Genomic DNA, 144,179 nt, shown 5'->3' with positions numbered 1-144,179 from the left:
CAGTTTTAGGGGCTTTGATTTTTGGGTGTTTAACAATGGATGTCCATGTTTCTAATTTAAAAAACACTTTATATTTCAAATATTTCAAGTCTATTGTTCATCGCTGTCCCACTTCTCACAAAATGACTGGATTTCTACCAGTCTATATAAAGTCCCTCCTTCCAAAACACTTTGATTGGTAAAGCTGACCAGGTCTTTCGTGATTGGCTTCCGCTTCTAAGGCTGTTGTGATTGGTGCCCCTCTCACGTATATTCATAAACGTTGGCTAATAGCAATAAACAGTAACAATAGTGTCAACTTCACTTTATCAGTTAAAAACATGCGGATCAATCGAAGTGTAACAGAGGTTTATTAGTGCATGACAAAAAATCAATCTATGTAAGAGAGCGCATTTTTCCCCCTACTATGGCAAAGGGAAAGGCACCGGACCGAATGGCGTCAGACAGGTTATATTAAATAACACTAATAACAGAAGCGTAAGTTTTGCCTTTTTATATTGGACCAGAGTTGGATAATAAAACAATCAGATTGACTAGAAGACATTTGCAAGCAGGACTTCAAAGGATGTTTCATAAAAGTGTTTAAGAGGTAAGCGCACACACACACAATATCAGTGTATTACACAAGTCATGGAAGCTGTTATTTGACCGTTCGTTATCTTAGAATGTGTGTAGTGGAATTATTATTATCAGCTGTGGGACTGTGATGAAAGTGAAAGTAGTTTAGCGTGTAGCTCAGTCAAATATTTACGATCTCTGATAACTAAACACTACTCCAGCGGCTCTTCCACTTCTTTAAGGAAGACCTCGCCCTTTTTTGCTCTATTCGTATGGGCGGAGGTTATTAAAAGCACTCGAAATAGTGACATCATGAACCCGGAAAGAAGAGGGCTGTAGTCCGATCCAGCCGTTCTCTGGAAGGCGAATTCTGTTAAAGACAATATCTCACTTGGCATTGAACTTTGAGCTTTATCATTTTGCAGGGTATTATTTATGCTCTAACAGCAACATTACAAACTAACTAAAGGTTTAAAAATGTGATCGCAGGGAATGTTTTAACATAAACAAGGCACAGGATATGTCTACTTAACAGTCTACAAAACACTTAATATTAGGAGACAATATGAAAAGTAGCAGGAACGGACAGGTGGGATTACTTCGTGGGGTCTTTTGAGAAAGACTATTTTAGACCGGTTTCAAAAGAGGAAGCAATACACACACAACATTCACACCTTCACACATCTAGACCCAAATGAGCTGGTATAAGAGTCAGCAGTGCATGAAAGCTGCAACTAGCTACAAATATCAGCCTTTAAAAAAAACACAGCCTATTTCACTATATCTATTCAGCTGCCTATGTCTATTCAGTTGAGTGTCATGAACTCACTGTCAACTCTGTGGGAGCTGAGGACAAGCTTCAAAAGACAAATCAAAGAGAGATTTTGTTAGCTGTGTTAGGTGTATACTTCTGGGCAAAACTGGAGGTTGAAAAACACTATTTAGGGATGCTCTTTACTAAAACTTTCTTTGTGGCATTGAAAGCTTTTCAGAAGAATGTGTCATGAAATCAATCTGAGTAGAGAAAAATCTTGTGAACCTTTCGGTATTATGGTATGCAGGTGATGAACAAGTGGGTCATCATGATAACTGCCCCATCTGGAGCAATTCATATACTCACCTTTTCTCTAACTCTCTGGTGGCCATTAGAGATTTTACAGAAAACTATTCAAATGGATATCTTGTTACAGAACAGACAACCCTTAACCATAAAAAATATGCCTGAAACAAGTCAGAGAAGGAAGAAGAGGGAGGAAGGGAGAAAAGGAGATCCTAACATGAAAGAGACTGAATAAGAGAATTTAGCTGATTATTTAAAGGCATCTTGCCTCATTCTCTCTTTCTTTATAATTTCTATCTTTAAACCATGAAATATTATTGAGTTAGAAATGAGGTTAGTCAATAAAAGTACAGGAGGCATGATGGCAACAAAATGCAGGCGTAAGATCTGGGCCACTATTTTGAAGACAATGTGGAAATTTATCTTCTCTCTAAATTGGATTTACAATGTTCAAAGGCACATGAATTGACCAATGAACCACCCACATTCAGTGTTTAAAAATGATTCTGCATTAGGCAATAAAGCAAATCTAAATTGATCTGAATTGTCTTGCAAATTGGTGTCTTGGAGTCTGTATGTCATTCCACTCTCCAAAGCAGAAAAATATTTTGGATGCTTTTGGTTTGGTTTTTAAAAATATGACACCTTTAAAAAAATCAGCTTTCAGTTGTGCAAAAAAAGATAAATCAACCACCCGTTTTCCTGTAATTTGTTTCTGTGCGTATTTTTGAGATATAACCTATTTTCTTCTCATTTCAAGAAATCGCAACTCAACTCTCCAGCATCTAGATGAAAAACACATTTTTATTGCATTGTCATAATTGAATGCAATAAAAGTGATGCAATCTCCCCTTTTCATGCAATATGATTACGGCACTACCCCTATTCAATAAACCTGCTTGGCTCACATTTTCCCTCAGATACTTGAATTTGATAAAAAATAAAAAAGATTGGACTGTACATTTCTCACACTAAGCATCGCTCTGACAGCACAACATTGGCAAGTTACATTTTTGCGGCCTCTGATTGGCTACATTTACTGAGTTGAACCGGTGTTGCCTTGACCGTACCATTTCATTTCGAAGGGGTGTACATACAGCTATGCTATGAATTGCGAGGGAACAAACATAACGTTATTGTTAAATAATTATGTTATATAACAATACATGTTCAGCAATAAATACAAAAAGGATTATCCTGAACGCATTTTATTGTTTTTAAAGAGATAATCACAAACATAATATACGTACTTCCCATCGATACCGATACGAGGTCTCGCTCAAAATGGCTGTGGAGAAACAGTTGTGAAGATGTGTCGATGTACTCACCAAAATTATCTTCTGCATGCTTCAGTAAAGCGAAGAGTCCTCTAACAAAGCTGGAGGGCGCTTTCAGGAGGTGAGGCAAACGATGTTCCGTTTATTTCCTGACATGCTGTCTGTTTTCGTGCAGAACAGGAGATCCCCGCGGGTCACCGTGCAGCCGTGTTGCTACGATTTCGTCTTTAGCCAATAGAAACGTAAAGAGTATTCACAGGTCGAGGCCTTCAGATGGATGTTTATTTGTAAAGAGCAAAACACGGGACACGTGACTTGTGTCAAACGACATAACGATGTGTTAGTGCAGAAACTGTGCAGACACGATCGTGATAACGATTGATCAGTTTTTATGTTGGGACTGTCACTTTAAACGATAACAGCTTGCTCCATTGCTGGTAAACAATAACATCAGCAGCACCCATATATTAGTAAAGTATTTCACTACATAACTTTAGTCTTTGAATTGCAAAACTTATTTGACTCAGGAATCGTATTTCATTAACTGATGGCTGGAATACACTACAAGACTTTTGCTCTGATTTTTGCCCAGATTTTCAGTCTTGAGCTGTTGCAGAAAGTCTGCAGATGTTATTTTTTTCTATGCAAACGTTCAAAAAGTCTGCAAGTGTATGATGTCTATTTTTTAAAATAATCTGTTCAGATTTGGTAAATTTTGTGTATTCCAGCCTTTAGATGCATTATGTGCCGTCAGGTCGTGACGTTCAATTGAATAAAATGAACTAGGCTATCTTACCTCTAAGTGTGACTAAAATTAGTATTAATGTGAATACAAATTAATATCATCTTTTAATCACACTTTGTCATAGCTGTCACTTTTATGGTTGTCAACAGGTGTTGCTAGTGCTGATGACTAGATTTGTATTTTTTTGCAACTTTCCCAACATGCATATTTCAACACGTTTGTAGTACTAGGACATTGGAAGAGTAGGTCATTTCTTACAGTTGCTTGTTTTCCTAATAATCATCATCGACGTAATTTCACATTTTATATATTTTTTACATTTACATTTAGGCATTTGGCAGACGCTTTTATCCAAAGCGACTTACATTGCTTTATTTTATACATTTTACATAGGTATTTGCAATCCCCTGGGATCGAACCCACAACCTTGCGTTTTCAAACAATGCTCTTACCACTGAGCTACAGGAAAGCTTTTATATGTAATATGTGTCACACACCTACCTTCCATATAGTTCATTAATGGGGAGGAACTTTTTCAACATTTTTGCTGTGTATGGGTGCGTATGTTATTTACCTAATGCATTAGGCAATAGTACATTTTATACTTCCTACAAACTACTATGGTTGGTAAGTGTGTGATGTCGGGGTGTAAATAATACAGGCTGTCATTATAAATAAGGTGCTATAAGTCCTGTTTGCTCAAAGTATTGTGATTTATGTTGCTTGCAGTGACGTGAATTTGAAAATAAGGCTTCAAGTCAAGACTTTATAATTCAATTTATTGCTGTCATAAGTAAATATATCAGTCTGTATTTGTTTATATACAGTGTTGATGGATGATAAGTGGCAGTTTAAACTAGTAAATCTCCACTGTTAGATTCTAAATATTAAAGTTATGTTTCCTTGGTTAAGATAAACATCAATCTCAAATTAATTTGTATTGAAAATTCACCCTAACTATAACAGTGGAATGGCCTTTTGTTTTTCATGGCAGAGTCTACAGAAAAATTAGCAGTGTCAGGAAATTTGTCCTTAGCAATTTGTGTTAAACTTTTACACACACGCACATACTTTGTTGAAGTTTTTGATGATGTGATATGGCAGTGGTGACGAAGTGAACAGGCAAAGCTAAACTGGAAGGTTTCTGTTAGAGAAGGTTATTTTGAAAATCTGTGGGCTTAACAGAGAGGAGCAAACAGGTTTATAGCATATGTGAGATTGGGTTCAAAGTGATTTTTCATTGCTTAGCTTAAAAATATTTGACATTTCTTGAAAAGTTAGTGCACTTTGCTGTCAACAATGATGTCATGAGTTTGTCCCTTGTGGAAGATGAATGATGTGTAACCTTTTTGTGTATATTGGAGCACTCCGGTAGATCATATGACACACAAAAATAAATGTAATTTTGTATTAGTTAATTTTGCACACCTGCATTGCATATGAAAATTGGCATGTGAAAATGATTTAACTGTTGATAGTGACCTTTTCATTTTGGTTTAACATTTGGTTACAGATTTAAGTTGGGGTATGGGTCAAATAGTGGCAGATTTAAAGTTGCAATATGTAACTTTTGCCCCTAAATCATCAGCTCTGTTTGACACATAAGAATGCAGGTTAATTTACAAAGATATCATGGGTTGAGATGTTTATGCACAGCTCTTCCGTGAACTACGGCTCTTTGATCAGTAGGAGGTACTGCTTGATCGAAAAATCACTACGAGATTGAGTTGTTTATAACTTACATTTGAAAAAGCAACTCTTGTTAAACATCATCCCTATAAATATACTTTATTATCCTGAAAATACCTGAAAAAGTTTGAAGAACAGCGATAAAATATGACCACTGGCATTTCCTGCAATGAATTGTTCTTCTTCTGTTTCCCATATTCGGAATTTCTGCGAAAGAGCGCCCTCTAGCTTTTGGATGTGGCAGCATTTAACCGTAAGTCATTGAGAAACTGAGAGCATAAGAATCGTACGATATATCGCCCAGTGCAAGGTTGAGGTCAAGTGATGTCAGACTGACAAATCGTGCTCTTCTGGTTACAAATCAGCGTAAGGTAAAGAGACCGTTTTGAACATTGATTTTAAATGTACCTGCTTTATAATTGTTTTTTTTGTTTTTAACAAGTATTTTAAAAACTGATTGCACCTTTAAGTAAGATAACTACAAATGCTAAGTTGCTTTTTTCTGCAGTGCACCCTAACATAACTGACAGCTTAAAAATATAAGCAGTACTTTGAAATGCAGTACTTTGAAATGCAGGGCTCTACACTGTGACCAAAATGAGCGCAAATGCGATCATATTTTTATAGCGTGCAAGGTAAAATTTAACAGTGTTGCATTGGTGCGAGTGGGTAGAATACATTTTTGCCCCACCAAAGATTTATTTGAACATTATTGCATATTTGAACACGCGCAGTGAATGTTCAAGTAGGAGTGCAAGTAGGAAGCGCTCGATAGCCGACTATTTTAAAAGACAGAGTGACATGTTAATAAAACGATTCATCAGCTGAGGTCATTATGCAATCTCATTATGATTACTAAGGGTGTGACCAAATTTGATGTTGGTGAGACCAACCGAGAAAGTGAGTCGCATATGTTCGAAGCATTAGCAGTGATAGCGGCAAGTAAACATTCACTTTTGTTGCAGATTTGAGATATTTAATAGTGAAGCACAAATATTTTACTTAGATAATTCATTCGGAAATGCGTTTGAGTAAACATGACTCTATCGCAGAGTTTTTTGACCCAAGGGAGGGGTTCAAACAGACCAATCCCAGCGCTTGAGATCCCCGTAGGGTCCGCGTTGAGCTGAAGCGTTGTAACATTTTCGGAGAGGTGTGCAGCTCTGCATAAGCTACGGCATAGGTTACGGCATAGGTCCTACGCACGACTATAACTTGCGCTTTAGTCTAGACCCCTGAAATGGTCCGAAAGGGTTAAACACAGTTCAAAAATGCCTCTTCTGGTCAAGCACCAATTTTGACCCATCAAAATATTTTACTTTCAACTTAAAATTTTGGGAGAGAAATGTAGGGAATCAGTAGGTATCGTGTGACGGTAATGGTGTAGCTGTTGGCAGTCTAGATTAATTTCTGTGGTGTCAGTGAACACATTCTTTCAAAGATTCTGCAAAAGGTGGTTAAACACAACACTGCACGGACGTGTTGCACTGCAGGAAAGCACACACACACACACACGCTCCTTTTGGAGGATGCTGAGGTTTGTTTTGGCAGTTCTCATGACGTTGTGTGGTTTCACATGTGGTGGGGGGAGGTAAAGGAGACTCATTTTCATTGCAGAGATGCTTATTTAACATTTCCGGTCAATCAGAACCATGTCAACATCACTGCATGCACACACACATTTATCATACACACATGCCCCAACCCTGAAATCAGATTGCAGTCTTAAACTCTCCTTAAACTTCTTGGTCGGTGAATTTGTAGTGATTACTCGCAGGAGTCTGTTCACCTAGCTTCACGTTGCTTCAGGAAGGTCCGTGTGGCCAGATGTATACCATTTTTCACAATATAGATCAAAACTGCAAAAGCACTTTAATTATGAGCCAATTTCTGAGCATATGCAGAACAAATGTCTTTGTTGTAACAGCACAGAGTTTCACAGCAAGGTGCAACTTGTGGCCAAAGTAAACATACGAGCATGGAGCCTTGCATATTTTATGAGCTATTCAGCTCTTATTTATCCCGGTTTGCTGCAATCTTGCTGTCAAGATTCAGAATTTCCATCATTATCTTACATGTGCAGAATTCAAAGAGGTCATGCAGCAGTGTGTGGCTAAACCTTACGCTTTCCTGTTTAATTTACACAGAGATGCTGTAGCGCTTTCAAATATTCTCTCGTAAGGACTGTTTCCTTTCTTGTAGCTTCAGGCACATCTGCACAAACTTGACCGTTTTCTGAAAAAATGCCTTTTGAAGCTACCCAACATATAGAGATTTCCCCCTTTCTCTGTTAGGCTTGTTTGGTCAGATATAATACAGCGAGTGAATACATTGTCTTGTACATGTTTAAAATAGCATGCTGTGATAGTATGTACTGAATTTGATGTAGTATGTACACTCAAAAAAAATATTTTTTCAAAAGTTCATTTTAATTGAACAAATCATTTTGATTTAATGCCATTTATGAGGATTCACACTTAAACACGATTGCATCATGTTAAACTGACTTAAGATTGAAACTATTTGGTTTAACACAATGTTTTCATTTTGAAAGAACATGTTTCAATCAAGTTGGTAAAATGCTGATAAACCTTTCACTTTGTTCAGGTTCAGTTTACATGATTTAAACATGTTGATTCAACACAAATTATTTTAAAATGTTGTCACGACTGCCAGTTCTGAATAATGAGCATAAATGTCGAAATAGTGTTATTTTATGATTTTGTAATGAAGATGAGATAAGAATGAGACTTATTAATGTTCAGTATTCTGTTATGTCGGTATTTAAAATAATTTTTTGTTCAGTTGGTGGTTTTAAGAGGTTACCGTTGTGCTGAAGAGTAGAGCATTTGCTTAGGCTGAAAACATGACACATGATTGATTCTTAGAACTGAAACCATTACATTGGTAATGCCAATGCTGTGATCAGTTAATTTTTGGTCTCAGCTCTTGCTTGACCTTGCGTCCTTGTACGATGTTTAATGTATAAAAAAAGTATTGGTAGATGTGAATCAAAAGTAAATCATTCAAGTTGTTCTGATGTGTATAAATCTTGTTGGATTTACTTGATTAATTCATGTTCCCACTACATGAAGTATCTTTGTAGAGTGTTGTTCATTTCAAGTTTAGGAAACGTGACACAAACATGTGGAACCACTGTCCATGATTGAATCATGTTCAACCAAAGAGCAATTTTTTTGAGTGTAGTTGTTGCTGCAGGTTTACTGTTCACTTTGCAGGTGGGTTGTTCAAATACATTCTAGCATTTTTGAATCTGACCGTTTCTCTGTGCCAGTCTTTGTGGGACAGCAAAGTGTTCATCAGATGCATACTTAAGAATTCTGGCAGATTCATTAGCTTGTCTGGGTGTTTTTCCACCTATTTTTTTTTTTTATGTTTAATATGCAAGTTTTTTCAACAAAATGAATCGGTTCAAATGAGTGATTACACAACGAATCGGACATTAGTGGACATTTACACTCTGTTTGTTATTCACAGCTGTTACGACATCGCAAAAGATAGAAGTTAACAACGAAAACACTTCATTGGATAGGATTTTTCCTTAATGTTAGCTGCATGTGCGGAACACTTGTCAGGGAAGAAAAGGCAACATGTTTTTTGAGAACATTAACACTCCGTTGTAATTCAGGTAAAAAAATCAAACGCACACTTACATTTGGAGACAGAAGGAGTGCACAGGCTCTCTGCTCGCTCTTTCCTGCACTTATCACAAGCGCGTCATTCACCACTGATAAATCCCATTAACTGTTAATATAAATATTTGGCAGGGCAAATTTTTGTCATACGCACTTGCACCAATGCGACCCGATTAAAAAAAACAATTGCATTGGCGACCATTTTGGTTGCAGTCTAGAGCCGTGACATTGAATAAACAGTTGTTTTTAGGAATGAAACCAGCCTGCTGCTTAAATAAGAATGACCGTGCGTGCAGTTAAAGCTCACCTTAGCGTACCAAGAAAGTAAAGGCAACACCTTGAACAAGAAAAATGCATCAAAATGTGAATTATGAATGACATTGGACTGAGGCCAGAGTGGCTGTGGTAATGGACTGGTAAACATTTTATTTGCTGCTACATTGTACCTTCCAGATTGAAGCAGATATAAAGCTCTGGAAAAAAAAATATTGTCAGGGTTATAATGAAATAATTGTCTCAAGGTTCAGCAGTCTGTTGGTCTTGGGTTAGTTTCGATGTTTTGAAAGCAAGTTGCACCTGGTTAAGAATAGGGATGAGTCCAAAATTTCGAATATTCGATTAGTTTATTTTATTATAGAAGTTTGAATAGTGTGTGCGATCTTAAATAAATCGCTGTGTTTCGCGTGTTCATGTAACCAAAGGGTGACGCTGCCAATAACGACGCCCCTTAAACCTAAAGGCTGTCAGTCAAGAGACAATAGAGGAAAACATTTTGTCACAAGATTTGTTAATGAAGTTACGCACACTGTAGACCCGCGTGGAATAACGGATACGGTAAATTGTGACGGTATCAAAAATGAGTTCTGTGTCGGGGGTCCTTTAATAAAATTATTGAGAATACAGTGCAGTGCAAAAGCAAAGCTGGCTTATCATCAATCAACAACTACGATGCACACTCATTTGAGGGCGAAGCACCCAGCAGGTCCATCCACAGGTCAGCAATCAGTTGCTAGTTTTATGGTCAGACCAACCAATTTGGATCCCAGAAATAACGGCTTTAATCGTAAAGATGATCGCTAAGGATGTGCTTCCGATTAGCTTGTCGGAGGAAAGGGGTTTTAAAAATCTTATGGAGTTTGTACAGCCCTAGTTTACTGTTACGTCTAGAAAACGATCACTGCCAGACTGGAGAAACTTTTTCATGACAATAGAAATGGAAGCGTTTTGAGCTGTTTATTTATGAAATCGTTCCGAACTGTTAATAAATCCCGTCATTCGGTAAACATGTTTTAACATGTTTAAAGTCTGGTCTAAAATCTATATAGCTTAAATATATTTTCCCTGATCAATCACAAAGTTTTTTAGTTGGTTTAAATGTTTTACAAGGAAATGTCCTGGCATTATGAGCGGTTGATACTGATCAACGTACTGTTAATAAGTGCCGTCATTCGGTTGTTAATATATTAATGTTTCAGCACGTTATCTTAATGTATGGCTCGATGTAAGATTGCTTATTCCATAATACATAAAGCAGTGTGTCGTCATACAGATTTAAATAGTAAATGGTCTCACTCACTCTCCGTTTGTGTGTATATATTACTGTAAATGCGTGCATGTGGGGTAGGGGTGTGAATTTCGACTGATTTTCGAATAGTTCTCATAGATCTTCGAACATTATTTTTGCTTTAAATGCCCATCCCTAGTTAAGAATGCTAAAGATTGTAGATCAACAAAATGCAGTAATTTTGTTACTGTGAATTGGGAAAGTGGAGAGCTCACTATGGCCGCTCTAGGTTGAGAAGTCTTGCATTCAAAAAGTAGTCAATTAAGTGTAATTGGATCTTAAAGGGGTAGTGTTGTCAAAAATATTGATTTTTCGATACAAATCGATACTGAAAAATCTGAAACGGTTCCAATACGCATGTCCCACGTATCGATAACAGCTGTGCGTTTTTTCCGACAGTGAGTTGACACACACTGCATGTGAACGTGGTGACAACAAAGCCCCGCCTCCTCTCACAGACTTGACTCGTTTGCGGCATGTAAATGTTAGAAAAGATGGCCAGTGCAGAGACTCAGTAACACATCTGGCGCTTGGTGCACACTCGTTTACTTTTCCCATGTTAACTATAGCGCTCTATGTTTGTGCACGGATCAATAATTTCATCCACTTGTTTCATTTGCCCTGGTTAAACGTTGTTTATGTTAGAAAGATGGCCAGTACAGAGTCTCCGCAACAGTTCTCATTTTCAATGCGCGCGTTCCTGTCTTTATGTCCGTTCATCAATGATTTAATCCACTCGTCTCATTCGCTCCAGTTCAGTTGATGTTTGAAATGATGCTGGTGCGGGCAAAGTCTTCACAACAGTTCTCGCGTGTGATACAGGTTTGCACTTCCGTGTTTACCATAATAATGTGTGTGCGCTGATGAATGATTTCATCCACTTGTCTCATTCGCTCCGGTTAAATGTTGTTAAAGTTAGAAAGATGGCCAGTGCCAGTCTCTGCAACAGTTCTTGTGTTTAAAGTTTGCGTTTCTGTCTACATGTATGCTGATCAATGATAATATGTGAATAAATGCCAAATATATATATTTTATTATATTTTTTATTATATATGTTTAAGTATTTATTCTCTTTAATCTTTAATTAAACTCTTTAATCTCTTTATTAATCCTTCAACTATTTATGTAAACTAATTAGTACTGTAAATTAATACTGACAAATACGATTTTGATTTTAAATAGAAAATGTATTTGTAAAATTTACATAAGATTAATGTAGTAGAGTAGGCGAGGCGAGACCGTGGTTCGGTAATTGTGAATTAGCGCCAGCTGTGCGCACACCGGGCTTGAATCACGTAGGAGATGGGGAGCATATAAAAGGAACGAGCGACCGGATCGTCGAAGAGAGAGGACCGGGCCCGAAGTGTTTGTATATGTATTTATGATCTAGTGTTTTGTATTAATGTTTTGTTCGCCGGCGGTCGGCCGTGAGGGGTGTAATACAGCTCCATAAAATGGAAGGAAGGAGTCGGGAACCGGCAAACATTCAAAACATTTAATAACAGAAATGATAACAGCCGGCGGCCCCTCACGGCCGACCGCCGGCGAACAAAACATAAATACAAAACACTAGAACATAAATACATATACAAACACTTCGGGCCCGGTCCTCTCTCCTCGACGGTCCAGTCGCTCGTTCCTTTTATATGCTCCCCATCTCCTACGTGATTCGAGCCCGGTGTGCGCACAGCTGGCGCTCATTAACAATTACTCACCGGACTCGAACCACGGTCTCGCCCCGCCTACTCTACTACAATTAACAATTATTAAATAATGTAAATCTATACCTCATTGTCTAGTCTCGTTCAATTTAACTTTAAACAAAAGTAAAAAATGTAGGACCTTATTGTTATGGCTGATTTTTCCCCGTGGTATCGAAAATGGTATTGAATATCGATTTTTCTTGGGTATTGAATCGAAAAATTCCAGTATCCTGACAACACTAGTTCACCGCAAAGTGAAAATTCTGTCATCATTTACTCACCCTCTTGTCAATTCAAACCTCTATGACTTTCTTCTTCAGAACTCAAAAGAAGATATGTTGAAGAAAGTTGGTAACCGAACAATGGCAGTCCAATTGACTCACATTGGTGTTGTATCTATTCAATAGAGATCAATGGGAACCGCCGTTGTGTTCGGTTATCAATATTCTTAAAAATATATTTTTCCTCAGAAGAAAGAAAGGCAAGCACTTGGTTTCAGTCAAATCTGCCTGGAGGTATTGCAAATATGGCCGCCTGGTGGGATGACTTCCCTTATAGGGTCTTTGGGACAGCTTGGATACATTTTCATTCTGAGTTGCAACGTTGGTACTGTTAACACAAAGCAGTGTGATTCACAGAATGGGTCATTCTATAAAATAACAACAGAACATAGTTGCTGTCTATGGAATTTGACTTTTAGTAAGAGCAGAACAAATGTTTATGTTGAAGAAAAATGTAGCATAGAAAGTTTCCACACACCCAAGCGTGTGTTTCATGATCACATGACATTTGATAGTTAGGTTTCAAAGTCATGTGACACCGGTCATTTAAAAAGTGAATTTGATCACAAATGATGTCCATGTTTTTTCTGATTAGCCTAAACTGGACCTTTCTTCCTGTCTAAGATGAATGTAGTGTAACGATAGGTAAACTTTCGTTGTAAGTGACCTTTTTCCAATTGAAATCAAGCCTACTCATCCAGCATTGACACATTTTTGCCAGACAGGACTTGCTGTTTAGTTTATAGGTGCTTTCAGTATTGCTCAAGTGAATGAAAGGAAACAGTGAAATACCATAATGACAGATCCCTCTGGTATTCTTTGTCCATTTCAGGATCTGTTTTACATGATCTGAATCTGCAATTAATTAGATGCAACGTGACCTTGATTTTCAAACAACTTCACAATTGGACACGAAACACTCTCTACACCTCTCCCCGTCTCCTCCTTTTGTACTTGTTAGCATGACCCTTTTCCTTCCCTCCCCTGTTCCGTTTTTCTTCTGTAGTCATGGTCCCTCTTCCTCGAATAGCCGTCTCACTCATTTGTTCCTGACATCCACCTGAGGAGGTGACTGTTGTGTGACTCAGTTGTTCCTTGGTTTTGTGGTGGAGTTAGAATGAGTCTCAAGCGTTTCTCAAAATTTAAGCTCCAACTACAAATGATCCTTCATAGTTTTACTGTTGCAAGCCCACACAAACCCTAACATACACTACACTACACTACACAGTCAAACATATTTGGACATCTTTATATAACGATTGAGTTTGGGTGTCAACAATTTTTTGGGCCGTGCAGTGTATATGCTATGGGGCTTTAAAACTTATTTAAAGAAATATTTAAATCTGAATTGACCTTTTAGTCTAAAATCTTGCACTTAATTTAAGAATTTTAAATCTTGTTTTTCACAGTTCCTTAAACCTAATATCTTACTCACTTTTCATCCAAAACATGACTTATGAAAATTTTACTAACAATGCATCGCTTTAGAATTTACAGAGGGACAACTAGAACTAAATGTCTCTCATTAAAATGTAATAAGCTCACCTAGGTAGTAAATTGTATAAAGGTTGGCTCCGTATCGTCTACTACACCGAACCTCAGTTATTCCTTCAGGCACCTCTCAGTGGCCTGTAATGGAGAGGCGCGTTTCTGTGGTCAGTCAGTTGGCCGAGAGATTGGTAGTCATCGTTTAATGGTTGAGGAATGCTGTCCCTGTCCCCAATGGCAGATCTCTTAAAACCATGGTCCACCCTCTCCACATTAAATTGATTGATGAAATGTATCGGCGTGCGCTGGTAGATTACTAACCTGCTGCAGCAGTGTGTGAGAGATTTTTGAGATGGCCTGCGGGACAAGGGCGTGGTCAGCGTGTATGATGCAAAAAAGATTGTGTTTCTCTAAGTTGAAGCTTATCGTTACATAAACACATGATGTTATGGCCTCAGAGGAACCCGGTAGGGTTATGAGTGTGTGCTTGTGTCAGAGAGAGAGATTATATGGAGGATAGAGTTTCAGAGAGCGAATGAGGAGCATGTGATGAAGATGTGGCATCTTAATATATCATATGCAGGCCCAAATCTGTGCCGGTAGAATAATGTGGATATTATTCCAGTTTTGAAGAACATCTGCTTGTCTGTCTTCTCTTTTCGATGAAACATTTTGGTTAATTTGCTCATGTTTTTAGCTACAAATGTGAAATTGTGTAGTACGGTTAAAGGAAATTTAATCTCAAAAGTATTTTTTTACTCGCCCTCATGACGTTCAACATGTTTTAAGAACTCCCGGCGTCTTCTGAACACAAATAAAGATATTTGGGTGACATCAGAGAGATTTTCAGGGCTCCTCATAGACATCATGGTTGTAGTACCAAAGACATTCTTAAGTTGGTAGTGGTACATCTGCTTATACTCGCTCAATTTATTTATATTATTTATTGAGGAAGACTTGCACTTTTTTGCCCGACCGAATACGTATGCGTCGAAGTGCTCTCGTGAACGTGCACCATAGCTTAAAAAAATCCATTGAGCCACTATGAGCGGATGGACCAATTGAAGTACTTTAGTACTTTTCTGGACCTTGACAACAACTATAACCATGAGGTCTATGATGGACCTAAAATATCTTCATTTGTGTTCCGAAGACGCCGGGAGGTCTTAAAACATGTTGTATGCCATGTGGGTCAGTAAAGTAACACAATTAAGATTTTGAAATGAACTTTTCCTTTAAAGCATTACAATGTTTAAATGGGTATGTTCCCCAAAAATATCATTATTTCAAACCTGTATGACTTTCTTTCTTCAGCAGAACACAAAAGAACATATTTTGAAGAATGTTGGTAACCGAACAGTTAACGGAGTAGTTTGCTTTAAAATAAAACCCTTGACTTTCTATAGTAGGAAAGACTTTCATACCTACAGTAGAGGAGTGTAGGCGGAGGTTTATGTTATGACGAAAGTTTCTGTAGTATAACCACATGTACGGTTCTAATGAGACATTGCTACGGTACTACTAACTGGATTTATTGTCTCAGAAAATGAGATTTCTGAGGGAGTACACGGTAACAGACCAAACAATGCGGAGGGCTGATTTAGTTTATTTGTATTCTGTTTGCAGATAGACCTATCTCTGGCCCTATGGTGAAACACAGTTTACAGTGCTGTATTCCGCATGTGTGAAGAAATGTTGTCGTATGCAGTACCTGAAGTGCTGACTACAACCTCTTCCTATTTAGAGCGATTTGCCAAGCTTTATATCCAGCACATTAAGCCATTCTGCAATGATTAAAAGCACTTATTTAATAGCGTTTCAATTACTTTGGCCTGTCTTTCATATTTAAATATCTTGCTGTTCTAAGAGTGTTTAAATCGAGCTGGATAAAGCACTTCTTTGTTTAGATAATGCAAAAGAATCCATTACTGTCCATAATGATAATTTCAAATAGTGCATGTGATGTGAAGAGAAATAATGCAGCTGATTGAAAACAGTTGAAGAGGAACACATAGATGTTGACTTAAACTGGATTTTGTTTATGAGACTTTGTGCATAATGTGTACGAAGAGCAGATCTGAAATTGATCATGCGTGAGATCAAAAGGCAACTGAGCAAAACCGTGTCGGATGGATGGATGGATGGATGTAGGAGAATTCCTTCAGCATTGAGCACATCTTTCCTGTTTCTTATGGAAGCACAGACTGCGCAGCTTGTTTAGAGGCGACCTGACTGTTGTAATGAGGACATTTACGTCAGTCTGCATCAGACTCATGGATGAATAAACTGCAGGCTGGCTTTCTGTTTGAACGCTCTCTGCCAGCTACATTATTAAAATGTGTTTGTGTGCGTCTTACCTTTTTTCCATTCTGTTCTCTTTTAACGTTCACCTGGAAGTGACAAGCATGGAGCGATTATTCATCATGTCAGTGTACCATTGAAACCCTTTATGGCTATAAGCTTTTAAGCGGTTTTCAGTAAAGCAAAACTCAGTCATCTGTTTTGCTTAGAGTCTTGGTTCCAGACCTGCAGTTGAATGAGAACTTCTCTTGACAATATAAATATTTGAGATGTTTTATTATATTTTAGGAGATGATGTTTCACCAATATTATTTATTCATTTTGGAGGATTGTTTGAGTTCCTGTGGTGCCGGATGTCATTTTCCTTAGTTGATGGGACTGTTCACCCACAGATGGTTTCAAACCTGAACAAATTTATTTGTTCTGCTTAACACAGAGAAAGATTTTGGGAAGAATCTCGGTAACCAAACAGATCTCATCCCCCATTTACTGCCATAGTTGGGAAAATAAATACTGTGGAAGTCAATGGGGGATGAGATCTGATGGTTACATTCTTCCAAATATCTACCTTTGTGTTCAACAGGATTCAATACAGGTTTAAAACAACCTGAGGTTGAGTAAATGATGACATAATTTTCCTTTATGGGTGAACTATCCCTTTAATTTTATGGCTCACATAAACACAGAACTTACTAATTTTAAGCCAATATTTTTCCGTTTTCTACCCTTCTGTTTGACAGACGCACTGATGTTGACCCAGGCAGGCACCGGCGTACGGTGTTTTGTAGGGTTAATGCTGTCCGGCTGTGTTGCAGTATTCACGGGGTTTTAAGGGAAAGATACAGCGCTTCGGCATGTACCTGTCAGTACTAAATGATTGCTCATTTCCTGCAATGGGAGGAGGGGTGGGTGAGAGCAGTAATAACACACAGCTGCCCGAGCTGGACGATACCTTTCCTCTCCTCCGTGCGAACTGGCCTCTCTCCTCCGGCCTCATGTATCTCTTTCTTTCCCAAACTGTTTTTAATGTTTATGTGTAAGATTCGCTTTGGAATGGAAGGGGTGGACACACACCCATGTTGCCCCATTGGGCATGTTCTCCACCTAACTTCTCTTGGCTTCATTTGCGCGACTGTTTGGGTGCGTGTTTGTGCGTACACACATGCTGTGTCAGAGCGTGTGTATGTTAGGGGGAGGTTCGGTTTAAGGAGGGGTCAGTAACAAATTCCATCCCGGTTCCAAACTAGGTCACATGACCCAGAATGGAAAGTTCAGCTTTGACCAGCTGTAGTCAACATTACGCAGCAAGAGCGGAGTGGACATTTAGGCGAAAACAGGGAGAGATGTGGCAAGCCGAGAGAAGAATTAGTTTCAGTCACAAATCACCTGTGCTGATCATGTGCGTTTTCTCTGAACGGTTTATTTCGCCCGAAACATTCATATTCTGACATCCTCATGTTTTACCTGTGTTTGTATTGTTTTTTTTTCAGCAGATCACAAAATATTACAAGTCAATCTCTTAAAGAAACAAAACATGAAAAGGCACTATTGAAGAAGGTTGGGGTAAAATGAGTAAGATAGGTCGTAAGATAATCCAATATACTATACTGGGTTTATGATTACGCTAGTATCATAATATATAGATTTTTCTGATTCATCTCAAATTCAAATAAAATATTATTTCCCCCAAAAAATATTTGTGGCATTTTATGTTGTACATACAAGAAACTGAATTAAACTGAATCGCTATGTAAAGATTTTTAACATAAGATTAAGAAATTAATTTAAAAAGCTAAACCTCAAGAGAGCTCCTTGAAACTGTAAAAGCGCAAACTTAAAAGAAAAACAAATTAAAAATGTGTATATTGTCGCTGGGCTTCGCAAACCTAGTATCTCCATATTTTGTGATTTTTATTTTTTTGTCATAGATCATTATTTTTAGTCACCCTTTCTTTATATTGGTTACTGGGTTTTGCAAAAATCTAGCTTAAAAGGTATTAAAAAGTGCTTGTCAACTATGTAAATACAGTATTTAAACATTTAAAAAGAACACTGTTCTTTCCATTTCCTAAAAAAAACAGGTTTTGGAAGTTTTTTGTAAGAAAAAAGACTAAAATAATAATCTTGCAACTTGGTTGTGTGGTATTGATTGTGTTTTTAGCAAGAACTGTGTACCAATCCTTAGAAAAAAAACATTTTATTGTAAAAAAAAGAGAAAAGCATTTTTGTTTAAAACAACATGATGACAATGATTTTCTTGGACTGATTATGTCCTTGGAGATGAGGAACAGTTGGTGATCTTGGTTAAGATGAAGCTTAAAATAAGCTCTGGCTAAGAAGAATACTGGATCCTTAGCCAGATCTCATATAACTTGACTTATATCACTGGAAAATGATAAACCATAAATCTTCAGGATATCTTCTCGTTCTCGAACAGAGAATAGTGTGTGTTAGAGTTTCCCTGGGAAACGCACAGGCCATTAAAATGCACTAAAAACCTGCCCAGAGGAGTCAAGTTTTAAAGAAACACCTCCACAGTACTTTCCATCATCTCTCAAAGTTTCGACACCAAACGCAACGACAGCAAACCGTCTCTGTTATTTTCTCCATATTTGAGCCGGGTACATTCGTACACTAAGTGACATGAAACCCTACAAATCATCTCTCATATCACATCCTCCTCTCTTCACATTCAGTCAGGACATCTGCTAAATGGAGTGCCAGCGTCACGCTACATATAATCCCCAATGTACTCTAGGTAAGCCCTGCTCGTGATGGGTTTGTTGTACATATTTAAAGTCATCTGAATTTTATTAAAATAAATTATGTCACCCCGCGGATACGCTCGAATCGGTTTCCCATACACGGGACGGCGTAAAGCAGGGCAGGCTGTTCTTCATTTTGCCCCGCCTGACTGATGGATAACAAACATTTTTTATTGTCTGTCCGTCGAGCATGTCTGCTATTTTATCACCTGGTCAGATTGCCAAAGTAACCTCCTCCACTTTCTCCATTCCTCAGCTTAGTGAATTCGACTCGTAGTCCTCCTACACATGTTGTTTCCTCTTTGGATTTTATATGGATGTTTCTCAAGGGAAAATAATTATTTGTTAGCCAATTTTAGGTTCAGGAATAACAAGATTACTTGTTATTCTGAGAAACTATGCTATTTATGTGATTGATACTCAATTTTGTTTTGATTTCATAAAGCTCTTTGCTTTCTCTTTACATGAGAGGGACATGTGGGAGACTATATTAGTTCTTATTAACTGATAGTTCTGACCCCTGAAGCTTATTTTGGAGTCGATTTTGATTTGAAATCGGGGTGGCGTAGACCTCTGTATTTTATTTCATTCGTTCTTGCTGTTAAATACAGGAACGTGATGTAAAGACCCCTCTAAGATGCGTGGTTGATTGGGGTCAGGTGAACCTGAAACCGGATTAATTACACACGGCTTCGTTTTTCACCGTGAGATTGATTAGTAAAGCCAAGCAACCCACTAACTACTCGAAATATATATTGTTGTGCATTTCTACTTGTTTAGATGGCATATTTTTCCAAAGCTCAGTTACGAAGTCTTGTGCTAACCTTAAAAAATCGATGAATCTTAATTTGTAGTTCTCATTTTCATAGGCTTCTTCCTCTTATAGGAAGTGATCATGTGACGCATTGTGTGCACGATTGTGCAGCGTTGCTCATTTCGTGAAGGCTCCTGGGCTGTCCTAGGTAATGTTTGTCATGTTCAATATCATACAGAAATGTCCTCTGGCCGGCAAGTGGAAAAAAGAAAAGCTCCGGGTAGACTTGAATTGATTTGAAATATTTATAAAAATCGATAAGAACATACTGCAGTGCTTTACTTCTCTTTATCTCCCCAGTGGCCGTTCTGTGCCACTGGCTTTTTGGCTCTAAACAACTCTCTCAGAAACATCGGTGAACCTGCATTATGTCATTCAGGTGCAGGTCGTTGATAATATGCTTTGATCACCGATGGGCAGGCCAACACCGTCTGAGGAAAGTTCAGTGCTGTCATATTTCAGCATATTTCATTTATTTTGGCTAATTTTAATATTTGTCTTGGCATGTTAATATATTTTACTCTCCTTCAATTGAGCCCATGTTGTTTTGCTAATCGGAATTGGTGCAGAAAATGCAAAAAAATATAATCATTTATTTCTGTTGGATGGACACAAAACCAATGCAAGTCAATTCCTCCGTCGTTCAGTGACCACCTTCTTCAAAATATGTACTTTTGTGTTCTGCTTAAGAAAGTCATACAGGTTTAACAAGAGTAGATAATAACATCATTTTATTCTGAACTATCCATTTAAATTGTTGGTTGTTTCTGTAAACTGATAATCAATGGTTTGATATTTTGTGATGTCTGTCTGCAGGAAATACATGTAACAAGAATAAAATCTTTGACTGACACAATTGATCTCAGCCAGGACGTAAGAGTCTTTAGTACCACAGCAAGTGTTTCCATACTGTTCATAAAACCAGCGTTTATTCTTTCCTGGCTGTTGCCTATACCAATGCTGACAGGTCTCCAACTTTGCATTAGCGTGGAAATAAGTCAAATCCTTAATGCCTTGTTTTTCTTGCCGTTTTTTCTCTCGTTCGGACTCTTAAGGCAGGAAAGGGTTACTTTCCATGTTTCCTGTCTAATTCCCACCGCTCTGGCTCCTTTCGGATCACTTTCTTCATACTAAACATTCCCAGGCTCCCATAACCTCCCGGCTTCCTTACACTGGCCAAGAGAGATCCCAGGTGAGAGCGTGGGCGAACCTCCTGTTTTCTAAGGGTAAAAAAGTCTCCCCGTTTTGCCTCCTGACAACGGTGGTGAAACGTGGGTTCTTTTTTTCAGCCAGGCTTGATCGCAGGCATGGGAAAACGCAGTTATGAGAGAAATCTATACCAGTTATTTGGCACCGAACACGGCCAAGCTGCTGCGATCGGTGCGCTCGGCTGAGCGATGTTACGTCTTCACGGATACCTTGAGCACCTATTAAAGGCCCGGCCATCTTCACGGACATTTCTAATATATTCTCATAAATGTTTCTCAGAGGAAGAAGAAGAATTTGAAGGCCACTTATTGGATTTAAGAGCTGTCACTCCTGTTACCATGACAATGCATGAAAGGCTCTGACACAACAGCGGTGGCTGTGATCGAGCCGAATGATAAAAGATGGTCGAGTTAACATGGTCACATGATCGTCTCTGTATCCTGTTGAGGTGTTGAACATCCTTTATGCGTCTTGTGTTCACAAGCCTTCAGAATTGTATTTCTCACATATCCTGAATAAAATAATCAGCTTCTTACGTAATTCCTTCCCCCTCTTTTTACCGTTCCCCAACATTAGATTTGCCATTGGGTTACAAAATAACCTTATCAGCATGTTACAAACTGCACACTTCCAGAAAAAAAACTCTGTACGGTCATAGTTGGAGGCAACTGTGTTTTATAATCCTGATTTTCATCTCTTTGTCCTGTTCGCTGTTTGCTGTATTTTCCCACGCTTTTCTCCTCCAACTCTCTCTCAGAGCACCTGACAGATGGAGCGAGAGGGAGAACTTTGGATGTGCGATGATCACCCCCGCTTCGAATAAAAAGCGCCAGTCTTTGTAAATGGAAACCCGGGACAGAGCGGAACAAACAGACCAATGTTTTTTTGGACCTGACCCAGTGATGGACCTGCTGAGACGGTCTAAATATAGGCCCGTGGTGTACTGACTAATTTCCCTGTGAGCGGTAATCATTCCCAGCCTCTGAAACCTCTTAAATGTTGAAGGGAGTCGAGTCGCTGCTGCCCCCCACTGTGCAGGAGCCAAATACCAGAACAACCGTCCAAACAGAAACAAACCAAGATCTTTATTATGTGTGTGGCTTAACAGGTGAAGTGTAGAAAGTTGAACTTGGATTTTTGCGTTGTTTGTGATGCTCTGCTTGTCTATGTTGGCATTCTAGACTAGAGAGTGTAAGAGGTTTTTTTCTAACCGAGTGAAAAACAGCGCTGTGATATCAATCATCAATCATCAAATGAATGCGAATGAGTTAATCTTATTGGATAGTTACTCTACTATCAGTTGTTAATCTTTAGCAGAAAGATCAATTTCGTGTAGATTTGTCAAACACACAGCGTTCAGACTCTTCAGAAAGACTCTCTTGATCTTTGCACAATCAGTAGAAAGCTCTCTGCCTGCCAGGTATTGTCAGGTTCAACTTATGCTACCTGCTTCCGAGCAGAACAACGCAGACCTGTGACCAAAGCTTAACCTGCGGTCTCACATAGGAAGTGGCCGCCACCCACCGGATATCCTCACAACTCCCACGGCTAAATAAAGCTGTAGAGCGGAGCTGCTGATAGCGAGTGAGATGTTCGCCCTCTGCTGCTTTAACATGATGACACTGCATCTCGTCTCTTCCTCTTTCATTTAGGCATAGATTGTGGATTGAGGTCTGGGACTTCCCATCTATTAAGCGATAACTGACGGAGAGCATAGGCCCCTGAGGTCAAGCAACTTGAGAATGCTGGGTTTATGTTAATAAATAGGGCTTAATTAAAGACGAAAATGAATGAATCGTACATGTAGACAGGTACTACCATACTAGTAAATTAAAGCAAATTAAGACCTCTGTTTAACACAACTGTGAACATGAAAAGGAATATTTTGCACTTGATGTAGCTTTTATGCACACTGTGAAGGACTTTACTGGAACTTCCTGTATGTGTTTATAGCATCTCGCAGTAACAAAACAAGGAAGCATGTACGAAGACAGAAGTCATGAGTCAGCGTCACTCTTTAAAATGCTGTGTCCCACCTTTTATAGAGGATGTGATGGCATTTTGCTGTCTGTTTCTCCTCGTGTGTTTACTGTGGTGCATATATAAACAAGTTTAAAATGACTTATCCGGTCTGAATTTGACTTATAAACTTTTATAATGTACTTGTTTATAATATTAGTTTTTTTAATATTTAGTTTTTAACTTGGGTGTCACACACACTCTTAGAAATATAGCTGCTATAGAGCCCTTTTGGGCCGACGTTACGCTTATGTCGCGGCATTAGCTGGAGGCAAAACAAAGGGAAAACTGGTGGTGGCCAATACAAACCAGCACAGATTCAGCTATATAAGGGTTTTAAAATATCATCTTGTTCTGTTGTTTAGTGCCACAATAGACCGAACACAGTCTCCAATTTCAGGGCTCTAGACTGCGACCAAAATGCTCCCAAATGTGACTGTTTTTTATAACGTGCGAGGTACATTTTCACTGGGTCTCATTGGTGCGAGTGCGTAAAATGATTTTTTATTGGCAAAGATTTATTATAAGATTTAATTTGATTTATGAGTCGTGAATGACACGCTTGTGATAAGTGCAGGAAAGAGCGAACTAAAGTTTGTGTTTGACTGCAGTCAGTGTTGCGCAGACCGAACGGGATAAAAGCATCGCAGGACATACTGGTCCATATGCTTTTTATACGCTCACCTACTCTCGTTGACATTGATGCCATATTCCGATCGTTCTGCGCAGCACTTTATGAAGTCGAACTCAAAAGGGGGACCTTTCTGCCTCCACCTAAGCTCCGCCCACAAAAATGCATCATAATGTTTACTAACAGTACAGGTGTCTATAAACCGCTTCTTAAAGGCAGGTATTGTTTTTGTGTTCTGAAGTGGTCTATAGAAGAACGATTTTTGCTGTATGGTTCCCTTTAATACCTTTAACATCCACAGAACATCTGTTGCACAAAAAGTTGTTTATAGACCACTTTGGATAACGTAAACAAGCTGGTTTAACGGTGGCCCTGAAGTACTTCCTGTTTCACTACGTGAATGTTTTAACAAAGTACAACCAACAGAATATTTATAACAATTGTAAAATGTTGAACAAATATAGATATATGTAAGATAAAAAAATATTCAGTGGTTAGAGGATGGCGCTAGGAACGCCACGGTCATGGACGAGTACCCAGGGAATTGCACATAGTCAGACACAAATGTATAGTACAGTGCAATGTATGTTTTTGGAAAAAAAACATCTGCCAAATGCATGAATGTAAATAAAAATGGTAATAAATAAAAATGTATTCCTGAAATGCTTTTGGAACACTGTTTATATCTTATGAAGTGGTCTTTAGTATGGGTTGAACGACCTCAGATTTTTTTAAGTAAACTATTATGTGATAAAAGTCGCGTTGATGTCGATGACGTCATTCATAAATAAAATAAGCGAGGGAATGAATGTTTTGCGACGGGATTGGATGGGTGTGGGCAGTAAGACACTCGTGTGTGTGCGTGCGGGCGGGCTGCGGGAGAATGGCGGAACTCCCACAAAATAGCCTCTAAAAATATAGTATCCAAACAAAATGAACTGTTGTTCATCTATTGCACAAGAGCAACAACAACTAAAATAAAATAAAACAATTTTAATGCGCAAGGTTGGTGGTTGTGGTGCTATGCAGTAAAAGAGCGGCAGGTGGATCTCTACAGCAGCCTAAAGTTACTTCAGATCTGAAGCGTGAGTACAGACCAAACTTCCCTTGCAGCTACAACAAGTCAATTGAAATGTGCACTAATAGATGAAACAACAGAAAAATGTGTTTGTTTGTGACGGTTTATGACTGTAGATCAACTTCAGTATATGTATTAGCCCTAATGCAGCAGACGCTTTATCATAGGGGACTTACAAACGCAGCACCTCAGTGACACAGCAGCCAATATGAGAAACATTTTTATTTATTCTGTTTCTTTAATGTTTTATTAAATGGGGAACAATTACAAAAATTGGCTATAATATTAAACGATCTGCGTGTCGAAAGAACAGTGCACTGAAATCTTTGTAACGTTAGGCTTTACCTGTGAACTTCTGCATTTTCAGATCAAATCGTGAAAGTTGTAGACGAAAACAGGATGCATTGTAAATGATGCATGCGGAAACAGGACCAGATAAGATATATTATTGCCGGGAGTGTGACAGAACTCCGCTGAAGCGGGTGGGAATGACATCCCGCGCGCAGCTCTCTTAGAACAGCCACTTCTTAAAGGTACAGTGTCAAAATAACATGACCGACATGAGTTCATTCAACCCCGAGTCTATAGTGCAAAAAGGTTCTAAAGATTAGATAAAGGTTTGAAAGACTTTTCTCTTTTAAGAACGTTTGACTTATAAGGTTCTGTTGACAACCAAAAACGGTTCTTCTTTTGCTGCAGAGATTTTGATTTTAAATTTTCAGAAAAATGTACTATATTGCGATTAAATGCTGTTATGAGTTAATGTGATATAAAGCAATCCCCCCTTAAAGGGTTTGGTCATATCATTCATTCTTATTGCAGAAATAGATTTTTTCCTTGAGTTTCTTTTCTCATGGTCATCCCTCACTCTCTGTTCACCCCAAAAATAATTCAATTTAGTCTGTATTGGTGTTCCATTTCACCCCTCCGCCCCTTCATCTGTACTGAGAATTAACTGTAATGATGTGGCTGTTCCGAGGACAATCAATTCACTACGCTTAGCATGTGACACTCGTGCTCACAGCGAGGTCACCTGTGGCTTTCGCTCATGGGTGATGATCCATCGTACTGCACCATTTTCCATGTTTGATTTTAATAACTGAAACCCTAAAGTGGATAATCTGAGTGTAATGCGTGAAATATGACATTAAAAATATTGTAAAAATTACTGAATGTTTTTAGCACAAGGCAAACATCTGCATCTAAGCCAGCTGGATACGTAGGTGTGTTGTTGGCAGACGTTGGGGGTGGATGTAATGATATTAGTAGTGATTGGCTAATTTATGAGACTGTTTAGTTATTCATGTCGAGTGTCGGCCATCCATCATAGCAGTGGTGAAGAAAGCTTAACTGCATCGTTTAAGTGCCAGACCAGAGGGGCACCGAAAGCCACGTCATGCTGTGGAAACTACCCCGTGTTCAGGAACTACACAAACATAACGGAATGATGTAGTTTCAGAGTGTCTTAAGAGACTGGAAGGGTTTTGCCCAAAGACCGTATGTGAATTTGTTAGACAAACACATAGAAGTTTATTCCGAAAAAGCCCCAGCATCAGGGGGTTTTGTTTTCTAAAAGGAGCCAGCGCCCCAGCAGCAGGAACTTTAGTGGAGTTATAGCACACGAGGGACAGCAGCAATTATTTTATTCCCTAACACATTCTCTCCATCTTCGTCATTTAGTCGGCCTCTCCTCCTCCCCTTAGGTGCATGTGTTTTTGCAAACATATACATCTGAGCTGGGAGGTTTGTCTTGTGCCAAAACTGTGACGTGAGCTTATGAATGATGTGACCGTTGTGTCGGTATCAGACGGATTGCTCTCTGAAAATGGACTGTCTGATGTAGAGATGGGTCATGGGGGTCAGACTGTTTTTCAACAACGAACTAGTTAATTTATTGAGTTGACAAGTTTAAAAGGATTTGTCTTGCATTTCCTTGTATTTTTCTCGCAGTGCATTGTTTAGAATCATGATGTGGGGGTTGGGTGATTCTCTGGAATTCTTGGTGTCAAACATGATTTTCTTGAAACACTTCAACAGATTTTACTTTTGATTAATTAAAAACAAGGTATGACGTGTTTAAATGCATTCATTTAAAAACTTTTACAAACAGTTTCAAAAAATTTTTTTTTTGTTTTTTTTTTTGAAAAAAAGGCCTTAAAAATTCTCATTACCATAATCATTTAAAACTGTCTATCCCATAGCATGGTTGCTAGAAAAAAAGTGAAGCCATGATGCCCAAGCAACTTTTTATCAAGCATACATTATAAGATTATACACGTTACATTATTTTAAACGTGGAACACAACCTGTATCGGTAATGAGAATGAATGTTTTCATTTAACTCTAATGCACTCAGACAAATCGGGACACGTTACGGTAAAGAGAATTTCATCAGGAAAAGCAATAAAAAATACATTATATAATATACATAACATAATTAAATCCTATGTTAAAATTATGCTTTGTGCAAGTTAGAGAACACAATTATAGTTATAATGATATTTTTTCTGTTATCGAAATATATGTTTTACTAATAAAATCTTTACTGCCATGATGTTTCATTGGCTTTGTGAGAATGACCTAGTTCTACATAGCCTATATGGTGAAGTACTATTTGAAAGCTGGGTCTTTGAAATTTGCTTAATTTAACTAAATTAAATCATTTAGGGCTGGAGACAGCAGGTTTTAAATGACATGATGCTGATGTGAACACTGCGACAGACAAAGCACAACACCATACAACATTAAAAAGAATCCATTGCAATCTGCCAAGCATCGCCGGCATGGCTGGTTAAAACCAAAACTATAAATAAAATGCAAAAGATACATTTTCTAATGTGGTTGCCAGCGTGTTCCAGTCCTAAAATGTTATTGTGGTTGGTCGTGTCATATTTTCACCAGACGACCCCCTTTTGTTTAAGTGGGCAAATTTGGTCCAGAATAAACTTCAAAACTTGACTAGGCTTTATGCTAAAAATTGAACGTATATTTCCGCAAGACTACCCAGAACATGAGCATATGTGTGGGAATCATTTGGATGGGAAAAAATATGGGAGTTGGACGGAGGAATGTAATTATACATCTTCATTTACCTTGTTCTACTTCAAGAAATTCTGTATTCTGCTCTATATTTTTAAGGCAGCGAGTTGCGTTTCATGTACACACAGCACTTGTTTTAATCAGATGCGTTTGGAAAAAGGAAGCCTGTTAAATATTCATTATCTGGACTTTGGTGAGGAGTTTCTGCATGACACTGTAACCCGTTATATTCTCTTGAAAACTTTTCAAAGCTTTGGATCATTTTCAACATTGATGAAGTTGTAACCTAGTTTCTATCACTGGCACAGCGTTCCATCGGCAATTGGGTTTTCCATGCGAGCCAGAGGAAATATTATCTCCGTTCTCCCCCTTTACCTCACATCCTGTGATTTGTTGGAGGGCTTAATCCAAATAAAACCTTGAGGGTCTCTATGGGATCAATTTGAAATGATCTCTCCTCCCTATTCTCCTGATCTTCTATTTTTCTATTTTACCTGTGCCATCTTTTCAGTACACAGTGGATAAGCAATCTACTTTTGAGTGTCAGTTTAGCTAATCACTCTTGACTCTTTCCACTTGTATTGGTCCATTTTGCAAACATCTCTGTAGTTGCAAAAAGATGGCCTAATCAGATTTTATTGAAGCGTTTTCTATGGGATTTGACCATGGCTTTTGTATTCAATTAATGCAAAATGCCTTCTTTTTCATTTATAATATGGTAGGAAAGAGCACATGTTTGAGAACAAGTGAGACAGACAGACCGGGTTGTAATAGATGTCTCTTTAGGCCGCTCAGACTTAAACAGGCAGAGTTCGCTAAAGGAAACCCTCAGGCTTAAATCTATTATTCACATGTACCTCTGCAGTGGTGTAGATCCTCTCTTTCAAACACATATACGCACACACAAAAGCGAGGAAATGAAAGCGTTCGGCTGTTTGCAGTCACGGAGCAAATGGACAGAGCGAAGGCCTTTTGTCAAGACATGAATCTCCTGTGACTCTACAAAGACCTACTAGCAGACACATTGTTTGAGAAACAAGGATGGATACAGTATCTGTATTGATGTGAATGAGCTAAATGGATAGCATCGACTCCTGATAACGGTCTTGCTTTGCCCTCTGGGTCCACTAACAGCTGAGGTTTTTTGAGTGGTTGTAGTTGGCATCAAGAACCTGATCCTGAATCAGTAGATGTTATGTTTACTTTCAGTGCTCTAGTCAATTGTTACCTTTTTATGTAGCTTTTTCACACAACATTTTTTTTTATAAATCAAATTTATATACTTGCCCTGATAAGTTTGAAATGTGTGTGACATTTGTGACCCTGGACCACAAAGAAGGGTCAATTGATTGAAATTGAGATTTATACCAAAAGCTGAATATAAAAGCTTTCCATTGATGTATGATTTGTTAGGATTGGATAATATCTGGCTGAAATACAACTATTTGGAAATCTGGCATTTAAGGATGTAAAAAATCTAAATCGCCTTCAAAGTTGTCCATCAGAGGTGCTGTAGCAGGCCGTTGATAAGAAGTAACGCCTTTTTAACACTTTCTATTGGTTTACTGCAGTATTGACATTGTAGAGATTAGATGATCCCGGAAGTTGAAATCCTAAGCTTTACATAGATACCAAACTTGAGTGGGTAATTCCCAAACAGCGGACAGCAGCGAGTGAAGTTTGTAGGCGTGTTTCTGACCATGTTGTTTACACAATTTTTAATTAATATGGTAATAATAGAAATATTGACTCATACAATGTTTTGTTAGCGGTAATGTATACCCATGCTACTTATGACTGGTTTTGTGGTCCAGGGTCACATTTATTATGGAACACAAATTGAGATTTACAGACTATTTAGTTTCATTGAATCGGTGATGTTTCTCTACATTTTCTGCACACAGGGGACAAATTCCTTGCATTGTCCTCTTTTGATTGACAGGATTTACTGATTATTGGCCGATATAAGAGTACATCTCAAATTTTTTGCAAGTGTTTCTTAAAATTGCATTTCTACCGAAGTTAACCAGCCAAACCTTGACCACCTGCTACATACAAACAGGTGGTCCTGCTCCAAACTTACACCATTGGCTGAACCAGAAGCGGATATATTGCACTGCTCGAATAAACAGAGCTATGTTTTGAATGTTAATGTTTCTGCACTTTTATTTGGCTTAGAAGAGTGTTTTTAAATCAAATACACAGCTCGTATTTTATGCCCCCCCTTTCATTATTTTGTTTTCATGATGTCTATGGGCTTGTTGGATGCAGGCTTTTTAAACAGGCTTTTTACTAGACATCATTGGCACAGGGCCTCTTCCCTTGGTTCACGTGACTGGTAATAATGACATCATTGAATCTCGCCGGTTAAGGTTTAATACCAGAGTCCGAGGCTGAAGCCTATAATTTCGCCTCTCCTCTTTTTGACATGCTGTCGTTCCAGTTTAATATAGGCCTGGGTACAGCTGTGCCCAATTCTAACCATACCCTGTTAAATCTGTTTGTTCTGTTGCTAAACTAGTGTTTTTAAATGACAACAGGGACACCTGCTGCCGGGCTATTTAGCGATGTGCTGAAAGCCTCCAAAAAACAAAAAGACTGAAGGTTTATTGTGAAATAAACGTTACTATTGTGTAAAAAAATACTTAATGTATTTGCAATATAAAATTCACTGAATGATTCTGTTCATCCACTTGTAAAACTTCACTACAAACATGGTTTAGTATGATTCACGCACAGTCTGTATATAAATACTTTTTATTTAAGTTAAACTAAGAAACATTTGGAATAAAGACTGCTGACATCATCAATATTGACACAAGAGTCCTGTCATTCACACACGAGGATCAAACAAAACAGCCTGTGTCTTAATGTTGCCACGGAGGTCAGAGTCACCCTAGGCACTAATGTAGTATGCAGTCATAAGACGTCACACTATTCAGCCTATGTGTAATTACAAACACAGCGCAGGACTCATTATATGGCGTATGTGTGGACAGCGTGCATGCATGAGATAATCATGTGTTCACTAAAAAACATTTTCGAGGTCAAACACAAATACACACACACTTGGCTGTCTGCTGGTGTTTTATCGACTGCTCTATCAGGTAAACACTGTGCAGTGTTTGAAGTGGAAAGCTTTAATCAGAAAAGTAATTGTTTGCATTTGTATGCGGCTTGGCCTTGTGCGGCTATGTACATTTGAACGATTGGCCATTTTTGTGTGAGAATAGACGTAATAGTAATGCCTGCAATGGAGAGCATAACAATTACTTTTACTCATACTTATGGTTAAAGGGACAGTTCAACCAATAACATAAATTTTATCATCATTTATTCACCCCCATTTCATTTTATGTGGAACAGAAATAAGGATTTTTTGAGAAATGTGCTTTTGTTTCCATATAATGGAATTGAATGAGGGCCAGTGTTGTTTGGTTATCTTCAAAATATCTTATTCTTTGTTCTGCAGGTCATACAGATTTGATTTAAATTTTGAAATGATATGAGGTTTAGTAAATATCCAAAATTTTGTGGTTAGCTATCTCCAAGTCTCTTATCGCCTCTTTCTTTGGACAAGGCCCGCCCAAGAGGCCATTTGACTGACAAGTAAAGCAACCGTTTTGTTTTGTGCCGCGTCATGTTTAGAGGCGTGGAAATGTCCCCACAGTTACAGACTTGTGTACATTCACAAACGTCTCAAAGTTAACAGAAACAACAACTTATGCAATGAACATCCCATACTTTTAAGAATTAAGCGTTTAGTCCATCGTGACAAATTCTTATAACAACCGTTGTAAACACCTCAGCTTACTTCTTAGATCAGACGGCTTGTTTCCGGGCGGACCGTTAAAGAACGCGACACGAACATCTCCCAGAAATCATGTGAAATTCAACCAATCAGATGACGACTTTGAACATACTGAAGTGTTTCCAGAAAAAGTGTGCCTTATGCATCGGACGTTTAGCCAACGGTCCATGGGCGTGAGATCTGAGCCTCAGACTGAGACTAGCTAACCCTGTAAGTATTAAACTTGGCACTCAATAAGTAAAAGGACCCAAGTCGTAACTGGCCATTGAGCAACTGTCCAGCTGTTTCAAAACAACGCACTGGCAACCATCCAGAACGCTGATGCATCATGGCATTGAGATTCACAAATGGAGTTTGTCCTTATATCTTAAAAATAAAAATATAGTTCTTATTCGTTTAGCGTTTCCTTCACAGGCAGCATTTGTGCAGTTGTTTTGCATGTAATGTCTTTGGAATTGTGTTTTGGCAGCTGTTAACACTGCACTAAAGATATTTCGTCTTCTCATTTGGCATATAAAGTTCAGTTTGAGTTGTTTTTAAACTGTATTATTACCACCTAGATAAATGATCAATTTACGCCAAATTTAACGTGATTAATGAACACACATCTCAACACTAATGTTATCCTGTGATTATTCTCATTACACTGTAATTGTTATCAAAACACAGAAAGACCCAAATTTTGAAACTTTCCGAATAAAAACCCGAAGGTTTATTCATTTTATTTTAATACCGTGTTTGAGTGTCCTATACATAATTCAGCAACATAGAGAACCACTTTGTGAAGCATTATGAATAATCAATAAGCAAACCTCAGTAATACATCTTATGAAGAGATCATTTCTCCCTTGACTGTATAGCAGATTATAGTCATACGGACGGTAAAGTGCAATTTCATACGGACCTCATGGTGAGGTCAACAGTATCTAGAGGCTAAACGTTATTGACCGAGCACTACAGCATCCTTGCTGTTGATTCCGTTTGACCCCTTCTCACACGCACACACGGACAAGGTGAGGACCATAAGCCATGTGTTTTACCTTGATGGGGCTCCAGGGCAATCGTCCAGCACGCTGTTACACCCATATCATTCATAATTTACAGACAAAGATTCAGAAAGAAAGCTTGGTATGTCAGCGTCTTCATTGAAATCCATGGTGTGCACAAGGATGCTTGTGTACTTGTGTGTGTTAATAAGACCTGATCTGAAACAAGAGGGTGTTGGATCTGATCTCATCTCTGATGCTCAGTGACTGAACTTTTCTCCTGTTATTTTACATTCAGTGAGGATGAGGAATGTCATGTGAATAATTCACCGGAAAAAGCTTATTATTTATTTAGTCTTAAACAGGCTTCTGTGTGCTGGACACATTGTGTGGTTAAAAGGTCCTTTAATTGTGCTTGTTCTGTTGTTTCAGGTGACCGGAGGGCTGAGGAAGGAGAAGAGGATTGTGGGCCAACTTGGGAAAGGGACACTGAAGATTCTTTGGGTAATTTCTAAAACCATTATATATGAGTGATTCGCCCCTCTCAAAGCATTCTGTAATCGCTCAATTCCAGTTCCCTCCACCTCCCACTTCCACTTACTTTGATTATTGACGGTCAAACTCATTTTGACCGAGAAATGGACAACTAGACAGGAAGAGACTGTCTGATAAAAAGTCACCATTTAGTGTCCACATTTTAATAAAGTGGTTTTCTTTTAAAACTAGTTTTAAATGAATTTCTGCCAGCGATTGTACTCCACAGAAATCAGTGAAGATGCTTCTGTAAATGAAATAGATTTTACAGCGGTGTTGTGCATAAACAATCAAAACGAAGATAAAGCTATTTTTTAAGCTTTAACTTTGGCAGATCGAACAATAAAAGACATTTCTAATTGTAGCAGCCCTGGTTAATACCGCTTTGTTTCTAAGCAGACACTGTGTGAAGTGTGTCATCGGCATTGTCGTGGATCCTTTTTGGCTGCCAGGTTGGTTTTGTTTCTCATTGTATAACAAAATGATCTTGTTTTTCTCCCAAGGCTCAGTGACACTTGATCTTTATTAAAACTGATACGAGTGAGGTCAGATTTACAGAGTCAACAGTTTCCACATTCCAGCAGTACGGCCCACTAAAGAAATGCTCAGTCATTATCAATAAGGCAATAAACGGTCCTTTTAAAGACGGCATGAAATTAAAGTAGAAAAATCCTATTTTTCTGTATTGTAATGTTTTTTATAATGCGCACTTTGTTATTTATGTTTTTTAATTCAAGTGCACTTATAATCTTTGTAAAAACGTTGATGACCACTCCCCCTCTAAACAACTTCTCATCACTTCCTGTCATGAAGAATAGTGCGAGGGCGGAGCTTTCTTTATGGGAGGTTGGAGATGGTGGGGGAGTCTGGTGGGGAATTATCCTCCACAATTGACGGCTTACACGCATTCAAATCTGCCTCGGTTCTGGATGTTCAAGTCCCGCTCTACATGTTCTCACATTTCAGAAGCCGTTTTACTTGGATATACATCACGATATGGAAGAGAATACAATCGTTACTTGCGTTTTATGCCGACTTTAAAATCTTAATAAGGAGCAAGTCTGCCGATAACTTTAGAATAGTCTTATCTACACTGCTTGTTATATATTTTTAATAACAGCATCACAGCTGATGAGATAAATCAATTGTTTCATGCACTTGATAGTGAAATGGTTTGTATTGAGCCGTGTGTTTTGGTGACGTATACTGTAGTTAACAGTATGTATCTTTCAGTATTACGTGCTGAATCCAGCTGTGCATTTTCTGTGTACTGTCATTGAGACACAGAGGATTTAATAAATCCCTTTGGTGTATCTCAGGAGAGCCGAACGCTCCCTTTGCTGCCATTGACCTCATTATACAATAGACAGCTGCTTTAGCCACTGCTGTCCTTTCAGTACAGCCATGCTGTAAAATGTAACCTTCTGATCATATTAATTATCAAGTAATATTAATTCATCAAAACTCAAAATTAACTTCATCACAAATTCACAAAAGTGTTTGATATGTTGTCTTTTAGCAGATGCTTTTTTCCAAAGTGACTCCCATCAAAAACGTTAAAGCACCAGCGACAGGAATGTTTACGAAGGAGAGTACAGCAACAAGATGACCTCCAGTGATAAAATCACTGTGAACTGGGCATTACACTTAACCTCAGTCTGATCAGGCACATCACTGTATTAAGTGCTTTGCTCAAGGGCACGATAGTGGTATAGCTCTTAGAGTGTTAGCTGTTACATTAATGTGATGCCGCGTGCAAAACGAAAAAATATACAAGCATATTTTTACATTTAGTTGGTAACGTTATTACATAATATGCCTTCAATTTGTGCATATTTGTTAATTTAAGCTTCAAAACTCATTGCCTCACAGCTGCGAGTCTCTTGTGAATGTTTAAAACATGCACATCAGTGCTTATGACAGCATCAATCCATTTGTACTTTATGCAGTCAAATTGTTAACGCGAACAGATAGGACCTTAGAAAGTTTATGGATTTTTTTCATTTATTTGTTTGTATCATGCCTTGCGTTTGGCCCTGACCTTATTTTGGTGCGTTGTAACTGCGCAGCTCTTTATTTAGTGAATGTTTAGTATGATAAATGCCCTCAATCAATAAATAACACTCCAAACCCCAGTGTGCGGTTTTTCACTCGCCTCATAAATGCCTCGTCTAATGAGAGAAGGAGAGATATTTCTCATTAACAGACTGAAGGCTGAGCCTGCTTAATTTAACAGCTTTACTGTTGGTTACCGTGGTAATTACAGCCCCGCTTCCCTTTGATCTCGCCAGACAGTGTTTCCCAGATTCTCGAACTCATCAGAGAAACAGCTGCTATATCAGAGAGAGAGCGTTTCTATTGCGGGGAAATGAGAGACGGCTCCTCCATTGCCTGGCATGCGCTCTGAAGTCTGGATTTACAACTGGTGCCTTTGTTGAAGACAATTTGTGTGATTCCTACAGGATTTCACAGGGGTGAGGGTATAGGAGCATGCCAACGCTTAAAGGAATAGTTCACCCAAAAAAGGAGAGTGTCCTTCCAAACTTGTTTGATTTACTCTTTTTATATCGCCGTCGCTGTCCTTCTGAAACATCAGATGTCTCAATTTCAGGAAATAGAAAAAAATGTCATACGCCGTTGTCAAAATTTACAACTGCTTATATATTTATATAGACCACTTTGAAAGTCCAAAGAGAATTTCAGTTTTTTAACAAATTATGTTCAGTTCTTCTGAATTTACTAATGATTATTTTGAATGAATGTGTATATGTTACCCTGGATCACAAAACCAGTCTTAAGTAGTACGGGAACATTTTAAGTAAAAGACAAAAATACATTGTTTGGGTCAAAATGATTGATTTTTCTTTTGTGCCAAAAATCATTAGGATATTAAGTAAAGATCATGTTCCATGAAGATATTTTGTAATATTCATACCTTAAATATATAAAAAATATATTTTTGTGATTGGATGGCCTGCCACAGTGCCCCTGATTAACAACTTCGAAGGCAATTTTCTCAATATTTACATTTTTTTGCACTCTCAGATTCCTGAATTTTAAAAGGTTGTATCGCAAAAACAGATATTGTCCTATTTTAACATCTCATTCATCAATAGAAAGATTGTTTATTCAGCTTTCAGATTATGTACAAATCTCAATTTCGAAAAATTTACCCATAAGATTGTTGTCCAGGATCACATATATTTATTTACAGAAAATGAAAATTGGAGAAACCGGTCAAAATAACAGTAAAGATGCATTGTATTTTTTCAGACCTCAGATACTGCAAAGAAACAAGTTTATATTCACTTTGAAGCAATACGACAGTAAAATTAGTACATTTATTTCGAAAGAGTTCAAAATTAAGGTTTGATGTGATAATCTCTTTTACTTTTTTATGTGAAAACACAGTTTTCATGTGTTTCTATCATGCTGTCTTTCACATTGCGGTTGGATGACTTTATATAACTCCTGAGGTTTGATTCTGTTGAAATTCAACAGACACTGGACCGGAATGGCCACAGTACATCTTGGAATGGTCTCTTAATATTTCCCGCGGCTGTATATGTGAGATTGAAAAAATTAAAAAGCTGAATTCATGTTTTGAACTGGTCTATACAAGTATATAGTATATTATATATATTCCAGAGTGTGAAAAAAAGTTACATATTTCATTTCCGGGATAAGCAACATTTGTCACTAGTCATATAGGCTAATTTACATAAACTAACACACAAACAGCGTCCTATCTGGATAACTGTTCCTCATTCTTTTTTATTTCTTTATTTTATTAAAGCTCACCGTTAACTCCCTGCGGTCCCCCGACCTGAACAAGTACTGAGGCAGGAGTATCTGCATAAGCTTTGATGCTCAGTTTCATATTCTCTAACATTAAAAATGTGCATATTATAACAGGCTTTTTTTCCCCGTCCGCTCATGTTATACACAGTGTTGAAGACATAGGGTTGCACATGAGATCTTCAACCACATCCTCCATCAGACCATTAGTACAGGTATTTCTTGATCTGTTGCCGATGTAAAAGTTGTCTTCCTTACTTTGTTTTCTTCTCTTACACCTCAGTTAGTACCTTTGTTGCTGTTTTTTCAAACCAAAGTGAGATGCAAAGATAAAGACAGAGAGGGAATTTGGAAATGAGGGCATGGTGATGAAAGGGGAAGGGAAAGAGTCAGCTGGGAAGGAAAAAAAGAGTTATGGCAGTTGGTTTAAGGTGAATTTGTGTATTGTGTGTATTGTACTTCTTTGTTCTGACTTATTTAATGAATACAAATGTCACACCAAATAGCAAAAGGTCATTTAAAGGTTTTGTAAGGTGAGTCATACACATACTCTAGCCACAGGCTCTCATACCCACACAGATGCATTTATTATGATTTCTTGGCCTTCCTTGTACACCCCTTCATAACTTTACTGCCAATTTTTTGCCAAACATTGGCCTCTAAAATGTAGATTTTCCATCAACTTTCTTTCATCGTCTTTGATCAGTTATTGTGACATGCTCATTTATGTCCGATTAATTGTCTTTGGAGTGAATCTCAGTCTCTTGGACATTTCAGGGTTCAGTCATGCAGTGTGACCGCTACTGTAATTGTCAACCAATAAGAGCGCAGCAATGGATGATGACCATGTTAGAGAGATGATAGAGAGAAAGCTCACCCAAAAATGAAAATTCTGTCATCATTTATTCAGCCCATTGTCATTTTAAACCTTTAGGACTTTCTTTCCTCTTCAGAATACAAAAGAAGATATTGCTAAAGACTGTTGGTAACCGAACAAGACCCTTTGACTTTCATTGGTTTTGTGTCTATTCAATAGAAGTAAATGGGTTGTTTCGTTACCAATATTCTTCAAAATATTTTATTTTATGTTCTGTGAAGGAAAGAAACTCATCTGAAATGACATGAGGGTGAGTAAATGATGACATAGTTTTCATTTTTGGGTGAACTATCCCTTTAAAGTGTCTTATTATGATTATTATATTAATTAAACTAAACACACCTACATGTATTATTTTTATTATGTGAATTTAACATCATGGGTTTTGCAGTATCATTTTGATTTCATGTGTCAGTGAAGATGTTAAAGTGGGGGTTCTCAACCTTTTCATGGTCGCGCCTTCATGTAAACCCAGTTAAAGAACTGTCGCCCCGCCCCCCCTACTGTACATTGAAAATATATAAGATGATGTGTAAAATATGTTAGATATAGTTTATATATATATATATATAAGCTATATATAAAGAAGCAAAAAATACCTGTATATGACAGATTTATCTCAAGACATCAGATTATAAATGTATCAACCCTGCTGATAAAAACAAAAGAAACCATCATAGATACTAATGGTTTCCATTAAAAGACCATTATGAACTATTAGGTTTTCGAATAAAACCATTACAAAATTGTAGTGTTTAAAGCATTATTCCAAAATGATATATCTGCATTACACGAGAACGGTGCGTGTTTCATTGATTTTAACACAAGCGAGAGTTTATTTGCAGTTAATAATATACAGTAGATGCGTTATGGTTTCATTTGACTGTCGCAAATAGCGCTTTAGATCCTGAACAACTGTCAACAGCTTTAAACAGCTTCCCAAGTTCAGAAAAATATGAAAAGGCACTCCCTTTACACACACTCTGAACTCATAGTGAGAAAGAGAGACTTGCGATTATTCTGAAATTACAGTCTGAAGGACATATTCATTTAGTAGGACTAGGTGTTATAATCCCAATGTTTCAGCACAGTTTAACTGCCCAATAAGACATTTCCTACACTTTAAGCGTGACAGAGAAGCCAATGCTTCAATGGGTTCGTCAGGTTGGCATCCTCTGTGTTTGGGGAAATATAATTATAAATACATAATATATTCATAAACATACTTGATTTATATGATCTATCTGTTTCTTAAAATGATGTAGAGGTAATTGCTGCTGCTTCCTGAGTGGACGTTTGCCTACTTTGTAGATATTAAGCTTTTGTAAGCCACCCACTCAAGGGCGCAGCTTCAGACAGAACATCCGCCCTGCATCAATTTGCAGTCGCGTTCCTCATTGCATTTGTGATCGAGGTCCAAAGGTTGGATTTCGGGGGAACCGTGGCACACCACCTGCAGTACCTCTGCGCCCCCCTGGTTGAGAACCACTGTGTTAAAGCATAAAATGATGGATGATGTAAAACACCCAGTCGTTGTCAGTCACTATCAATATCTAATGATGTATATTTTTACAGTTTTACATAAACGACTATTGATGTTGCAGTTTTCTTAGCCAAGTTGTCATTAGGGTTATATCTTTAAACAAATGTAAAGTAGTTTGACAGGAAGAATCGCAGTGTACACCCATCTTACCACCAAAAGCCTTCCAGCTGCAAGTGCCCTCTTGTCACTTTACCCTAGCATGAATATTAAGCTATAATTAGCTATCTAAAATGATAATTGTTGAGCGTAGCCACATCCAAGCACTGACGTTCACGCAACATCAACCCAAGTGTGCCGAGAGTCTTTTTGACTGTCGCAGTCACTTCCTCTCCAGCACTTCACAGTAGAGGTGACACACACTGAGTTGCCTTTGGCGACTGCATTCCGAGGGTCAAAGTTCAACACCTTGATTTACAGCATCCTGTCTGGTCGGCTCTGCGGAAATGAGGCTCCTCACCACAGCGTCTTGGATAAAAAAAATCACTGCCAGGAGAAATTATGACACACCGTTATCTTGTGATTTTTCTGGAACATTACATGAAATGTTCAGCTGTGCTTTGCGTGAGCTTTGTTGCATCATAATGTCTAATCTAAATATTACATGTATTATTTTAGGGTGCTCTGTTTTTTTATGTTTATGCAATGAAGTAAAAGTGGTTCAGTCAATAGGGATATTTTTGTTCTGCATTCTGTCTTCTTTCTGATGTGGGATGCTTTACATATTGATCAGTCCACATCTGCGTTTACAGGCAAGCCTGTAGTTTTGAAATTGGAATAGATTTTTTTCCTTCCACATTGATCGACTCAGGTGACAGCTAATTACTCAAGACTACGCTTTGCGTGTTTTATGCAGAGTTAATGTTATTTCATACGGTCCCTTTGTTACCATGCTTTAGTTGACTGACACGTTTTCACATCTGTTGTTGTATTTCCACTGTCTTTTCGCGGGAGTATATACTGGCGTTTTCAGATGTAATGGCATGTTTGTGTTTTCATATCCGTTGGTTAATATTTTGTTGCTGCGGCTGCGTTTAGATAAGATACAGCAGGTGTGTTTGTGTGCTGTGTTCATGGTGTCTGTTTCTAATGCGGGGTTGCATCCCCCCATCTCTTTAAACAAGGAATTAATAGATTTGCAAACAGTGATATGGTTCCTTTGAAAATAGATTTATTCTGAGAGAGACAACCGAGTTGGCCCTTTATGAAAGCACATGTAGAAGCACGCGTGTACACATGAAAACAACAACCGCCTGTAAGACTATCTAAGCTTTACAGTTGGGGCAAGATACTGTTCATACGTACAGTGACCTGTATTGGAAACTTAAAGGGTAGTTCATCCCAAAGTGAAAATTCTTTCATCATTTACTCATACTTAAACCTATGTGAGTTTCTTTTTTCTGCACTAAAAAACACAAAAGAAGATATTTTGAAGAACGCTGATAACCAAACAATATTGGCCCCCATTGACGTCCACAGAGAGATTTCTCAAAATATCGTCTTTTGTGTTCAACCAAAGAAAAAATCATATACAGTTTTGAATGATATGAAGGTGAATAAGTGATGAAACCGAATTGTTATTGTTGGGTGTATTATCCCTTTACGCCAAGATTAAAACGTGTCAGTTTTTAATCACACTATATAAAGAAATGTCTAAAACATAGCGGCTTCAACAGACAAAATATGCTGTTGTTTATTTCAGAAGAACTTTTTTTAGAACTTTCTGCGGACCAACTGGTCCCAAGGTCTTTTTTATTGAATGCATGAAGTCATTTCCCCTCAAGTGTAGACAGATGCCTTAGTAACCACAGATGTAGTTTGTCGCATTCAAGGGGGTCGCACACCGGACGAGTAGCGCAGATTTGCATCGTGCCACGTCTTTAAAAATTGAACGCTTTGACTGTTTACAGTGGAAAAGAAGCTAAACACAAGATAAGATAATACTTCCTTTAGGGAACTTATGCAAATAACCTTCTCTGTTTCTACATCAAACAGAGCAGCAGACTTTGGCCAATTTTGTTTTGAATTCTGTGAGGAAACTTGGCTAAAATCTTCTCGCATGTGCAGTTTATTGTCTCTTCATTATTTCCTGATTTTGTTTATTTTCACACGTGTTAACGACTTCACGGCTTGCCCAGAACAACAGGGAGAATTCGCCAACGCGGATTTGATTATATAAACGAAAACAAGGTACGACAAATCTGTATCGTGTTAAGCGAATGAGAAGTTTGCAGATATGACGGATGAGTTAAGCGTGTGTGTGTGTCTAGCAGTAGGAGCTCATGGCCGCTGGAGACAGATGTTCTAGCCAGCACCGTCGTGTGTGTCCACCTCTCTTATCTCCCGCAGATCCCTCTCTTTCATCTCCTTTCAGACCTACGGGGTGCTGGACTTAACCCCTCCCTAAAATATAGTCCCCTTGTCACACACATTCGCTCACTCACTCCAACGCTGCTATCTCAGCGCCACAGACGTGGGCCTTCATGTACAGGCCAAATGGCCCTCCCCCATCCAACGGTTTGTTTCCATCTCACCTGGCTTGTTTTATTCTCCCCTCCTCTTTGGTTGACTCTCCCCCCTCCCTCTTCATCCTATCCCTCCTGTTGTTTTTCCGCCTTTGACGTGACTCTAATCTGAGTCTTTGTGACATCTGGAATGTCCTCTGGTTTTGATCGAGATAGCGGGAGAAGGGGAAAGGACATCGCAGAACGCAGACACCTCTAAACACTGTAATTTACTGCATCTATTGTGTTAATTACACAGCTGAGAGTCAGTTGTGTTTTTTTTTGTCCTTGCAGGATCTTCAGTGACAGTGTGGCAGACATGAAAACCCAAGAACATCGTCCCAGCCCTCTGAAATCACACATGCAGAGTGAGTATTGAGGTCATTTCACAAAAATAATTTTGTTTGAAGATCCGATTTTATGATGTTTTGAGGTTGATCACTTTGAATGTTGCAGTTGTAGTCAACCTATAAAGAAATCTAAAAAAGTCTATCTAGGCTATCAGGTAAATTCCAGACCTGATACCCAACATCTGGCCTCAACAGACTTTTTTACACTTGGGTGAGATGTAAACACAAAAGTGCACAGACTCATTTCATTCCCACATACACATTCTGGTTCTCGCAAGAAAAAACAGACCTTCAGCAGATATTTGGTGGCCTGAGCGTAACCCTTCGTCTAACATAAACACCACATCTCACCTTTGAACTCTTCACCTCTCGTTCTGCTAATCGTTCTGTGATGCTTTTCTTCACGAACATTACTGTGTCTAAAAATAAGTCCTCGTTTCTTGCACCTAAAATAGCCCCGCCTCGAACAGGACTGTTCCCACCGTCCCGTTTAAAGCTTGAAACCCAGCCTTTATGGTGTTTCTGTTTTTATCCAAATTAATTCTGCTGTGGTCTAAATTGTATTCAGCTCCCCATTGTGAGACCTCAAAAAGATGAATAATAAAAGCTGACGATTTTGCAAATTCTACCCAAAAATTAGCAACTTTGAAAATGTTTAAAAATAATATGTTTATAACACAACAGTTTTGATTTATTTTAGATGCTATTATTTGCAAAATAATTCCTACAGTTGCAATTCGTTTTGTTGAATTTACTTGTATTCTAACATGTGAAAATATGTAAAGAAAGAGTAAGTGTTTCCAAACTTTTGCCTGGTACTTTACATATTTGATCAACGTAACTTGAATCTACTGGCGGATGCTTGAGATAAATGCGTCTCTCCACCCAGTGGTCCATTATACATTTGTTTGCTTTGCTGTAGCTCAGTGGTTAGAGCATGGCGCTAACAACGCCACATCATGGGTTCGAGCCCTGGGATTGCACATACTCTGATACAAATGTATAGTATAATGCAATGTAATTCACTGTGGATAAAATCGTCTGCCAAATGCATAAATGTAAATGTTAATGTTTGGAAGAAGTTAGCCAAGTTGGGTGGATAGTCATGATAGCGGGAAAAGTCACATTGGCAGGAAGGTTTGAGGACGAGTGTTTATCCGTTATTGTTCTTTGTAATAATGGTTCTGCTGGGAATCATTCATACTGTAAAGAAGGTTTAATCTTACTTCATGCGTGTCAGTGTGCATTAGAACGAAATGGGAATGAACGGCATTATGAACAAGAGCAACACATCAAGCCTGAATCAAAATTCACAGCAAGATCAAAATAAAGCAAAGAGAGCTATGTTATACAGCTTTTTATTTTATTTTATTTTGTTCAGTTCAGTTTTATTAAATCTGATTTATTGCCAGGCATTTTCTAACCTAACCTTGTTTTGACAGGTGACACACGGCCCCAGTCCCACATGAAGGGTCTCCAATTTCGTAGCATCGCCCCCAAAGCCCCTGCAGTAGTTCCATCATCTGGAGTTCTGTCCTGCCAACCTCCCTCAGCCCTTCCAGAAGCATCCATGGCCGTCAGTCCCAAATCCATCCTGGTCCCTGCCCAGAACTATGCCCTCATGCAGGTGGCCGGACAAGAGGGGACCTTCTCATTGGTGGCCTTACCTCAGACACAACAGCAACAGCCAATCCAGAAGAACCTTAAACTGCCTATCCCCAGATACCAACCAGTGAGGAGCAAAAGCACACCAGAAAAAGCTAACAGCAAGAGTCCAGCCAAGGTTTTGGCGGCCACATGGACAGAGCAAAGTCCAGACCCACCATCCGAGCAGCTTGTTTTGATTGACGCAGCTACATCATCCGAAGTCTGCATTGCACCCTTGATTCCAAGTTCACAGACAGACCTACAAGTGGAACAAAAGAGTGATGAGAGTACACTCAACAATCTCTGCTACCCTTCCGGAGCCTCCAAAACCACTCTTGTTGCCCCTGTCAATAATCTAAAAACCCCAATAGATGGTCCGGTCTCATCTGGCAGTGGCATCACGGTGCTTTCTCCTAATATCTTTAGCAAAGCTGTTCATATCATTCCATCTCCCCCCAAGGGCAAGCTGCCCATTCTGCCCTATGCCAAGGTGAAGAACTCCCTCCTGGCACCGACCAGCCTCGCCAACACCGTAATCACAGAGCAGACTGTAAGTAGATCCAAAAACAGACCTAAAAGCCACGCCAAGACCACAGACTGCCAAGACTCCAACAACATCCAGTTGAAGAAGCCTCCAGGCAAGAAGCGAGGGAGAAAGAGGAAAACCGTAGAGGATGTTCTAGCCTTCGAAGCCAGAAAGAGAAGGTCCTTGTCGTTTTTTCGAAGGAGGGCGCCTGAGAAACCTCTGGTTTGCATGCAGAGTTCGGCCTCTCCGGAGACATTGCTTGACATATCGAAAAAGTATAGAAGCATTCGTCCCAAGCCGGTTCTGTTGATGGACACCACTCTCCCACAACTTGTACCACTTCCTTCCTTGTCAACATCGGAGAAACCTGATCAAGACTTTGTGTTAGGACAGCAGATAGCAGGAAAACCACTAGGGGCTCCTGTGCTAGATGGCAAAAGTGGAGCAGCGGTGTACGTAGGAAGTCATTCGCTTCATCGCTGTCCTACCTGCAGCAGGTGTTTCCAATTCAAGCATCACTTGCAGAGCCACATGAACAGTCATAGTAACCTCCGGCCTTACGTCTGCCCTGTATGCAGGAAGGCTTACGCTCACTCGGGCAGTCTGAGCACGCATATGAAACTTCACCACGCGGAATGTAGGCCTCGGAAGAGCCTTTGCTGTGAATTCTGTGAGAAGTCATTCGGCTACGTCGGGGTCTACTTCAGCCATTTGAGAGAGGTCCACAGAGTCATACTCACGGTAGAGCCGTCCATCAGTCAACACGAGGACAACATGCCTTTGGAAGAGTAAGTAAATTGTATTTTGTCTCCTTACGTTAAAGCTTAAGCTTAACTCCTGTTTGAGTGATTATTTTCTGTCCGTCAGATCTTTAGAAGCCGACAAACAGGCCTTGGAACGTGTCGACCCAGTCGAGCTACAGATCAAATGTGGCCGCTGCCAGGCCATTACACCTACCTTTGCCGACATGAAGCTGCACTTGCTCTATGTGCACGGCGAGGAGGTGCAACGGAGGGACGGGTCTATGCCGGGGGGGCGCGAAGCAGAGGACGAGCTGGTCAAACACGCAGCGCATTACTGGAGGCAGCTTAATGAGAAACGCAACCTGGTGCACTGCGGCACGTGCGATGAGGAGTTTTTCTCATTTTCCAAGTTCAAGCGCCATCTCAACTCCCATCATCAAGGGGCTAAAGAGAGTCAAGAAGAGGTAGGGAAGGAAAGACACACATTACGAGGTTTGAGTAAAGGTGTAACTTTGAGGGTGGGGTCTCAGTTTAACTGCATCCTTTGCAGTAAGGTGTTTAATAAGAAACAAGATGTTATGGAGCATTGGAAAGCACAACACAACTGTGAAAACCCTGAAATTCTGTGGGATGTACTGGACTGTACAGGGGTGAACATGTCCATTGATGGGCCAAATTATTAAATGCAAATGGGTAATTTATTCGGTCTGTGGCTGTGTGGTTCATGCAAGATGTAGTGACGTTGATGCAAAAACAATCCACGTATTGATTCGCTCATTACGCTGGTTTCTTTAGCACTGCTTTTTTATATGATCACAGATGTTTGTAATGCTTGAATTTTGTAATGTTTGTTTTTTATGTCTCTGTTTTGATGTGGTTTTTAATGCATAGCAACAGTATACAATACATCAAAAATCATATATTGTAATTGCCCAGGTCCAGAGGTAATATAAATGCCAGCAAATTGAGTACCGAAGGGTAATAATCATAATTTCTTGTAAGGTTTGGGAAGACATGCTGTGCGGGTAAATGTTTCGGTTGAGTGAATCAGACTGAAAAAAGCAGGCTCTTTAAAAACACATTTCCACTCAGACGAATTCACAACTCGCAAAGATTAGCGTGCTTAGCATCTTTGTAACTAAAAAATTATTAGTAAAATTTTATGAACACGCATACATAATCGCACAATTCGAGTCGCAGCATAAACAATTCGGGAATATTTTTGCCGAGTTAACATTTTCAGCCTTTGGCAGCTATTCAAAAATATGATTTCAAAAATATCCCCAAAAATGTTACTCAGTTTGGCAAACATTTATCTGTTAGGTTGTTAGGTTCTTTTGAATTTGTGTATGCATTATAAATGTTTACTGTTGTATTTTTAAATGCAGATGTTATATATTTTCTCTTGGTAAAATGTGTAATGATTTGATTATGGTTGTGTATCCATTCATGAAAAATACTATGACAGGGTAATAGAATGTTTAAAGACCCTCCCATTTGTTACATATGTATACTTGTATAGATAGATTCAAAATATATTAAAAATAAATATATGCAGCTGTATATGGAGAATATATATTTACACAGAAGTCATCTTTCACCAATTATAGGACTGTTTTATTTACATGCTAAATGTCTTAAACTGCCGCTTTAACTTCACCACTGATCTAAAGTTTACTCACACTTCACTGAATTTGAACTTGTATAGAATCTTAACATATTTTTCAGTTAAAGGCTTTTGATTAAATGCTTAAAAATTGTTTTGTAAATACATAAACAGTGCCTATGTGTAGGTTTTCAATTTAATCTTTTTATTATTTATGGATTCTTTGAGAAAGCTAAAATATACAATTGTTCTGATTTAACATTTATCAATAATCACAACCTTATTTCCGTATTTGTGATATCTTAATTATAAATTGTGGAAGATAGTCATAATAAAGAATAAGTAAGTGTGTCCAAACATCTGAGTGGTATTGTATGTTCTATAAACTTTCATCTGCTTGAAAAGGTGCTTATTATGAATTTATGAGTTTACTGACATTGACATTCTTTAAATGGCACAAATGTAACAATACAGATTTTGCTTTTGGAGGATTTTCCTTTCAGTGATTTCTCATAAAAATGAAGAATTCAATAAAATATATGTTTATAATGTGATCTAATAAAAAAGGATTAAAAGTTTCAATGGACAAAACATTTTAACCTATCCAGATTTTAAGCTATACGCCTTAACACTCTATTTGTTCAGTTTGTTTAGCATAACAAGAAAATGTTTGCATTTAAAGTGTCTGAAGATAATCTTTTCCCTCCCACTGTGATATTTCAATGTGTCTGTTAAGCCTCAGATACTGTAGCATCCCTACATCATTCATTACTGGTGCCTAAATAAAAGAAAGATCTAATGGAAATATTTTTTGTTGTGTTTATTTCATGCAGCAACCTCCCTTCATCCGACCTCTCTCATCAGCACCCTAATGAACACATATGCATTCACATCTCAAGACTTAACCTTACAAAAACATTTACTGCAAGACTTCATTTGTGGGTTGCACATAACAGTGAGCAGTACAACGCTGGACCTATATTAAATCAATTTAAGCTAGACACATGATGGATTCATATAAGCCTGCGTACATCAGGCAAAACCGATATTCACGGAAAGAATGCTTATGCTTTTATAATATGTCTTAAAATAAACAGTTTGAAGAACGGATTGGATTAGCATATACAGCATGCCTGTTTTCATCACGAAATATATAATAATAGACACATTTTGATGCAACAAATAAGGTTTGTTTTGTGTTTCCACACCAATGTGCTTTTGGGCACAAAAAGCAACACGTTGCTGTTGTTTACCAGTTGCTTGTCACAATGAATTCAATAGGATTTTCCATCACATTTTATATTTCATCCCTGAACGCTTCCTCAGCTCTGATATAAAGCCTCCATTAAATGATCATAACTTCTCTGTCCCAACAGTGCAGTTGCTTCAGATGCAGGTAGTGTAGGAACGTCAACACCCATGCATATTCCGCTTTAATCTGCGCTCCCTTCCTTCCCTTCCCTTCCACTCCCTCTCTCTCTTCACACCAGAAACATGATCGCTCACGGGAGATCAAAGCCCATCCTTCTAACAGGATTAGAGGATGGAGCTTTAGAAGGAAGAGAGAGTCTGTTTTAAAGTAAATGAAGGATGTAGGGATGTTGGTGAGCGACAGAAAGGTTGGAGAGAGAGAGAAAGGAAGTGGGTGGAGATGGGCGAAATAAAGCAAGTTAAAGAGTGACGACAGAAGAGAAAGCACCTTCCATTTCATTTTCAGATGACCAGATGATAATGAATTCTTCATGAACTATGATGAATGGATACTGATAGGAGAATGATAGCCAGTGACAGAGTAAATGATGATGAGATCTCTCATCCAAAAAAGCGGGTGAGAGTGCGGATATTTAATGTGGCATTAAACGTGTGGACGCTAATAGGTGCAAGAAGCTCTATTGATCTGTCTTCATCCGTCCGGAGGAGGAGAAATAGAGATGATGCTGAGTTGAAGATGAATGAAGGATGTAAAGGGTGTGTCTGGAGTGGATACTGATTGTCTGTTTTTATATACAGACACTAGACTGTCTCTTGCCAAAAGTGTGAGATGAGTAAATATAAACGCTCAAGAGCAAGAGAACGTGTGCTGAAAATAACTTTGGCTACAGTAGAAATTATTATAACCAACAAGTATACTTCAGCTTATATAAAACTTATCCAAATCAGAAAAAATATATTTGAATACAAATTATTTATATTTAGAGCCCAATTACAATCATACACAATTATTTATACGGTAGTATTTGCAGCTTTAAATGCAAAATTTGATACAAATTCTTGCTTAACAGCATGATGAATATCACATTCTGACTACAAACAGACAATCACTACCCTTAGCATCGGATATGGACATCTAATTGAAAAATTAAAATTAAAACGTTTTTTTATTCGTTTGGGTTTTTACTTTTGTCTCTATTTTATTCAGCACTATTATGTTTTTACTGTAAAACTGCTTTGCAACAATGCTAAGTTATGAAAAGTGCTACAGGACTAAATTAGGTTTTAGTTACAGTAAATTGAATCTAGGTAGTTGACATAATACTCTAAAGGATTTGAAATGTGTGTGGTGATACCTAAAAACCTGTTAAACAGAATTGGATGCAATTATTTATGATCTCATCATTTGGGAGAGTGAGAAACTTTACAAAATATAAGAATACTTAAAGATCATTTTTAAGCAAACTTCACCTATATATTTTGAGTTTACTTAAACCTAAACTTATTAGTTAGTACTAATATAGTATAACTTTTAAATTATTGTTAATAATACTTGGGTCTAAATTGGCCCACTTTACAGTTTATAAAAGTATACTTTAAAACACCAGTAAAACGTTTAATTTAGGAATAATATTTATGCAATTATTAATGAAGTCAGATTTATTAGAAGACTGAGGACCTTTACAAAAAAATACACTTCAAGTTCCTCTGATTAGGTATATATTTCATGAATGTTTTTTTGGATACTTAAAATGTACTTGTAGTAAGTAAGTACTAACAGTATACTTGTAAAAGTACTGTAAATACTACTTGGGCACTTAATTGGTGCACATTTTAGTTTATTAACTTTTTTATTAATATTTTCTTAATTTTAGTTTTAAGGAGAATATTTATAGAGTTAATTTGCAGATTACAGATTAAAATGTTGTGCATTTCAATTTATATCAATTAAACTGCAGTTGAGTTGTTTTGATTAAGTAATAATAACTCAAAAATATACAGTTTATTTACACAATAAGAATATGTTAACGCAAAAACATTTATTTTTTAAATGTTAAGAACTGAGTTTTCTGCTAAACTCATTCATTTGTAAGTTATATATATTTGTACACTATACAACCTAACACTACCTATATATTATAAAGCGATACATGTAAAGGTATACACATGTAAATACAACGTTAAACAAATACATATGTGAAAGTCTTCAACATTTGAAAAAGATGTTACAGTTGAGTGACTTAAAGATTACACAGAATTTTAGTTGCTGCGTACTATTATAAAGGGTCCTATATCTTTGCATTACAATGCATTTGTACATTACCTACAGCCACTTGTGAATGTAAAGCCCTTGTCAGTGACATTGCCGTGTTTGGTCTCTCCTGTGTGTTGTGTAGTCCAGATGGTACGGAATCAGTCCGTTCCACTGGGCCTCCACTACACCGCCCAGAGGGACACTAGCCATCTGCCCAGGACATCACACTACCCACACACACATTCACTGATTCTGACCTGACACACACACACATAGCTACACAAAGACAAAAGAGCCACTAAACTGCTCATCTAGAACATTCCCTGATTTCTTCATCACTGGTCACAATGCGGTTGCCTCAAGACAGGGCCCCTGTACACCAAAGGCCATTCTGGGTTATGTTCCAAATATAATTCTTATTCAAGCATTTCACTGTGTTTATTTTATTAACGGTTAGCATCCATGATATTCTCTTTAAACGCTTGTTTTTATTTTCAGCCAATCAATCACTGCTGAATCATTCACGGGAATAGATTAGTGATAATTGGCTCAGAGTTGTCAGTATTTGAGCCCCCTAATGAGAACAGTATTTACAAATCTAAAGGAGCAAGCGCTCTGGTGTTCTTAATGAGACCCAGGTAGGCTAACCGGAGGAGTGTGGAGTAATTAGGAATGGATGTTGAGCATTTCTCTCCCCGATCCCACCTCTTGCTGTCTCCCGCTATCTTCCCACAGGGAGGACCTTGACAGCAGAGCACTAAGGGGCGACTGTAGGGAATTAGGTCTGCCTGAGTGATAACCTACATTTACCCAATCCAACGTCTTTCTTCTCCCGGCTCGTAAATAAGGCTAATGACATACCGCTGGCCTCCAGACATGCATGAATATTATGTTGATGTTACGTGCATGCGAGCGCTGCATTAACTTATGTTGAAAATCCAGCCGCCCACACAAGTTTACAAGTGCTAATATGTAAAATGCATGCAAAAGACACATTTTTGTGATTTGGGGACACCTACATACATGGCGGTGCATTGTAGCGCAAAACACAATCCATGGAGATACTTACAATTTTACAGCTACACGCGCTGTTACACGGGCAAACACGTATAAGTGATGATGCCTTTATGCTCCTTTGATGGCGATTACCTGTGGCATACTTGGAAATTCTCTTAACCTTATCTGATAGGTTAATTAGCTAAGGTAGCATCACTGAATGCTGGGAAAATGCCAGAAGCTGTATGGAGGAGTGTTGTGCAGATTTATCGAGCACTTTTTACAACTACATTTAATCACCTTTTCACTCCGTCTTTTATACATTAGTCACAGTTGATTCTAACTGATATACACTGAAAGAGTTTAGCGACACTAGTTTTCACCATTTCACACAAACGATGCTATAGTTATAAACTTCATGAAAAAACTAAACAGTGTGTTTATCAGAGTGCATTATCTATTCTTCTGTTTTCACTTTTACGCTAGTTTGCAGGACTAATGGGATCTCACAATTTGCAATTAAGAAAAGCATTTTATCATTATCACCTACAGCTAAATTCCATTCCCCCACCCCTGATGGAGAGTTACCGTGTGGTCTCCCATTGTGAAAACCCCCCCGGGAAACCTGGATCCCACCTCAGCGGTCAGAATCAATTACATTCATCTCTCTCTCTCCCTCTCTCTCTCTCTCTCTCTCTCTCGTTTCCATGAGTCACATTTTGCAGGCACAGCATTGACTCCCCTGTCAGGTTCTGAGGAAATGCTCCTCCTCTCAGTGCGTTTAACAGGTTTAGAGGGGGCACAAGAGAGGTGATAAATTCACTCAGAGGGAGAAGCAAATGGAGAGAGTGGAAAGGTGTATGTATGCTGGGGAAGCCAATGACAGGTAGGAATAATAACCAGACAGATGAGGGAGTAGAAGCACAGACAGGGAGAAAGGGAGAGAGTCTTGAGATGGAAATGACTCTAGGGTTTCGCCAATGACTCACATTTCCACAAATATTTTTTCTGGTTTTGACGGATCCTTATTACTGTAATAGGTTTTCATTCCTAAATAAATTAATCACAAACTAACTAGTCACAAACCTAACTGAAGACCTACATATTGTGGGTTAGTAATCTACTATTTATCTATCTGTCTTTACAAGGCGTGTATAATCTTCAAGCTTGAAGCTTTTAAACTTATGTTTATATATCAAGCAAGGCTTTGTCAAGCCAACAGAGTTGGTCCAAATATGTTCAAGTCTGTATCCATCAGTAAGCAATGTTGAAACATTTGGCTTGCAAGTCTAAAACATCTCTTGAGCAAGCACTTGTGTTCATTTTCCTCCGAGAGGGCTGTCTTGGTAACAGGGATCCCATAAAAGAAACATAAAAGAAAATAAACAGCACAAAAACATTGGCAGGGTTAACCCAAACTGTGTACATCTCCTTTGCATTCTCTCCTGCTCCGTACACCTTAAGCGCTTCAAATAGCAGCAACGTTTATGAGCGCTGATGTAAAGTAAAGATTCCATAATACACTAATGTTTTTTTTCCCTTTCAAACAGGCAAAATACCATGCGCAATAAACCAGTCAACGTTACACAACATTACCAGATTTGAGGCTTCTGGAATAGAAATTGTGGAAAGGAACATTAAATTCTTCACGTCTCATCTTGCGAGAGACATGTGAACAGCGCTGTCAATGCGATGTCCCCTCTCACATGTCTTTATAATCAATACCATGTTATGCAGCCAATGGAAGAAAGGAGAGAGCGAAAATAAAAGAGAGAGAGAGCAGTTCAGCGCTTTCCTGTATTAAACGGCTGAGTGGATTTACAAGCTTTTTCAGCAAGGTAATGCATTGACTGTGCTTTACCAGCGTACAGTTGAGTTCCGCGTACAGTTCATTGACCTCACACGGGTACCTGAGTCACATGTGTCATGTGACCCTATCACAGTCCAGTATAATCAAATCACAAGCTCCATACAGAGCACATTGAAGAACTGAAACGTTTGAAAATATCTTTATGACTGAGATTATAGTTTTCGATGCTTTAGAGATTTCATAATTGAAGATAATTTCAATTCCAATTAGGGCTGTCAAACAACAGATGACGATGAATCACATCCAGAATAAGGTTTGTGTTTACAGTATATGTCTGTGTTCTGTGCCTATTCATTTTGTTTTTATAAAAACATACACATACATTTAAATATATAAATATTTAGGAAATATTTTAATGAATAGAAATTCTATAATATTTTTCTCAATATATTTATCAATCACACTAAATATGCCCAGTAAACAGACATATATTACGTAAACACAAACTTTTATTCAGGATGCGATCAATCACGATTAATCATTTGACAGCCCTGATTTCCATATTTTCTCCACATATCCTATGTAGTAATATGAATCATCTTTAATCAGAAACCCAACATTTAAGCTTTCAATTCCAAACCTACATACTCATAAATGTTCAATACACATTGAATGTAAGCCGCTGTGAAATCAAAAATGTGTTTTAAAATCAGAAATATTTTTAGTTTTAATGAATTTTCTGATAATCCATAAATAGAAAACATAAAATGTAAAAGTATTTAAATCAGAATATAGCAGGATAATAGCTTTGGTTTTGTAGAGTTCAGTAGACAGAGTTTATCAGAGAGAGAGTGTGTGTTCATGTGTGTTTGAGAATAAAACGTTCAGGATATGACCTATTGTTCTGAGATAATGTGCGATGTAATGTTCTCCAGCTCTCTTGGACAGAGCATGGTCAACGAAAAGCCCCATCGCCGCAGGCAACAATGAGCGCCAAGAAACTGCACCTGCCAAAGACAGACTCCATCACGAGAGCGATATCGGGTTTAACTGCAGGGGCGTGTGTGTGTATGTGTGCATGCTTCTAGAGAAAGAAAGCCTTTAAACACCTTTTCCTCTACACATTATCCAAAGGTATAAGCACCACCTCCAAGCGATGCCTTTAAGCATGGGAAAACATTATGTGTAACACATGTTCAACTTCAGCACAATGAATGGAAATAGAAAAATGAAAGCACGTCTTTTGTCTGTCATGAAACATACACTTTATGGAAACATACAGATAAACATCCATAAAGAACAAGCCACAGCCCCATCTTACTCTTAGTATCACAGTTAAATCAACATCTTAAAATGTTTTATAAACATTTCATGTTATGCGCTTGCTTTCTATACACTATAGGGCAGAATTGGGGCAAAGTGCTTCCTAAAGCTGGTTCAGCATTCCAAATCCTTGATATAAGATCAAGTAAAAACACTGATCTGGGACCAGTTCTGGTACCCGCAGCTCAAAAGATTAAATCCATTGCCGATCTTACCCCAAACCTATTAAAAATGTCCCATAATTCATAGCTGAAGTTGTTTTCTGATTGAGTGCTTAATTTAAAGGTGTAGTTCACACCAAAACGATAATTCTGTCATCATTTACTCGCCCTCAAGTTGTTCCAATCCTGTTTGAACATCAGTGACTACGTTTACATGCACCCTCATAATGCGATTATAATAGGATTTTGGCAATACTGCGATGACACTTTATCTCATGTAAATACAATCATTCGAAACAAATAATGTGATACAGCTCTTAATCACAGTTAGCATAATCGAAGTACGCCGGTTTTAATCGCAATATGAATGCATGTAAACACCTTCATCGGATTTAGGTGGGCATGTGCTTCTGTCACGAACCTTAAGCGCAAATTCATGGGAAACATGACAGTCTGAAGTTTAACCATCAACACAACCGTTGCGGAGACATTTTCCATCATATTTCTATATTCATCACGGTGCCGAATAACCATAAAACAGACCACATAACGGTGTTCTGCATTTGACGCGATTCATATAATAAAACTTTCATTTAAACGTCAGCAGAGAGTTGTTCATATATCATGTAAACATGTTGATATTAAGTCTTTACTCTGATTAATGGAAATAAGAGCAATATTGATGCGGATGTAAACGTAGTCATTGTTTTGTTGAAGAAAATATCTGGAAGAGGGTTTGTAACATAATTCTGTCTACCACAGTATTGACACAAATTGACTACCACAGAATATAGTTGGAAATATAGTAGTCGATGGTGCCCTAGGACTGTTTGCTTCCTCACATTCCTCTAAATATCTTTTGTGTTCAATAGAATGTACTTTATATAGGTTGAGGAAAATTCTGACATATTTCTTTCCATTTTTGGATGAACTACTTTAACACTGCTAAAGAACAACATTTTCAGTACAGCACATAACAAGCACTTTATGTCAAGGCCAACATATTCAGAATTTGTCTTTACAGATGTACGTCTCAAACCATCTATTTTGTATATAATAAGTGTAAAAAATAAGTATATGTGTTCACATGTGCGGTTTCTACTTACATTAACATAAGCAACTGCTTTAAAAGCACGAAGAGCAGAACTTTATTTCTTGTTGAAGAATATGTTAATCACCTTTGTTTCCACTCCTCATTCAGGATGGAATGTAAGCTTGAGTACGGACCGTCTTTCATGTGTCCTACACAAATATCTACCAGGAAAATTAACCAACAGAACTCATTGAACCTGAGATCGACGTTCTCCAACAGATCCCAGTTTTCCTTCACAATGATTGTATGCAGTTCTACAATATATTAATGAGACAGAAAGTCCAAAACAGACAAATGGAAAGACGAAGTCATCCTGAAGCTGCCCATTGGTTTTTCAGGTAACTGTTATTATTTGATAACAGTATTTCACAGTTCCCCATATATCATAGAGCTGTACAAAATGATAATCCATTTTTCTTTTGACGCGTCTCAGACTTTAAGTCAAGTGTTTTGATTCTTGAAAGGTGATGAGTGTGAAATGATATACTCAGAGCACAAATGTAACTAATTCTTTTCAGAAAGCCTAAATAAACATCTACATATCAGCATCAAAACAGATGTCTAAAAAATTCACACTTGTGCATATTTCCATTCAGAATGAGTGTAATCTCTCTTTCTTTCTTTCTCTCTCTCTTTCTGCTTTTGCTCTTCATCCCGCATCAAAGAAACAGAAAGGATACATACAGGCATTGTGGGAGGATTACGAAACAGAATAAAAGGTGTGTGTATCAAGAGCAAGAAGCAAAACACAGTGTGGGAGACTGGGATGGTTTAGAACACGTGAATTACAGGGTTTACTGTGCTCATATTTCACAAACACCCAAACGCACACACACACACACACAAACGCACACACACACACACACGCTCATACGGTTAACTGCAGTGTAATTACAGAGTGTTATCTATGATTACAGCGGTGGCTTTACACCTGATGCCAGAGAAAGTGCCGTACACTTTAAATATTTAATCAAATCCTTCAGAATGAAGGTAATGAGGCGGAGGGTGGGGGTGGAATTACGGCTGCTTACAAACACTGAACATACCTGAGCACTGACACACGCGGCCTCATACCGAAGAAAATTTGGCTTTTTGTAAGGAACTTGATGGAAATGAGAGTTGAGAGAACTGGGGGAGAAAATATTAAATCCAAGGAAGGAACACAAAGTACAGAGTGATTCTTCAGCGTTTGACAGTACACCTTTAGCCCGGGTCTCCATAGTCTTTTATCCTTTATTTCTTCTGTTCTTCCTGTGTGAGTGTTGGCTCTGTGCTGTTATTCTCTATCGCTGTGGTTTTAAAGCTGTTTTGTGTATGTTTTGTCTTTTTTTTCAGAGGGAAAATTATATAATATTATATAATAATCTGACCCTAAAAAACTATAAAAATGAGAGCTCTAATATATAACGATTTTTGTCTCATTGACAGTGATCAGATTAAAGGGAAATCAAATGATTTTTCCAGATTCTTAAGATATTTCCCATAAGAAAGGAGATTTTAATATGAACTCGAACATTTTCTTAAAATTCTACCAAGACTAAATGATCTAATCTTTTCATATTCAATTTTTATTAATCCTTTCAAATAATGAATAATAATTTTAGGAATATAAATGTACAGATAAATTACATAATACTCAGACTTGGATAGTGAATAGTCATCCATATTTAATTTTAAATTAATAATTAATTTTGAAAACAAAATATATTTATTTTATAAATATGACAAATATCTTTATTTTAAATAATGGAAATAATAGAAATAGAATTGTATTAAAATACTTGAGGGGACAGATTATGTATAAATATTATGAATATTATAATTTAAATATTAAAAGTTCCATTGCTTCCTATATGTATTTAGAAAGATTTAAGAATGAAAGCATTGAAATGAGCAAAAAGCATTTAAACATTTTTAGTGTTCTTGTTTCTGTGTAAATAAGTTATAAAAATAACAGTATACTATCTGTTGAGACTCAACACACACACATACAGTACACCTAACCCTTCCTTACACAAGCAACACAATATTAGATTTTAAGTAAGACACGTTTTGCCCAATTTATGAGCTTTTATTTCTAATGACAACCACCTAAAATCTCATTCTTCAAAATTAAGTTCTCACAAATATCCCCAAACCTGAACACACACACACGTACACCTTGACTCCATCACCCCTCCATCTGCCCCGCCATCTCACCTTACGTCCCTTGCGGGGCTCTCCTTTACTCAAGACGGTGTAGGGTTTGTGCACAGGGTCCGATCCTGAGAGTAAACTCCCCCTCCACCCCCTCAACACACTCACACCCCCTGTTCATTTCCAAAAAACAATTGATTTCTCTCCTACCCAGTAATGCTATCATCTAGAAACCAAACCACTGAGGAGTTCAGTTTGATCAATTCATATCCCGGCCCACCTTTCTCTCTTACAGAGGTCACGCTCACAGCGAAACACATGCACCCGTATGCAGGTGGCTTTATAAAGATCATCTCCCTCCCTCCCGTATCCCAGTGGATATAGATGTCCATTAAAGATGACATCACACAGGCACTACAGCAGCCATGAGCAGCTGTGGCCCATAAGAGAGTTTCAGCTATCCTGTAATGTCTCATACGAGCTCAGCAGACCCATGCACATACACACCCAGCAAAGTCATGGCTATGGTGAAAACAAATGGTCACCTATAACACACCAGGTGAGCAAACCCACATATACCTTGAATTTAATACAGCTTGTACTTTAAATTTGGTAAATTTGGTAAAAATGATAGATGTAAATAAATTGATAGATGTAAACAAAGAACACTTGATAACTTGACTTGACACTCATTATTACACACATATATGTACACCAACACAGATAACTTAATCAAGAAAAATTATATCTTATTCATCATCGCAGTCAAACACAATCTCTTTATCTCTCTCTCCTTCTTAACGTGAGCACATCTGACAGGTGCTCTCCTCTCGGCCAGATTGCTTTGGGGGACGGCGGCAACTGTTACGTCCACCTGTCTTGGCTTCTTTCTCTTTTTTGTTTAGTCTCAGAGAAAACCGTTTCTCATCGAGCGCGAAGTACTTATTGGTCACTAGGGTGGATGTCATGTTAGAGTATCAGGATTTTAACAGAACATGAACTCACAACAGTCAATGTCACTGACAAGGCTAATATTAAATCTGTCAATGTAAGGACTGTACCAACACACACACACATACACACAAATGGTTCAATCACACAAACACAGCCCTACAGGGCCCCCTAGTGGCCCAAATTCCACTAAAGAGGACATTTGCACGCACACACACACACATATATGCATACACGTCTTTGATATTTGACAGGTTGTGTTTTTCTTTACACCTGGGCTAATGCCTTCCAACACATTTGCTGACTGAGCTTTTTTGAGCTAGTTAATTCACAAGCATATGAACTTAAGTGCACACCATTTGTTTCAAGATTGTATATGGGGAAGAAAGGTGATGACAATTTACATTAAACCATTTGGCAGATGCTTGCAGATGTATCCAAAGCCACTTATTCTGCATTCAAATAATGCAGTTTAAAGGGATCATTCAACCAAAAGTGAAAATTCAATCATGTACTCACACTCTTGTCATTTCAAACCTGTACGACTTTCTCTCTTCGGCAGAACACAAAAGAAGATATTTTGAAGAATGTCTGTAACCAAACAACAGCAGAAGGCCTATCCATTGACTTTGGCATTGGTTTTGTGATTATACAAGTGAATTTGGGTTGGACTATCATTTGAACAGTTTATGCCTCTCCTGGGCTTCAAACCCAGAGCTTTGCCCTGTCTATAGAATAGGATAACAGAAAAACATCTTTTCTTATCACACATTTGAGTTGTTTATTTCATGTATGTGTAACGTATCTAGCTTCTTGAACCTCACAAGGTTCTGTAATATTTTCAAAATAGCTGAATAATTTGGAGTCGGACATATGACCTGTGATGTGTCCAGCTATGATTGAAGACTGTGTGATACAAGGTTATGTCTATAAGACAGCTCTGTGCTGAGCGAGCAATATTATTGTGATGTACATCGCCCTCCTGAGAGATGCAGAACACATGCTGTTACATAAACAAACAGCTTGAAACATGACAGGACGGCGTTTGCATGTCTACTTCTAGTTTTCCTCCAAGAGAAGATAAAGGGAGGAGGAAGAAGAATGTTAGATGCTCACAGAGAAAAAAATACATATGACATACTGTATGTGACATTTACTTCAAAAATATACGTCTACAGAGAACATGTGCTGCACTATTTGAGCTACAGTAAGATCTTTGTCCTGAATGACTTGTTGAGTAGAGGCGTACTGTACATTTAATAATCCTGTACTACTTTTAAGATTTTCACCTGAAATAAAATGCAATAGGTAAGGAAACAGACTTTAGAGACACATCATACAGATTTGGAGTTGAGAAACAATCCAAAAAACAAACCGCATGGCAACATACTAGAAACCACTTAAAACACATTAGCAAACACATAGCAATGACCTGGCAACCACCCACAACACCCTGTCAGGGTAGCGGCAGGTTTTTCATAGACAAACTCTTCTGAAAATATAGGATGACAGTTTGTGGATACAGGTTCTCTCCTGGCCGGAGAACAATCTTCCTTCTATTGTTTCAGAAAAGGCGAAATTGAAAGCACATTTCGGTAATTTGGCATGATCTCCTATAAATGGAAATCCTCCACAGATCTGCTTTTCTTCAAGAGAGGAGGCGTCCACAATCAGCGTTCAAGGTTTGAGATTAGAAGAGCTTTTATCTCTCAGCTTATAGTCGGTTCCAAAACACATTTGTCTCAATCTTGGACAGCAGTGAAAGATAATTCACATGAAAAGGCACATTAAACTGACAACAGTAATTTGTTAACAGGTTCGAAAATAATTTCATCAAGACTACACACGTGAGCTGATGGGGACAAACACGCACGTGCACGAGTACACCTGGAATGCTTCGAAAAAGCAGATTGCATATTTCCCTGCAACGAAAACAAACATTTTTCCTAGAATCGTATTCTTGTCTTATTGAGTTTTATCCGTCGCATTTGTAATCAAAAGCACAAGCCAATGTTTGCCAAATTCGTGAGTGATATTTTCCTTTCCCGTTTTCTGAGTGCTTTGTTATGCAAGGTCCTTTACCTTTTTGATAGAGGGTATTGAGAAAGAGCCTGACATTTACCAGCACGTGAATGCACAAACACGTACATCTGCATAGAGTCTAACAGGCAAAGCAAACAGTAGTGTAGTATCCTGTAGTGTTGTGTTTAAGCTGAAAATCCAACATATGAGAAAGACTTCAACGCCTTGAATCATCTTTAAAATGTAACGGATCAGCTTTCTATCTTGTTTTGTACATTAAAGGTGCTGTGTATAATTTATTGAAGGGTCTGTTGACAGAAATGCAATATAATATACATAACTGTGTCTTCAGAGGTGTATAAAGACCTTACATAATAAAGCATTTTTTTTATTACCTTTGAATGAGCTATTTCTGTCTACAAACACTGCGGGTCCCCTTGCATGGAATCCGTCATGTTGTTTCTTAAGTAGTCCTAAACAAACGCGTTTCGTAAATACGTTATCTCCTTCGGTAAAGAAGCGAAAAATTGACGTCATCTTTTTCCGTGTCAGCCACCATGGTGCTTCGAAAGGGAGGGGGAGAAGCCGTTGGTTGCAATTCACAACCTCGCCACTAGATTCCGCTAAATTTCATACACTGGAAACAAGAAAGAAAACGTGTCTTTCGAAACACATCACATTTCATCTACACATCAATCACAGGTCTGGCATTGGCACAACTCGGACCGGACTACTGGCTGCATAAACTACAGCTCATTGATAGCGAGTCTGGCAAAGAAAGCATTCGTCTTCTCCAGTACACACATGTTACTGATCACAGTAGAACCAATCTGATTTACACACCCTCATCCCTCGTGTTCGAAAGGGTCAAAAGCCAAGCGTTTAATTATTGTTAATTCAGTGCATGCGTGAATTTAGGCTTCTGAGATTGTGACGACATGTTGAAGTTCGGACTGTGAGAAACAAACACTGTGAAGTTGGAAAAACAAACACTGAAGTTGGAATACAGCCAGTGGTTCTTCTTTCACATTTTAGCCTCTATTCTTGATGTTTTTATACTTTGGTCTGATCTGGACCAACAATATTACGAGATGTCATCGCACTCTTAAAGATAAGGCGCTTCAAGAAGGTCTTCACAGCGATGCCATAGAAGAACAATCTTTGGTTGCCCGCAAAACCATTTATTTGAAGGTTCTTTTAAGAACTTAAGTTTGTTAGTCTGAAAAAACGTTTTTCATTTAAAAAGACCCTTTGTGCTCAGGGAGGTTCTTTGCTTATTAAAGGTTCTTTATGGAACTGTTCAGCCAAAAATAGTTCTTCTACACAACTGAGTGTGTGAAGTGGTGAAACCGGATAAGTTGTAAAAATGTTTTTTAAAGTATATTTAGACCTTGCCAAATATCTTAACATTTCAGACACATACTAGAACTAGATACAGTTCACCAAACACATTAAACTTTTGTGACAACATGCCTCAATAGCAATGTATGTAGTCATTATGTGGGGCAAAATAATCCTGCCATTTAACAGCCTGCAACAGATTTTTTTTAACTGTTTAACTGTGATATCGACTCCAAACTTCACAGTTACTTGGATAAATCCCTGCGTGACAACTTGCCCCGGTCATTTATACTTGTACATTCTTGAGGCATTATTTTTCTATTGAATGCTACTCCTTCATTTCCTTTCTTTCCAACACATTCTCCTTCACTCAAGCCAAACACGACCTTCACTGTGTACAAATAACTGTAATCATGGATCTGCCAGTCTACATTTTAGGCTCTCTGGAGAGGGCCTAGTTAAGACAGATTTGCACCCCAGGTCAAAAAGACTCCAACAGCGCATGTTAGCCCGCCACAGTAGGCCTCCTCAACTCGGAGCTTAACCCTTACCCAACATGGCACTAATACAGAGGGGGGTGCAGAGCGGTGGTTCCCCAGTACTGCTTTCCAAAATTAGGCTAAAGTGACATAGATGTGTGATGACAGCTTAAAGTTCATTTTTAGTGCCAGCTAGTTTTGAGCAGTGATGTTAAGGAGCAGTAATTAACCTCATATGTACGAAAATGCAACTGGTATTACAGAACATATGTTTTATGTAAGTACAAATGAAAAGTTTAGTTTATTTAAGGTCTCTGTCCGTTGTGATTATTATTGACTCTTGATCTTGAGCTATTTGTTTTATAAAACAGGACAAACTGAATTTTGGTGATTCTCCTCAAAAGAAAAGAGAGGTAGGAGAGTGTTCGCCTGCAGGACTCACCCAGAATTTTTACATTAACATCAAGACTCCGGCTGACAATGTTCATTAGCCACGCGAAAGCCGCCTACTGCTTTTACACCTGAAGCTCCTTCTCTCCATCCCTCACACATTCTCCCTCTTGAAAGATTTGTTTTCTCTCTTTATTTTGCCAGAAGGTTTTGTCTTGCTTTGCCAAAGAAAACAGGGCCCTTATAGACAATTTTTCATCTTTTGAATGAAACGTCAGATACAATTTAAGCTTTGGCAACTGGCGATATTGTCTTCCCCTTTAATATACACAGTAAGAGACCCTGCAGACCCAGATAAAATATTTGTTTAAGATTTTTCAGTTTTTTTATACTTTTACGTAATGTACAGAACATTATGTGGAAATATAACATTGATATATTTAATATTGCCTTGTGAGTAAGGCCTTGTCAAAGATGGTAACGGAACCACTGTGGTACCCACTGACCGGCATTTGTTTTGTTGTCCATACAACAAAAGTGAAAAAGCCATAGTTTAGTTACCAACATTCTTCAATAATCTTTTTTTAAGTTTTGCAGAAGAAAGAAAGTCAAACAGGTTTAAGTAAATGATGACTACATTTTTTGGGGGGTTAACTGTCACTTGAATTAGATAAATTTACCCGAAATGGGTCAATTCTATGGTATTCATATTTAATTGTAATGCATGGCCCGTTTATCCAACAATTAGAATTGAGAAACATTATCTCCAACACAGCATGTTGCATAGAGTTAAACAAAACACACACACACACACACACACACAGGTAGCAGCATTCTACACCTGCACATCTGTGTCTATGGCAGAATCTCTCATAGGTCCTGTCTTTAGCCAGAACTATCTCTATAACGAATAACAGATCACTCCTATAAGTCTGCTGCTTAGTCGTGTTCCTTCCACACAGCTGTTGGTTTGAAAAGCAGAAAATACACATCTTCAAAAGATGACATCCAAATATTTTTATTCCCATTCCTGCTCTGGCTTTCATTTCCTGCCCCTAGGAGAAGGGCGTGTAAATGTGTGTAGACCTGGAAGTCTAAAGAGAATGTCACATGGCTCTGGTTTAGGTGGAAAATCAAACACAGTTGTGGGCATGCAGCGATTTAACCAAAATAGGTGCTTTAATCATTTTTATGGATGGTGGGAGTTTACAGCTTTTTTATGTATTTATGTTCTCTCGGCCTAGGACATAAATTATGTGGGCCCTTTAGGAGAGGAGGAGAGAAGGCAAAACTAAAAATTCAACAAATTCAATTGTTTTTTAAAACAATTTCAGACATCATTTAAGATCATTATTTATATGACTGGCGCTTTATGAAAAATAGCAATATTTATAGTTACTCTAAAAACTCAGTAATTACTATCAATTTGGGGTTGGAAAGGCACATTTAGAATCCACGCCAGAAGCCAGGTGATTCACCTTCATTGTTTAAATGAACAGACCTCATCAGTCTCCCATATTATGAACTGATTAGACCAGGTGTTGGCATGAAAAAGGGGCTTTTGTCACCTCAGAGTGAACTTTGTTGTGGAAGCACTCAAAAAGCTTTCTCCATCTCTCCCACACAGAGTATTTTACAAGTCAACTCCGGCCGCTGCAGAAATAATAATAGGGTTGGTTTTTGGAGGTTGAAAATAAACAGGACAGGTCCTTGAGCTCTAAACCTGAGTTGGGAGTGTTGTTTTTGTTTCCATGGCTTTTGGAGAGCTCATGGAGAATTGATTGGGTCTGAGTCACTCCCTCCGCCTGGTTACGAGACCTTTTTGTTTGTTTTCTGCCCATTTGCTCTCAGTCTAAAGGTACGCCCGAACCTTTTGTCTGCCCTTTGAACATATTTGGGTAATTAGTAAAGGAAATTGAAGGTTTATACACAATGCGGTATATTTACCAAAATAAAAGTCCATTGATAAGAAGGGGGTATGACAGCCGTGGGCAGGGGATGTGTGTACGACTTGAAACTTTTGGTCACATTACATTCTTTTAAAATGAAAATGTATGGAATTGACCATAGTTTTTGATTGTATTTTATTTAGTAGCAGTTTAGTCGCTGTCCTTCCGAAACATTGGATGTCCAAAAAATGTTTTTAAATTATGAAATACTGTGTTGTCACTTTAATACTTTTTGTTAGATACTTGTTACACCCAGTGACAAAGATAAATGGTTTAATAATGATATATGATATAAACCATAATAATGATCAAAACAAAAATCAGGAAACTTGGACATACAGTATAAGGTTTTAGAAGACAGTAGAGAATTGTTAAAATTCATTAAAAGTATGGTGATGTAAAACAAATGCAGAAAAAATAGGTAATAATCTGCATTTGGGCTAAATTGGTTATAAATGTAATTTTATAGTAGACTAGGAAAATCTATGTTCTTGCATCATTGAGATCTCTTCGGAAACAAAGATAGTGAGATTTCCGGGTGTTTTTCTCAGAAGAAATATCTGAGATGCAGGAGACACAAGCAAAAGTTTCTATTTGCTCGCATTTTAATCTCATAGGAGGAATAATTGAGATACTAAAAAGATCTGTGTGCATGTGTTCAGTATAATTCACTTCAAAGACCTCTTCATCATAATCATGGTCAGTAATATTACCATTTAAAAACACAATAGACAGACAAACCCTACAAACTTCACTGTAAGTCAATCTGCAGTAAAGAAGTTCATTCAGGGATGTGTTCATTCAGCCAGCTCAATATCACGAATAAGGGAAAATGAAAAGGGAAAACAATTTGCTTGCGTCCCTTTGATGTAGATCTCTCCATTATTAAGCGGCAAGAGTGAGAACTCTTTCAAGAGGAGGCGAAAGGGAATCCAGCAGTAATACATAAGAGGAGTTAGAATTGGATAAAGCGTTGCCTTACAACTGAACCCAGAAGGAGTGTGTCAGCACTATTATGACACCTGACACTCCTTTTATAACTACTTTTTTTGCCAGTACAGTACAAAATAGAGACAGGAAATGATGGGATGAGAGAGGGGGGTAATGGAGCCAGGAAATGGATCCGAACACGGGTCCCCCACAGCACTTTTTGAGGAACATGCCGGCACACAATCTACTGGACCATTAAAAATTATTAACAAAATTAATAATAAATTAGACTAATTTAATAAATAATCAATCAATTAGGGGTTGGTGTTAAACTCTTCAGAAAAGTGGCGCTTCAAGAGCAGAATCTTAGACCTCATATCACACAACCAATGCAGTAAAGGCCTCGACTTAGCTCATTCAGGTGAGTTTAATAACTGTTGGAGTTAAATCTCCAAGACTATGCCCCTCCAGGCTGAATTGGCTTTTTATCTTATTCCTAAAACTGTAAGCAATAAAAAAGTTTTATCCTTTCCTTCTTCGCTCCTCATACAGCCACCAAGGTTACTCACGTTTAAAACCAGGCATTGAACGTTGAATAAAGCTGGACAATTTACAGGCCAATGCAACAGACAAATAAAATGCAAGAAAGAAAGGCGCACAAAAGAAATATAAAGTGCATTCAGATGATGGCAAACTAAGCAAGGGGCTGAATTGATCAGTTATATAAAGCGATCTGCTGTCATGTCCTTATTCTGGCAGTGACAGTGGAGACATCATCCAACATCGAACTAAGAATAATAACATTATCCAACCTCCAGGATCAATTGTTTTGAATTTACCACCTCTTTAGGTAAAACCCCAACCTATTCCGCACAAGGCTGGAGACTGGCAGTATGGTGGCTGCCAGCCAAACGTGCTAACCGTGTTGCAAGAGATTGCAGAGCCTCCGCTGTGCCAAACTGTGTTGAAATTAACCCAGTAATCAGAAACATTATGTTCTTGTGGGGAGAGCCCAGGCAATTGGCAGATGGCTAAGAGCATTAGAGAGAGATACCTGCCAAACGTTAGCCCGTTTTACTCTCCTGCTGCGAAAGCCATTGTGAGGAGGAAAGAGGTGCACCCCTGTGTATCTGCGGCATATGGCGGGGTAAATATTGACTGATATTATAATTATGAACAGCATAAGCTAATAATTAAACATACACATGATCACATATTTAAGACTCAAGCGGGAACATCCTGAAAGCCATTCGTACACTATGCAAGTAGAATATGACAGATGCATGCGGTTCTCTACTTTGCATGGTGACATGGTGGTTTAATCTGTAATATTAAGTGATTTAAAATTGTATATCTCTAATCATTTATAGGGGAGTGACAATAATCAGAATGAATAAAATTACAATTTAGCCCCCAGGTTCACTTCTATAAGAGCAGATGTGAACAGCAACAAGGATTCAGATTTTGTTTTGAAAGATAAATGGTAACATTACAGCATAGACCGAGAGATTGTCAACAAGCTGTCAAATTATAATGTGGAGAGATTTGAAAAAGCACGAGAGGTGAGAGAAGCCCATGTCATAATAATTACTAGATATGTCTGACTTGTCTTTTATCTCTCTTAAATTCAGTTCTTTCATCTGTTAAGAAAGTGAGACAAAACATAAGAGATCTTCAGACAGGCAGAAGAAAAGTGTTTTCCTTCAGGCCATTTACTTCATGAACAGATACAGTAACACTTATCTCAAGTTCTCTTTATCCAACAAGCATATACAATAGCCATTTAACCCACATTTATTTAGTGTTCATTCATTTATTTTATAATTTAATTTATTTACTTTTAATACTTTAACCCTTTCCAAATAACACTCACCTAGACATGATCTTGTTTTTATGCAATCATTTATTGCATATAATAATGACAATGATGATTATTATGTGCTTTCATAGTATCTAACTCTCTTAAAGCTCATTTGGATTGTTAAACAGAACTATCCCTTTACGAATCCAAATTACATAAATTACATAATATTAGAATTAGTCAACGGTGTGCCAGACTGTTTACTTTCCCTAAATTCTTCAAAATATCCCATTTTGTGTCTAACAGAACAACAAATTATACATTTATTTTTCTACTATGGTACTTAATGATTATCCAGAACTGTCAATTGTGCACATTCTTCCAAATATATTTCGTTGTGTTCAATAGAACAAAGAAATGTATACAAAAGTGGGACAACTTGAATGTAAACTTTCAGACTAGTATGCAGCGACCTGTGTATCTGACAGCCAAGACGATATTTAAGAGGTTTCATTACTTAAAGGTAGCAAAATAAATATTCCCTATATCAATATTTGTATTATTTTAAATTAATAAAAAAAAATCCCTTATCACATGATAAGTTTAGAATGTCTGAACATTTCCATGGTTAAGCCAAAATGGACTAAAAGCGTCAAGAAATCCAGCATGAGAAAATCAACTGTACTACATCGCCCCCTTTTGGTAAAACCACGTACGCACACGAGCTCTTGGAATATAACATTTGGTCTAAATTTAGCTCCGTATAGTACTTAAAATATATAAACCCAAAATATAAATTACAGACTGACAGTCATTAATAAGATCCTTTCTCAGAAATATGTGGATAAAATTCAAATTTTTGGTACATTTACTTTTTTCCCCACTAAATCCCAGTTGATTTGAACACACGCACATGTTTGTTATACTACAATATAGAGTGTGATTTTCAGTCTAAATATGCTTATATGCTGTAGATATAACTCATGTCCGACGCGTATTATGGTGAGAAACGTCACCGGAAATGATGTCGAAAGGATCCTTCGCAACCTGTGCACGGTGTGATTCTTATTTTACCTCCGTCACACTACTGTTCCCATGTCAGCATTATCCTCTTCAGTTTTTCTATTCTAAAGCCATACGGGGCAATTCTCGTACATAGTAAAATGTAAAAGTACATTTAACTTTTCCCTACATAAAACGCTTCCAGCACGCCGAATGTAAACATGTAGCGTTACGCGTGGCGCATGCGTACTGCTGGCTTTGAACGTAATCGTATGTTGGTGTGCAGATGATCCGGTGTGAAAATGGGCGACATACATCAATAAAAGTGAAGTATGAGGTTTATTGACACATATTTGGGTAAATTGTTGGTTTTTCAACTTGGAAAAAGTGTAAAAATATGACATATTGTGTAAAGTCGATCTAAAGGCGCTGTGTTTTTGGAAAGGGTTTATATTTTGTTAGCTCGTTTGCTAAAAGTGGCTAGCTAGCAATGAGACTCAAAATGGAGGCGCGTTATTTATTACTAGCTGAGGGAAATCCACAATAATAGATCTTTAACATACATTTATCTTGAACTTGTGCATTGCATAGTTTATAAAGTATATGCTCAATAAGTTATGTTAGAAGATTTGATGTATAAGTGTCTGCTCGATGGCTAGCTAAGTAAAAGCTGCACCGATGGTTTTTAACGTGCATTTGGCTTTTAGCATAAGCAACTTGTTAAGTCCCGTACAAGAAACTATTTGATTCTAAATGACGTTTGCTTATGCACTGATTTTAATTTACTTTAATAAAGGAAGACCTATCCAAATAAGATGACCCTTAATTGTCTGTGATCTTTACATTACCTCTGTTTTCAAGGGGGATTTTAAAGTAATACTTGACATTATTTGTCTTGATACAGCTTATTGTTAATGGGATAATAAATGTGTTGTTTTCTTGCAGGTACAGGTCTGACGACACCAGTCCATTTACTTTTCAAAAGAGCAACCAAAGAGCAACAAGTTTATGTGATAATAAACCCTTTTGGAATCATGGTTTGTATAGTAGAGGTTGTTCTTCACCATGAGCATGCGACCCAACTGCTTTTCTAAAGTGGGATTATACTCGAATAACCTTGACGTCAGTCCATCAAAAACAAGACACAGAGTGAGTGTCCGCAAGAGTTTCCTCTGTCTCCGAGCCACGGGATGATGTTGATGAAACTCCCAAGATCACCAAACAACATCTGATCTTTGACCGAAGTTTTAGGGTGAAGGTTGATCGCGCTTTGTTGCCTGTAAAGCACGGCAGAGCGTTAGCCGAAGCTTCAGAGGCTGGCTCTGAGGGCACAGTAACACTGTCCTCTCAAGCTAAACAAATGGGGGGTGAAGGCACCCCTGTAAAAAGTAAAACTCCTCTCGGACAGACCAATACTATTGACAATAAACCAGAGTTTGTATCTATGAATTCACATAGTAATTCCAGGGACCCTGTGGGGGAGAAAGGGGTAAAAGGTTTTGAAAATATGGGGATGTCACACGATCACACGGATGGTAAAAGGACAAATATGAAGAAGATTGTGGGTCACCCTCACTCACAAGCCACTTGCCTTAAACAACTCCTTCTACTTCAGCTGGATTTAATAGAACAGCAACAGCAACAGCTGCAGACTAAGGACAAGGAAATAGATGAACTAAAATCAGACCGAGACACGGTATGTTGGATTTATGATTAACCTGTGGGATGTTTTAGGGATTGTTAACTTTATATTCAAAGGCGAGTGTTTTAAATTAGTTTTCTCGTGTTTTATCTATTTGTCCTGCATTTAAACAGTTGCTTGCCCGTATTGAGAGGATGGAACGGCGGTTGCAGCTGTCAAGTAAGGAACCGCGCGACAAGAGGCTCTTTCAGCCGTTAGAGAGATGGGTCCCGGACACGGAGGACTTTTGGGAGTCAGATGTGGGGGACAGCCCGCAGACTGATGCATCTGCAAGCGGCAAGGTGCAAAAGAGGTAACAAATGGGAACTTCTCCAGTCAGTCAACCTCTCCTGTTATGCTTCAATCAGCGTTCTCTCTTGTGGCTTCTACTTGACTTATGTGACCTCTAAACATTCTGTTTAGGAAGTTCAACTTCTTAGACAATAAGATGCAGAGGTCAAGGGGTAAGGCCTCGCGAAAATTAGACACGGGCGAGAAATCGCCATGTCAGCGTGACCTGCGAAACAAGGAGACCCCCGAGAAAACTAACACTGCGAAATCGTCCGGACAGATGGACCAGCTGAAGGAGGAAAAAGACAGCGAGGAAGCTGAAGGGCAATACATGACAACTTCTGAGGTGTACCTGTGCTGCTGTCAACAGCCTCCAGCCTCTCCATTACTGGAATCTCCTGTAAAGAAAGAAGAAGAGGAAGTTGCAAGTAAGTATTTGGCTCAGATTTATGACTTCAGTCGTAAATATGATTCACAAATTCTAATGGTGAAAAATTGTTACAGTCCCATCATGGAGGGAAAATATTGTGGATCCATTGCTGGAGGAGGATGCTGTCGACATTCCTGAGGTGATAATAATTAAATCATTCCCCCTATATTTCTTCCACAAGTATATTAACGCATTTATCAGACAGTTATCTAAAGTGATTTAAACATTTTGAGAAATGACAGTGTTACCTACTGTTGTTTTATTCTGCAGAATCTTGATGACAATGTTTTTCTGAAACGGCATGCAAAGTTAGAATTGGACGAGAAGAGACGAAAAAGGTGAGAATTTTGAGTTGGCAAGGATATTTGCATTCCAAAAGTAGACATTTTTCCTTAGTGTGTGCACAGGGTTATGGACTGTGAAATTGTGACAGTTACTAAATTATTATTATTTATTAATATTATAATTGTTATTAATAATTATTATAAGTTTGGTAACCACCTTTCAACCAACATGAGCTAATTCAACTTAGGCCAATTGTTTTACTAATCATTTGGTTGTGAATATTTGTTGGGAGCTATATGGGTGTATTAATATGTAAATAAAAGTTAATATTTGTGCACTGTACAGTTGAAATTCACCTACAAAACATCATCCTCTTTAAGGCTCTTCATAAGTTTACTCATGGTTTATTGATCTTATTTCTGCCAGGTGGGACATTCAAAGAATACGTGAGCAGCGCGTGCTTCAAAGACTGCAGCAGCGCATGGAGAAGAAAAAGGTTACTGTTCAGGAGACCAAGCCTGAGGTGTCTTCCTTTTATCCTGATCCAGAGAGTGGTACGACCCTTCAACGCTTGCATTTTTGTACATGCTGTTCTGTTTTACTATAAGTTATGAACAAGTAATGCAGTTTCTGCTATTGTTCTGTTTACTTTATCTTATTTACAGTGGAGTTTATTGAAGTCACGCCCCATCTGCCTGTCGTGGCCTTTGGTCAGCCTTTACCAAATTTGCCTGCACAGTAAGATTAGTTTACCTTCTTTAAATCTTCTACATTCAATTTTAAATTGACGTTTTTTTAAGTGACAACATATGTAAGCATTGATTTGTATCCAGATCACAAGGTTCATTGATTATGTGCTTCTTGTATTTATTCCTTAGAAACTTTGAGCTGCCTTGGATTGAGGAAAAAAGCAAATGTCGCAGTGAAAATCCGAAGAAACAAACTCCCCATAGGTCCTGTCGAAAATGAGCTGCAGAGATTCAGAGAGCACGTCCGGATTGAGTGCCAGACATAAAGAAGCGATGGATCATGACCAGTAGAACGTAAAAAAGCCAGAACGGTTAAAGTCGAGGCTGGCAGGACTACAGCTGTGTTGCTGTCAGAAGAAGGCATCCACTGCCATGCTAACTGCTATTTGACACACGATACATGTGTGGCCTTGATTTAATCCTAAATCTTTAGTCTTGTTCTGAATACTTTCACTGAGGAAACATGATTTGGATTATTGCAGACTGCTGAAAATAATGTTTTAATGTGCATTAAAGTGTGGCAATGGAGTACTGATGCACATTTGCATGTGAGCTCTTAAAATATTTGTGTTGAGAATGGATTTAATGAGCTTGTTTTGTTAGAAATGTATGCATGAATGTCTTGGTAATCCTATGATTAAAAACATATTTTTCCAAGCATAACATAGACATTGAAGCAGATAGGGCAGAATTAGGATATGGATGCTGACCAATATATCAGTCTAAAGGTTTAAGGACAGTGCCCTTGACATTATTTTTATGGATCAATAAGTTGTTTTTGGTGTATCTACTCATCCTTTTTCTTTACGCCCCATAATTCCCGAAGGTGTTGATAGTCTTGCTAGTTTACCAGTTTTGGTAAACTGTATGCCTCACAGGATTAATTTCCAGGCCTTTTGTGTTTTTTGTCCTAATAGTATTGAGTACTTTTCAATTGTAAACCCATAACCTGATTTTGTGTGAGTGTGTGTCTAAATGTCTTGAACTTGTTAGTACCACAGTCATTGAGTCTACACTTTTTCCTGAATGTGTACAACTGGACCTTTTGTAAATAGTTTTAATTTCACACATTGGCTGTAAATAAAGAAAACATTGCTGTTATTTTTTTATTTAATGTCAGAATGTTGTATGTCCAGTATAGATATATGTATAGATATATTGATAGCATTATTTACGAAAGAAGTTTTGTTTTTCAAAAATAAAACGATGCAAGAATTTCATAGTTGTTGTTTTTCTATGTTCTTGGTGTATGTGGTATTATAAAGGCGGGGACAGAACTTTTAAATCAGTAATTTTATGATTTGAATAATTGAAACTGGTGTTCTATCTTCTAGCACAAAATAAAATACACAGTAACTTAACTACTCGCAACACAAAAGCAAAAAGTCAATAATTTCATCAATTGTGAACAATATTTATTAAACCAAAAAGTAACAAATACAAAATAAAAATATCTATATGACTACCAACTCTTTGGATTTATGAGATAAATTTATTGTTTTGTAACACTCTGTAAAAGTATTTATATTATTTTGTGGGAAATGTTTTTTTAGGAGTTATTGTGGGATATTTTATAGTTTGAGGTACAAGTCTGGGTGTAGGATTTAAGATTTAATCACTTTTAGAAAGAAATATATAAACCACCACATTTATTATACAGGGACATATGCCATTAAAAGATCATGACAATATAATAGCAAAAGTATTTCAAAGAGAGCATATATATATATATATATATGGACAGATTGGACAACTGTGGTGAATCAATTTTGAACAATTTCTATCAAAGTTCAGTATCACAACACTTTTTGACCCAAGAGAAGATATGTGATAAATCAGTTTTCATAGTAAAGAAATATTTAGTGTTTGTTTATTCTCCAAAAAAAGAAAAACCTTTCATTTCTGGATAACAGATTCTTTGATCCCCTTTGGAAAGGATTTGTCTAAACAGAAACTTCAAAAGCAGTCTGATGCATTGCATTTTCATTTGGGCTACATGTTGGGAGAATAACAATTATACAACACATCTTAATAGGTGACAGAAAAAAAGAGATGCATTTAAGCATCTAAAATCTTGAGAAAAAAATATGACGGCCTCCATAAAATGTGTTATACCACCTCTTTTCTTTGCATCAGTCTTAATTTCAGTAAAGCACACTTTAGATAAATTGTGTCAAAACTTAAAGTCTCTAAATTCTCAATCTCTTCTGAGGTTATTCAGCCTCTCCTCCAGGTCAGCATCAGCATCTGCCAATGTGGCCTGTGGTTCAGCTTTCTTTCCAGCTGCGACCGAAAGACTTCCTCCAGTAACAGGCAGGTCTGTTCAAATTAATTGACAAAGACAATATGTGAACATCTAGAGAATTACAATCATATTGGGACATATTTAACTGTGGTACATTTTTCTTACTTGAAAGTTCATCGGACAGATTCAGACCCAGCTCATCCAAAACTTGAGAAACAACAGCATCGCTAAATTCAGAACAAAAGAAGGAATATCATGAGAGCGCTGTTAGACAAAAATCTATTTTTAGCGCCTATATAAATAGTTCTCACGTCTCCTCTTCATCGTCTTCGTCTCCCATTGCATCATCGATTGCATCATTCATCATCTCCTCCTTCATTTCCATAATTTCACTTTGGCGTTCAAACTCCATCATTATCTTCTGAATCTGTGGCAACTTCAACTAGAATGAGATAAAAGGACTTAATCTGCTGTTTTCTGTTTACATAAAAAACAAAGATATTTGCTACTGATATAAAAGTTATACTGTACCTGTCTGTTCATGGTGGCCATAGCTTTGGTGACTCCTTTCATGGCCTGTGCCATGCTGTTGTTCGATTTGAGCGTTTGGATTTTAAGGCTTACAGCTTGAATATTGGCCCGCATCATGATGAATTTCTTTACGTAACGCCTTGTGCGAACCAAGTCCTTAGCCATAATCTTAACAGCATCCTGTCACAAAAAAGAACCGATTATTTATTTACCCTTCATTAGGACTATTATTTATAAATTAACCTAAGCAAAAACTGCACTGTACTGTAACACTGCTGTACTTACCATCTGTCCTTGCTTGGCCATTTTTTTAATGTCAGCAATTATTTTCTTTTCCTGTTGCTCCAGTTTTTGGCGTTCTCTGTCTAGATCTCTCATGGCTCTATTAAGTGCTCTTTGATTCTGTCTGAGCAACTCCTCTGGAGTCTTCCTTTTTCCAAACAGAAACTCCATCTGACAAGACCAAATGAGAACTCTTTTAAAAACCGATTTTAGAAAAGTTTATCTTAAAAAAAGTTTTCAGAACAGTTCAGGCTGTGTAAAAAGTCCTCTCATATACAACGAGACACTATATTTTCGAGTCTATTTTTAATACTAAAGAAAGAATAAATCAAAGGAATGGAATTTAGATTCTCACATGTGATTTCATGACTCACGAGCATTTGCTATGACATCATTCTTTACAGGTAGAAAGTGATTAGAGCTATTCTCAATGGAAATGTTTTATACACAGCAGAAAGCAAGTGACATTAGCCTTTATGTAAACTGTTATATTTCAGAGAGTAAGTTACAACTTTGAGCGCCTCCCCTCATTACGATCTTTGAGACAGTTACAATGAATCAGACCTTTTAACGTTGAAACAAACTCGACAGGACAATTATCATTTATATCCTAAAAGATTACACATTGAATGTTACCTATCATTTCACAAACCTAATGTAAGTCATACCCTAAGAAATAAAAGTAATGAGCTCGTTTAACTAAAATTAGATCATCAAAAGAAAAAGCTGTGAGGCCTCTGACCCCCACTGCACTCTTGGTTTTACCTTTTCCTTTTCGTGATGTAGAAAACGTCCAGCAGAAATATCAGCGGGTGAAGAGACAAACTATTACGCCGCCGAATGTTTTTTCTATTCCTTATTTAAAGTTACTGTCGATCTACCCGATTGTTTTCCTCACTCCAACTTCCGCATCTGACTTTCAATACTTCCTTTGTATAGGTCTACGTCACAGGATATGCGTCATAAAACACATTTTCCACAAATCCAAAATGAAATTGTTATATTTAACAACAGGGAAATAACATTTTATATTCTATAGTAAGTTACTCGATAATTAATGAAATATTTTTTGAATAAATAAATTGAAGCTTTTTCTTGAAGAACACAAAAGGGGCTTTTATCGCAAAATTATCCGGAATATTTATTTCTTCAATGACTATACATCTAGCTCAAATTTTTGTACAATGAAGCTCATTATATTGTTATAATCTCTTTTCCTATTTATTAATTAATTAATTAATTTGTTTGTTTGTTTATTTTTTGCACATTATTGTATTATTTATATAGCGGGATAAATGCTTATGTTTGTTTTATTTTTTCTATTATTATGACTAATTATACTGTTGTGTGATACTACTAAGACAACGACGACACAAACCACTGAACATAGGTTGAATATAAATATATATATGTCCAGTGTGTGTTTATAATTATATAATTATATACATATATTATATAAAGGTTACATATTACCAGTGTTGGGTGTAACTAGTTACTAAGTAATTAGTTACTGTAATTTAATTCCTTTTCCCTTGAAAAAGTAAAGTAAGGGATTACTCATATGTTTTCTGTAATTTAATTACAGTTACTTTTGATGCAATTAAACTAAATACTTTGTGAAATTTATGCGTGTGCAATAGTGTAATTGACATCAAAATTCAAAGTCTTACTTTAAAATCTGTGCTTTAATGTATAATTCTCACTTTTGTAATACTTTGTTCAGTTAATAATATTATTTATTTGAATGAATTAAATAAGTCGTTTCATGTCTATCCTTGAATCACTTATCAAGGTTGATGTAGGATATAGAAAGTAATTAATAATGAGTAACTAAATACTTTTTGGACAGAGTAATTTGGACAGTAATCTAATTACACTATTGAATATGTAATGAGTAACTAGTAATTAATTACTTTTTAAGAGTAACTTACCCAACACTGCATATAGCATACATTGTAAACACACTATTGCTGTAATGTTGTGTCCTTTAGTGCAGAAGATGTAATATTTTTAAAACAGCAGATGGCAGTAATGTTGTCGCATTCAGTCTTGACTGCCTGTGAATGATCAACAGAGGAAGAAAACCCGACTGAAGCACACAATGCAGTTTGACTGCTACGGGTTATCCGCCCAGGCTTCATGGATGTCTCTAATAACAAGAAGAAATGAATGTATTCTAATTTGACGATCGGGGCGAAAAGTAAACTCTCATAAATATTTTTCAACGTTTCGTGTGAGGCAAAGCAAGTTTATGCTGCTGAGACCGGCGAAATCTCTAGCTTTACCAGACTGAGTGGCTCACACAACGGGCCGCGGAAGGAGGTGCCAGGCCGGCGCTGACGGAGTAGCGCTTAACATCACTGACGGCGCAACTCCAGCCCGAGGCTTCAGGCCCGTTTCAATTACTATCGTTATAAATGGAGGCTTGGACGAAAGCAGAAGCCAGAGGAAAATGGCCCTCTGTAGTGCTCGAGTGGTGGGTGTAATTGTCAATTTAGTTGTTTTAATTCATGTCTGTGCCTTTTAGGCATGGTTAGAATAACAAGAACGGGTGTGTTTGTTTTGTGGAAAAAGAGTCAAAATGCGCTTTATACGGGGTTATTAAAACCTTGTCTTGTTCTCCTTTTTCCTCATCTGCTCGTCTAAGATAGCTAACGGGCTAGTGTGAGCTTCACAAATAGCATTCGTTTTTTTTTAACATTTGTAAACAGTTTTGGTTTGAGGGTTGTGCGAGATTGTCGTTTAGATTAATGCTCTAAAATAAAATAAATAACGTTAGTTAATTTCCTTCTCGTTGAAAGGTGGGGTGTCAACGAAGTACAGGCTAAATGATTAACGTTAGCTTGTTTTATTAGAATCGTAAATTGTATATTATCAAAAACATTTCGATTGCTACACAGATGTTTTACGATATAAATTATGAATTTGACATCGTAAAACAACTGGGGATGATCGATATTAGTTGTGGGGTAAATGTAGCACCAAATACGTTGTAGGATAGTATTGCCTCGCCTAGTTGTTTACACCGGATAAAACCGACATTATAAGTGACAGTATAAGAATGACATTTTACATACTGTCATTTAAAGTACGGTAACCCGAAATATTACCCGGCATTCTTGTTTGTTTAGAAACGAGCGTAATCCGTGATCCTAGCAAGGTTAGCTAACTAGCAGGCTAACAACGTCAGGTGAAAGGCTAGCTAACCGAGAACACGATTTTATTGCCTATTTACCGATTTTGTTAAATGATTTATACACCGAACAGGCTAATTTTTATTCGTTTAGAACGATTGCCATATCGGACTTTATTTGTACCCGTCATCCAACGTTTAGGATTTACTCGCCTTTAACAGACAAAAACTCAGCCCCAACTTGAGAGGTAACGTTAACGTTACCATGTCTGTCGACATATTCTCTTTCATTTAGTGCACGTCTTCCACATATGCATTGCTCACATTAGCTGTTGAATTTAACTTATGCATTTTAGACTTGTTTTAGTCGTTTATAATCTCGTGTGGTTCACTTACAACAGTCAGTGCATGTTTTCTTTCGAGTTGGTCTTTAAAAGCCTGCCCTGACTGCGCAACTGATGGGTGCTTTTTTCTTCCCCAGATGAATGTGACAATGTCTTTACAGAAAGAAAATTACTTGAATATCTCAAATCATTCATAATCGGCGTGTTGTTGGATAAAACGGGCCCAGACATGACTGTACTCGGACTGCGGTGTGCTCCCACCTTCATGCCTCCAATAAACTCTAATATATTATAAGACAGGAAAAATAAATCACATTTCGATCCCACAACACCGGTCCTGGGCGTGTTCCTTTTTATAAATAATAGTTGTAAACTGTCCCAATCCGGACCAGGGCTTACTTTCTAAGTGCCTTTGTACGGACATCGGTGCGGTGCTTTGACATGGACGGTCCCAGTCGAAGCGGTGGGTTCAGGCAGAGCCGTCGCTCTCGCTCCCAACGTGACAGAGAGCGGCGGAGGAGGAGACCGGATCTTGCCGAGCCCTGCTCGCCATCCTCGGCCTCGGACCAGGAGCTATGCAGACGAGACTCACTGCTCAGAGCCGGCGGAGAATGCAGACCCGTCTTCCACGGCGCCAGACACCGGCCTCCACGTCGGAGAAAGCGAGAATCCGTGTCTTGCGAGGAGGATATCATCGATGGCTTTTCCATAGCCAGCTTCATAAGCCTGGAAGCTTTAGAGGTGAACATAATAATACAGTATAAAATTACAAATCGAATAACGCTTATAACAAAATTTGATTGTTAATATCTTGGTAAATATTTGAATGTTAAGTTAATAAAAACACATTAATAGTAAGTTGAATAACATCACAGTTGAATAAGATGTTAATGGAAATGATTTTTTAACTCGACCCACGATTCATTTGCCACTCTTAAACGTTTCAATGTGTTGTTTTGATAGATGGACTGTTCTTTGAAGCCACCAGAACGATCTGGCTTGTTAATGGGAAGAGGAAGCAAAAGAAAGAGGGGCCTGGATGAAAACGGAGGGCCTCTGTCAGAGCCAGAGGAAGGACCACCTGCAACGTTCACCAACAGCTGGGAACAGCGCAGGAAAATCAAATCAAAACTGAGGAGAAAGGGAGAGGCTAAGGTCAGCACAACAGTTTCATCACCCTTTTCTTGTGTCGCTCTTTGTATGTGATAGCAAAACATAGTCCTTGTGGTGCGTATTTTTGTACGTATAATTAAGCTGTAAATTCTGATAGTAACTGTTGATATCTGGGACTTTAAATAAACAGTAGGAAAAGGGCAAGTTAAAAGCAAAAATTTGAAGATTTGAATGAGGTTTTTCGGCTCTTGCTGTGTGTCCAATTTTGAGACTTCAAAAATAAATTTGAATCACTTGGAAGCACAGAGTGGTTGTCAGGTAGTTTTGAATGTCACAATTCCTCAAAGAAAATTGTGAACAGTGCAGAACGCAAACAATTTAATTATTGATGTTAAGAAAAATGATGTGATCTATTACTTGATGGACAGGTTAGGTCTTTCAGTGTGTCATCATGTGGTGCTTGGAAAAGCTTAATAAGTTCATGTAAATTCCTGTGTCTGAATCCTGAAGGGAGTTGTCTTATTAAAATTTTTACTGCCTCATAGTGGATATAGTGTGCAGACAGGTAGCCTAGTGAGTCTTGGTGGATCTTCTACATTCCTAACAGAATGTACGAATGTGGGACAAAGTTTTGCAGTATAAATGTACACTTTTGTCTTTAAAATGACCATGTGAAACAATCTCTAATGAAATGTTTTGACAGTACTCTCTTGAATATGAAATTTGTGTTCTGTCAAGATAAATAAATTATTTGATTGGTAATTTTAATAGTTGTTTAGTACAGGACGATCATTGAGTGATGATGGACGGAGTCATATAGTCATACCGGCAGCGTACTGTTTATGCACCACATCTGTATATCTTGTTGTCATGGTACCTAGCGGGTTACTTACAGGATTTCAGTGGGAAATACTGATTAAAAACATTTTGCACTGATGCTGATACTTAGAGAGCTTAGTAGTGACCAATAAAATGCTGTTATTTATGTACTGTAGTGTAGTAATTCAATTCAAATGAAGCAAAATTGCTCAAACTAAAAGCTGTTTAGATAAGAGGCAAATTGAGAAATATATTGCCTATAGTTAAATTCTGTGTATTTTTGGAACTCGCACAATTGGGTTGCTAGCCATGCAAACACTGTTTTTGGCTTGTATTTGTATTCTTCACTTGTATTTAAGGTATCGTGCACCCAAAATTGTCAGTTTGTCAGGTTTTTTGTGACCTGCATTTTATTAGTGCACAATTGTCTGTATTTCCAAATTTGTCAATTCCAAGTGAGCTTGATACGCCCAAGGTCATGCTTGTACTTGAACTTCACTTTGGTGAGCGCTTGTTTGACTGTTACTAGAAGCCAGTCTTTGGGTTAGGTGAGGGGTTAGTTGCAGCTGAACATTGGCTAATGTATTGGTCTTTGTATTCTATTGTCAGCCAAACGTTTTGCTTAGTCAATATTTATATGCAGTATGTAAGGTCTATTTTACTTGCATGTTTAAAATTTGTGTATGCATAATTGCATGTTATTTGAAACCCAAATTTGTGTTTTAGATGTCTGGGAATCACATGGAGACAGGTTACATTGTAAGTTATTTTTCAAATAAGTAACATTATCTTGCTGCCTATTTATCTAACTGAAGAAGTATAATTTTTGTTATTAAAGATTATACATGTATAGATTCATTTTTATTCTTTATGTTGAACCCACAGTGTGACACAGAGAGTGAATCTGGCGATAAGGTAAAAAATATTTTTTGTAAACCTTTTAAATTGCTTTTGATCATTGTTATTTCTGTTGCCGTGTTGTATTTCTCAATATACTATTTACACTATTTAGGCTTCGGATAATATGGAGCCAGCGTTTATCGTCCGCACAAGAGAAGGTAAATATCTCTTGTATGTTGCCAGTTGCAGACATACTATATCTGTTGATGGCACATCCTTGAGAGTCTTATTATTTGTATAACATTAAATTTGTACACTTTTGAATTATTGAAATCCTTGCTTTTGCCAGTGCTTGACCCTTATATTTAGGTGTTTGGAAAAAAAATTGTATTGACACAAAGTTTTAGTTTTATCTTTAAGGCAAAAAAACTATTACAGTGAATATATTGTTGCTCTTTCTTCATAGCTGTTAACTCCAACATGATGGGCTCTGCGGCAGCCAACGGTTGCCCTCTCTTGCCCTTGAATAGCTCTCAACCCCTTCTGTCAGTCACACCTCGGGTCTCTGGTCTGGAGAGAAGTCAAGAGATGAGTATGGAGCAGCCTTACCCTGAGCCCATCTCTACCTCATCCTCCCTTTCCAGCCTAATAGCCCATTCCACTGCCTCTGTGCCCACCTCACTTCCTGAACAACGTAATGGAAATGCAGGTCCTCATCACCGCCGTGATCAAAGCCCAACACAGCACAAACACAAGCCTTTCCTTCCTATGTTTGAAAAGTCACAATCGTTCTTTACAATGGGAAGCAACAATAGGTCAGTAAGGTGAAACATATTGTAATGCTCTCAGCTGTCATAAAATGAGACAAAAAAATCTAATATGTCCATCTGGAAATAAACTTGGTTTTCTTGTAGGAGCAGTACCTCAGGCAAGCTTCCATCTTCATCTGCCTCTTCATCATCAATTAGGCCACCTACACCTGCTACAGGCGTGTCCCTCAGTCGAGGGCCAGGGGGTGTGAGAACAGTACGACCATCTTCTCGACCAAGTCCTGGTGCTGTCTTCACACAATCCCCTAGCCTTCCTCCACCTCCTCCTCTCCTGCAGGTGTCACCACACCGTTCGACAGGTAAGCGGAGCTACTTTTAAAAATAAAAAAATGCTGCCAACTGTACATGACTGTTTTCCACATAATTTACGTTATTTGGTTCATCTGTCATTTTACATCTTTGCATTCCTTCAGAAAGTTTTAGTTCTGACTTATATCTTTCATGAACAGATCCAGACTTGAGCTGTCAGGAACTGACAGAATCTAATGCCTTACCCGGAGGACCGTCTGTTTCAAGCTCAAGCTCTGGGACCTCCAGCAGATCCTCACAGGCCCAGGCATCCATTCCCACGATGGCCTACCAGTTCCATCAGCACAACCACCAGCACCAGCACACTCATACTCACCAACACTTCTTACATTCCACACCCGCTGCACCTCCACTGGTGAGGAGTTGACTATAGGTCATGCATTGCTCATGTAAAAAAACTTTGATATTTTATCGTTTCTTCTGTATTGGTTGTTTTTCAGTTTGATCAGGGCAAGTATCCGGGCAAGATAGAGGGTTTTTTTCGACACCCGGTAAGTTTTTGTGTGTAGATATTCAGTTCTATTACAACTTTAGACTTCAATGTAGATAATCTTCCTATAAAACAAACTGTTGTATTTATCCAAATTTTTCATCACGTTTGTAATGATAGTGATAAGACTATTTCGCTAACAGGTTATTTAAATATGATTGTACAATATTATTCTGCAATAACGTTTAGTACAGTTAAAATGTAATTGACTTTAATAAGGGTGAAAGTGTATAGTTTGAGAAATTATGCTTTGTGACCTTTTACAACTCTTCTTTCCTGTTTAGTGTTAGAACTTTCTACCTGTTTCCGTCATCCATAGTGCTTTAAATGTACAAAATACTCAGTACCATTAAAATAGGTTACATTTTCCTGCGTGCAAATGGTCTGAACTGTTTTAAGTTTTAAACTGAAAACCTATCCAGTGCTTATGTAAAACCACAGAATGCAGGATGAAATGGCTTTGTTGACCTAAAATGTAGCTGCTGGCAATTCAAAAATGTACACTCATTGTAGCAGGGTGTTATCTCTGTAACATGCAATTGCATCAATTTCATAAATGTTTGTTTCTCCTGTGAAGTTCTTTTCTCAGTACCCACCATCTGTCCCTGGAATACAGCCTGTTCTTCCGCCCACAGGACCTTTCAGTTCATTGGGGGGAGCTTTTCAGCCTAAGGTATATGTTGCTTTTTATTTGGTCTGTGTTTTGAATATTGAAATCTGAAAGCACTGTGTCCTGCCTATAAAAGATTATTTAAATAAGATGACTAGTGTTCCTAGGTAGATTACACAGATGTAGACTTGACATTATTTTAAGTAAAATTGTTTTACTTTAGTATCACTGTTACACGAGAAATTTTACATTTATTAATTTGGCAGTCACTTTTATCCAAAGCATTTTACAATTAGGAGAAGATATAAAAAAAATTCAACACGCCAAACAGTACCGATAGTTTACAAAGCCATGTTACAAGGAGTATTACATCTGAAGGCAGCAAGGAAGAGAATGAACAACATGAAAGTTTTCTATATAAGAAGTTATTGGTTAGTCAAATAAATGCTGAACAGGTATGTTTTGAGTCTTTTTTTGAAAGTTGTCAAGGATGTTGCAGTTCGAGTGGAGGCTTGCAGTTAATTCCACCACAGAGGAACCAAATGAGTAAAGGTTTTTGCAAGCAATTTGGTGCCTCGTTGTGATGGAACAAGACTTGTGTAATACGAGACCATTTGAATATCATTTTGTCATCTTAAAAAGATCCCTTGTCATTTTTGTTGATAATCCACAAACAATAGTGAGTTTAAGTTGTACATACCTTTTTCTACCCTTGATTCAAAGAATTAAACAGATGGTTTTAATGAAAATAATTGGGAACAAAGCTTACTTCCAGGTAGTGGGTTTGCAATCTTATCTTTTACTTTTCTCTCTTATCATTGCTTACTGAAATATTATCTTCTGTTGTTGGTGTTAGATATTGCATCATTCCAATGTGCTGCAGAAATAGGTGGTTTGATGTGCAAGATGTATTCAGTATTTTAAGTATGCACAGTTGTGTTTATGGTATTGCAGAAGGAAACTGCGGATTGAGTTTTTACATCATTGTTTTCATTAAAGGGTGTTTCTGACCAGTATGTCTTGAGAGGGTTTACATAGTGGATCAAACTTCTATTTCAGATTAGATCTTTGATGCTACTTAATTTTTCTTTTTCATTTATTGAAAGCCTGTTTGCGCACCCAAGGGTCCACAATTTCTTTGTTTTAGGTCATGAAGTGGGTTACAATAGTATGTTGTTATTGACAGCTTGTTGTTCTTCAGGGAGCTGCTCCAGAGATGACTCCTGGTTTGGGAGTTGTACCTCCCCATCTACAACCGAAAACTACAAGGGTAAAAGATGCCCCATCATACAGATTTGCATCATATGTCTGTTAAATTGATTATATTTCATCAATTAATTTGAGAAATACATGCAGAAAATGTATTATTGAAAATGTATAGTACGTCCCATAAGCAAGTTCTTTGTAATTAGAAATTGCTGTTTGAATAATGTATGGTGTTTGTGTTCTTTCGTGTCTCCAGCTAACAGACCCATTTGCACCTCCAAAAGTCAGTAATGTAAGTTGGCCTCTCCTTTATTTTGATTTTTGGTTATTCCGTTTATCGGTCTGTTACTCCATTATAATACTTTGTTGATTGTTCCTTTGCAGAAATCAGGAAAATGGTGTGCTATGCATGTCCGTGTGGCCTGGATGATATTAAGGCATCAAGAGAAAGTCAAGGTTGCGACATGATTTGGTTTAAATTTGAAATAGCCTTGTTTTTATAACAAAATACAAAACACGCACACAATAGTGCCAGTCATATTCACTCTTTTTGTCACCGTTTAGCTTATGCATGCTGATCCACAAAAGCTGGACTTCCGTGATGACCTGTTGCCTCGTCTACCCGGCCCTGGTATTGGAGGACTAGGGGGTCTAGGACCACTTGGTGCCCCGCTTGGCCCAACTCATGATCTTACAAGACCAGGCCTGTTTGCAGCTGCTGGTGCGTAACACTCCTTACTTTTTTTTTTTCTTATGTGCAGTTACTTTGCAGGGGACATAAGCCTATGATATACAACTGAATTACTATTAAATCATTGTATTTTTTTTAATGCTCAGAAATATAAAATATGGAATGTGAGGGGTTTTACAGTGCTACCTTGCTGTCATATTGCACATATAAATGATATAAAGCACAATCATGTCGAAATTTCAACACTCAATGGTAGACCATTTATGGGTATGAAAGCTTTTCTGTGTTGACCCATGTCTTCTAAGGTGGAGTCAATCCGTCCTCCACACCTTTCATGCCTCCATCAACTCCCCACTCCTCATTCCTCAACCCAGCAGCACATCTGGGTAAGAGCCTGATTCTGAGAGTGTAGGGGCATTATAAGATAAAATGACCTCTAGAGTCATGCTGGATGCTGCCTTTGTTATTCTGTTCTCCTCGATTTCTTTACATTCTAGCTTTTTAAAGCATTTCATGTCAGTAAGGAACATTTGTCTTGTTCCAGACCCATATGTGCGCTCGCCCCCCTTTTCCTCGCTGGGAACCCTGGGTTCTGGTGCCTTTGGAGGCTTAGGCAGTCCCACGATAGGTTTGTTGTGCTATTTTATTCATTAGAAATGCATATTAATCTATAGTAGAACTAGCTTTAATGTCTTGTGTTTTGAATATCATAACATCCATTTAACTATTCACTTGATATTACGTTCTTCTCTCTGACTCAACCTAAACGTTTTTGTTTGCCTTTTAGCTGCCAATGTTTTTGGACATAAGGCTGAGCCCTCTGCAAGTGGGGTCGGAGGTCTAGGCAACCCCCACGATCCATGGAATCGTCTGCACGTTGCCCCTGCCTCCTTCCCCTCTGGATCCTCTTGGGCCAAAGGACAAGAGAAAAGGGATGACAGAGGAAAGGCCCTGGAGAGAAGAGAACTGACTCATATTAAAGATGAAAAAGACCGGTATTATATTTTTATATTATATTTTTGTTTTAGCATGCATATTCACAGAAATGGATAATGTGTTTAATCTCACGACCTAATTTTTTCACACAGAGACAATTTCTTGTATGGACGTCAGCCAGTGCGAATGTCGCCTGGTGTCCCATCCCTCAAGCACCGCAGCAGCACCCCAAGTTCACACATGAATGGCTTGGGCCCGCTGAGCGGAGGTGCATCTGAAAGTTGGGAGCGTGAGCGAGAAAGAGAGTCAGACAAGAGGCAACAATCTGCATCTAGAGCACAGACTTCGTCTTCCTCCGCAGCTCCGGAACGACCTCGATCTTCAACATCGTCTATCCTCACAACCTCTCCTGCCAGGGCCCCCTTAGCCCCCTCTCCTCTGGAGCTGTTTCAACGGCAGCCACCACACACTCTCAGCACAGAATCCAGCCATTCTTCACAAAGAGAAAACAATAGACCAGCCTCTTCCTCTGCTGGTTCACTTCCAGTCAAGAAACCTGATCCGACCACTACGGTAACAAAACCTGCACTTGGTCTAAACTCTGGGTTGCTGCATCCACAAGTCAAGGTCAAAGAAGAGCGTAAAGAGGAGCCTGAGCCGGTGCCCATCTCCTTACCACATCCTCCTGTACCTCAGCACAGCTTCGAACGACCTAGTAGCAGACACCCCCACCATCCATCCACCCCTTCTTCAACCCTCTCACTAACTCCTACACCTGGCGGGCCTCTCCCTCCTCCTACTCTACACAATCCACACAATCCTCACAATCAACACAATTCTCACAATCCTCACAATCAACACAATCCTCACAATCAACACAATCCTCACAATCAACACAATCCACATAATCCCCACAATCCTCATCATCACTTATCTCTCTTAGAACGTTCACGGGCTATCGAAGCCTATCTTGGGAGTGGTGGAGGATCAGCTGGACTGGTAATAGGTGCTGATCGGTTCCCACCACATCCACACGGTCCACCTCAAGGTCATTCCCACGCCACTCATAGCTTTCCCTGGGACCCTTGGAGGGATCTGGCTGCCCAACAACAACAGCAGCAACGCAGAGATGTATTGACTCTGAGGTCAGATCCACACCTTATGCTTCGCTCAGATCCGCATATGTCTCGGTTGCTCCATCATCAACAGGTACAGCGCTATTTGGAAGCAGAGAGAGCCACATCATCTGCTTCTTCTGCAGCAAACAGACAAGAGTTTGCCTTGATGTCCCATCATTTTGATGAGGAACAACGTGCTCAGATATTGCGGGAAGACTTTGAGAGAGCGCGATACTTCGGGATGCATCCACACCTGTCCGCACCTCACCTTCCTGGCCCATCTCATGCTGCTCACCTAGAACAGCTTCATGCAGGGCTTCTGGCTCACTCTCATCTCCACCCCGGGGGAGCATCTGGACCTTCACATCACCCTGGCCTCTACTCTAGACTCGGACCTTTGCATGCACACTCTCATTTACCTAATGGCATTCTGACTAAGAGCCCAGGTCTGATGGGGGCGTTGTCAGTTGGGGCTCCACCTCCTCTTATTCCATCTGTGAACAGATCTTCTACTCCACCGCGTGGCTCTAGACTTGGTGGGGCATCAGACTTGGCCCTTTTTACCACACATAAAGATGGGGAGTCCAGATAGTACTAGATAAAGCACTAGGTAAAGCTTAAGGAGTTGATGTAGAACTGTGCTAAAGAAAACACTTCTCCCGTGGAAAGGTTTTGCAAGAACACTTGCAAAAGAGCTAAGCTTCGAATGACCATACTCAAGTGTTTTGAAACGACCTGGGGAGAATGGAGAGACTTCCCAGGGATGTTTGATATATTTATCCACTGTGCATTTGTTAGTGCAATTTATGGTACTCTCTTGCTGTGCCCTGGTTTATCTAGGGGTTTCATTTCTGAAAGGCCTGTGGATGTTCAAAGACTATACGTTACTGGTAATAAAATGAAAACTGGCTGTCTTGAAGAGTGATGATCAAGAATTGCGTTCAGATATACAGTTTAAATTTTTACAAATCACTAGAGACCTGTTTCTCCAACTGAAGTACTGTCGAGTTATGGTCATGTTCTTTGCGTTTGCAGGGAAATCTGACCCTGACTGAAATAGTCAAGTACTTCTCATTGTGTGAATCTGCACTGTTGGGAAATGTATGAATTCAAAGAAACATCAGTCATCATGGTTTTAAATATTCAAGTCAACCTTCAGGCATCTTCCATGAACATCAGAATGAACTTGAGATTTATTTTATGCGTTCAAAAAAATTATTATGAACTGTACATCTTGTCGGATAATATTTTAAAATTTTAAGGGAAAGAACTGTCTCCCATTCATTAGTCTGATTCGGTAAAGGAGCTGGGTCAGAATATAGTAGAATAGTGATATTGCTTTTGTAATAATTATTGTTAACATTAATTACCTTCCATAATAAATATATTCACTGTTTATGTTATTATGTCATGTTTCAGGTCTCACCAAATGCACTCCCTTGTTGAAATGAGTCAGTGATGATTATTGTCCAGCAAAGCACTACAGTGATGTTGCTCCAATATACTGGTTATGTTAATATCAATGTACAAGGAGGTAACAAAGCCATCCTCTACAGCGCAGAGAATTGAGTATATTTATATTTTGGGGAGGTGTATGTTTTTAATGTTTTATTTACAGTTCTATCCTATGGAAGTCTTCAGGAAAACAAACATCATCCAACCATACAACACAGTGAAACGGGGCATCTACGGACTGGATGACAGGAATGCACGTTAAATGCGATTTAAAGGACTCTTGGGCAGAGATGCAAGATATTCTGGATTAATTATTTGAGCAAAAACAATTTTATACATTTTAAATATGTCCCATGACCCCTTGAAAAGAAAACCACAAAGATTAATTATTAAACAAATGGTTGGTTATTTACAAGTGTGTTAGTGTATTGATTCATTGCTCTGGTTGTTCACCCATGAAGTATCTTCTGTAATATAAATCATTACTTAAATTGAGCAAAGTCATTATACACATATACCAACACATTTAATTTAACTTGGTTGGTAAGATACATGTTTGTCATGTGCATTGATAAAAAAATCGCTGTCAAATCACATATGCACTTAGTATAAGTATAGTCTGGATATGTATAATTTACAGCATTTGACACTTAAAGATCTATCAAGTATGGCAAAGGGTTAAAACACGAACTGGAAATAATACATTAACTTTTCTCTGTTTCAAAACTCAAATTATAGGGAAAACAAAACTGGAACTACGAACTGGGAAATAAGTAATTCATTTATATGTAGACGGAAAATGTATGTTTTCTCAACGTCTACTATGTCTGCAGCCGCATCCGTCTCGGTAGTCTGTCTGTGTATTGCGCTGAGGCAAGTCTCGCGAGATGTCGATCTGCTCCGCAACTTGGTCAGCAGTCGTTCGCTCCTCCATTTCGCTGCGTCGAAAGTCTCCTCCCCGCAACCGCTAGATTCAGCGATCCCGAACCCAGTCTCTCTCGGACCGTTCTTTAACTTGATCCTACGAACCTGCCAGTACCTCACTGGGTACCGAGAGACAGTTTGGATTAATCTCGTCACGGATTGAGTGCGATTTGAAGCGGATGGCGACTCCTTCAGCGAGAATTTAGTAAAAGAAAAGTGCTCGGAAATTTCAGGTAGGTGGGAACTTAAGATGGCGGCGGTAGAAGGGGGGGGGGATGTTGGGGAGGAAGTGATGGGAGGGGAGGAGGGAAATGGGGTTACTGGGGGGATTGTGACATGGCGGGACAAGTTGACTTTCAAGTAGACTGGTGTTTAAAGTAACAGTTTTAGATGGTTATTTGACGGAATGACCTTTATTAAAAGGTTTGAATGAAACCGCTAGTTTATAACATAACGCCAAACTCAGTGAAGTCTGCTTCTAAGGCATAATACAGAATTATCCCCAAAACTTATACAAGGCAGGAGGTTCCGGTTTCCTTTGTGCTACACACTTCTTAAACATCAAAGTAAAAGGCCCTCACTGCATGTCCTGAGACCAACATTAATACTTCTGTACTTATATGGCCTCCAATGTGTTTCATAGTCAGTAACGTTACAACAGTTGTATACAGTGCAACTGTTTTTCCATCGCAATAACTGCATATCGTCCTTAACGACTTCAAAGTTCTTAGTATTTTGGTTTCAACTATCGTGAATATGCATTTGATAGATTATAGTACGAAAAATATGACAGACAGTTGAGTTGACTGGCTTTTTTGTAAAACGTGACCACGCAATGACGTCAGAAGGTTGTCCCCTCTGTAGTGGGCGAAAATGTGATAAAAATGCATTACCGTTCAGTGTCAAGTCTTTAAAACCTTTCAAATTGGATTAAGATGAACTATAGTGTCTTTTCGGTCGTTGCATAACTTCTAATCAACGGCGACGTATGCACGCGCGCTCTATGCCCGATCAGTATGTGCGCGTGATACAGTTTGTATTTATATATGTACCAATGTGTGTGGAAACAGAGATACACTAACAAACACCATTTCACATAACGTTGCGCAGCATATTCAAGGACATTAAGTCCCTGTCATTTAAAAGGCCACCATATGAACGAAACCGCGTTATTTCGTTTCTCTTGTCGCGTATGTGCGGTGTTAGCTTTGGTAGCCTGCTAAAGGCCCATGTGTGGGTCTGCCAACAGCCCGTCTCGTGCGTGCGGAGCTGCCTGTAAATGCGTTATCGCTACAATACATGTTAACTGCACACCTGTCTGCCAAAGTTTACAAGCCGTTATGAGAGAATAACGTTTAGTCCAGCAGTGACTCTTCGCTAAATGCTAGCTGAACACGAAGCACCGGCACTATTGTACTGAATGAAACCGCTTGTATTAGCCAACCGGCTATACGATTACAACAGTTTCTATTAAGGGAATATGTCCGTTTGGAAAGTCGTAGGCTGAAATGTTTGGACGTCTTTTCAAAACGACTGTACCTTATTTGGCCTGGTATGTATTGTGAAAACGCCGGCTGTTAAAGCATTTGAAATTTATAAATGCCTTTATTAACTTTCCTACAGTAGGCTGCTGATGAAAAGTACTAATTTAACAATGTATATGCAGCCAATAGAAATTCAACGTTTTAACCACTGTTTGTTCTATATTTTCTGACTACACTTGTTTTACATCCCCAACAATGTAGTGCAGGCCAGGAAGGAAATGGATAGAACTGCTGTGGCTCACTGACCAATAAGACTTGGCTTTATTCATTTTTCTTCCCTCACCTTGCATAATAAATTTTCTGCTTCTTTCTGGATAACATAATGGATGTTGCCAATAGTTTGTCTCATCTGTGTTTCATATAGAGTTGAATTTCACTCCTAATGTTTATCTCCATCAGATGTAGTGGTACCCCTGATCTCAGCATCCTGGAAGCGGAAATCACGGAAGAGACTGGTCCTTCATCACATACAGGTATTAATTTGATGTCTCATCAAATAACCAGTGTGTTACTTTGTAACAAATCATTTATCCATATAAAAGATATGTTGTCATTGTAATGATGAGTGTTGACTCCTCTGGCTTCTGTTTTTCAGGTTCAGTGTGTGGCAGCGCCGGTTCTGAAGCAGGTCAGTCTGGGGAAGAGGTGGTGCAGCAGCGCACCTGTCCCGCAGTGGCTGTGCTGGGTGGCAATTCCGCGGTTGCGCAGAATGTGGCCGGGCCACCCCAGCATGCCCTGCAGCCAGTCGCAGCTGCCCCCTTACCACCATCAACGGCTGACATTTCCACTGGATCGCAGCAGCAAGGAGACTCAGGAGCCACGTATAAAGAACAGACCACCACTGATACTCAACAAAATAGCATCAAGGAACCAGAGGAGATATCAATTTTGTACGATAAAAAAGAAGCTGTGCAAACAGGGCTGGTGTCAGCTACTGCTGAAGACTTACAAAAGCTTACGAACACATTGGAGGCTCAGACTCCCTCAGACAGACTTTTTGAGAGTGGAACAGATAACGATAAAGAACAAGAATTGCTTTCCGAGTGTAAGACGGACGAAACAAGCCTCTCTATTAAGGAGAGTGATATGGCGGCGCAATCCAGCACAGGCCACTGCCAAGATTGGAGCCAACATCCTGGAGATTCAGGGACTGTCTCTGCACCTATTGAGACAGAAAAGGGATCCTTGCCTCTGGAGACAATCAAGTTGGAATGCAAGGCCAGTTTTGATCAGGAGAACACATCTGGAAAGAACACACCTGGAGAAAGCCCCTGTTTCCGAGCCACTGGTGTCACCCCAGTGGTCTCAAGTGCAGTTGAGACAACAAACAGAGATCACAAACAACACAGAGACATGGTGCAGTCCCAAACATCCCTCCATTTTCAGACAAATCAGAATGTCCCCTCATCCGAGTTTATTGTCACACAGGAGCAAAGTACAACACGTAATGACTCTAAGGACATTGTGGAAAATGTCACGCAAGAGCTACCTAAAACAAAAGAGGGTGGCGTTAATACAGCAACAAAAGCAGCTAAGAGAGAAACACAGGGATATAGTGAAAATTCGCTCTGTTCGGAATCAACATTATCAATACAAGTTGGAGAGCACAGCACGGCAGACCTTCTGGATGAGGGCGACTGCTGTAAAAGAAAGCAGGAGTCTGAATCGGCATTTGGCACACAAAGAACAACCCTTCCAAATGCAAGCTCCCTTCCTAAAACACCTTGTTTGCCCACCCCGTGTGAAAATTCAAAGGGTTCGCAAAAGCTCAGCTCTCTGTGTGAAAACTCCTCCGAAGGTTGTCACTTAGGTAAAGAAATTAATGTAGGGAAAGGGCAATGCAATGAGAACCTTCCTGTGGATGGAGAGCTGTGTTCTAACTTGGCTGCTACAGAAGTATTTCATGACATTTCTGTTGATGAACCAAAGCTGTTTGGGGAAGGCAATGTACAAGTCCCCATAGTGAATGAAATGTCAGAGGTCATGGTTTTCAAACAGAACGACAGTGCCAAACATATAGAAATATCCATGTCCTCGAATCACCAACAGGACGGGAGCATTCTGCTCACACAAACTGAGAACTGTGTGACTTTAGAAAGTTTAGGAACCGAGCAGCCGAATCTGTCTCAGGCCAGCATTGACTGTATGGTCCAACAAGTACAACAGTCAGTTCCTGCAGATCATAAACTCTCACAGATCCAGATATGCTTAAACAACACACCGGAAATCGTGGATGTGGAAGAGATGCTGGAAGAGAGAGCGGAAGTTCTGTCTGAAATAAACACTGTTGAAGTGAAAGATTTGATAGATGTTGGTATTTTAATGCAGCCAGATATGGAGGATACCTGGCTGGTCGTGAGCGAAATAGATGGTCAGTGTGGTGACACAGAGCATGAAGAGATGATAGAGGCCGGCACGGATTCTCTGGTGCAGTGCACTGAATCCCAGTCAGCCGTCGCAGTGTATGAATGCACCGTGCCGTGCTTTACCTCAGCTTCCATACACGGTGATGTTAAGCTGCTGTTAACGCAAGATCAAGAGGAGGAACTTGCAGATAAACAAGATGTGGAACCGATGGAAACATTGGAGGAGTTCACACCTCAGTTCTCACAAATCCAGAGTAATCTAGACACTCACACCTCATCTAATGCAAATACCCAACAACTGACAGAAGAGTTGACCACTGCGCAAAAAGAAGGAACTTTAATTGTCAAGCAAAATGATTCAAGTCCCACCGATCTTGTAAACACACTGACTCACATCGGCCACACGCTCGAAGACCAACAAGAGTCTGTCGTGGTGATGGAAAATACACCGGGTGTGTCATTAATTTCATTGTCCTGTGGCATGATTGATCCCAAGCTACTGATCCTAAAGAAGGGAGACAGCCCTGTCCTTAAACAACCTCACTCCCTTTCTGCTAAAATCTCCAACAAGCAAAACTTGCCTGTCAAAACTGGCAGTCCCTCTGATGGATCATTTATAGCTTCAGAGTGCCTTGTCAAAACTGATGCAACTGAAGACATTTTGCATGATAACACCTCCACCACAATAAAGGATGACACGTTAGCTGCTGACTGTACAGTCTCTCAAACTATTTCCACTTCTAATGTACTGTCACAAATACTTCATGAATCTCAAAGCCTTCTCCCTTCATCTTCTGGAGATGAGTGCAGTGAGAATAAGTCTAAACAGGCTTTAGCAGGCACACCGTGCCTAGATTCAATGTCTTTGGGAGGTGAACTGGAGCTGGAGCAACAGCAGTCACTGGATGAACGCATGTCAACAGCACAAGACACGCACCACAGCATTCTGTTGCCGCTTGATGCTTCCATTGAGGAAAGCAGTGATGGAGAGGCAGACAGCTCTATGGAGGTTCAGAGTGATAACAGCAATGCTATGCCCAGTCCAGCACCTAATAAGGTAAAAGTTCGTTTTTAATGGTTTAGGTTTTTAAGTAGCCTAATATAGCTTTAACAATATTGGAAAATGGTTTAACGGCCAAATTGTGCTGCTTTTACGTGCACTCTAGGGCTGCATAGTATATTGAAATATCGCATATGTACATATCACAATGGTTTCCAATAAATTATTGATTTTAATATTTGAAGAGCTGAAGAGAGAGTTAGTCACAAATGTGAAACATTTATAGTGGCGTCCAAAAGTGATGTCTAACAGTGGACGTTTGTTAAAACGTATGTTTTAAGATGTTTTATGATATTGAAGTAATTCTGTCGTCAATTTCTCACCCTCTTGTCATTTCAAACTTGTATAATTTTCTTTTGCAGAACACAAAAGAAGATATTTTAAATAAAGTTGGTAACCCAACAGCGTCGGCACCCATTCACTTCTATTGTATGAACACAAACCAATGGAAGTGAATAGGTGCCGGTAACAACTTTCTTCAAAAATCTTCTTTTGTGTTCGGCAGAAGAAAGTCATACAGGTTTGAAATGCCAAGAGGATGAGTAATTGATTACAAAATTTTCATGTTTGGGTGAACCGTCACTTTAAGATTTATAAAACTTTGTATTCATTTTGCATAGTTGTACTTGGGATATAAACTAAAGTTCAGCTTTAGAAGAATTCAAGAAGGCTTCGCAAAATGTTATACAACACAAGTGCAAAGTTTATAAAGACCTGGATTTGAGAATAGCTCACCAATTACGAAGAGGATCAACAAATATTAAGAGGATAAACAAATAGTAAAAACTGATAATACTTTAGTCAATCTATAAATTAATTCCAGGGCTTTTTGTTATTCTGCTAATTTTTTGTATATTTGAAGAAAACTCCCATTCCTAATATGATGTAGTTTGCTTTTTCCAAATAATTTTGTCCAATAAATACCTTCAAAATGTAGTGTTTTGTACAGTTTTAGCAGTGCACCTCATATATTGAAAGTTTAATCTAGGGAGCATTAAAAGCAAATAAAGCACAAGTGTACCCCACTCACGGACATCACTTTTGGCTTCTACTTTTTTATTTTTGTTAATATAGTTCAAATTGATTTTTTAAATAGGGTTCTTCAATTTCGTGCAGCCCTACAACAAGTTTTTGTCCGGTTGTTGAGATCTTAACACTTATAGGAGGTAGTCAGGAAAATGAGAAAAATATTCTTAATTCAGATATTCCTAATATAAACTGGTTTAAAAGCCGTAATCTGATGCTAGTGCACTTATTGGCTGTATGTTGAGCCATGTGTGTTTTCCAGCATGGGCAGAGCAGGACAGACAGACAAGGGATTTTATTGAAGGTAAGAGGTGTCAGGCTGTATGAAGATTCTGCCTCTTCCAACTCACTGTCCTAAAAATTCCTGTCTTGTCATGCTAAACCTGACTGGGCGGTAAGGCTGAGTACACACATCTGTTCTGTCACCTTCAGTATTTTTCTTAAGCACAAAGGGTGGTGTTTATATGTTTGATCACCAAGATGTCCTTGTAGACCTGGCTGTTTAAATGGACTTATTTTTCCTTCCTTTTCCTCGCTCTCTCAGTCTTTTGCACTCCACACTAAGTTATTTTGTTCAGTTATGCATTCAAGTTCTCTGCTTTTTTTCGTCGGTTCCAAGGTTTGCCAGTGGATTGCAGGCAAGGTCGCGACAGGCTCAACTCCTTCCACCTCCCCTGTACCGTGTGCATCTCCATCACCCTCATCCACTGACTGGATACGTTCCCAAGCGGACAGAGCCTCACCTGTACGAAGCTCTTATGGAAAAAACACACCTTCCACATCCTCCCAGGCTTCTGGTGGCTGTTCTCAGTCAGAGCAAACAAACACCCCAAAATCTCGCTCGGAGAAGCATACAGACATGGCCGAACTGGCAAAACATGTGAGAGACTTGTATTCTAAGTTTTAGTATTCTCACCTGTGAATGGTTTTAGGACTTGCCTGTCTGAATGAGCATTTTGTGTGTTCTTCACAGGAGGCGGAAATAGAGCATCGATCCCTTTCGCTAAAACGTGAAGGCTTCTGGTCTCTAAAACGTCTGTCTCGCATACCAGAACCAGTACGGCCCAAAGTGCAGTGGGATTACCTGTGTGAGGAAATGCAGTGGCTTTCTGCAGACTTCGCTCAAGAAAGACGATGGAAAAGAGGAGTGGCCCGAAAAGTAAGATAGAGTTCTTCTCTGAAATAGTGATGTTATGATACCAAACTTCGGTACCAGTCGGTATTAAATGTTACTGACACTTGCATTTCCTGCTATCATTTTGAGCGCTGTTGAACAGATTATGAAAGACCTCTGGTTGAGACTTACACAGATACACTAGGAAGCGTTTGAAAATCGATCAGTCAAAATCAAACGCTTCTGTGTGTATCTGTTTAAGTGCTCGTTAGAGAGTGCGATGCAATGGTCATTTCATGCGCTTCCAGGTTTGGTTGCGCAAACGCTCGGTAAGGAGCCATTCAAAGACATATCCGATGAGTTTGGAAAAACAATGGCCAACAGAGGTCTTTCATAATCTCTTCAACAGCTTTAAAAATGATAGCGAGAAATGCAAGTATTGTCACATTTAATACTGACTGGTCCGAAGTTTGATATCGTGACAACACTTCTCTTAAAATGTGATAATTGTTGATGTTGCTTCTAACCAATTGGACACTCTTCTCAGGTTGTGCGGATGGTGATGCGCCACCACGAGGAACTTAGGCAGAAGGAAGAGAGAGCAAAGCGTGAAGAGCATGCCAAACTAAGAAGAGTTGCTTCTTCTATTGCTAAGGAGGTCAGATCCTTCTGGAGCAGCGTTGAGAAGGTAAAGCTTGGGTTTATTCTGTAAACACCTTAAAACATTTCTAATGGAAATCAAAAATCTTTTTTAAGTGTTGATTTTTTTATGCTGTTTTGTTGCTGTTTTTTAGGTAGTTCAGTATAAACAACAGTCCAGGCTAGAGGAGAAGCGGAAGAAGGCCCTAGATCTTCAGCTGGATTTTATTGTGGGTCAGACGGAGCGTTACTCTGACTTGTTAAGTCAGTCGCTGCAGGCCGATCCTGGACAAAGTTCAGACGTCACAGTTACATCCAAACAGTCACAGCCGAATAATGTTGATGATGATGGTGAGGGCTGGCTTTTGTTAACTTTTGTTAACTCGTTTTTTTACTTGTACATCACAACATAAAGTGTTTTGGGTATAGTAGTTATTGTTTGTGTGCTCATGTGTGTCCTTGTTCACAATTAAAAGTGTGTTTACCGTCACAATCAATGCAGCCGTTTTATTTTTTTTAATGCCGTGACATTCTTGGATATTTGGATATGGTTTAAAGTGAAAATTCACCCCAAAATATAATTTCTGTCATAATTTACTCACCCTCTTTTCATTTCAAACCTTTTTGACTTTCTATCTTCCACAGAACACAAAGGTGTTAACTGCCCGTATTCACTTGCATTGGTTTTGTGTCCATACAATAGAAATGAATAGGGGCGAGTGCTGTTAGGTTACAAACTTTCTTCAAAATATCTTCTTTTTTGCTCTATGCAAGAAAAGAAGTCAAAAAGGTTTAAAATGACAAGACAGTAAATGATACAGAATTTTTACTTTTCTATCACTAATGGTTTCAACTGCATAGTACTGGACGGTACGGTGCGGTTCAGCTCACTTTTGGGATGTTTTCCACTGGGTACAGTACCTAGTACCTGATACTTTTTTTTAGTACCACCTTGGTTGAGGTTCCAAGCATACTGAACCAATACCAAAATGTGACGGGTTTACACACAGATCACTGATTGGATTTGCAACACATGAATACGTATTTTAATAAGTAAAATTGGCATTTAATTTTATGCTTTGTGACGGTAAATAGAGATTGAGACCCATAACGCAATACTAAATGCTACTTTAGCTTATCCTCGTGCGCCATCGAGCAAACCAAATCATCGTTGTCTGCTCTTTTCTTTAAGATTTCCCAAACTCTCTGGTATCTTAGCCGTATTTTGTTTTGCTGCCATCGATATGCTCCATTACTCCTGTGTTGTGCGTGTGTTTGTCGCGTTCACTACGGCAGTAGAGGCGGCGGAACAATGACGATACGTTTATAATCCCCACCCAATTTGAAGCGCTACTAAACTGCTTTGGAAAAGCAAAGTGAGCCGAAGTGTAATGAACTGAACTGAGCCGAGTCATACTAAACCTGAAGGTACCATGCAGTGGAAATGCGCCACAAGTGTCCACATACTTTTGGTGGCAATTTTCTTTTGTTGAGATAGTTTTGTAGTAAATTCACTTAAATGCAAATCTATTTAAAGATGAAACCACTTCACGTTTCCAAACACATTGAATTTACTTTTACATTTCAGTGTTAGTCTTGCTGTTTTAAACTGTTGCTTTTGTGGCACAGATAGAGACTTTGAGCCACCATGTGAGGAGGAGGACGATGAAGAGACCATCGAGGTGGAAGAGCAACAAGACGGAAATGATGCTGAGACGCAGAGGAGAGAGATAGAGTTACTGAGACAGGAGGGCACTTTGCCCCTGGACCAGCTACTAAGCACCTTAACTCTGCCCCAGGTACAACAGCCCTCTCAGATTAGAGCCTCAAATGAGCATAGCGTCATATTATTTAAACTTTCACCTAACATAGATCTATTTGATTGCACAGGATGTGGAATCGGAAGAAGAGGCCTCCGATGCTACCCCATTGACTGTTGAAGATGAAGATAAGGAATTCAGTGCCAACGAAGAGGATGGTATGTAGAGATTTACCAAATGGGAAATCCTAATGGCAAGGAAATAGAACTTAAATTTTCTCTTTTCTTAGCGGAAGATGAAGAGGACACAATTGCAGCCCAGGAAGTCATTGAAGGAGGAGGAGATCATTCAGAGGAACTTGGTGACCTTGCTAGAGAGGGTAACTGAGATGCTGTCATTTTTATTTAGAAATATAACATTCCCTAATTCTGAGATGAATGTTTAATTGTAGGCAGATTTTTTTTGAGATCATATGATCACTGGTTTGTTTCACAGGGGAGATGAGCATGGAAGATCTTCTAGAAAAGTACAGAGGAGCATATGCCTCCGATTTCGAGGAGCCCTCAGGCTCTGCATCTCCAGACTCCTCCGAAGAGTCAGAGGGCACTGAGGAGGAGGCAGAGGAAGAGACTGAAGGAGAGGACAGTATTGATGAGAGCAGCTCCTCCTCAGGTGGAACTACAATTTTTATACAAAGTTTGATATTTTATAATAGAAATGAACTAAAGAATTTGGTGTAGAAAGTTTTCTTCAACAGATTATAAATTTTGGTTCTCTCAATTTTCAGATTCCCAAGAGGCTGTAGAAAGTGATGAAGAACATGACGCCGACGTGCAGGGGAGTGAAGAGGAAGAAGAAGAGGAGGAGGATGATGATGGAGGGGAGGGAATGGAGGTTCTGTTGAGAGAGGGAGATCATAGTCCCACTGTGCCTACATCTCCACGACCCAAGAAAGAGATTAGCCACATTGCTGCTACTGCGGAAAGCCTTCAACCTAAAGGGTATACACTGGCAACAACAAAGGTATGCACGAACCCTCAGAACCACCACCTTAAACGAACAGTTCACCCAAAAAAACTTGTTGTTCTGTATACATTTTTGATACGATGAACAAAGATAAAGATATTTGAAAGAATACTTCTTGTCTACCATTGACTACCATTGTTGGAAAAATTGCTTTATACATTTCTTTGTTCTGTTAAACTCAAAAGAAGATATTTTTAAGGATGTAGGAAAGCATACAGTTCTTTGGCCACTTTTGTCTATCATTGTCATTTTTCCTATCATGGTTGTCAGTATTGACAAAGGTCTGTTTGGTTTCAAAGCATTCTTCCAAATATCTTTCTCTATGTTCATCAGAACAACATTTATATTTGGAATATATGATATTTGGTTGAGAATATGATGAAGGAATTTTCATTTTTGGGTGAACTGTTCCTTTAAGGACATTTCATTTAGAACTAACTGCATTTGTCTGAATTTTTTTATTTTATTCAAGGTCAAAACACCAATTCCCTTTCTGCTTCATGGTAACTTGCGTGAGTACCAGCACATTGGACTGGACTGGTTGGTCACCATGAATGAGAAGAAACTCAATGGCATTCTCGCAGATGAAATGGGACTTGGCAAAACTATCCAGACCATTGCACTGTTGGCTCATCTAGCTTGTGTAAAAGGTAGCCTATCCCACATAAGTTTGCGTTATCTTTTGGTGTGATTTTGGTGTGTGGTGGATGTTTGCGGTACAAACGTTCCTCCAAATTTTAATTTTCTCTTTCAGGCAATTGGGGTCCTCATCTGATTATTGTACCCACCAGTGTAATGCTCAACTGGGAGATGGAGTTGAAACGTTGGTGCCCAGGTTTTAAAATCCTAACCTATTATGGCAGCCAGAAAGAGCGTAAACTCAAGAGACAGGTATTAAAAACAATACTCATTAATATTCAATATTTTTATTATTTTAGCTTTTCATTTATCATGATTTTAAAATGTTTATCCATTTCATTTATTTTCAGGGCTGGACCAAACCCAATGCTTTCCATGTCTGCATCACGTCATATAAGCTTGTACTGCAAGATCATCAGGCTTTTAGGCGCAAGTCATGGAGGTACTTAATTCTGGATGAAGCCCAGAATATCAAGAACTTTAAGTCCCAGCGCTGGCAAAGTCTGCTCAACTTCAACAGGTACAACAGAAAATTTACTAATTTCTTTAACTATAGCTACATGCCCTATTCAAATGTTTATTCTTTACATCTTATGTATAAAACCCAATTAATGCAGACACTGTGATCACCATGTAATGATTTGTTCGATAATTTCTCTCTTAAATCTCTTTTCTCTCAGTCAGAGGAGATTGTTGCTCACAGGTACTCCTCTTCAGAACAGTCTAATGGAGCTGTGGTCTCTCATGCACTTTCTCATGCCGCACGTTTTCCAGTCCCATCGTGAGTTTAAAGAGTGGTTCTCCAACCCACTCACGGGCATGATTGAAGGGAGCCAGGAGTACAATGAGGGCTTAGTCAAACGGCTTCACAAGGTATTAACAGTTCAACACAGAATATATGAATTTGATTTAATAAATTGCATTTGAAATGCCAAGAAAAATGGTCCCATGTTTATCTTATGATCTTTCCCTCTTTTTTTTTAATTATTGTTATAGGGAGGCAGTTTGAGCAATTTTACTTTAAATAAGGTTCCCCTCTTTCTCTCCATCTCCCCCTGTAGGTGTTAAGACCCTTTCTGCTACGCAGAATCAAAATAGATGTGGAAAAACAAATGCCCAAAAAATATGAGCATGTGGTGCGCTGTCGACTCTCCAAAAGACAGCGGTTTCTCTACGATGACTTCATGGCTCAGGCCTCGTGAGTATTCGGGGAAAGCAGATATGGGTGTGCCTGGCATGAAAGAACAGGCCTTTGTTTGTGGATAACACTGAATGCATCTTATAGACGATTATCTTATTTGTGTTTATTTTTCAGTACACGAGAAACTTTGGCGAGTGGTCATTTCATGTCTGTGATCAACATCCTGATGCAGCTGAGGAAAGTGTGTAATCACCCCAACCTGTTTGATCCGAGGCCCATACAGTCCCCCTTTATCACACATCCTATCATTTATTCTACTGCCTCCCTTGTTCAGCGGGCTCTTGAGACATCTCCCTTTGAGGTAAACGGTTAACTTGTAAACCGAAGTAAATCGAATAATTAAAAACATAAAATAAATAAATATTTGTTTATTGCACATTATTTCTATGCAAATCTTTAGTTTGTCTGTAAACTCCAGTGAAGGTTAATCAGTCTTTTTTGTGTTCTCAAAGCGCTGTGACTTGTCCTTGTTTGACCTGGTTTGTCTGGAGCAACGTGTATCGAGATACCAAGCAGATGTTTTCCTGCCTCAGAGAAGAGTGACACGTCAGCTTGTTCAGGAAATCATGGAATCCCCTGATCCTCCTCCCAGACCAAAGCCTGTCCGCATGAAGGTCAACAGGTGGGTTGTTTAAAACAGTTCAGTGCACATGTACTGTACGTCTTGGGTCAAATCATCACCTAATAATTTCCATGTTTTCATGCCTTTGTAGGATGCTCCAACCCTTACCTAAATCTGAAGGGCGTTCAGCTGTTAATACCCCGCGAATTTTGGGTCCCTCCACCACTGTGGTTCAGACTCCAAAGCCTCCACTAATCAAAGAGGTCACCCCTTCCCAGGCCCCCTCCCAGCCATCACCTCAAGGTCAGCTTGAGTAGCAAGCAACATGATGTTTACTCTCATACGATCACAAACAGGAAGAGTTTAACTTTCTACTTCTGTTTCAGTTTGCCCTGTTACTCCTGTACCTGTTCCCAAAGCTCCAGTGGCTCCTAGCACCGTTCTTTCTGCACCTGCATTAAGGCCTCCTGCCCCCCACCCAGTGACTGTACGCCCGTCAGCACCCTCAAGTTTTTCGGCTTTGTCCACGCCCCCTCAACCAGCAAGCACCGTCATGACCCAGAGAGTTCTGCTCAGCCCAGATATGCAAGCTCGGTTGCCATGTATGCCCTTTTAAAACTCTTTTGTAACTGTTTGTTTTGCTACTATCTAATGGTAAGAAGTTAAATTGTATTTATTTGTCTCACATGTACAGCTGGAGAGGTGGTCAGTATTGCTCAGCTGGCCTCTTTGGCCGGCCGGCCTGTATCGTCCTCCCAAGGCAGTAAACCAGTCACCTTCCAGCTTCAGGGCAACAAGCTCACACTGTCTGGGACCCAGCTGCACCAAGTCCCTGTGCCTCAACCACGTCCCATCCAAGGTAACCACCGCCTTCCACAAATAAATAAAAGCGTAAGAATGGTCTGCTTGTGGAACTGATCCACTGCCTGCTTATGACAGGTTTCGCTTTTTCCTGCACGCCTTCAGTCTTTCTGTGAGTGTTTGGTGGAGGCTAACACTTTCTTCTGTGGTTGTGCCCTTTAGGAAACATAATGCATCTGGTTACCAGTAGTGGGCAGCACCACCTTATTAGTCAGCCAGCTCAGGTGGCAGTTCTTCACACAGTTAGTCAGTCAGGTAGCAGCTCAGCAATTCCCCACCCAACCAGCACAACCCCAACCTGCTCTGGACTAGCAGTACCTTTCACCGCTACTCAAGGTACTTGTGCTGTCCTTGAGATCATCCATGTCCGGGTACAACCTGTATCCCGGGTACCACGCTAGCTGTTTTCTTAGCAGAGCATGTGCATGAGTATTCTTCCTTTGGTTCTTTGTGTGTAACGGCATGTGGCGACTAATTTTTTATGGTTTGTCGGCTACTAACCGAATAACTCATGTTGGATTAAAGGTATTGGAACTTTATCTTAGAAGTTACATTCAAGTTTAGGAAATATTTTGTTTTTAATTTACAGGTTAAATCATTTATTTTATAAGGTCCATAGACCTTATAAACTACCGGAGCCGTTTAATGAGCTTCTGTTTTCTTTTAAATCTAATGAATTCCGGTGGAATTCTGGATTTGTGCATTTTTTTTGACAGTTTCATCTTTTGATACCTCATAATTTGATCTTTACAGATGGATATCCTTTGCAGTAACTAATTATAACTTTGCTTATTTCAGTTCCAACATCTATGGTAAGTGGGCCTGGGATTGTAAAGATTGTTGTTCGCCAGGCAACAAGTAAAGACGCCGCATCCGTCCCTACTCTGGCTGTGCATCCATCTCCTCGCCCTGCTCTTCCTCAGTCAGTAACCCTGCATCCACATGGCACACCGAACCCTGCTCTCAGAGCACCGGCTTTATCACAGCCGCCACACCGACCTCCGGTCTACGCCGCACCACCTAGAACTGTTGCTTCAACCCTGCCACCACCCACTAGGCCTGTGTTGAGAGTGATACAGGGACAAGCACCAAACACAGAACCAGGTAAGTTTGGTCCAGGTTCACACAGAAGAATTGTAATTAGTAGAGTTTTAACTAGTGTATTAACAAACTCTGTTTGCAGTAGCAAAGGTGAATTCATTATCAACACGTGAGGATAGCAGTAGTGATGTCATTACATTGCGCGTGAGCACTCCTAAGCCTGCATCCTCGTCTCAAAGCAGCGGGTCAACTTCTCAGCGTCCGCGCGTCCAGCCCCTGCCACCACCACCACGATCCCCTTTCTATATGGTAATATCTAATACTAAAAATATCTGGTTAATTCTTTTTTTATTGCCCCAATTTTATATATTTGGGGGAATTCACTTGCAGTGCATTACAATGTACATATTTAATTTCAGCCATTAGTTCTTAAGTAAAGAAATCGATGACATTTAATTTTTCGCTGTGTACCAACATCTTTCACTGATTCGTCACCTTGGTTTCTTACAGTCATGGCTAGCAGACAGCCGAAAAGCCCAGCGAGACGAGCGAGTCACCCAAATCATCCGCGTCAACGATCTACATTGCAGTGCTAAGCCCGTGTATGGCCATGAGGTTTTGGACTTTCTAACCTTCCTCCCAGGACCTTGTTCATCCCCAGCACATCCCATTCTAGGCAGTTGGAGTTACTCTGGGAACAGCTCCTGCCTCACTGCCCAATCACAGCGTTCCAGTGAGTACCTAAAAAAGAGCAAAGCGCTGAAAGAAGCCATCCACACCTCAGAGAAGAGGCTTGAACTTCTCACCGATGTCTTAGACAGGTATGTCTCACAGCTTAACTTAAATGTACATAAAACATCAAAATCTATATAGTAAATAAAGTCATGAGTCTGAATTTAATTGGAGCATCAAGTATTTTTTAAATCCTTTCCCGTGTTTTTTCCCACAGGTTCGCTTTTGTTATTCCTCCAGTTGAGGCAAAACCGATCACCATGCACAGCTGCCACCCACCTCCCTCCCTCAGGCACCAACAAGCCCTTTTCACATCCAGTCTATCGTCACATCTCACCCCACGTGCGCGCAAGCTACATCGCATCCAATGTAGCATGAGGACACAGTTTCCTGACCTTAGGCTTATTCAGTATGATTGTGGTAAGTGCTGCTCATAGTCTGAAGATTTTCTTCCTCCTTGGTTTTAAGCGAGAACAGATTGGGCTATCAAAAATATTTTAATACTTTTTGTCTGCAGCGTCTCTAGATAAAATTACGTCATATCATGTAATCGAATCAGCATAAGCCAAGGGTTCAGAGAAAATAATACTTTTGTTTCAAGGATTTACGGTTCAAAGTTATAGGCAAAAATGTATGTGGACTGGTGGTGGTGCTATAGAGTTTGGGTAAGAGACTCCATATTTGCCATGGTAACAGTTGAGATTGTCCTCAATGTGTGTTCCACAATTCACAACTTTCCCATATACGGTTCTATGGACTGTTATAGTGTTTTCCTCGATACTGGAATTTCTAACTTCGATTCAATACCTAAAAAATATAGATATTCGATACCATACTACATTTTTTTTTAATTTATTTAAAGTTAAATTGAACAAGACTAGACAATGAGGTATATATTTACATTATTTATTAATTGTTAATCTAATGTCAATTTTACTAATAAAGACAGGAAGGAGTGCATTAAACATAGGAACTGTTGCGGAGACTCTGTACTGGCCATCTTTCTAACATAAACAACGTTTAGCCAGGGCAAATGAAACAAGTGGATGAAATTATTGATCCGTGGACAAACATAGAGCGCTATGGTAAACAAGGGAAAAGTAAACGAGTGTGCACCAAGCCCCTAATTACACAGTGTACATTGCAAGCGAATGTATGACAGAACTGACACACTATTAATAGAGCTGTAAAACTATGAAGCGGTCACCCACTGCAGGCGTATGTGAATGTTAAATGTATAAATCATGTTTTTTTTGTCAGTAGCTGCCTATTTTTAAAAGACGTTATGGATGTTTCTGTGTGCAGGTAAGCTGCAGACACTCCATCTCCTGCTTAGAAGGTTGAAGGGAGGAGGACACAGAGTCCTTATCTTCACTCAGATGACACGTATGCTGGATATCCTTGAGCAGTTCCTCAACTACCATGGGCACATCTATCTACGTTTGGATGGCAGCACACGTGTAGAGCAGAGACAGGTAAATACTTGCTTGTGACTTTCCTATTACTTGACACGTGTGTCTAACTGTAAATTTGGTTCTTGTACAGTTTGTCTCTCAGCTCTGACACTTGCAATATTTGTCTCCTTCACAGGCCCTAATGGAGCGCTTCAATGCAGATCGCCGTATATTTTGCTTCATCCTATCCACTCGCAGTGGAGGTGTGGGTGTTAACCTGACTGGGGCAGATACAGTTGTGTTTTATGACAGTGATTGGAATCCAACCATGGATGCCCAGGCTCAAGACAGGTGTCACAGAATTGGACAGACAAGAGATGTTCACATCTACAGGTAAAATCCTTGCCTAGTTTTCATACTGTGCACTGCTTGTGACTTATTGTAATAGATTTAAATAGAAAATCTGATGATCAAAAGTGTTTGTTTGTGAGCATTGGTTTGAGAAACACATTTTATACATCTTATATATTCGTCTAGGCTAATCAGCGAACGTACAGTTGAAGAAAATATTCTAAAAAAGGCCAATCAGAAGAGGATGTTGGGAGATATGGCTATTGAAGGTGGAAACTTCACCACAACCTTTTTCAAGCAGGTAGGACTTATTTGGATTTTGTTTTCTATAGTATGGTTATAACGTGGCCTTCAACTGTGAAACATTTAACCCATGGTCTCACTTCTACAGCAAACTATCAGGGAGTTGTTTGATGTGTCCGAGGCAGAGAAAAAAGAAGCGGAGGCAAGTGTACCTCAGTCAGATGAGGATGAGTCCATCAATAAACAGCAAACCACAATTTTGGAACAGGTAATTCTTTTTTTATAACGGACTAAAAACACTGCAGTTTTCATTTACATTGGCTTGTTATTAGGGATGCCACAATACTGAATATAATGTTGAACCGTTTCGATACGATCTCTACGGTTCAATACGTCCAAGTGAATTGCGGTTTTCCGGTTTGCGTTTAATTTTTTTCTGTGTGCTTAATTACATTGTGAACTGGCTCTGTCCGTGTTTGTCTGTATGCTGAGATAGATTAACGCATCCCCAATATCTAATAGCGAGTGGTGGTCGGGCGGTGAAGCGAGACTCCGCCTGAAACACAAGAAGCAATGTGCTGTTGTCAAGTATAATGCTGACGAACAGATGTGAGCTGGCTTAATTTAATGACCGTTGTACTAAAGTGATAATGTAAAAATTTGGCACATCAAAAATGTCTTTTTACACTGCATACGAAAGCAGCATGTTCGGGTTGCTCTCACCACATGCAGCAAGAGCATCTCTTCTAGCACCATGCCAAAGTCCATTTAACGTTAGTAATGCCACTTGGTGGCCTTCCGGACAGCTATTAATGTCTTGGCAAGAGCGCCTCCAAGCAGCTATTTAGCCTTGCATTCCTTTTAATTTATTGCAATGGCAGTGATGCACCTTGTTAATAATATTTTATCTTTGGCCTTTCCCATTGAGCACACGTTTACTTCGATTACAGCAATCGCAAGTTTGCATTACGTAATTTTAATTACTCTGAAGCACAAAACCTCTTCAAGAAGCTTATTTTACTGCCGTGTTTTTGAACAGTAAACCAAAACCTGCTGTGAGCTGCCAGTGTAAATCTTTACATTTATTAAATACACCAGTAATTTGTACAAGTTGTTTTTTGCTTAAAGATAATAAAATAAGTCAAGTAAAATAAAGAGAATTTCAGTAAAATAGTTTTTTGTTCCTGTCACGTAAGCATCAAACAATCAAAAAACACTTTAATGTGCTGAAGCCATCAGAACCGAACTGAAAACTGTGGGCCATAAACAGAGGTCCTTATTGAACCGTGGGTGAACTGTATTGTAGCATACCTGTTTTACATATTCCTTTACCAGCTTAAAATACATATATAATTTTTTTGTTTTCATACCAGGCACTTTGTCGTGCTGAGGACGAAGAGGATATAGTGGCTGCATCTCAAGCCAAGGCTGAGCAGGTGGCTGAGCTGGCAGAGTTTAATGAGAACATCCCTCTTGATGATGGAGATAGTAGAGACCAGGAAGAAGAGGAGCTCTCCAAGGCCGAGCAGGAAATTGCTGCTCTAGTTGAACAGGTCTCTTTTTCTATTTACATTTTTTTTTACCTCTTGATTCCACATTATAACTTTCTTCTGTCATTGTTTTGAACAGCTCACTCCCATAGAGCGATATGCCATGAATTTCCTTGAAGCTTCTCTTGAAGACATTTGCAAGGAGGAGCTAAAGCAGGCAGAGGTAATCATTAAACCAGTATCCTCACTTTGACACAATGTTTAGCTGGATATTTAAAGCATTTCTATTAACTTTATAGGAACAGGTTGAGGCTGCACGGAAAGGTTTAGATCAGGCAAAAGAAGAAGGATTGAAATTGCATCAGTCATCTGACAGTGACGAAGATTCTTTACCTCCCAATAATGAAGAACCTACTCCTTCACGGCGCCCTCGAAAGCACAAAGAGAAGGGTGCTCCTTCTACGAGGGTCAGTGGCAGGCTTAGAGGAACCCCTGTTGAAGACATATCCCTAACACAGCTGTCCCCAGATAGGGAAAAAAGCAGAAGGGGAGCATGGGTGAACTCTACACCCCTACTTAAAGAAGTGCCTGAGAAGCATTGCAGTGGGCGAGGGGCAACCAAAGAATCTGTGTCACCCGAATCTTCAGAAAACCAGAAAATCCAAACCAACCAGCAGCTCTCAAATTCCACAACAGTGTCTCCTACTTTGCAGGGTTCAGACCAAAAAAACAGAAGTATGCCATCTCCCCACCCACAGCCCAACTCTCCATCAAGCATTGTGCCTTTATCTGCTGCATCTCCTGGAATGGACAGAAATTCTGTTGGGCAGTCCTCATTATCGGCTACCTGCAGAGATGACACTGAGGAGAATGTTGAAGAGGTACTGTCTGATTCAGTTCAGCAAAGCAAGAGTGATAGGAGAACATCTGCATCGTCAGACTCCATCTGTTCTTCTGAGCATCATTCTGATCACGATGGCCAGATCTCACTTTCTCCTACTCTGACATCACCTAACTCTCGCTCCCCGCGAAAGCGCCAGTCAGCTGAGCGAGAGATCCTCAAGGGTCTTCCTGAAGATTCTCCATCAGCCAAGGTTCTTCGAAGGCTACCAGGTCGTCTCGTCACAGTTGTTGAAGAGAAAGAGCCAAGGCGAAGACGACGGGGCGCTAGCGGAAATGGAGGAGCGCACACTGAGGGTTCATCCGAAGAGACTGAACAGGCAGAGCCAGTACAAGATCCAGGTTCTCACTCTTCTGATGGAGCCGGTCAAACTCTTAAAGACTCTCCTCCCAAATCAACAACCATATCTTTAGCTTCCTCCCCACCACAACAAGTGCAGGAACAGGTCTCCTCTCCATCACAGTCTAGTCCAGGGAGAAGCCTGCCTCCTTATTCTCCAACGCACCATTCTCCAGACATGCCAGTACTGAGAAACTTACCTGTACGACGGCGGCTGGAAACAGAGTCTCGAATGGCTGCACAGTTAGGAGAGCAGTTTGTAGGAAGAGGAAGAGGGATCGATCGAAGATCCGCCTTGTCACCTAAGAAACATGAAGCTAATGCGGACAAGGACAGCGCTTCAAACCTACCTGATTCAAATGTGAATAATTCCGTACCACGGAAGCGTAAAAGGGGCAGACCTCCTAAAATACCACCAAGGGCTCTAAAGCTAAAAGATCGGAAGATGTCCCATAAAACAAGTCCAGAACAAAGCCCCCCTGTCTCACCAAAACGGAAAAGGGGTCGTCCCCGTAAAGATTCCACAACGAGTACAACTTGTGGTGTTGAAGAAGAACAGTTACCCACAAGCTCATCTCCATCTACTTCTGTGGAAACTCTTTCATCCCAAGAGCCAAATTTGGCGGTGTCCGATGTTATGCCTGTGACTTTGCCTACCGTCAACACAAATTTACCAATAAGCTCTCCAACTCTCAACCCCCCTTCGCCCTCAAAAGCTGCTTTAGAACCATCAACATCTGAACCAGATTCACAAACAAACCAGACCACTACATCTGTTTTACTGTCTTCCATGCATGAAGACGCTATAGATAAGCCTCCATCAGAGGTTTCAAGTGTTGGTACAACACAGAGCAGTCCAAACACCATCATTGCAGATAGTGACTCTCAAACCAGCACACTTAAAACTCCACCACACAGCACTTCCACAGCGCGTGTCTCTGAGAACAACACAGCTTCATCCCCTACACTACAACTTCCTAGTAATCTCGAAGAAATTCCAGATAATATAGTTTCTGACGATTTCCAAAAGCATACCTTGACCCCTGTGCTTGATCAGAGCAGTCAAGTCACTGCCTCTGAAAGTTTGACTGTCTCGGACATAGAGATGGAAGCTGAACTAAATCCCCTCGCCAGTATTCAGAACATAGATAATTTGCAGCACGCAGATACACAGATTGAAACAACTTCACAAGGCTTTCACAAAAAATCTCTACAAGCCTCTGTAGAGCCCATTTGTAAAGAAGCTGTACCTTCTAGTGCCCCAGAACAGTCATCCACCCAACCCTGTCCTGCACCTGCTTTGACTTCCTGTACTGAACCAAAGTCATCTTCAGAGTCTCTGAAACCAGAAGAGTCTGTTACACCTTTAGAGTCAACGGTTGTCATGCAGTCTATCCCTGTGCCGGATCAAACATTAGTTCCCCCATTACAATCTCAAACTACACTCATCCAAACAGCTGTAGATTCAACACATTCTTCACCCCAGACGCCTTCAACTTGTGTACAATCCCCATCCGACCCTACTGAGACGACAATGAATCCTTCGTCCACATCCGACATGAAAGATGAAGAGCCTTCTCGAACCCAAAATATGTCAACTGACCCTGCATCTGAAAATCACGAAGGCCAAAATTCAGCAAAAGAGGACGCAATTGAAAGAACAGAAGAAATTGCAGTTGACTGTGTTGATGAAAAAAGAAATGCAGAAGACGACGTTGTCTCATCTCAGCCAAAAAGAAGGAAAATTGACAGTTTGCCAAAAGAACAAACACTCAATGCTTCGGGCACAACAATTTTAGATGCTGAGACTGATGATATGTCAAAGAAGGATGGACCTTCACAAGAAGAACGCCACAAAGAGACCAGAAGTTTGCCCAAAAAACGAAGCCTCAGCAGGCAAAGCAGCCAAGAGTCGGTCCGTTCCTCCTCCCCATCCTCTGTATCCTCCTGTGGTACAAGATCATTTCGATCCAAAAAGACTGGGGAGGTTAAGAGACCTGTGAAAAGGAAACGGGAAGATATCAAGTCTGATAAAGAGAAGACCGAGAAAGGGTCTTCTCAAAAACAACAGTCTAAATCATCCTCCTCCTCTTCTTCAGACTCTGAGGACTCCAGTAGCAGAAACAGGCGTTTGACAAGATCGGCTCAAAAACAGCTGGAGAAAGATGAGGGGATTGTTAACAACGATGAGAGGATTGTTAACAACGATGAGAGGATTGTTAACAACAACGAGAGGATTGTTAACAACGACGAGAGGATTGTTAACAACGATGAGAGGAGTAAAGAACAAAGGGCAAGGTCGGACAAGAAGGCTCAGAACACCAATACGACAGATGGCGAGTCCAGCAGTGAAGCGAGTTCAAAAGTAATGCAAAAATCCAACACTTCAGCCTCACCCGAACCAGAGGTACTGGGTAAACGCTGTTCGGCACTCAACGCTGCAGCCAAGCTTTTAGCCATGAGGGGAAGAGGACCAGATACACCCAGTCCCAAAAATAAGTCAGCTGGGCAGCAAAGTAAGCCACAGTCCTCTGACAAGGGCAGTAACCCCAAGGGCAAAACTGGACAGGACTCCCCCAAGACCAATAACAGCAAAGCAGGGAGCGGCAGACAAACTCCCAGTCAGTCGACTGAATCGCCTCAGTCTTCTGCAGCCCGATCTACTCGGCAACGACCAGGCAGTCTCGTTCCCCCCTTGGAAACTGAACGAGTTAAAAAGGAGGAGAAGAAAAAGTTGTCTGATCCGAAGGAAGAAGGTGAAGATGAGAATAGAGAAACCAGGTCTTTATGGGGTCACAGCGCCTGCAGCAGTATAAGCAGTGAAAGAGGAGCCGGCAGCAGCAGAAGTCGGAGCAGCAGCAACAGCAGTCAGCGCACTCACAGTCGAAGCTCACAGAGTACGGAGCCGCCCCGCTCTCGTTCCAGAGCTGCCTCCTCCGGGAGTGATACAGAGAGAGGCAAAAGTATTCAGAAGAAGAACAACGGAGGTAGAGGGAGGGAGAGCAGAAGAGGGAGGCGGTCTCAAAAGCATGAGAAACTTGAAATCAGTGCTGGATCGAGTGACGGGACTCCTGACAGGGTTCTCAGGAGCGTAGCCGCACTGGCAGCAGCTCAGGCACGCACTCCAGCTAACAACACGCGCTCTTCATCCTCTCAACACCGACACTCCAAGACGTGATCAGGAGAGGAGCAATTTTCTTTAGGGAATTAAAACCGCAACAAGGAAAGAAGGCGGGTTTTATGGAGGCCATAGTTGAGTTGTTTGTGAGAGACAGAAAAAGATCTTTTGCACATTGTGATTAGATCTGACCTCGCCTTTGCCCTCTCAGCTATATTATGTCAAGCCATTATAGTGTGGAAAGGGTCTGTCGATGTAGGACAATAATGATTCGGTCCTAGTAATTTGAGATATTATTTCACCCTTCCACAAAGACTTTAAGACTTCAAATTAGCTGGGCAAGAGGCAAGATTTATTATTTGTTCACACTATGTACTGTAATCATAAAGACTGGAATACTATGTGAAGTTTTGAAAGATTGGTCGCATAGATCGTGTACTTGTGCTGCAGATGGTATTGATGGAGAGTCAGTAATGCTACGCTAAGCGTTTGGGCGGGGATTGTACAATTGTAAAGTTTTTAGACTGTTGCGTTCGAGATGTTTGTCAGCTATTTGACTATTGTTTGTTTCAAGTCAGTTGATAAATTAAGAAAATTATATTATCTTCCAGGGTATGAAGAGGGCAGGTCTATAAATGTGACTTCTTTTTTGGGCTGCACTATTCTGGAGTTGCTATTTGGCTTAGATCACCTGTCTTGTGTATGTCTCAGTCTTTTTCTTTTCAAAATTTCTGCTGCCTGCTTTTTCCATGTTTGCACATCCCATATTTTGGAGTGCATATGTGATTTAGGTTCTTTTATTTTCTGCTGGACATCATCTTGTCATCTTTACTAGTACCTCACGCTGAATTTTGTAAGCTCGAATGTTGTATCTCTTGAGCTTGTGATAAATCTTGAAATTTGCTCGTCATTTGCATTCTAGCCGTACAGAGATGGAAGACATCCTCTTGCTATTTTTCTTCACTCTTTCCCAAAGTGTTAGTCATTATGATCATCTTTACACATTAAATTGTAAACTGAATCTAAAATGAGTTTGATCAAATGAGAGTGCCTGTTGATCTGCACAAAGATCCATGTTAACATATAGAGGTTTGGACATCTGTAGTGCTTTAAGTGTAGTAAACTTTTCCACCCTTTATCATAAAAACACCATCTCTGTTGATGTGCAACCAAAACTGAAATCAGTTCAACCGGTGAAAATCGATACAGTCAGCTATTTTTATTCCTTGAGCATTGGTCTTTTTTATGGAGGGACTGATGCAAGGTGGGTAGGAGACACTTTAAAAAAAAACTCTTGAAGAAGAATATCTTGTAATTTGCTGAACGATGGCAGTCAAGTGAGTTGTAAGAGCTTTCTTTGCCCTCTTTGGACAGAGAGACGTTTTGGGGAATTGGTAGAATATGGTGATGGTCTTATTTTCATTTCGATTTGTCTCTGTTCTGATTTGTTACATTCCTTATGTTCCCTTGTAATTCCACATTGTTTTACTTGAAAGATTGAAACAAAAAAGTTTAATAAAAATACCAAAAATACATGGTTGTCTGTTGTATGCATTTTTTTTTTGTACGTAACAAATTTTATTTCTTTCATTTTTAAATAAGATGCAAAAGAGTGTAGCGTAATAAATTATATTGTATAATTCAATACTGATATATCATTTAGATTTGACCTTTAAATCGGTATTACTACACAGACATGTATTGCAGTCCCTTAAAAACATGTTTGTTTTCTTCTACTGCACTTTATGGTTAAAACTGGGATGAGCCATGAATCACACAGGAGTGATGAGCCAAATACCAGAGCCAGAACCAATCAAAGATCGAATAAAGTGAGATTGGATAGCTCAATGTTTGCATGACCTCATGCTCTCATTTTGTTTTGCTAGGACTTGGCAGTACAGTGAGCACAAGAAAACCTGCTGTTATTTCTAAGTAGCTATGAAAATCACGATCCTGCCTCCCGAAGATTCATTCCAAACCACTTTTATTTTGAGGATGAACACAAAAGAAGATTTTTTTGAAGAAACCAAACGATACCACAGTGCCTTTCATTGTATTGACAAAAAACATATAAAGGTTTTGAGTGACATGAGGATGAACAATTGACAGAATTTCTATTTTAGGTGAACTATCCTCAAAGAAATTTGGTCAGTTTAAGATGAACTTTTAAGATTATTGGTAACTAAAAGTTGTTGTTCCCCATTGATTTATATGGACACAAAACCAATGAAAGTCATTGTGTACCAATGTTTTTTGTCACCAACATTCTTCAAAATACCTCCTTTTGTGTTTTGCGGAATTATACAGGTTTAAAATTACAAGAGAGTGAATAAATGATGTCAGAATTTTAGTTTTTAATGAACTGTCACTTAAAGGCTTCAACGGAGTAAAAAATAGATTATTCTAATAATAAAATATCACGAACAGTTACCATAATATTAAAAATTACAATAATGTATTGTAGGTTTTTTGCTTGACCAAACATGCCGTTCCTATAACCTACCACAAGAGGGAGCCTGGTGTCTATTTTAGAGGAGCATCAGCTCTAAATTCCCTCTGGTCTGATCAATTCTCCAGCTGCCAACTGTCCCAGAGCATCCCACCCTGAGAGGAAGACAGCTGTTGCTCTTGACGTATTAGAGGTTGACAAGAGAGTCAGTAAGCTTCACCAACGAGAGACACTTCTGCTGAACATGGGTGTGGCTTTGTACACCAGCTACCCTTCTCACCTATCACCATTGATATGGACATGCAGGTTTAGCTACCACCGCAGAGTGCAGAAAGGACCCAGTGAGCCATTACTTTAAAACATTGGGAACAGATTCATGAAAATGTTTAACAGGGTTTTGTAAGTAGCCTTCATGTGATTTATACACACTCTTTGGAATTTTTTGTCGGCCCATATAACATACTAAGATGTTTTAAGCCTGTCAACAATGAATGATGCAACAGCAGGTGTCTACGAAAGCCAAATCTGCACCCTGCCGTGTGCGCATTCCCAGCTCGTGCAAAACTATCAGCGCAGTTTGAGCTACTCTTTGGCGAGAGCATCAATGGAGTTGACTACAGGGTGGTGCCGCAATCTCCTCTGAACCCAAAGATCTTTGCATCACTGACACCCGTGTTCCTCTGGTCCGAGGTCTCATCTCTCTCCTCTCGCAGTCTCCCCGCCTGAGCGCGGCCACTGACGTTCGCTCTTCTCAACATAAGATATGAAATCTGCATCGACTACCTGTATATGAAATGCGATTTTTTTCTCTCGATTATGCTCAGTTAAAATTAAAGACATATCTCATTTATTATTTGGCTCACAATTTGGTTACAGTGACAAGGCCTTAATAGCTAATTTTGGACAATGCAATGGACTGGTCTCCGCTGTAAAGTCCATGTTTTTTCCTAATATGCATTTTTAGTTTGATATAGACCACAAGGGAATCGTTTTAATAATTCAGGTGAGACTGTTTTATATGTCCTCTAACATTACAGCTGTCTATTGTAAGATGTTATTTTCGGTTTTGATGTGTCACTTAAACAATGTGAATATTAAAAAGGGAATAGTTTTAATTCTGTACTTAACCGATTTGACAGATTTTGTTAGATATTATTTATATCAGATTGACCAAATTAATAAATAGGCCTAACAGAGAAAATATGACCGCAAAAATAAAACATCTGAAGCAAATCTTCCCGCACAAATCACGTTTCTTTAAGCGCGATTTACTTCGGGTTTCATGAAGCTAATTGAAACTTTAGTAGAATATAAAGTGTACTTTATACTTTATTTACGATGCGTTCGGGAAACGTGTGGTGAAGATTAAGTTAAAACATCTGCGTAAAGGAAACAGTGGTTTCGGTCGATTGCGTCCAACTAAAACGGACCTTAAGCAACGCCAATTTACAATATAGGCCTTAACTTTTGAAACGATCCTATATTAAATGTAGTTAATAGCACAAATTTTAAGTAATACTGAAGGTAACATTAGGCCTATATGTAAATTGGAGACATTTTAAAATTTGTATTTGTATTAGGCTATATGCCATTTTAAAGCCAGTTATACAGATTTAAGCCTATATAATGAACACTGTTCGTTATGAACAGAATCACAGCACATTTATTCTCTGTGCTAAAAATATTAAAAATATATATTTTTTAAAGTACATTAGCTCATTTCTTTTTCGTTATGTAGCATTTTACCTCTGGGAGTGACAGTAAGGATCTTTATTAAACCAACCTGCTGCCGTAACTATAACAAGCCTGGTTTTAGAGCGCGCTATGTTGCATAAACGACAATTTTTATCTATTACTTTCAACATAAATTATTTTGATTGCCAGCAATTAAAAAGGCTAAATTAAAAAAAAATACACGATGACATAAAAAGCACTGACGGGTGGAATTTTAGGCAAGGTTATTAATGGTGGTTGGAATTTAACATCACACCCTACATTATGAAAAACCGGTTCAATGTAGTGGGCACATGAAAGGCTTCTAACAGCGTGATATACCAACAACTTTCTCAATTGAAGTATGAAAGTTTGTTTTAATGATAGTAATGTAGGCTATTCAGAGGTAAGCAATTTCTCGCAGTTATTATTTTAAAACAGATAGGATCCGGTTCAAGTATTCATTTCTATTTGAACAAAAAAAAACATATTTTTCGTCTTCTTCTTCTTATAATTATTAAACTGAGTATTATCGTCAATAGCTATTAGGCCTAAATATCATGGTATTTTAAAAGAACCAATGCTTTTTATATGTTCTAAGGAAACCGAGTAACAGAGGCTGTCTTCTTGATAGAGAATAAGCCTACATTTAATTTTGCGTGGCTTGATGTAACAGTGCATAAAATGAAGGCAGTAAAATCGAATTAGTTGTTTCTCTGGTCGTAAAGTAACAGTGGGAAATAAAAGCAACTGCGGTATGAAAATATCCTGCAGCTGTTCAGCACGGCGTTGTTTGGTTTCTCATTTTCTCCGGAAAATTACTTTTCCGGTTGTGCTCGCCTTATTAATCATGGTGAAAACTTAAATAATAGCGAAAAATAATAATAATGAATAATAATACACTAACCGAATTTAAAACGCAAACATTATATTGTCCTTCGATTATAAAAATCAAGAAAATGTTATTGTCGAAAAGTTTCCAAATTAATTAAGATTGTTACTGTTACTTTAACTCACGAATAATAGATTTTTGGAAAAGATTATTTCCAGTACGAGCATAAAAAATTGAATGAACTTTAATGAACTGACAATGTCACCACTCGATGGCAGTGTTACTCTAAGAGAACACGTCTAGCGTTGTTAACCTGCCGGAAAAGCGACGAGTCTCAAGATGTTCTGATTTTTATCCAAAGTCTGTAAAAAAAATTCTAGCATTAATTTAGGGGAAAAAAATCTGTAAATCCCAATGTAAACACCTACATAAAATACCTTCTCTCCCTTCTCTCTCATCCGACATGCAAAAGTAGTCGCCTTCAAACGTTATGGGTGGTCTGTGTTTAAACGTCTTCGAGATGTCTCGAACAAACAATTTATTATAGATATGCATTTGCACGTTAAATTCAATTTGAAACGAGAAATCATTGCAGTTCAACATTCAATAAGTTATGCCCAAAAAAATCATCTTAATATCTTAAAAGACTAAATATCGTGTGTGCTTTCGGTTGGCACTGAAATGGTTTACCAATAACCTCCCCCCCTCCACCACCCCACCAATACCCCCGCCTTCCCAAAAACTCCCTCTCTATCCTTTTTCATCTCCCCATTTCCACTCTCTTTTGCTCTTCCTATCACAAGATCGCGCTTTGTCTGTTGTGTGGAGATGGCGAGGCCATCTAAAGATAAAAGGAATCAATAACTGACGCCCATGTGAAATCCAACTCACCATCAAAGAGGGTGAAAAGGAAAACTATTTATTGCTCGGGAACCCTCACCAAGGAATCATGTGGGTGTAGCCTAACTATACGGATAATATTAATATTTTACGACATTAATATTTACGACATTTTATGTGTTTAGTTTCCATCTGGGTTCGTTTATTTCATTGCAATACTTGGCCTGCATTAGGCTACTAATATTTTCATTCAACCGGAGCGTAATCTGTGCGTAAAAAGTTTTTTTTTCCGCGAAGAGTTTATCTGCAAGCAATGAGTTCTTACTTCGTCAATTCCCTCTTCTCTAAATACAAAGGAAGTGATTCTCTGCGATCCAACTACTATGAGTGCTCAGGATACGCGCAGGACCTTGGAAGCAGACCATCTGTGCTGTACGGTCACAACACTGGATCTGCTTTTCAACATACGGCGCAGTTCACGGACTTCTACCACCACGGTACACCATCTTTCACCCACGCATCTTACCAACAGACTCCGTGCGCGGTACCTTATCCTGGAGAAGCCACGGGGAACATCTTAGGGCAGGACGGGTTACAGAGACAGTCCATTTTTGGCTCGTCAGATGCGGATTTTACTCAGTTTGGGGAATGTACTAATTTGAAGGTAAACGGTCTCAGGGATGATTTGGAAACTGCGGAACCGTGCGCAGCGCAGCTCTTTCCGTGGATGAGACCACAAGGTGAGATGAGGGAATAAAAACACCTCTGGTCATACACTGTCCCCACATAAAACACTTTAGACAATAGTAGGCCTACTTATTACCCCCAATTAAACGCTTTATGGCACCTATTGATTACTGGGGAATTGCACCCTTTGAGAAAGTAGGATTGCTGTGTAACCATGCGGCAATAAAACTGCGCTGGTTGTGAATCTCTTATTACCCGTATTATTTTGTTTACACAAAGAACGTTTGAGTTTGTAGAGAAATCTACGCGGTTTGACACACATCTTTTCCCCCACAGCTACCGGTCGGAGAAGGGGCAGGCAGACCTACAGCCGCTATCAGACCCTCGAGCTGGAGAAGGAATTCCTGTTTAATCCCTACCTGACCCGCAAGCGGCGCATCGAAGTGTCTCATGCTCTTGCTCTCACCGAGAGACAAGTGAAGATCTGGTTTCAGAACAGGCGCATGAAGTGGAAAAAAGAACACAACAAAGACAAGTTTCCCAGCAGCAAAGTGGAACAGGAGGAAATAGAGGGAAAAGGGCAAGCAGACAGCCAGGCATCCGAAAAACACACATCAGATGAGGACCCCTGAAAAAGTTTAAACTTTCCTTTCTGACTCGTTCAGTCTGCTGACCATCACTGGCTCAAAGGACTGGAACTGTAATAAAAAGTGTCACTATTGCTTATTTCTGACTTTAAAAGCAATTGGGAAGATACAAAGGCAATCATATATCCCATCACTAAATTTTCTTCTGGAATACTACAGCAATTAGGTTGTGTTTTTTCTGTGTTGGGATAAACCACTTTAGTTTAGCTAAAGTAGGCTATTTAAGCTTCATCTGGTGTGTTTGTTCCTCAAATATATAACTCTTGAGTTTACTGCTAGGGCTGCCATATAGGCTCAGCACGCGGGCCCGCATCACATCTTCAAAACAGCGAGAATCGCAACTCATATTTCTCTTCAGTAACTCTGTTGATGAGTTGACGATTGCTTTTAAGGATCAACAGTAGTGAGTGCGTTGCTGTATATGTCTTACCTTAGGAAAATGCACTTTTTGTGATTGTTAATTACTGTACGATATGAATCAGGTTTACAGCTCTTCAACCGAACTACCTAATCTAATGGGTCATTGCGTCAATCATTTTGTCAGTGTATCCATGCGTTGTGCTTTCCTTTGAGATGATGGATAAAACGCACAATGTTGTTCAGCAAATCTTTTTGTAAATATTTGATGTTCCAGTAACGCGGAAGCACTGTCCTATTGTTTTTTCTATTGTCTTCAACTGGAAATGGTTCCTGAAAGAAGCCACAATAAACTGATGAAAATAATCATTCGTGTCCTTTGTTTTGTTTTGTGTCTTTCAACTTCAGTGCTTTAATGAAAGAGGTTTTCTACGAATTAAAAGACAGTTTTTCCCACCGACCCAAAGAAGTGGCACACAGTCTTGTCCATGACATATTTTAATTAATACTCCAGTACACGTAAAATAAGAGGTTTGAAAAGTATTTAAAGGACCTGGGCCCAAAGACAATACATATAAAACAAGAACTGACAACATCAGCTAAAACTTTTTTATATTTACCCATCACGCACATCACATCAAGAATGGCTATTTACAACCAAGATGTGACCAAACACCATTTGACCTCGAGCCAAAGTCCGGTTAAACCTCTAAAGGAGACAGTTTATTATTGATTAGATTCTCCAGGAGTCTGGTCTCAATCTTTGGCTCTTTTGTAATTTACACCAAAAACAAGATGCATGGTCATGTGTAGATTTTCTCAGAAATTTGGCTGCCACCAGAAATTCATTGCCTGAAAATAATTATTTGAAATGAGAAAACTAACTATTTTTTAGTATTGGTATGACCAATTTATTAAGAATTGTATAATAATTTGTAGTGCTTGTATGTTCATATTTATTAGTTATTATAAACAGATAGGCTAAGAGGATGTTTAGACATATATCCTTTCAAACCAAACTAAGAGATTGTGAGTTAAAGCATTTTAGGGATTTTGGAGACCTTGTTTAAATTCCAGGTTTTTTCTCAGGTAAACTTAGTTAAATGTGGCATCTTTCACAAATTACAAAATCCACGTAGGCCCACAAAACGTAAAATGAACTTTAATGTAAGGCTAATTATGAAAAAGATTTATCAGAATATGTATAATAACAATATAATGGTAAACACTGGTGAAATTATTCTGTTTAGTGAAACGAAGACAATTCTTTGGCCACATCTTTACTACAATTAAATTGAAATTTAATTCAGGCAGTATGTACAAAAATTTCTAAAGCTGTTAATTGAAGATGCTAAAGCAGACTAATATGTATTTAAACGATTTGAAAGAATATAACTGACCTAACGATATAGGCTATGTTCAGAGATTAGGCCCCACTGTTCTTTTAGAGAAATCCCAAATGTCACGTGCATTTGTATTGTTTAGACGAACTAGCCATTGAGTAAGAAGAATAAACATAGAGGCAACTTTGACTGAAATGACTCGACCTAAATGTTGTTAATATAAGAGAATGTAGGCTAGGATGCCTTGATAAACCTGCGCCGGCCACTGTTTTTTTTAAATGGTCATTGTTGCATCGTTAAATTAGTGCAATGTTAACAAATTACAAGGTACAAATGTGGGATACAAATAAGCATTACGGACCCATAAGAGACAATGTACAGTTGTTTAAGTTTAACAAAAAATCCGAAAGGGTACAGGAATACGTTATTACACCAAGAGCACTTTTTGAACTCCATACAGAGGTATCTGATACTTCCAACAGTAAATTACACCAATAAATGGTTTTACACACATATAATATAAAATGAAAACTAAAAAAGAGTGTGTTCAAACAGTTTACAATATGAAATGATGTGGACAAGAACACTGAGACGGGGTGAAATAAGATGTTATAAGTGTGTGTATATCTTTGCAGTAAGGTAAGACTTAAAGGGACCGACACACAAAATCCTTTTAAACACCACGTTTATTTCAAAACAGGAAAAGATCGACAGTGTAAAATACAGTCTAGCTATTTTTTCTAGGTTGTCCGTAGGTCTTTGCCAATAATCATGGCAAATTACATTTTTATCAGATTAATATCACTCCCATGAGTTAATTTCGCAATTCGATCAGACATTTTCATGTTTTCAATCATTATAAAACAATGCATATTTTTACATTTCTGATAATATCCATATCCCATTGTAAAACAAATTTACATGAGCAACTATGTTTACAGCTGTGATGTAATAATAAATTAATTTCTGAAAAATACAGCAAGCTTTTTAAGGTGCTACACCACACTTTCTTCGTTAAGGGTATGGGCAAATTTGCAGTATAGGCCTATATTAAGTGTTAAACAATAAATGAACATGGAAAATATGAGAATAGGCTAGTTTAAACGTTCATAATGAGAAGCAAAAAAAACCACCACACAATAATATTAGGAAAAAACACAATATACCGTCTTTTATGAAGGTTCAATAAAAATATGAAACAAAGATCTAAAATAAAGACTTAAAATCACCAAAATAATACATTGATTTAGTAAAAAAGACGAAGAGAATGCTATTTGAAAGTGTACTAAGACAGACAGCCTACTAACACAAGCAAATGTACAATCGTTTGTAAGAAAAATAAAGCTTAAATGAAACCATTTCCCATACAATTTCCCTTTTTAATTTGTAAAAGGTAGACTACAGAATGACTGAAATGCTAATTTCAAATTCTAGACCCACAGATGAATATTATTACACTTTTTACAAGGTAATTTTTTAAACATTATCACATTACATTCTTAGAATTCAATACAGAAAAAGATTACATGCAATTCGATGACTACACAACAAACTTAACTATGAACGAAACAAATTACATATTTGAAGTTTATATTTTGTGTAGCAAACTTAAGTCTTCTATACCGATGAGAAATTTTAATTAATTTAAATGTAATTAATTTATTATGTAGTTTTAACGAAAGCAAGATACAATATCAAGATTCTAAAATAATAATAAATATTGTAACGGCTCTTTAAGGACAGAACTCACGAAGTCACGATCAATGATAAAGTAAACTTAGCTTAAGTTGCAATTTAAGAAATTAATAAAAAATTGAATGTGTACCTCTTATTTTGCTTTTGGGCCCTTTTTGGACAGCATGCACTGGTAAGTCTCAAGAGCATTGCCTTCTCGAGGGTATACAGCCCATGCTCGGTCACTTTTGGGTTATACTGTTTTATTGCCCCAATAAACGTCGGAAATAAGTGTTTGTTCGTAGATACAGGAAGCAATTCTTTCCTGCACGCATGTTTAGTGCTGTAAAATGCTTACACGTTCCATTTGTCTATTCTTCTCTTAAAGTCACATGACAAAAGAATGCACACTATTGAGAAAACGGTAAATAGTGATTTATTATTTTAGGGTAACTGATCTATTTACGTTTTAGTCAATTGTGCTACATATTGCTGGAAACTGACCAAATCTATATTGATATATCTGGTAATCGTTTGATAGATCATCCTTCCCCTTTTTTTTGTTTATCGTGTAAAAAAAATATGATCCCTTTTATGTAAAGTGATATACCTGATGCAAACGGTACCTCTAAAATTATACAAATAAACGTATCTCATATGGAAAATAATGCTGGCCTATGTCGGCTATCTATGATTTTTAATGAAGTGAAGTCGTGCTTTTTCTCTTTTAACGAATAAAGATGGCGGCGATCGAGTTGCTGCTGAAGCCAAGCAATAAACTCACAGCTGTTTATGAAAATTTACAACTTTGTGATAGAACTTTATGTGTGATTCGGCAATTGGATTGGCTGACAGTGGTCACGTGAACAGCTCTCTGTGAACATGAACTTTTTATGATTTCCCAAGTGGCTATAATGCAGCATTCTTTTGGTCAGGGCGCAGTCAGCAGCACCTCTGTCCTCATGTACTTTATGTTTTAAGGTTTTCTTGAATCAGAGGTAAAAGAATTTATCTTGACCACGCGATTCGTGTGCGTTAATATGGATGGAAAGCACGACGTCATGCAAGTACGAAGCGTCTTCAGATTTTCACATCAGCTTGGAGTGCATGGGTTAAGATACACTGAGGACCTCAGTTCATCCTTCTCTAATTTGTCAAGTTTTACCTCAGTCTGTCTTACCCTTACATCTAATGCCATTGCGTGAGATGGGTAATGGATGAATCTGCACGATTATTTTGGATCATTCCATTGAAGCGACGATGAAGGGAACAGGAAAGGTAGGACTGAACCTATTGGTTTCTTCATTTCACATGTTCCAGCGATTTTATGATGCAAACTGCTGTACAGAGATTTCCTTAAACGCTATCATTTTTAGCATGGCTTTAGGATACATTACATATAGAGACAAAAGTTAAAACATTGAAGTTGATAAGAACTGCGACGAGGAGAAGGCTACCTCAGGCGTCCTATGATGGTTTGATGCACAGAGATCGACAGTATGCATGTCGCAAATATTTCTGCCTTTGTTTTTAAAATGCATACGGTTTAATTCGGGGTGAAGTATATTCTCACAAAGAATTATTATTTATGAATTACAAGATGGCCGCTCCATTCAGGGATTTTATGAGATAAACATTGACTTGGAGTTTATAAATCAGCATTATCTGTTTCTAAATATCAATGCTCGATCATCTCTTTATAATATGGAAACTGATTATGTCATATCCTGGTTAAAAAGCAGAAAAAGAGTTAAAGTTGTTTTAGCCATTGCCTTTATGTTGTGTCTGGCCATTTATCAAATATTTTCTCTTTTTTATTATTGGATTCATGTTTTTGAGGACTTTCAAAAGTTTTCTAATGGAGAATTTAGGAAGAACATTTTAGAAATTTCAAGGAATCTCAAAAGTAATGAATCTCATCAACAGCGGCCTTATTTATTGATTATTTATTATCTTTTGGGAAATAAAAGCTTTTTATAATTAAATATATACGCATGCTATAGAAAAAGCATCTACAGTATTACGTAACAACATTTTCTTTAGGACAGTTTGATAATTCGGATAAAAAATTAAAAACCAAAATAATGTTTTTGAAAAACAGTCACATGCATAGGAAATTGTAGTGGAACCCTGAAAATGTACACCTTATCTCAATTCTTGCTCTGTGATGTCATCTAGTGACGAGATTTGGTAACTGTGGTGAAATTCTCAATATGTCTTTGGGAGGTGGCGTCTCTGTGATCTCACTTCAAGACCTCTAGCATCCCCAGATTCTGGGTTCATTGTCGACAAGTGCATTGTGTTAGAATTCATTCTTGGCTGGTCTTCTCGGATCTTATCTAATATCTGGAGTTTCTTTTCTCCTCTTAGAAATTGTAGTGCAATTTACTTTGTTTGTACTTGTCCTTTCTTTCTTTCCTTCTTTCCTTCTTTTTCTTTCTTTCTTCCATCCATTCTCTCTTTTTTCTTTGTTTCCTTTATGCTTTCTTTCTTTGTTTCCTTACTTCCTACCTTCCTTGACTGTGATTGGGAGCCCAGCGTGCATGTAATGCTGTATAAAACGAAAATAAATATTAGGCCGTTTGTATAGAAATAGAAAAATAGAAACCTTTATGAAATGTTACCATAAGAGTTATAATATATACATCCTCAACACTATGAAAATTTACTAGCACTCCAAGGGATAAACTCACAACAATCACGTCATTGTGTACTAATGAAACTACAGCCTATCGATATTCAATAATACCCCTAAAGATCAATTTTTATTAATTTACAGAAATGGATTGTGATTAATGGTAAGCCTTTCCCAAAGTTAATTTAAGTTTAAATGTGCTATTTGAACTGTATTTAAAATATTTTTTTAGCAGAACACGAACATATTTATTTTAAAACAGGCGAGAGACAAAATATGAAATGGACACGATGACAATGTTTAGGAAGAGGTTTCATTTAAAGTTTACCTATTTTTTTGTTTATTTGTTTTGTTTTTGTTGTTCGATATGGTTACGACCTATACAACATATTAAGCAAGCGTTCAACTTGATTCGTCTAAAATAAAGCATGTTGAATTGTCTCAATTTACATACTCTTTTCAAGATTTGCATCTGTGAAAGGCCATTCTATTCAGTATTAAAAAACAAATAAATAAACAATTGAGAACGCAATGTAGGCCTTCAAATATTAATCTTGTGCTTTGGAGAGACCGTTTTCTTAAACCCCAAATAATTCGTCTTCACAACTTAATCTGCATTCGGACAATGGCTTTTCCCCGTTTGTGTCATTGTCGTTTTATAATAAAGAAAGTGGGTTTATGTTGTAAACAGCGATGTTTTAGGGGATTGCTCTTTTAAATTACGTTGGTGATGATGTTTTCGTTTGAGAGAGAAAACTAAGGATTTTTGGGTGAATCAATCAGACGTTTCTGTGAAAATCTCCTAAATTTAAATCATAAGTTGATTTCAAAATGACGTGTACAATTTTACACAAATTTGAAGCGAGTCGTTTAATTGTAACAAGATCTGATTTTGAATCACTCTTATTTTTGCGCATCACTAGTGGAAGTATCGCATGTATAATATTTGTTATATATTTATTTTCGTTCAACGCAAAAAAACACTTGAGTTTTGCGTGTTTTGATGCGCCCGGGGATTCCATTCTGTGCAACAAGAGGGCCCCCACCCTAAATGTTATCCTGTCGTCAGAAATGCACAGGATTGGTCAGACACTGATCAGCTGGTCCCTTTCCCCGCGGTCTCAGATTGGCACCTCGCCACCCCCCTTCGGCTAAAACCAAATCCCAGATAAAGTAATGGCAAAAACCACTTGGACTATAAAACACAACAAATCATAACTCCAGGACAATAACACTGGCCACCCCATGAGTTCCTATTTCGTCAACTCAACTTTTCCCGTGTCTCTACCCGGGGGACAGGAGTCTTTCCTGGGTCAGATACCGCTATATTCTTCTGGATATACAGACCCCTTAAGACACTATCCAAGCGCCACGTTCGGAGCGACCAATGTCCAGGACAAGGTTTACACTTCGTCGTACTACCAGCAAGCTGGGGGCGTTTTTGGGAGAAGCGGATCCACCAGTGCTTGTGACTATACAACATCCAACATTTACCGAAGCGCGGACCGTTCGTGCGCTCTCGGAGGTTTGGAAGACTCGCTGGTCCTAACCCAGGACCAGTGCAAGACGGACTGCACTGAACAGGGCACAGACAGATATTTTAACAGTGAAGAGAAACCGTGTACTCCGGTTTATCCGTGGATGCAGAGGATGAACTCGTGTAACGGTAAGATATGCTGTAAATTATGCTGTTTTTTGAATGTCACAGAAATTGATGCGAGGCAGATTACTTTTTATATCAACATTTTAAAATATTGTTTACCCATTGAAAAGACAAAAAGTTTAATAAATTGTCAGAAAGATGCATCTCATATGCATCTCGAACATTGCGCTCTTAAGTCAAACAGTGTTTTATACTTACACTTGTCTAAAATTGAAAGCACGACGCACTCAATTTGTTTTTAAACAGTGAGCGCATTTGGACTTAATTTTAAAGAAGCGGATGACTCATATGCACAACAAACGCAGCTGTCACATCCGATGTCACAGAAGTAATAATTATCATGATAATGATAATGGTGACACGTGTAACGATGTTATTTTATCTACGCTGTCTGTCTCTTTTACTGTTTGATGTAGCATGTCTGTTCTTCACTTTTTTGACAGGAATGCCTGGCAGCACTGGACGCAGGGGTCGTCAAACCTACACTCGGTTTCAGACTCTTGAACTGGAAAAGGAGTTCCACTTTAACAGATATTTGACCAGAAGGCGAAGAATTGAGATCTCGCACGCTCTGTGTTTGACGGAGCGACAAATAAAAATATGGTTCCAGAACCGTCGAATGAAATGGAAAAAAGAGAACAAAGTGATAAACTCCACTAAACCCGAAGAGGAGGAGGATGAAAAGGCTGGATGACGTGTTAAAAGTAGTTTATCAGGAATCTCTAAAACACTGTACATAAGTATTCTGTAGTTGTAACTTGTAATTAATATTTACTGTTCTACCCAACAATAAAACTACCTATACAATTTTATGTAGACTTTTTGTGATTAAAAACTAGGCATCCACATCATCTCTGTACTGAAAAGGAAAATATATGGGAGTACTTTTACCACTATCATATTTGGTCTATATATAATAAACCGGAGTTGTTTCGCTGTTTGAACGTTTTAATGCCTATTTGAAGGAAAACTCGAGTTCTTGTTTAACATGCTTTTATTAAAGGTCTTTATGTATTTCAGTCCTTGTTATGTGCTAGAAAGGGGGATGTTTTGATGCTTAATTTATTGGGTCGTCACGTTTGTGTACGTGTATGTGAATGTACTATAATAATACGTTAGCAATGTAATTTTCTCAATAAAAGGATTGTTTAACAATTGTGGTTATTCTTTGTGTATTTCTGCATTTGCACTTGTTTAGGAGTGACGTGCGGCGTATGCCAGAAATGCATTTCACCATCTTCGTTCGTTTGTGAAAAGCACTATACAAGACATGATAGTAAATGTCTAATGTGACACACATTTGCTCTCCTCTAGTTATTTCTTTTTAAATATATTTAAAATAAGCATATGTCCATAACACATCTGCACAAGCTGATCTTGTGAAACGGGGCGATTCGATACTATAAGAGTCTGACTAGACTTTAGTTTGGCGATCAAAAAGCAGATTGACTAACCTAAAAAGCTCAAATGTGTAAATCTGATACAATCTGTGTATAAAAAATCCGAATAAAGTCTCTGAAGCACCCAGGACGGATTTATATTTATAAAACGCACAGAATCACTTATCGTTTGCCATAATTTTTCCCTTAATTTATTTGTAAATAAAACGATTTATTCTATGCGGTTAAAATCCAGGGTTTAAAAACATACAGTATGAAAGCTCTCCAAAATGTGCAGGTGTTTCGGCATTTTTACAATTCCTCCAGTAGGTGACGCCCTCCGCTAACGTGGGATGTGGCGCGCGATGGGGAGGCACCGTTGAGTTGAACCTAACGATCATCATTTCGTCATCATTTGTAACCATAGAGCATGAATTACCTCTTGAAGTCATCAGAGAGAATTTACGACTGGTCAACAAAGGCACGTGATGCCCTAACGCTCTCCCATATTTGGGCGCATACATGGCAAAAACGAAGTACAGTGCATTGCTATAATTCATTATTACATCATAAATTGTGCGGCGCTGGATTTTAACGACCAAGATCTACAAATCAAGACATTTTAAAACATCCAAATGAGCTCTTATTTTCTAAACTCGTTCTCAGGGCGCTATCCAAATGGGTCTGACTATCAGTTACTAAATTATGGTACTAACGGTGCTATGAACGCTTCTTACAGGGACTCCACCAGCATGCATTCCGGGTCTTTCGGTTACAACTACAATGGAATAGACCTTAGCGTAAATCGTCCCAACAATGGCCATTTCGAGGCAGTTGGAGATAATTCTCGCGCCTTCCAAAACCCGGGTCAGGACACCCGGTACAGACAGTCGAGTTGCTCGCTCTCGTCTCCAGATCCCCTGTCTTGTGCCACCAGCGAGGCTCTGGAATTGAAGGGTTCATCTCCTCCATCCGATCAGAGCACACCAGCGGGCAACAACAGACTCGCCAACAGCAACAATCTCACCAGCAGCAATAGCACACATTTTGCAGACACAGACGAGACCAACGTCTCATCCGAGACCGAGGAAGGAGCACAGACAAACACCACCACACGCACCCAGAAGCAAGAATCTGTCGCGTCCTCGACTACAACACCTAACGACGGTCAAAGTCCACAGATATTTCCATGGATGAGGAAGCTGCACATTAATCATGGTATACATCTCTCTATTCTCTTTTTTATTAAGGCGCCGTTTAAGGTGAAATTGCTAGAGCCTTATCTTGATAATGTTGAAAATTGTACTGTAAAGTTGCTATACATTGCTTGGGGAAAATGCAGGCATTATTTGCTTTATTCGTTTTGTAATATAATGTCTGTCAACTAAAGATGATTTAATGGACCATTGATTTTACCTGACTAAAGTTTAAATATAGTGAATAACCACGCGTTGAGAGGTGACTGTAGAATTACTGTGCACCAGTAAAACCATAAAATGCAACAGCATACTATATTAAACGTCGCCAGAATCAACGACAGTGCAACATCCAGAATATGTGTAAGAGTTCCTTTCCGCTTGATCGCTTGGTGATGTTTGCTTATCATTTCTTTGCCCTTGCTTATGCTAGATATGACTGGACCTGATGGAAAACGGGCTCGAACAGCCTACACTCGCTACCAGACGCTCGAGCTGGAGAAAGAGTTCCATTTCAATAGATATCTCACGCGCAGGAGGAGAATAGAGATAGCTCACGCGCTGTGCCTCTCAGAGAGGCAAATCAAAATCTGGTTCCAAAATCGCAGGATGAAATGGAAGAAGGACAATAAACTGAAAAGTATGAATCTGGCTACGGCGGGGAGCGCATTTCAGAATTGATCATTTAACGTCCTCGGTAGAAAATTCGACTACTGTCACAGCGCTGCACCTTTCAGCTTGTTGATATCACCTGACAACGTGTAATTCCCCCGTGCAACTCGAAATTGTCAGCTGTTGAATATTGTTATCACGTATGCTAAACTAGTTACAATTGCAAAATGAGTGTGAATGTCAAGTGTGTCAAGTTTATACATTTGTGGAGGAAAGCATGTTCCGTGTGAGCTATTCGTGCAACGTATTCTAGACCTGTTACCAGAATTATGTACAACTGGCACTACCTAACTATCTTAAATGATGGTGGAAAAAAGCAAACTTTTGTTGTATCTTTGAACCTGTATTGAAACGTCATGTATTATTCACGCAACATGCTATATTCTTGTTATGTGTCAGGCTTAATGATTTCTCGTAGATGCATCGCGAGAAAAAATATTTTCGCACTTACAATTTGTGTACTTGGGTTGCAGCACAAGATTATTTTGGGCTTGTAAGAAGCCACATGAAGAATGTCTTTATACAGTAGTGACCAATATGTTATTTGTGGTGCACAACGTGAGTTATTGACGTTCTGTGTTAAAAGTAAAAAAAAAAAAACGTTTTGTCATTGACATGTTGATGGTATCTGCCTTTTTTGTATTTGTGTCTAAAATGAAAATGAGTTGATTCAAAATAAAGTTTTCTCTCAGTCTTATACGGTAGTCTCTGCTTGCTCTATAAGACCTCTGTTTGGACCATAAATTATATTTGCTGCTAGTGCTTGTTTTATCTACCATTTCATCGCCTGACCTTTTACACTTTAAATCATTATTAGCTTTAAAATGAAATTAGGAATATATTATGCTGCAGGTTAAAACATGGTATATTAAAACTGATTTATAAATTGAGAACTAATTGTGTACCATTCAGCGTAAGCATTGCTGCGTTCTGGATATTTTGGACGATCATCTTATTACTCAGCACTTGTGTAAAAACAGTAACTCAGACACTGGAAAGCTCAAATGGAATGACTTAAACGACATTTTACAGTTTTTTTACAATTTGCATTATTTATATGAAACACAGCAGACACCATCCCCGTGTTTTTTTTCTGATGCCCAGTCAATAACACCAACATGTAACTCTTGGTAGCTCTAAAAAGTCACGTGAGGTCCATAAAGTTAGTTTTATGGTTTTAGGGGGGTTGACAATGTGCTACATAATTCACATTCTTGAATGTAACTGACTGTTTAACTGCTTCTGCGGGATTCTAAAGGTTGTGGGCAGCATGCGGAGTCCCCTCAGCAAACCGGGCACTCGCATAATATCCCATGCTGACTTGGCTGTCAGCAATAATTTTCATAATATTTTCTGCTTGGATGTGAAACGATGAGCAAAATGTCTTCTTTTAAAAAGTAAGTTTCTCTAATCTGGTATTTTTCGTGTAATTAATTAATTTATTTATCTAACGTTTTTTTTACGGCAGAAAATGCACAAAGAAAAAGGTTTATATTTATTATAAACAGTATTTTGTATCGCTATGTTAGGATGGTTGAATTTTGTTATTGCAAAACTCTGTTTTTATTTAAAAATGTTCGAATTTTATTGTCATGAATATAGCAGACATAAATCTAAAACCTCTTTATGTTTTTTATGTACTCAATGGTTAGTTTTGTCCAGCAATATTTGGGAGATGTTTATAGTTGGCATTAAAACACGGAGAGGTTACATAAATTGTATCAATCAAACGAACTGACAAAACAAGGCAAAAGATTTTTATGATGTATATTGTGTTTTCCTTTTGAACTTCTGAAATTGGTGCAATATATGAAAAACAATTTAAAGAGAAAATATACAGTGTTTTGGTTAAAGGAATAGACGATGTACAAGTATTGGTGTTAGAACAGGGTGTAACTGTACAATTTAACCGTGGTAGAAACGGTTCCTCGATTCATAACTATTAAAATCCCATTGTACCCCTATAATGTGTTTTGCATATTGATAGGGGTAATCTGGGCGCTGTTCTCATCAATTATTCATTGAGAAGGGGATCACTCCGAGGTCAGGAGACGAGAGTGGCACACATGCCTTCCTAGGGAAGAACAAGGTTCATGCCAAACTGGATGGTTGTATGCAGTTTGGGAATAAATTATGCGGTTTTACTGAAATGAAGTACATGCATATTGTTTCACAAGCATTTTTGTATTTACTAGTTCCGTAAAGAAACGGTTGAGATTACCTACAATTTTTGGGGAAGTTTATACCAGCATGTTTGAAGATGAAGATGTTTTTAGAAAATACTATCATTGTGATTTCTTTAGCATGATCCGCAAATAAACAAACAATATGTCGTGAACGGTTGGTTTGCTGTCATTCAGACCGATGTAACGCTGCTTAATCGCCAGCAGGGCCCGCCTCACACCGAGCTCCTGATCGGTATTTACTCATTGCGAATAGCGTGGAATTTTGATACTTCCTGCTTTAAGTAAATCAAAACTATATTTAAAGGGAAAACAAATTAAACAAACATAAATCGCTTAAATTTGAGACATTACTTTGGACGGTTTAAAATGTGTTTATTTGTTTTGTTGTGTGACCCACATCCGCACAATGTTATTGGCAGAACACTTAACTGTTTTAAAAATAAAGATGAAGGGTATAAAACATTAACGCGCATTTTATGGAGGAAAACGAAGTTTAAAACTATTAAAATGTTAAAAGACAGAGTAATAAACAAAGAAAACATGCAAACTGTGACAGTGGCATGGTGAAAGATCAAAGTTCATCCTGAGGTCACTAGGCTATGGTGTGGGGTTGGCATCATTCTCTGCTCTTGTTCAAATGTATATGTCGTGGAAATAAGGACATAAAATGAGATAACTTCTTACATATAAATGTTTTACCTAACAAAAACGGATATGCTGACTGACAACTTTTAAGTATTAAATAAGACAAAGCAACTTATGGCCCTATGGAGATTTAAGTGTGGCCCTAAGTATTTAAGATACTTTTATATTAAAGGATAAAAGTATTTTTTGCATTATATTGTAAAAAATATATTTAAATAATTAGATTTTTTTGTATAGCTATAATTTCCTCTCCTGCGTCCTTAAAAGGAAATTCAACTGCAATGCGTGTCGTTTAAAAGGAAAAAGAGAATTCGCAAAAACAAGTGTAAATTACGAATAAGGTATTTAATAAGTGGCCTTTTGCTTATTCTTGTTAATACTGTGATGACACGTCCTGGAAAGAATGAATCGAAGTTTACAGCAGCAGGATGCTCAATGAAGTTGCTAAATGTTTTTTCGCTGTCATCTTGAATTTTTCATTTTAAATCGATCGTTATGAGGCCAAAAGGTTTTGTGATGTCTTCAAAGAAGCTGTTGGAAGGCTAGTGCTGCGGACACCCACACGAAAATAAAGTCAGACAGAAAACGCGATATGCTATATTACAAAAAGTGTAAATGGATTTAGTCAAACTGGAGGCAGAGAAAATGTATGGCAACTAGGAGAAAAATAATTGAGGGCCACGGTTTGGGCAGAAGTAGTAAGTTTACCTATCTGTTTGCATGGCCTGATGATTTAATCCATCTATAACCACAAATCTCACTAAAGATTTGTGAGATAACGATATTTTTATTTCTGTTTGACAGATATTATTGATCTAAATGACCACATTATGTCAAGAGCGAATTTGTATTTACAATATAAATTGACATAAGTTGCTTTAACGATGTAGTTAAAAAATGCTTGGAGTTGAGAATAAACTGCCAAAAAACTGACGAAATTAAGGGGGATTGCTGGGGGTTACTGTGTTGATCCAACAATGAATTGTTAGTAACAGTTTTTTCCCCAAAAGAGAATAGCTGTGATGTCTGTCATCTATATATACCCTGTAGATCCGAATTTGTGTGTATAAAGTTTTGCAAATTCGTGTCTTGGGGGATATGTAGTTGATATAAACACAACGCCAAATGGAATCGCGCATTTCCTAATTGTTGTAATTTATTGTTTATTGTATATTAAGAGTTCGTGTGTCATTTAAATGTAGACAGCACCTGATGGCGCTACATCATGTCACATAGTAACAAATTCTTGCCCACGACAATGTATACAAATATTCCAGCTGGCTTTCAGATGCATATTTTATTATATTTTTTTCTTTGAGGGATAAGGTTTTTTTAAGTAAAATTTTAGTTTAGTTTTAGTCCATTTCTCTTCCAGACTCAACTAAAAAATGCTAAATTCCCGAGGGCACACAGGGCCTCGGTAACATTATTAATTGATGTAACGATTATAAAACGACAATAGAGAATCCTTGAGGATGTGAGTAGTATGACATTTCAGTAAATCCGATGACTCATGGGATGACACAGTTTTTGCAGTGTTACTATATGATTATCATAATTAAACTTGATTTTATTCCCATTTCCATATAGCAACAAACATATACCAATGAGTCTATCTGGAAGAACCAAAGGTTTCGAAGTGTTATTCATCAATCCTTACAGACTTCACATAATCGAGAAGTAACATGACAGGTAATTTTGATATACATTCAGGAAATGTAAACACTGTCAAATGTCAATTGATTGAGTAGCTTTGTGACAATTTACTGATTTTCTCTGTGCCTTTATTTTAGCCAAAATATAATAATGTGCAATTATTGTCTGTGTCTCACATTGTTACAATGTATCTAGATATTTGCGTTTTAACTGTAATTTTAATATACAGTGTTTGCTATTGCAATAATTCAAAAATGCCCTAAATCACTGTGAATGGTTAAAAGGTAGACATGTACAACTCAAAGGATAGGAACCTAGTTCCGCATCCCTTATTTGCCCCATATCACGTGATTCATTAAATAATTGATGAAGAAGTTGCAGAGCATGGGGCAAGGGAGCCAATTCGTCAAGACTGGCTTTCTGCCGAGCTAACTTGTTAGTTTAGAAGAAAATTCTCTGGAGCTTGTCCCTCGCAAGAATATCCTCATTGCTATGAACAGTCAGGAGGGAGAAGGTTAGGAGCAGGCGCACAGCAAATAAAACACGACACATTGTGAGTAAGACTATATTAAAACATTTAGATATGTACTGTTGTGGAAAACGATTGCCTGACATATAGGCCCATTAAAGATTTTAAAATACGACCTGTCTTGAGATGAACATGTTTCCACTTCTGCACACTATTTTAATTTATAAGGTAATGTGCATAACATTGTATGAAAATAAAATGAATAATTATGTATTATAATAATTATAATTTACAATGTTTTCGTCAGTTTATTATACACTACAATATTTGAAAAATCAATTTGTGTCTAGATTTTGTTACAGGCTTTGGAATGCACTTTCACCTGTATGTCCAGTATAAAGTGTACATACGCCTAAATATTTTGCCTCTATAAGTAATCCATCTCGATGATTTATTGGCATGAAATGGTCGTTACATTAAACTGCATCAGCGTAACGTCATAGGGTTAAGGACTGGTAATATTAATAAAAAGGTTAAGGCATAGCTGTAAATGCCTAGACTGGTTCGTTTGGGAGTGGTGACTTGCACTGTCTATGACGAATCCACTATTGTACGAACACAAAAGCAAAGTAATGGAACACTACAGATCAACTTGAGAGATCAAAGGCCCTCGGACCTTTAGGGAATTGATCGCACGACCATCCCGAGACAGCGGCACTCTCTCATCTTCAACATCACTAATTACAATATCATGCACGAATAATTCGAAACAGATGTCGCATTTACCACCATTTTATGGTAAATATTTTACCTGACACACTGGAGAATTTTTTTTTCGTCTTCTGCACTGAAGCATTAGTTCATGGTTCACACATTTGAAAATGAATTTAATAGCAAATTTAGCATATCCTATTTAAAAAAACAAGACTGGTGACCATTCCGTTATCACCAGATGTAGAGGCCCACTCATATGCGATCAAGACCATGTGAATTAAAACAATAGGATAAACACAATTTAGTTCAAATATGGGTTATGATGCAGAACTAGATTACTTAGAATCGGCTCACAAAAAGTTGCCTCCTCAATAAAAGTCCTAAACGTTTGCTTATCCCACTGCCCTACAAGTAACATTATCAGTTTATTTAATTGAAAATAGCACATTTCTTCATTCTTGGATTGTGTTGACTATGGTAAACCCTCTTGATGGTTTAGTATGTGGGCCACGTCAATACTGCTTTGGAGCAACATCCTGATCTTGCTTAATTTTTGTTTCGCAGTTCAATTTATATCGATTGCTAACTCTATGCGACATCCTTCTTTGCCTCCATCAGCTTTCACAGTCAAGAGATCTGCAACCCTCTCAGAAGAGGAACTTTACCTTTCAGTATTTTGATATGTGAGAAGGTATGTAAATGATCTAATATCTGTTTTTTGATTATGGTGTTGTTTTTCTAAAATGTGTTTGATTAAATGTATTGGTTCTGATTATTATCATTTTATCCACCGGTGTTTTGATGTAATTGCCTATAATTTTGGGACACAGGAACCCTTGGCACTTATCATGCACGTTTATTCTGTTTTATCGTCATATCATGTTGAGCAAAATCTGTAAAATAATTAACATTTAAAGACACTTGAATTCAGATTAAAGCGGAAAACAATGAACATAGGCTATGACAGTTTTACACGCCAGAATTCTTTTGTTCTATTTGAGTGAATAACAGTTAACCACTTATTCTGTACAATAACGTAAAATATTACCAAATGTCCTCTTAATTTGTGACGTATTTTGACGTGTTTAAAACATGTACAGCTCTCTGTGTGCACGAAGCAAGCTGCTGTGGAGTAAGCTCACAGTTTGTGAATGGCGAAGGATCTGTCTGTGTGATTAATCACCCCACTATTTCGTCCTAGGTTCAAGACGAGTTCACAGGGCTTTGTGCCTTTTTCTGTATCCACAGCACAATCGCATTCCCATTGTTTTTTATTTTTTACACGAAGCCTCTGTCTATTTACATGTTAGTTCTTTGTCATTGTCCCATCAGCTGTTCATATTATTCTGATCTTCAGAAAAAAATATATATAATCGTTATAAGAGCGTTATAATTTTACACCGTATTTATGGTTAAGGATTTTCGTTGGATAAACTCATCCTGCAATGGACATATAAAGATTAAGCAGTGACAGGCTCGAACACAACGAAAAAATACAACCGCACTTTATTATTTTCATTTACATGCAGAATTGATCTAAACATATAAATAACTGCACAGTTGTTTAATTTTTGTTCAGCCCTAGACACTAAAATAGAATTAAAAATAAATAAAAGCAAAGCCTATAATTCTGAGCGAACTGGCTACACCTGAATCTAACATTTAGGTCTTGCCCTGAGATTTTAATCTTACATCAAACACAAGCGTTAAATCTTTTCACATGTATATGCCACAATTCGTGGAGATTATGTAGTCAAAACATCCGCTAACACTACACAATAAGGTTGTATCTTATCATCGATAAATGCATTCTATAGGTATCAGACTAATACCTTTAAAACAATTATCTTATAGTTCAAGTCAATTGCACCGTTTATCAATATATATTTTTTATTCTAAACAATATTTATTGTACAGTGAACAAACATGAACAACCGTGTTGACATTAACTAACATAAAAAAAGATGCATAAACGCTGAAAAAAATAATATTGCTCATTGTTAGTTCATGTCATGATGCATTTAGGCTACTAATGTTAACCTTATTGTAAGATCTTACTAATACCATATTTTAAAAAACAATGCTCACCTCAGCATTGGAGAAATTTAGTTTCATTCATTTAGTTCACAGATGAATTCTAATAATTTATTTGCAATGCATAAAGATGCGCATTAATTTGAGCCTTTTATGAGTAAAACATCGTGTAGCCGACATTTGTCAACAGCACATTAACCTAGATTTGATCATTTCTGTGTCCTCCACAAAAAAGATTGAGATATTTTCCATTACAGCTGTAGATGGATTCATATCACGTTCCCTGACTCACGGTGTTGTTCTGACCCTGCAGGTCATCTTCCAGCGGGCCTCCGGAACCATACGGTCACATGACACGAGGCGCTAGAGTTTAGCTAAACCCCCATACAAGACCCATTAAATCTGTCCTCAAAATGCGAACAACAACGTCTGTCAAGACCGCCATGGAATGCATCTGACACAGCACAAATATACGAGACAGTGATCGCCATGGCCAACGTATTGTGTGCAGCCCTGTAGCAATGGAATACAAAAGGAGATCATCATGAGGGTGTCATAAAACAAACAATAAGGACTGTGCACAGGACAAACGTGATGTTGAACTATTAAAGTTTCACACCATCCTCAATCAAGCTCGTACCAACTCGTCAATTTTCCTCCCTGCCAACTAATGGAGATGTAAATGTAAGAATCAACAAGTCTGTTTGTATTGCCAACCCCGTCTTTCCTTGGATGACAGAATTCGAGCAAAACCCCACGAAGAAGAATCACAGCGCCGTGTCAATTGATGGTGAGTAAATAGGCCTGCAGCTGTCATATGGCAGCCCAAATTAAACAATTATTTACTAGGCTACTAACGCACATAATATTGCTATGCCATAATTCATATATTTCACGAGCAATAATCTTTGAAACCCGTTTACGCAGTTTAATTTAAAGATGCCTTGAGTTGATTTACTGTAATACAATAGACTATTCGCTTTAAAACTCATCCTTTTATAGAAAGCAGGAGCGACAAGAAAACCCTGCTGGGAATCATTGCCTCAAAAAGAGCACGTACTGCTTATACAAGTGGCCAGCTAGCAGAGCACGAGGAGCTGCACTTTAGACGTTTTTTTATGTTCAGGCGATGTGGGGAAATGGCCAGTTTACTCGAACATAATAAGAAGTACATAAAAACTGAATTGAAACATTAAAAGACTGAAGGTTCAAAAGGATGCATCAGCTGGACCATGTTAAGAACCCACCACCAAGCAGCAATTAAACATGATCATTAATTTGAAACCAGTGGCCAAAGCCTTAATGGATAGAGGGACTTCTCTTATCAACGTGTTGCTTCTCTTTTATATATACTCGTGCACCTTGCTATTTGTGAAGAAAAAGCTTCATTTGACCATGAGTGGAAGTACAGGGATTCGTGGCATTCACCGTCACTCCTTAAAGGGTGGGGATGGTTATGAAGCAAGCGTTGTCTATCTTCTTGACAACCACATCTCTGAAAAAAAATCAAGTCTTTCCTTCTAACGACCTTTCTGCGCCTTACAATAAAAGAGCTTCCCCCCGCCAAAAATGCACGTAATTCTCACAGAAGTTACGTTTATGGCAAATAAATGGACGCTCGGGCAATTTTAGTTTACTGTGCTCAGGTCTATCAATTTGATGTTTTCGTTCGTGAGATTAAGATTTTAGCTGCCTCCTAATACGTTTAAAGTAGCCAATTTCTCGCGATCAAGATTTCTCTAATCTGGGACAATTTATAATTTATGACCTTCCATGTCCCAGGGGAATCAAAATGTTTGTAGCCTGTAACACATTTAGTGCTAATATTAATAAAAATGAATTGTCTAAAAATAATCCAATTATAATTATAAAATTGACGTTGGTATTTAGAAAATATTCATTCATTTAGAAAACATATTTATTTTAAGTTGAAAAGTAGGTTTTTGTTGGTCCGCTAATGCAACCAACCGGCTACCTGAAAAGCAAAGCTGCGCTGTTTCCAAATCAGTGATAAACGTTTCCAGCACGTGATGGTTTTTGTTGCGGCCCTGGGCGGCTCAAATACAATTTTATATTCGTTTTAAAAAAATCTGTTCTCACTTAATTCACATTCATCCAGCTACAGTAACACATCTAGAGTTCAGCAGATTGATGGGTTGATTCGATTGATGTGTTTGTCATGTAAATGCGAATCGTTTGATGGACACCTGCAACGCCCAGAGTGCTACCAGAGGTCGCACACTATTGGTGCAAAATTAGTCACATGACCTGTCACTTAAGCGATATGAGCTCGGATAGAACTTTGTGTGGTTTGACATACTGCTTAGAGGTTGTAGGGGCACCGGGACCACACATCAGCTCATATTGACCTCGCTTAATCAATTTTGCTTGGTCAGTCAACAATGAATTCGTACTTAGATTATACGATTTATAACCGTGGCGGGAACACTTACAGTTCGAAAGTTGGGTGTTTTCCTATGGAGCAAGAATACATGCCAAGTGCTTGTACAAGTACAAATAATTACATTCCCGAGGGACGTACAGTCGGAGGCAACACATTTTCAACGGCACAGCTCGAAACTCACGGCACAACTTATGCACAACTTCAGCCGCAGCCATACCACATCAACATGGAAATGGGCAAAACTGGACACACCAATTTTTGCAAGCAAACCCGACCACACTCGGACTACGGGCACCAACACATTCTCACTCAAGCAGATGACCACATGCGTCTGCAGTCCCCTGCGTTTTCTGTGGTTAACATGGGATCCAACATTGGAACATACAGTGAATCAAACTGCAGGCCAGGCTCGGTCTCTGCAAGCCATTATCAGCCCTATCCCTATGGAGAACATGAATCACAGGGCTACGGTCCGTTTAACAAGTACCAAGTCTCCACTGAGAGTGACAGCGAATCCAAGACTAATATCAAGCAAGCGCCAACGTTCGACTGGATGAAAGTCAAAAGGAACCCTCCTAAAACAGGTGAGTTGGGGTTTATGCAAGTATAATGGCTATACTGTAGATATTAATGTTATATTAGGTCAAGCATAGTTCAATGCGCAATGTATGCTTGAAAATCTCCTTTGCACTCATCATCAGTGTTGTCTCTCTTTCAGTTAAAATGACCGAATACGGGATCCACGGCCAGCAGAACATAATCCGCACCAATTTTACTACCAAACAGCTCACCGAACTTGAGAAGGAGTTCCACTTCAACAAGTACCTCACCAGGGCGCGCAGAGTCGAAGTGGCCGCCACCCTTGAACTAAACGAAACGCAGGTTAAAATCTGGTTTCAGAACCGAAGAATGAAGCAGAAGAAACGGGAGAAAGAAGGAACAGCACCGCTCCTTAAACGCGCGACCATTTTCTCTGCTGGCGAAAGCGCAGACAACTCAAACTCCTCTTCCCCAAGCGCCTCGCCTTCTTCAGACTCTTGCGCTGCTGTTTGACTTGCCTTTATGACAAACGAACTCATAAGATGTTTCATCATCGTGCTATGGAGCTACGTAACTTATTCTGCTGTCCTAGACAAAGCATTAGATATAAGCTAATGTGCGCATGTTTGTTTTGTTATATAAAAACATAAATTCTACTGCGTTTGAACTCCTGCAGGAATCATGGTTCAGATGTATAAACATACATTATGCTTAATAGTCCAATGCAAGACGTTTTATGTTTTTTTTTTCTGTCACCATGTCGATGTCTTATTTTGCACTAAAGATTCATATCTCTGTTGAAAGAGTGGAGATAAAAATGAATGGCAAGTATTTGGGAGCAATCTGGCCTGTGAAGTTCTTCTAATAAATAAATATTTTATTTTTATGAAATAAGCTTGTGATTTCAAGAGAAGGTAATGAGACGATTTATTGATTTTCTTTTAATTAAAAGGCTCTTAATGATATTTGTGAGATGTGTGTCTTTTGTGTAGGATGTCACAATACAATGGAGCTAATTTAAATCAGTGTTGCTCTAGTCTGTATAGTTTGACAAGAGGAATGTTGCATTACACACCGGGTGGCTTCCTATGACCTTTTCACCCTTTGTGCCTCCAGGCTCTCTAAACATGTAAACACTCCTTGTTGCTCAGTAATACACTAACAGATTATATTCAAGGTATCGTTAATTTGGCACAACACAATAATATTACAAATATTGAAACAATAAGATGACCTGGTAAGTTCCTTTCCACTAAGTCACCATTTCACTTATTTCATAATTTTTTAGAGTAAAAAGAAGCTATTAAGAATCAAACAGCTTCTACTTTTTTAGATAGATAACACATTTCTGAAATTATTCATTAAAAACGCTTTTCCAATGGTGCTCATTTGTTCATAAATTTACTATTGCTAATCAGTGTCATATACTGTTGGAGGTCCGCTGTTATAGATAGTTAGACAATAGATACCATCTCCATTAGCCTCAATTCTTCTACAACGTTTGCAAGGACTTGAAAACCCTGTTTCATTCCCAATCATCTGATGGACTGCTCCAATATTTACTCAGGGTGTAGGGTTTGCACAGATCTTGCCCCAGCAGCCATGCACTGTCAGCACCCTCTCCGCTGACCAGGTTCACTTAGAGTTCAGGCCTAAATTAATTCACAAAAGCCACTGGTCTGTCCAGTAGAAGATGAGCAGGGTGGCTTCCCAAAGGTCAACCGAAGCATTATCTCTCCTCGAAATTAATTATCAGTTTTGAACGGAAATCAACTAAAATATATTTATAAAATAACTGATGAATTAATATATAACAACTAGTTTTGTTATTAAAAAAGTTGAACTATAATTGAAATTTGGATATTGGTTACATTGAATGTAATTTTTCAGCATTTTTGTATGAGTACAAAATAATACAAATCAAATAATAATTGTATCTAAAGGGCAGCTTGCATTTTGTGAGGTATTTTGTCCCATAGCACACTTAAAAATTCTGGGTTGTTTCAATCCATGGTAGGGTAACATATGGACAAACCCAATCTTTTGTTTAAATTAACCTAGAAAATATGAAACAGT

General features: G+C 38.6%; 9 protein-coding genes across 15 annotated transcripts; 8 read left to right on the top strand and 1 right to left on the bottom strand.

Annotated features, from left to right (window-relative positions):
* Window positions 1-2,864: 2,864 nt before the first annotated feature.
* On the top strand, window positions 2,865-47,598 carry znf438 (zinc finger protein 438). 3 transcript variants are annotated; one of them, XM_056771248.1, is made up of 6 exons: window positions 2,865-3,016; window positions 33,107-33,178; window positions 33,608-33,660; window positions 42,222-42,295; window positions 43,720-45,238; window positions 45,318-47,598. In XM_056771248.1, exons 4-6 carry the CDS (start codon window positions 42,247-42,249, stop codon window positions 45,874-45,876), a joined length of 2,127 nt encoding a protein of 708 aa, XP_056627226.1. In that variant the 5' UTR covers window positions 2,865-3,016; window positions 33,107-33,178; window positions 33,608-33,660; window positions 42,222-42,246; the 3' UTR covers window positions 45,877-47,598. The 3 variants fall into 3 exon arrangements, with proteins under 3 accessions (XP_056627226.1, XP_056627224.1, XP_056627223.1); XM_056771246.1 differs by lacking the exon at window positions 33,608-33,660; XM_056771245.1 differs by lacking the exons at window positions 2,865-3,016; window positions 33,107-33,178; window positions 33,608-33,660 and adding an exon at window positions 36,223-37,437.
* Window positions 47,599-66,867: 19,269 nt separating this feature from the next.
* Window positions 66,868-73,305, top strand: msl1b (MSL complex subunit 1b). Its single transcript, XM_056772160.1, is given in 10 exon segments — window positions 66,868-66,993; window positions 69,595-69,828; window positions 69,830-70,345; window positions 70,465-70,643; window positions 70,754-71,122; window positions 71,124-71,190; window positions 71,322-71,389; window positions 71,763-71,890; window positions 72,002-72,074; window positions 72,215-73,305. Coding segments are annotated over 9 exon segments (1,605 nt in total). The 5' UTR covers window positions 66,868-66,993; window positions 69,595-69,714; the 3' UTR covers window positions 72,306-73,305.
* A 173-nt stretch (window positions 73,306-73,478) lies between these two features.
* On the bottom strand, window positions 73,479-76,084 carry chmp2a (charged multivesicular body protein 2A). The gene is made up of 6 exons (XM_056770862.1): window positions 75,909-76,084; window positions 75,147-75,314; window positions 74,862-75,041; window positions 74,642-74,772; window positions 74,496-74,557; window positions 73,479-74,404 (listed from the first exon to the last, which is right to left on the bottom strand). Exons 2-6 carry the CDS (start codon window positions 75,312-75,314, stop codon window positions 74,283-74,285), a joined length of 663 nt encoding a protein of 220 aa, XP_056626840.1. The 5' UTR covers window positions 75,909-76,084; the 3' UTR covers window positions 73,479-74,282.
* Window positions 76,085-77,225: 1,141 nt separating this feature from the next.
* On the top strand, window positions 77,226-88,978 carry fbrs (fibrosin). Its single transcript, XM_056770861.1, has 19 exons — window positions 77,226-77,619; window positions 78,758-79,361; window positions 79,584-79,775; window positions 81,279-81,311; window positions 81,438-81,467; window positions 81,565-81,610; window positions 81,859-82,207; window positions 82,307-82,521; window positions 82,672-82,886; window positions 82,972-83,022; window positions 83,599-83,694; window positions 84,833-84,901; window positions 85,094-85,129; window positions 85,222-85,293; window positions 85,402-85,558; window positions 85,834-85,914; window positions 86,073-86,156; window positions 86,316-86,523; window positions 86,617-88,978. Exons 2-19 carry the CDS (start codon window positions 79,062-79,064, stop codon window positions 88,172-88,174), a joined length of 3,792 nt encoding a protein of 1,263 aa, XP_056626839.1. The 5' UTR covers window positions 77,226-77,619; window positions 78,758-79,061; the 3' UTR covers window positions 88,175-88,978.
* Window positions 88,979-89,663: 685 nt separating this feature from the next.
* srcap (Snf2-related CREBBP activator protein) lies at window positions 89,664-114,901 on the top strand. Of its 5 annotated transcripts, none has more exons than XM_056770640.1 (35): window positions 89,664-90,194; window positions 91,905-91,978; window positions 92,101-94,928; window positions 96,220-96,261; window positions 96,577-96,837; window positions 96,931-97,116; window positions 97,619-97,759; window positions 97,866-98,061; window positions 99,340-99,509; window positions 99,601-99,688; window positions 99,760-99,849; window positions 99,966-100,142; window positions 100,258-100,493; window positions 100,969-101,146; window positions 101,251-101,387; window positions 101,486-101,655; window positions 101,816-102,008; window positions 102,197-102,333; window positions 102,451-102,637; window positions 102,789-102,958; window positions 103,050-103,201; window positions 103,285-103,500; window positions 103,593-103,757; window positions 103,922-104,095; window positions 104,558-104,863; window positions 104,943-105,109; window positions 105,311-105,621; window positions 105,750-105,952; window positions 106,838-107,007; window positions 107,123-107,319; window positions 107,464-107,578; window positions 107,669-107,788; window positions 108,894-109,073; window positions 109,150-109,233; window positions 109,310-114,901. In XM_056770640.1, exons 3-35 carry the CDS (start codon window positions 92,592-92,594, stop codon window positions 113,426-113,428), a joined length of 11,775 nt encoding a protein of 3,924 aa, XP_056626618.1. In that variant the 5' UTR covers window positions 89,664-90,194; window positions 91,905-91,978; window positions 92,101-92,591; the 3' UTR covers window positions 113,429-114,901. The 5 variants fall into 5 exon arrangements, with proteins under 5 accessions (XP_056626618.1, XP_056626617.1, XP_056626620.1 ...); XM_056770639.1 differs by having other exon boundaries at window positions 90,141-90,194; window positions 104,946-105,109; XM_056770641.1 differs by lacking the exon at window positions 89,664-90,194 and adding an exon at window positions 91,389-91,513.
* A 4,614-nt stretch (window positions 114,902-119,515) lies between these two features.
* hoxb8b (homeobox B8b) lies at window positions 119,516-120,521 on the top strand. Its single transcript, XM_056772032.1, has 2 exons — window positions 119,516-119,942; window positions 120,226-120,521. Exons 1-2 carry the CDS (start codon window positions 119,516-119,518, stop codon window positions 120,519-120,521), a joined length of 723 nt encoding a protein of 240 aa, XP_056628010.1.
* Window positions 120,522-127,790: 7,269 nt separating this feature from the next.
* hoxb6b (homeobox B6b) lies at window positions 127,791-128,902 on the top strand. Its single transcript, XM_056771449.1, has 2 exons — window positions 127,791-128,211; window positions 128,652-128,902. Exons 1-2 carry the CDS (start codon window positions 127,791-127,793, stop codon window positions 128,900-128,902), a joined length of 672 nt encoding a protein of 223 aa, XP_056627427.1.
* A 1,320-nt stretch (window positions 128,903-130,222) lies between these two features.
* On the top strand, window positions 130,223-131,604 carry hoxb5b (homeobox B5b). Its single transcript, XM_056771429.1, has 2 exons — window positions 130,223-130,805; window positions 131,217-131,604. The coding sequence occupies exons 1-2, from the start codon at window positions 130,223-130,225 to the stop codon at window positions 131,462-131,464; spliced, it is 831 nt and encodes a 276-aa protein (XP_056627407.1). The 3' UTR covers window positions 131,465-131,604.
* Window positions 131,605-141,363: 9,759 nt separating this feature from the next.
* On the top strand, window positions 141,364-142,616 carry hoxb1b (homeobox B1b). The gene is made up of 2 exons (XM_056771591.1): window positions 141,364-142,147; window positions 142,282-142,616. Exons 1-2 carry the CDS (start codon window positions 141,562-141,564, stop codon window positions 142,614-142,616), a joined length of 921 nt encoding a protein of 306 aa, XP_056627569.1. The 5' UTR covers window positions 141,364-141,561.
* The last annotated feature ends 1,563 nt before the right edge of the window (window positions 142,617-144,179 follow it).

Source organism: Triplophysa dalaica, chromosome 17 (assembly GCF_015846415.1).
Source record: "Triplophysa dalaica isolate WHDGS20190420 chromosome 17, ASM1584641v1, whole genome shotgun sequence".
In the NCBI taxonomy this organism is placed as follows: Eukaryota; Metazoa; Chordata; class Actinopteri; order Cypriniformes; family Nemacheilidae; genus Triplophysa; species Triplophysa dalaica.
Note: the sequence above shows the minus strand (reverse complement) of the source record. Positions and strands in the feature narration are given on the sequence as shown.

Bases quoted from the DNA above. Each gene is read 5' to 3' on its own strand.
- hoxb6b (XM_056771449.1), top strand. From the start codon at position 127,791: ATGAGTTCCTATTTCGTCAACTCAACTTTTCCCGTGTCTCTACCCGGG. The intron at 128,212-128,651 runs GTAAGATATGCT...CTTTTTTGACAG, and splicing joins GAGGATGAACTCGTGTAACG to GAATGCCTGGCAGCACTGGA.
- hoxb5b (XM_056771429.1), top strand. From the start codon at position 130,223: ATGAGCTCTTATTTTCTAAACTCGTTCTCAGGGCGCTATCCAAATGGG. The intron at 130,806-131,216 runs GTATACATCTCT...TGCTTATGCTAG, and splicing joins GAAGCTGCACATTAATCATG to ATATGACTGGACCTGATGGA.
- chmp2a (XM_056770862.1), bottom strand. From the start codon at position 75,314: ATGGAGTTTCTGTTTGGAAAAAGGAAGACTCCAGAGGAGTTGCTCAGA. The intron at 75,042-75,146 runs GTAAGTACAGCA...TTTTTGTGACAG, and splicing joins TGGCCAAGCAAGGACAGATG to GATGCTGTTAAGATTATGGC. The intron at 74,405-74,495 runs GTAAGAAAAATG...TAATTTGAACAG, and splicing joins TCTGTCCGATGAACTTTCAA to ACCTGCCTGTTACTGGAGGA.
- fbrs (XM_056770861.1), top strand. From the start codon at position 79,062: ATGGACGGTCCCAGTCGAAGCGGTGGGTTCAGGCAGAGCCGTCGCTCT. The intron at 84,902-85,093 runs GTAAAAGATGCC...TCGTGTCTCCAG, and splicing joins TACAACCGAAAACTACAAGG to CTAACAGACCCATTTGCACC. The intron at 85,915-86,072 runs GTAAGAGCCTGA...GTCTTGTTCCAG, and splicing joins CAACCCAGCAGCACATCTGG to ACCCATATGTGCGCTCGCCC.
- hoxb1b (XM_056771591.1), top strand. From the start codon at position 141,562: ATGAATTCGTACTTAGATTATACGATTTATAACCGTGGCGGGAACACT. The intron at 142,148-142,281 runs GTGAGTTGGGGT...TCTCTCTTTCAG, and splicing joins AAGGAACCCTCCTAAAACAG to TTAAAATGACCGAATACGGG.
- hoxb8b (XM_056772032.1), top strand. From the start codon at position 119,516: ATGAGTTCTTACTTCGTCAATTCCCTCTTCTCTAAATACAAAGGAAGT. The intron at 119,943-120,225 runs GTGAGATGAGGG...TTTCCCCCACAG, and splicing joins TCCGTGGATGAGACCACAAG to CTACCGGTCGGAGAAGGGGC.
- srcap (XM_056770640.1), top strand. From the start codon at position 92,592: ATGGCGGCGCAATCCAGCACAGGCCACTGCCAAGATTGGAGCCAACAT. The intron at 99,850-99,965 runs GTAACTGAGATG...TTTGTTTCACAG, and splicing joins TGGTGACCTTGCTAGAGAGG to GGGAGATGAGCATGGAAGAT. The intron at 101,147-101,250 runs GTAGCCTATCCC...TTTCTCTTTCAG, and splicing joins TCATCTAGCTTGTGTAAAAG to GCAATTGGGGTCCTCATCTG.
- znf438 (XM_056771245.1), top strand. The intron at 42,296-43,719 runs GTGAGTATTGAG...TTGTTTTGACAG, and splicing joins TCTGAAATCACACATGCAGA to GTGACACACGGCCCCAGTCC. The intron at 45,239-45,317 runs GTAAGTAAATTG...TCTGTCCGTCAG, and splicing joins GACAACATGCCTTTGGAAGA to ATCTTTAGAAGCCGACAAAC.